The 144,179-nt window shown below is 38.7% G+C and overlaps 2 protein-coding genes across 4 annotated transcripts; one reads left to right on the top strand and one right to left on the bottom strand.

Annotated features, from left to right (window-relative positions):
• The first annotated feature begins 51,450 nt into the window (after positions 1-51,450).
• On the top strand, positions 51,451-97,793 carry VRK2 (VRK serine/threonine kinase 2). Of its 3 annotated transcripts, none has more exons than XM_059828473.1 (15): positions 51,451-51,480; positions 51,780-51,920; positions 62,776-62,831; positions 63,356-63,425; positions 64,246-64,333; positions 64,472-64,580; positions 66,028-66,120; positions 74,864-74,996; positions 85,020-85,140; positions 87,725-87,783; positions 89,575-89,756; positions 93,849-94,022; positions 94,333-94,539; positions 95,272-95,360; positions 97,544-97,563. In XM_059828473.1, the coding sequence occupies exons 2-14, from the start codon at positions 51,785-51,787 to the stop codon at positions 95,338-95,340; spliced, it is 1,497 nt and encodes a 498-aa protein (XP_059684456.1). In that variant the 5' UTR covers positions 51,451-51,480; positions 51,780-51,784; the 3' UTR covers positions 95,341-95,360; positions 97,544-97,563. The 3 variants fall into 3 exon arrangements, with proteins under 3 accessions (XP_059684456.1, XP_059684455.1, XP_059684454.1); XM_059828472.1 differs by having other exon boundaries at positions 95,269-95,360; XM_059828471.1 differs by lacking the exon at positions 95,272-95,360 and having other exon boundaries at positions 97,544-97,793.
• A 53-nt stretch (positions 97,794-97,846) lies between these two features.
• Positions 97,847-129,668, bottom strand: FANCL (FA complementation group L). Its single transcript, XM_059828474.1, has 14 exons — positions 129,576-129,668; positions 126,417-126,475; positions 125,353-125,413; positions 124,254-124,310; positions 122,398-122,495; positions 115,334-115,430; positions 110,522-110,590; positions 102,466-102,616; positions 100,529-100,612; positions 99,846-99,891; positions 99,677-99,758; positions 98,758-98,874; positions 98,352-98,423; positions 97,847-97,882 (listed from the first exon to the last, which is right to left on the bottom strand). Exons 1-14 carry the CDS (start codon positions 129,666-129,668, stop codon positions 97,847-97,849), a joined length of 1,122 nt encoding a protein of 373 aa, XP_059684457.1.
• Positions 129,669-144,179: the final 14,511 nt, after the last annotated feature.

Genomic DNA, 144,179 nt, shown 5'->3' with positions numbered 1-144,179 from the left:
CTGTTGATCGCCATTTATCACTAATCAGTTATAGTCCTTTCAATTAGAGTAGTCAGATTCTACTCCTATTAGCAGAAAAAAAAAAATCCAAAATGAAAACAATCATCATTTAATACTTGACCCACTCAGTGTCTGCTACACTAGCTTTTCTGCAGCCAAGCATGGGAAAATTGTCTGTATCCTCTACCTCTCTGGATCCAGGTCTCCCTCCCCTTCCGCTGCCAGGCTGCTTCTACAACCCCTGCCTTACTCTTCTCCTTTAACCAAAGCTCATCGCCATCTTGTCCTCGTGTGCCTCATCTCCCTCTTGCCAACATTACAAACCACTTCTGTTCTACTCACAGCCTGGCACCTGACCTACCTCACCCATACCTGCCCCGCTCTAGATGAAGTTTGCATCAGTCAGAGCCCAAGTTATTAAACCTGGAGACCAACACCATTCAGAGCTGTAAATACATTCATCTCTACATCACCCATGGCACTCCCAATTCCAGCAACATGGTGCACTGCCAGCCCGACTGACCATTCCCAGGACCAGCAGAAGACCAGCAGTGCTCAGCAGCACATGCTGTACCCCATCTCACACATGCTATGTGCTTACAGTTCTCTTCAGGGGAGGAAGGGACGTGGGACACTAGTTCATCTGAGGCCGGGCTAAAGGCAGGACATATTTTACTAATGGCTAGAACGAATTCTTCTGAAGTCCAGAGGTGGTTCAGGTAACAATATCAGGTCTTTGTGCAAAACTGTCTGGTTTAGCTAATGAGCAGTAGAAAAGTCCAGCAGATTTACTCAAAATCTGTCCTAGGGTTATTCTAGGTCTGACAAGTTGGTCTTTTCTGACACAGATTTTTCATTGTTTTGCACCTCATTTAGCCATCAGGAACAGTAGAAAAGGTTTGGAAAATGATTGTCAGTTTTCCTTCACGTTTTACATCCATTTTGCGTAAGCGTGAATGACTAAGGGAGACAGGAATGGATAAGCAAAATGCCAAAGTCCATAATGCAGACTTTTGCAAAACAGAAGTTAGTCTCCTTAGCATCCTGTGTATGGTCTTGCTCTATTTCCAGGGGAAATCTGGCAGGGGTCTCCATTGCACTAAGGGTAAGGAAGCTGTTGTTACAGCTCCTTTGGCCAAACACTGCATTCTGTCACTAAGCAAGCCCCTCCTGAAATCAGTGGGGGTTTTGCTTCTTTAGACACCTGCCGAACTTCTTCCTAGGCAGATATTTAGAAGAAAATCCACTGAATTAACTACAGCTAAATAGCGTAAGCCTTCTTAGCAAGAGAAGAGGCAGCCAGTCCCATCCACTACAGGCAAATGCTCTTTCTGTTCAGTCTGCCTGTCCTGGGGGTTTGGAGGCACTAACAAAGTGAACCCACTGAGAAATGGAAATACATGCAGGTAGATGAAATCAAACTGAACTAAAAAGAGTTTACTGTCACCTCCCCACCTCACTTACATCTCAGATTACACAATAGGACAACTGTGCCAATATAGTCAGGAAAACACCATACTGTAAAAAAAAGTAAGAGAATATATTGAACTGCAGATAACAGAGTGCTCCATGATCAAACAAAAGGGAAGGAAGTGCCCCTACTCGCTTCTGTCTCTGTGAGTTTATGTAACTGCTACCACATTAGCTATTTCGTTGGCTGAGAGATTTTTTTTCTGCTTACTTAGTCAACAGAAAGTAGCTTTAGATAATTAAGGTAGTTATCATTTACGTTTGTATTCTATAAAATCTCTAGGGGACCTGTTTCCACAGTTACAGGTTAGTAGGCTCTGGCTGTAGCTTAAGTCTGAGAGGGGTCACAGCCCAGAAGACAACACGTTGTAAAGGCGTGCTGGTTACAATCTTTTCTCTTGCCGCTAGTCTATGCTGTTGTATAAAGTTCAGAACAGGCCTGGAGAAGCTCAGTGCAAATGTTGGGATGATCACTTCTGTCTCAGAATCTTCTGAATTCAGTTGCAGAACGGTATGCTCTATTGTTCTGTTCTGTAAAGTATATTTAGCTTGCTTAATTAACCTATATTTCAGACAAGTCATGCAGGCGTTCGCCTAACTCTGTATATGCCTTTGTGATTAAACTTTAATGAAAGGGAGTGTAAAGTAAATTCCTCCATGCTATGGCTCTGAAACAGACAAAAAATTATCAAAACATAATATTTCTGTCAGATGAATTATTATTATTATTATGAATTTTTTCTGCAAAACGGGAAAGAATATGGATCAGAATGAACACAGGATTGAGAAGAAAGGGTGTTTCTGGTTATGCTTAATAAAGGCTACTTCAGCTGAAGACAGGTACAGAGATGTAAAACTGTTCGATGCGAAATCTGGATGGGGCACAGACCACAAGAGCTAGTACACAGTTGTCAGAAGAAAGTTTATATTTCTTTGTAATATGTGTGAAAAACCACATAATTCTTTACATTTGTATTTTCTCCTAAACAAATACACAGTAGTTCTATTCCTAAATAAGGGGGGGGGGGGGGGGGGGGGAATCAATGCCAGGCAGACTAGCACTCATAAGCAGCCTTACAATAGCGAACCAGTATGTACCCATGAAAGAAGAAAAAGGGATTAGGTAAGAAAACAGATTTCACTTTCAAGCCTCTAGTGGATTCTTAAAAACAACGGAGGGAAAAAATGATTTTATTCACTGGTAGGAGAAAAATGCTATGCCCTGTGTCCTTTAAACTTTCAATTAGAGCAACCTGAGAGTCACAAAAATACACATTTGTTTGCTCCTCTGTTTTATGTTAAAAGACATTTTTAAAAGATATTTATTACTAGAATGAGATGAAGGTTGGTCTGATGAAACACTGGCGTTATTATGATCTTAGTACATATTAATGAACTTTTAAAATGCAAATCATTGACCCGCTAGGTGGTCTCATGGTCTCATAAATAGCAATCTTTTCATTCCAGCATCCAAGTACCTAGTTAGGAGCTTTACAGAATGCACATTATAGGTGATACAGACCATAACAAGTACTTTGGCAAGGGAAAAAAGCCATTCCAGCCTATTGTGTCAATTAAAATGGAGGGATTTTTATGTTATGAACCATATGTTCAAAGAACATTACATGTAAAATTACATACAGTCATTCTGACTATGAAGAACACAATAATCCTGGTACATTACTGTATGGCTTCTGGTAAAATCTGATATTGGTGTTTTTTCCACTTAGCTTTTGTCAAATAGTAATTTGGATTGCAGCCATTCCTTATTCTGTGCTGTGATCCCACCAAAAGTCAAGAGTAAGAAGATTAGGGCAATTAGATGGGAAAGCAAACCACCAGTGAGATCTTTCAGAAGGGATGATGGTGACAGTGTCACCACTCCTTTTTAGCCAGTAAAAAACAATTACATTGGTGGTTCAGAGGAGATGTGGTTTAATGACAGGAAAGGGACTCAGATATGCCGGTGGCACATACATCCCGAGCCTCTTTTTCCCCCCTCCTAAATTCTGCAATCTAAACAGACATACAACCAAAGTCTTCAGGTCCTAGAGCGATGGGACTCATACCTTCGCACAGAATGCCTGTAAGTGGTATGTGCTGTTAATGCAGTATTATCTTTTACGTGCCTTGAAACCAGAACAAAAGCATAGACAGAAACAAATCCCGAGAAACAGTTCATAAGTGCAGTGGCACGCAAACTAAAATACGTAGCAACCCAGCTGCTGGTGACACACATACACCCTGGTGTTGCTGCCTCTCTGATCGCAAGGCTCAGTGGCCTTTGGGGATCCCACCCCATCCCTAAGGACTGAAGCGGGTAGGTGCCTGACTTTGCAACTAAGCGGGGGTGCTGGAACAACTCACTGGTGTAGCTGCTACTGCAGGAGCAACCCACAGTTTTAAGGAAACATTTAAACACAATTAATATTAAAGTACGAAAAATGTTTACCAGTTTGTAAAATTATTAATTCTGTTTTTTACTGTTCTGTCTATTTACCAAATTAAGCCAATATATCAAAACTAATGTCTTCCCTCTCTAATTATTATTAATAAAGACTGCTTATTTCCCCTTAACAAGAATTCATTTTCTCGCCTCAAATTAATAACAGTCTGAAGTAACTCAGGCACCACAGGGCCTGATTCCAGGCTCAGCTTATCTGGAGTAGCTCCAGAGCTTTCATGTAGGGAGATTTATAACTGTGTATGTGGGAGCAGGATCTATCCCTCCACCTGTAGGCTCTCTTGAAAGTTTTTCCTGGTCTAAACTCCAAATCAAACTCTCCCACAGTACCGAGCAAATGAAAACATCAGCATGCTATCTTAGGTTATGCTTCTGAAGCCAGTGGAGCTATGTATGCTGATTTTCACCACGTGAGCATCTGGTTTGGCCATAATCATCAGAAAAACCATTCCACATGCTTAAGCAGATGAAGAAATATGCAGAAAGGGCAGATGAAATGTTGCTGAAACAAAACAAGGCCACCTTGGGAACCCTGGCTACATTTCTGCGGTTCTCAGGATGTTCGTCCAGGAGCCTTGTGTGTATGTCCTGGATCACCCTTCCCTTGCCTTTGGGCTGCCCAGGAAAGCCTGCAGCCCCAGCCGGGGGCCTTCACAGCACACTTCCTCACACAGGAGACACCTGTGAGAGCACAGCAAGAAGTCACAAATCTTAAGGAAGAGGAAGCTGACATCTGCACCTCTGCCTGAAACGACAGGTTTTACAGGCAGAGGAGGGAGGCGACTGAGGGCTCCCTGCCTGTGCTCTTCTTTTACTCCTGCCACCAGCAGCTGGGGCACAGGACACCAGGTGAATCAGGCACTAGTGGCCTGGACCCAGAGGATTCCTGCCTCCCCACCAGTCTTTTTGCAACTTTTTGCCCCAGTTTCATGCAGTCGTTTGGCTTCTGTCCATGCCTTTCAGTGGAAGAAAGCTTAAGATGAACTGCAAAGGAGCAAGTGCTTGCCATTTTGTTTGGGGTTTTTTTCCCTTCCGAAGTCCTGGCTGTTGTTTTATAAATGCCCTTCTGACACATATTTGTACGTGGGGAGGTTAAGGAACTTTTGCCTCTCAAAAATGATGTCCTCAGTTTATCCACAACCTCTGTACAGCAAAAGCAACTGCAATCAAATACCCTCATGTTACCCAGCATTTAGCACAGCCCTGACCTGACAGTGCCATCCTCTCTAGGGAGGAGAGGTAATTTAGACTCCCTGATAGCTTTCTTCTGTCTGACTCTATAGTACCGAATGTTGCTTAATTATATGTGGGCTGTGCTTTGCTTTGTGCCTTTTTCCAAATCAAACCTCCCTTCGTCATTTTAGCACAGCTTTTGTACTCCTGCTTTAGCTTCCTAAAGCTGCATCTGTACAGCATCTTCACCCAAGCATCATAAAAAATGCTAAATGACTTATGTAGGTCTTCTCACTTATGGTCATTTCAATTATGGCAACATCAACAGATGTATATGTTCATTAATAAAAGTGTGATATGTGTTTGTGTCCCTCTGCAAGTTCAGTCAGAAAATTATAGATTATACCGAGACACTGCAGGAATTGCTACTCTGTAAGTCAAATGCTCTATTATTAAAAATGTCATCCCATATGAATTTCATAAATAGCAAAGCCAAGAACAGAGTAACCATTTTAAAAAGTCTAGAGGGGATTCCATAACAACATTTAAATGCATTACTACTCAAACAATTTGATTGGATTATAAAATATTTAAAACTGCAGCTGTACTTGTGGTGTTTAATGTTGAGTATTTTGATTTCTGGAACATCTTACCTAAGAAGTACAAGTTTACAAAACTAGCTATATAATTAGTACATAAATATATAAGAAAATCTATAACCCATGGAAATACATTGTTTCTAAGGTACTGTATATAGCTGGCTTGTTCTACATATACAAATAAAAGACAACTGAAAAAGAACATTAGGCATTAAAGTTCGTTTCAGACTTGCCCCTGGAATAAAGCAGGACCTTATTTTGCCAAAGGTATCCTAATGACTAAAAGTAAACATCACAAGAGGTGCAGAACAGCGTGTGCTAAATAGGTATTATTGGCCAGATTCTCAGGTGGTGTAAACTGGCATTGATCCGTTGTAGTTGATGGTTACACTGACAAGTTTTGGCTTTATTTTCATTCTGTGTCCTCTAGATTTTTTTTCCAGTATCTCTCTTACAAATGTATTAGGTATGTTTGGGTTTATAATTAAATCTTCATTGACTTTTTAAGCAGAAAGGACAATTTTAAAACCTATTTTTCAGAAGAATAGCTATGTATTAATCCACAAATATATACTGATGCCCATATGTTATAGATATCCTTTCATATGCTAACTGTACCTCTTCTGCCAAACTATCTGCCATCTCCGCTGCTTTACCTGGATGAGTGTCAAGACATAATTCATCCAACAAACTCATGTTATTGGTCACTGCATTTCCACGAAAAACAACCTCATTTCAGAAGCACAGTGGCTATCAGAAGTACCTTTTGTAATGGTTGACATTTTGGCTGAGACTTCATGGATTAGACTGGGGCTGAAAGCGTAAAGCTTTGCTGCTTTAGCTATGGGATCTGTTCCGTAGCCAAGTGGTATAACATATCCGCATCCTTTGTGCCTGTGCAGAATCCAGTGTCGGTTACCTTATTTTTGCCACAACTGTCCCAGGAATGCTCTAAATTCAGAGTTGCCACTGGGACCTTGTCGCTGGTGTCTGCTTGTCTCCTGCAGGCAGTCTGACCAGCTAATGAACTCGGGCAGCACACAACTCCTGTCTGTCCTTGCAGCAGGGGACAATGGACAAGGTCTTCTCTGACATTGCTCCTGCAAAGGCAGACAGAATAGCTGGCGGTGCAAGCATGCCCACAATGCATTTAAGCATGTGCTACAGGGGATTTCAAAGCTGTGGGTGCATCTGAAGGATTAGCCAGCAGGGTCATCCCAAAACATGCTTCTACCAGCACACAGTTTAAATAGCAGCCTATTTTGGGCCATAAAAGCACAGCTAAGATATTTCACTTCAACTTGAAAAGACATGAGGACATCCTTCCACACTTTCCATTCCTTTATATGACTCTCACTTCGAGACATTTTGTTTTAGGCTGATCTGCACATACACAAATTCAAAATGCCCTTCTGAAACTTCCCTAATCCTGCCCACCATTTAGGCTTGGCATAAAAGCATCATCCATGTGTCTCAGCAAGCCAACTGACCTTGCAGACTCTGTTTTCCTGAGGGAGAGTCACCTGTATTTATTTCTATTAAACAGAAATTAACTTGGACCTCCATACGCAACCTCATTTGGCATAGTTAATTCCAGATTCCAGAGTTATCATTAAAACAAAAAGCGCATCTTACACATTGAAATCAGTGGGAATTAGACTTCAGTAATGCACACAAGGCTATAACAAAGATAATCAAACAGCATAAGGATAATCCACTAATTGTTGAAATGAGGCGGAACACCTCCATGGCTTGTCTCAACAGCTAGCCCTGGGCTGAGTCATGTTTGGAGTTCAGGAAGTTTTCATCATTTTAAAGTATGTCAAGCCTATGCACTTCACGGCACAGCAAGAAGCAGAGGGAGAATTTTGCCTGCCCTGAGGTAGGCAGTTCAAGTCAAGAAAATGAAGATCACCCAGTTCCAGTTGAGCAAGTGAACACTGCTGGTTCCAGCTGAGGGCACGCATATCCACCAGGCCTTCAAAACCAGGCCAGTGCCTAACTGGTACACATCCTGCTTCCTCAGATGGTCTTTGAAAAATCATCCAGTCTTTAAAAGGAACACAAACCTGAAGCTTCTGTAATTCCCTGGGTTTCTATATGACAAAGAGGCCAAAGGCTGCTGAAGCAAATTAGGATCATGCTCTCAGTATATCTTCAGAATTATTTTGTTCTCAGCCTGAAAGCAGAATTTGACATTCAGTAACCTTTGTAAGTCCAAAGAAATGCTATTGACTTCACTGCAACTACTATAAATTTACACTCAATAGAAGTGAGAGTGGAGCTGTGCCACAGTTTGGTCCTTACTCTATGAATTCATATGATATAAAACAAACCCAGCAATTATTCGCGGTGTTTTTATTTTAAATGCCTACCTTCTTGGCGCATGGTAATTTTCATGAGTGGTGCCTGCCCTTGATCATTTCAAATGGTGTTTGAAGCATTTGGATCTTAAAAATCTCACCAGCTTCTAGGAATAGCGCCTTTCCTATGACTGATCCTGAAGTTAGAGCTGTGCCATTTAAGACAGAAGTTCAGAAAAAGGTGCACCGAAAATTTTTGCATGAACCTATGTACGTAGCGGAGAGGTGAAAACATCACAAAATTAAAGAAGATGTAATGCCAACACAGCTCTTAACTTCTGGCTGCCTTTACTCCTCTCATTCTACCTATGTGTGGTCTCCTTGAAAAAATAACTAGGTATATGGAAAATATACGATCAAACATTTACATTCAGGTGTAGCATCAAGGAGCCTGCAATACCTTTGCCCCTTACTACAACTTGTTATAATGATCATGCTGGCAAGAAACTTGCCAGCTTGTGGTTATAGGGCAAGCAGCTCACACCTTGAACAAGGTCAGTGCCCTACTGCATTCATACAATATCTTGGATATAATGGAGATACATCTCATATCATTATGTACTTAAAAGTGTACTATACTTTTGCAGGTGATCCTGTAGGTCCAAATAGTCCAAAGACTATTTGAGAGGCAAAGTGCCTCTGAAAGGGACTAATTGCGAATAGACACCCAGCTTCATTCTTCACCATTAAAGCAGTGTTTAGGATTCAAGTTTTATAGTGGAGGGGCTCTATTTTACCTCAGTGGAGTTATTCTTGATTTACACCAGATTAGGATTAGTCCTCACAACTGGAGAAATCCATTCTACCAGGATGGTGGTGGAGGCATTGATCCTAAACAAATAAAATGACCCTCTCCTTCAATTACTTTGGGCTTCACTAGTTAAAATAATTTTGCTAATGAAAGCTGCAAAAATATTCACACAATTCTCATGCAGTCAGCCTGACCTTCCGCTGATGTTTCTGATGATGGCAAATACTTTACTCACCAGAAAACGCACAAGCTGTAGAGCCTCTTCTACAATGTAAAAAACCAGAAAACCTGAAAATAATAGTTCATTAGAGACTTCAGTATCAGTGTCAGGCACGGGGTTCTGTGCATACATGCATGGTGACTTAAAGGTGCTAACACATCTTCTGATCTCACAGCTTCATTATTTCTTTACCAACCTATTGACCAACCCCACTGGTATGATTTACAAACCACACCTGCAGATCCTCTGCAAAAGAGGAGTTATTTTTGTTAAAATAGTGTTCCTAGGGACAAAATTACTGACTCAAACAGGCAGTCAAAACTTAGGCAGAATTTCTTTCGAAATCAGAGTATTGAATGAAGACTGTAAGAGCTGGGCCAAATAATTTTTGAGAGATACATTATCATAAGCATCTGTAAAGCATGGCTTAACACCGGAAAAAGATGTCAGTTGCATGCTTATTAGCTTGTACACTGGTAAAATGTAGGACTTTTTGCACATTGTTGAGAGTTATGATTGCTAAGATTTTTTATCAGCACTAGCACATATTGCAATGATGTTTGAAATGAAAGGAAACATTTTGTTTGGGTGGACTTGGCTATGTAGGTGCCCTGCTAGTGAGCAAGAGAAGCATACTAATCATTACTGAACTCTCATATTGTTCATTTCAACATCTTTTTTCTATAGGTATTTTATTCCAAGTCCTAAAAAAATACTGTCATACTAAAGAAACTGTGTTAATTAACCAGCTGCTTCTGATACCCAGTTCCCATCTTGACTTTTTCAGTGTTTTGACATGCTGACATACCATTTTTAATTGTGGTACAGTCTGAAGTCCACAGCTTATCCTTAGAGGTCTCCCAAGACATATCCAACCAAACGCTGGTTTAGCTACACACATGGTAGTTGTTCCCAGAAGTAAAAATAAGGAAGCAGACAATGGGGGGAATGGAGGTGAGGAAGTCTTTGCTGATACAGAAAAATGCTAATCCCCAAAATATTTTATATGCTGGAAGCAACATTTAAAGTGCTGCAAAAATACAGGCAGAGTTAAGGAAAGGATGGTAGCAGGGATCAGAACTGACTCCAAATTAGTCTATCATCTCCCTACATCTTTGGTTACATTTCACATTAATCTATACCTTCCAAACCTTTAGGTAGATTTAGCTGTATGTTTATCACCATCAAGAATGAAAAAATGTGTGCTAAATACCCTGTTCCATTTTGAAAATTTCAACCTCTGTTATTTTGTGTAAATTCAGCAATCACAACATTGTATTTTAAGAAACTCCTTCCCAGAAAAGTTCAGGCTCCCCTCAAATACAGCACCACTTACTTTGCAATCAGGAGTAAGAATGATAGCCTTAAAGAGTCCCAGGATTTACTAAAGAATGCATATAATTTTTCCTTTCCATTTCAAAGTGAAGAAAAACAATTACAAAATATTTATGTATGACTGGGCAGACCATGGGACTGGCGTACCTACTAATCTGTAATGACAAAGTTTATTACTAATTGCTGCAGGAAGATGAGCAGTCAAACATCTACCATAATGAGCATGCGTAGTTGCTCCCTAGCTCACATTAGGTAATGTCTGGCACATACTTTGAAGCAGGATGGTTTATTTCCCTACAAAAATTTTTCCTCCTGTCTTTAAATATTTGCCATTAGAAATCTGGATAGTCTTGTTATATTTATATAAATGTCACTCCTTAGGCTTCACTGATATCTTCTGCCAATTAATTATTTATTCTGAGTGCACTGTATACTCATTTTTAATGTACAACCTTTCAATTTCATTGTAAGTTCCTTTTGCTCATATTATAAACACTGCATGGTTGAAAATCAGAAGGCAGGAATCCCAGAAACCCAAGTCCTAATAGATGCAATATTAACTAGACATCCCTGAACAAGCGTGTGGTTCCATACAGCGGTGTGTGTATTTTATCCTTATTTACTATTTGTACGGCTGCAGCATGCAGAGAACCACGCAACAGTGAATCAGGGCTGTTATTCTAGGTACTCTGCAAAGAGACTGTCACCTCCCTAAAGGCCTTACGTATAGTAAAGGACAACATAAAATACAGAAGGTTTGCAGATCGCCCAGATCTACTGTCATTTACAGTTCCCAACTTCCAATGGCTTTATACTCTCATTGCTGTGCGAATTTATATTTTGAGCCTCACATCTCTCACTGCAGATGCAGAACTGGTTTGATCCAGTGAGGCAACAGGGCAGCAGTAATTCGGCTAATTTCCCTGTAAACTGGTGTACAAGGAAGCCTGAAGGCAGAGCAATGCAGGATGAGCTACTAACAAGGCTCCTTTGGTCCTTCCCCCTTTCGCAGGAGCCCACTGAAAGCAAAAAGGCTGCTCCACTTGCCAGACAGGCTGAAATTGCCATGGCAAAATAGCTCTATCACCTTTTGCAGCACGGAAGGCTGCATCCCCCATTTGCCACAGGCAGGGCTCCTGCCCACTCACAGTTAGGTGTGGGTGTTAAGGAGAAGAAAGGCGGTTGTGTTTGTGATACCTTTTCATGTTTCATAGAGCAAAGCACGTGAATTGCTACCTACCTCAAACCAGCTCTGCATAGCTTTGCAGTTTTCTGGCTTTCTGGCATTTACAAAGGATTGTGCAAGGCTACATCATCCCTAAGCAAAGCCTTAATCTGTTTTCAGTCAGTTACTTTTTTTCTGGCAGCAGATATAAGGCCACACAGTCAAATAATGAACTTGTCTTTCATTTGGATATAGTTTATTAATGACAAAAACGCTAATCCATTAATCAATTTAAAACAAGTTGGTAAATGAAAAAAATTCTCAGTCTCCTTTAGTAACAGGATCACATGCATCTTAAAAGGGGGCCATTATCTCCATGGGTTTCTCAGCTGAAGTTAAAAATCTAAAAATGATTTTCATTCATTTCTCATTAATATGCAAAATTATTCAAATTAGATAGTAATTAACCATCTACTCAGTAGAAAACCTTTTCATGATAATTTATGATAAACTCAGTAGCAGCTTTGATTGAGATTGATTTTTGGTGTTGAGAAGCTATCATGAATACAAAAAAGCACCTGAAAAAATATTTTTAAACACCTAGCTTACTGCTCAGCTAATTATATGGTAACCATGTTCACAGATTATTTCAAAGGGAGGCCTATAGGCAAGATACTAATGCTGAATGAAACAGGCAAAACATCCTTTTGAGTTTGTCCTACATTTCATCTTAAAGCTCAGCTTTCTTCACATCTCCCAGCCTAATTCATTTAGAATGTTAAATGTTTAGCGCTGTTTAATTCAGCAAACGGATACATTGGAACTAGGGCTTTGCTTGATAAGGCTTACAGGATTGCTTTCAAGATAAAACTGTTTTGAAAAAACAAAATACATTCAAGACAAACTGTTGTTTTACAATGTAGCGTTCCTGGGAATATCGCTAGGATTTGTAAACAGACTCCAGCTCTATTTTTGCAGATGGCGACAGGAGCTCAGTGGGTTACGGGGTTAATATTGCGGGCATGTTGCACTATGGAGAATACGGTTTTGTTCTTAGTAGCAAAGATGAGCTTCAGGATTGGGGGACATCATAGCTCTAAACACTGGGGATTGCTGTTCAAAAATGTTACTCTCTTGAGGTGGGAAAACCAGAGGGAAAGAAGCATTGACCTTGTGCTGCTGAAGTAGCATTAAGGGAGAAAAAACCCTATTCAATACCTATTGCTACTAGTGGGAATTGCTGTGAGCACCCATGCCAAAAAGGCAGGACTGTGGAGGAAAGAAAAAAATGATATTCTTAAAGGCTTTTCCTCTGAACTTGATCACAGAACTAATGCAACCAATAACTGATGATCTCATCATAAATAAGGTATATACTGCACATTCTGGGGATTCTGTGTTATTTAAATACTTACCAACAGTAACAGGAGAAATAGGAACCTTGAAGCCAAACCTCGAGTTATGTCATCTGGGGGAAGGAAGAAAAGGAGGGGAAGGGCACAGGTGTTGGTTATGAACTCTGCGACTGTCCCTAAGGTTTAGCTCCAGCTCAGATCCAGAGCTGAAAGGCCTGTTCTCCAAAGTGAAATCAAGGCTATGCATAAGCTGCACCTCACCACAGGTAAATCTTTTTCAGTCTTTAAACCAAGACGCAGAATGGAGTAAACACACATATGTCTAATAAACATGTAACTAGAAGCAAAAGGATAGAGTATGATAGCTTTGAACAAATCTCCGTTCCTGTAAGTACAATAGCATCAGCATTCACATACATTAGGTCTTAGCTGAGTTTTATCTACTGCCCCACTGCAACCCGCAAAATCTGTTTCCTTATCAGCGTGCTATATAAATGTCCTGGTTAGTAAATAACGCCCAATTGTACTTCATGGCCCCGTGTTATCTTTTTACATTGAAATGTATTTACCACCTATTGACCTAGTACCTACACAAGCCAAAGCCTACTGAATCCGACTGCATTGTTCCTCATTATTTACCCTGTCTCCAATTGCTTCCAGATGGTACCGCGTTACAATGACTCTATTCATTCCTCCCTAGAAGGCCCAGAGGGTGGCAATGGACAATCTTCTCCAAGAGCCCTCCTTTCTTCAGGCATAGAAGGATGACATTCTTCTTATTCATCCTGACCGCATTTATCCACAGTCCTGACATGAGAATGTTTTCAAAGGGTAATAATAAAAGAAAAAAATGCATCAAGAAGTTACTGATGATACCCAAGTTAGTATTTCTTCTTCCAGGGACATAGTGAGAATCATCTCAGACGTGGTACAATACCTGCAGGATACTGAAACTTAAACTCCTGCTCAGGTGACATGTCACGCATGGGCCTCAAAGAAAAAGGACATTTTGGGGAAGAAAATGTCATCTCTCAGCTGACATGTATTTAACTACTGGATCAAAGACAGGGGATTCACACAGGGAAAGACAATAGAAAAGGATTTCAGAGGGACTGATGCAAATTAGCTGTTTTCTGAGGCAGCAGAGACTAAAAGCAACAAGAAATTTGTTCTGAACTTCCACATCCATTACTTTTCAATGATCTATTCTTCCTACTTTTTGAGACTCAAATAAACTGAAGGTAGCCATGTCTTGGACAAAAGCAGAAATAATAACAATCCTCTAGTACTTATAAACCTTTTCTTTATTCCTTCCATTGGAATATCTCAGGGGAGTTCATAAGTATGAACTTCTCAAGCGGTGAAGTACTATTCTACTTATTTTACCAATGGGGAAATTGCAGCAAAGGACAGGTTTGGTTATGTGTCCAATAGGTCACATCGGAATTTTTTTGTCAGAAGTAGAAACAGTTACCTAACATTAATCTGGAGCCCTAAGCATTAGTCACTAGATTTTCTTTGTGATTTGGGGAGAATAGATGCTAGTGAGAAGTTTAGCTGAGTGAGTCTAGAATTAAACAAGCTCTGATAAGCATGTGCTGTTCAGGCAGCTGGTAGGTTATGGTGAACTGCAAGAGCAAATAACATCACACTTTAATGTAGCACACTTTTTAATCTGACAGACAAAAGCTTAACAATATCCATTGGCTGGCAGTCGACTCCTGAAGAAGTCCAACTGGAAGTCAAGTGGCATCTCTCTGACCACTTTGCACCACTTGAATGAGAACAAAGCAGCTAGAAAGCTACCTAAGCCAGCAAGTTAAAGCCATCACAGCTCTTTTGTTGCAAAAAGAATCCAGCTCAGAAAGGTTTTGCCTCCTCGGGAGTGCTGGAGCAACCCTTTTCAAGAAAATGCTACACAGATTCTGGTGCTAAGTTTGCAACTTCAAAGAGGATTCAAAACGAGGTGGGATAACGTATGGCCCAGCTGAAAAATTGGACAGCAGGGAGACCACAGTAGCTACACTGGGCAAAATCCCCCTGGTGTCAGCCTATTTACTCATCTTCAGTGGGGGAAAACTGTAGCTTTGCCCTTCTGCTTTTTAGTTTAATTTCTTTTTGCTGCTTGTGGAAATGTGAAACAGTTAACAGTCTTGTTCCAATAATATATAATTCTAAGGGAGGAAAAATCGGGGACCTAAGGAACCTGGCTTTTTTCCTTCCCTTATTATAAAGTCATTTTTCAAATCACCTTTCTGACACATTTGTCCATATTGATTAGCTGCTTTTAGAATGACATTGTCTGACCTGTCTAAATCCATCAATTGCTCTCCTGCTGATGCTTAATTCCCAGGCTACTTTAGCTTCTAATGGTATGGTATGAATATTATTCATAAAGCCTTTTTGCTGAAAAGATCAATAATCACGTACATCTTAAGTTTGCATTCTTGGTGTTGTTCAAGTAGCCCTTTAACCGGCCACAGACTCTTCTATTCTCCTTTTATCACTGTAGACTGTAAATGTTTCATTAGCAGCATTTAGAGAGTACATACTTGATACTATATCCCCAGGAGTTTCAAGTGAGTTATTAGGAACTTGTTCAGCATCAGGATTAATGCATATTCCCAGTAGTTTTCATTGCATTTCCATTCTGTGTGCCGCAAACTCTACTGTTAAATATGTTTTGTCCACTTAGAAACTGTTTGGTAGGGAAGGCATGCCTTAATTGTTCCCAAGACATTGGGTAATGCTCTACTGATGGGCCTAAGGTTGAACTAATAGGCAAGTAAGATGCAGTTTAGCTTCAGCAGGTTTTAAAGTACTAATGAGGCACAATATACTGAAGTTAAGAACTTGTCAAGATGGGCAGTTCATATAGAAAGTTGAAACAACCTTTACATTTCTTTTTCTTTAAAAAAATACAAGCAATGGATTACCCCAATGCTGAGAGGATATATTCAAGTTAAATATTTTCTAGATTAATGGACAGATATTTGCCTTTCAAAACCTGAAGAATTCAGTTTCATGCATTTTACTGAAAGTATGTTTTTAAAAGAATTTTTAGGAAAGACTTTTCAAAACTAGATCCCTGAGTTGAGCGAAGTACAAAATGTATCTGCCTGAACACGAGTACGTAAATACACTTGTAAAATAGAGTTTTCAGTTTGCAAAATGGGTGAGTTGGATATCCTCTATTCCAAGCTGCTGTTTATGCAGCTGTTTGTCTATATTCAGCAGCCTTTACAAGCTGGAAAATTTTAGAGCCTTAGAAGTACAAATACTGACTAGTCGCCATTTTAACATTACAACGTTTTCCTGGAAGCCTTCTCAAAACAAAAAATGTAAGATTCTAGGTATTTTAGTTACTACAGGATTGATTGGAACTTCATTGGCTTTTAACTACTGCATGCCAGGCTGTTGTGTTCAGTGACAAAATATTTTATTTTCATTTTATGACATAAAAGTTTCAGTGTCCTGCTGCTGAGATGTATCAATCAAATCAGAGGTTCAAATGGAATATTATCTTGATGCTGGTATGAGAGTGAAAATGATGCTTTAGTTCACAGTCAATCAGTACTGAATGTCTTCACAGTCAATAACAGACTTCTGCATATACTTTTGCAGAGCCATTACTTCAGGGTTCATAAAGTGGAACACAGCACTTCTGACAATGCTGTAGGATTTTTTTAGAACATAAAAGTGTTGCTTACATTGAAAAGGAAAAATCAAACTTGTTTTTAGAAGGACCATTTTAAGACAGGCATTTCAAACAATTAAAGCCCAAGTGTTTTGTGGATAGTGATATTTCACAGATATTTGAAGAATGGTTATAGTCTGCCCAAATCCATCTTTATGAAGACCACTAGAGAGCTGCAACAGTGGGTAGGGACATGTAGGCTATGCAATGGGATTTTTCTTTTTTTTTTGGTGGGACCACCTCTCTGGCCATGGAGCACATGATTATTGTGGATAAGTGGAATGAAATCTTCTCTGCACTTGAAAAGTTCAAATTGGTTTAATGCTGAGGGATGAACAAAAACGTTTATTTAATTAATAAGCATCTTGGCTTATATTAGGCTTACACCTTAGGTGGGCTTTTTCTTACAAAGCTAACTTTGCTCAGCACACATGCTTAGCATATGGACTTTTAGTTGCATGCTTTACAAATTTAAGGCAAGCCTGTACCAAGTGGACAGTACGTGTCCCAAGTACCACTTCCAGTGGCTCAGTGGAACTGTGGAGCACAGGTACTTTTCTTCCATAAGAGCTATTCAGCACCATGTTGAATTTCCTCAGTCAGGCACTCTGTTGAAATATTCAAAAAGAAAACTGCTGCTGTAATTGCAGAAAAACAGAAGTTTGGGTTGTATGGGATTTTTTTTTTGTCGTCTTTCTTGTAGTAAAAGAATAAAAAGATGAACTGCTTAAATGTTAGAAAGAGAAAGTATGACCTGCAAGTAGAAACCCAATCTGAAAAAAAAAAAAAGCAAAGCCCCAAAGATCAAGTGCTAAGCCTCTAGGCTAGACTGCATGCTGATTTCCAATGACTTGGTGTGGGAACGAGCACATACCAAAAGGCCTAGATCAGTCAACCAACCAAAATTTGACTTTTTGCACCTCTCAGTACCAGAATCCTTCAATTCCATGCTGCAGCCCAAGCAAACACTCAATTTCATAGGAATGCAGGATCTGCTTGAGTCTGTGACTCTCCCAATACAGGAGAAAAGGACTCAGCCTCAGCAGTCTTTTTTCCTGAATAAAAACAGTCTGCTTCACTCACTGTACCTAAGCACAACAGGGGACAGGTAGCTTTTGCACCCAGAAGCCACAGAAAGCATTTCTGCACATGCTTTTGATGCCTCTCCTGGCACGCTGCCACTCTTCTCCCTCCCTGCATACAGCTAGGCCATGTAAGAATGGCTAAGTTTTTGTGAACCAGACACCCGAGACCGTTCTGCAGAAAGGCAGCAGGGGACAAAAACCTAGTAAGTGAAAATATGCAAAATTTTAGCGGCATGGATTGCTTCTTATTTTTCCTTAGCAAGTTGCCCTCCTCTAAGAGAAACCTGAATCAGAAACCTCAAGAGGCACAAATGAACTTCCAGGATTGGATGCTGAATGTTACTCTAAGACGACTTCACTTGATCTCTTACATGTACCACCAACACATCAAACATTTCCCTCCCACACACAGATATACCTTGTTATTTTGCTTTGGCTGACCCTTCACAAGATGACCTCCTTTGCAGCTTCTCATACTCATAAGGTAGTTTGAAAGTGCTGCTGTATTGTGCTTAACCCTGACCCAAAGGACAAAAATCACTATGCTGCAAGGAATACTGCAGCATTTGTGGTGGTTAACACTTATTCCTTACTGCTAACCCTGTGTTTTCTGCCCACCACATCACGGGAGTTTTTCTGGACTCAGTATGAAGTAGCAGGGAAGAAAGGGAGAAATCCAAATAAAGGAAGAATTGTTCTGAACGTTTGCTGCAATATAATTTACGATGCTTCCTTAGCAAACGACTAAGTAAGGCTTTATTTAACATTATTGTAGAGATTTTTCACAGTAATATGCTTTTTCTTCTAAGCAAGGTAGATAATATTGACAGTGTTGCCAAGTAATTACACCAGCAAAGCCAATGTATGGCAGTGTGCCCCTACAATTCCTCTTCTGGCTGCCCAGCATGCAGCTCAGCAAGCAAGGATACAGGCCACTGACAGTAGAAGAAATGGTTTTATTTATTAATTGTGAAGCTCCAAGTTACAGAAATGCCAGGCAGACTTACTATGCTTCCCATATAAATAATGGATCATTTTCTAGCTCAGCACAGTTAAGAGAGAACGTAATGCACAAAGGATCAGGCATCTGTTGATACTTAGTGCAGTACGTAGGTAATCCAGTGGAAGCCAGACAAAGTTTGTTCACGTGGCTCCTTCCTTCACCCACCATTTGATAAGACCATAGACTGAATGTAGGCGTGGGAACTGCTAGTTCAAACAAAATCCACCTATAGAGCATACCACCTCGCCCTTTGCAGGATCATCTTGCTTTATCATTGCCATTAGATTTCTTGGAAACCTCTAAAAGTCAGTGAGTGTTCCTTCAAGTGGTAAGCACCTTGTCTCACCATCCTGAAGGTTATTCAGGCACATTTATAAATCTTAGTTCTCCAGATTCTATGCAATGTCACTTGGTCAATCCAACCCACGAATTTCCAACACAGTCCACGCTTTTCATCTTCCCTAAGGCATCTAGGAGTCAGAGAACCTGGCAGAAGCCAACTAGAGGAGACACTGCAATAATGCTTCCCACTACGAATGGCTCTGCTGCCACGAATATGCCTGACACAGCCTTAGCCTGATTAAGTTTAAGGTAAGAATAATGTTCCTCAGCATGAGACTCCTGGATCTCTTTTTCAAGATGTTCCATCTCAACCAGGAAGATGACTGTCAAATACACCAACAATTCTCCTTGCATACCTATGAAGTATGGATGCATGCACCCAGATGCAACAGAAAAGAATGACCACACGCTGACCTGCACGTGCTGAAGAGAGCTTCAGAGACTACAAGCATCATCAGTGAAATAGCTGTCTTCCCTGACGACAGCAAGTTTTACTGCAGCAGTTCCTGCGGAGAATTTGTCTCCTAATGTCTCTTTCATGTCCTATTGTTATCATAACACATCCAGTCCAAGAGGTAAGACAAGTTCCCAAAGCTGATGAAAAGGAACTGACAAAAGCACTTAAGCCAAACTTACATTTTCTCCTAAATTGATGCCTGTGATTTAGTGACACTTAGAGTAACAATAAAAGCAAACTCTGGAAGTGAGTAAACAAGAGCCATTTCCTGCATATACTCATGCTTTAGGGAGAGGCTTGGAAACCCCAACTTTTACAAAGTCCTTACCAGTACATAAGCTTGAAAGCCTTTTTTCTTATGTATAAGGACTGACTCAGGATTTTTTTTTTTTCAGCTGTGAATTTAAGTGCTCCCAATTTTCCAACATAAATTGCATGGTAATTTACTCCGGTTAAAAAATGGTGAGAATTTTTTACCACTTACTCTGGTAAAAAAAGAAGTTACAGTTATCTGCTCAGTGGAACACCTTTTATTTTTCTTCTACATGCGAGAATCGCCAACTTGATAGCATGGAAGCCTGCATCCGCTACAAGACACACCTGTACAGTAAATGAAAGAGCAAGTTGTATCTCCCCACTGCTGTACGGCAGTGTTTCAAGCCTCCTTTGGAAGGAGGACCACAAAGAATTAGAATATAAATCCTTTCTAATGCCCATTCCATCCTTGGTCTATCTGCTATCACTGCTAAGCAGAGTGCCAATTAGTGTCACAGTTGTAATGGTGGTTTCTGTACTACGAACATTCTTCAACTGGGAATTGGACTAAAAGACCATCATCTCATTTCACACTGGAAACCAAGACAGTCATCATGCAGTAATAACTTTTGGTCACTGCTAACCCAGACCTCATCAAACCAGTGACCTTGAAATGAAAAGGTCTACATCCCACTCCCTTTCCTTCCATTTCTCAAGCACAATGGCAATGCCAAGAGTTCTTAGGATTGGAAGGAATCCAAATGTAATGGATGTGTCATTGAACCCTGAGCCCTAAACTGGAAGCCAGTGAGATCTATTCTCTATCACTCTTCTAAGCGAAGCTTAAAAAACCCAAACAAAACCCCGCAACAATTCCATTTTCAGCAACAGGCTATGAGGTGTGCAATACCTACGAAACCCATAATTGCTGACCCCAGGAAATCTCTCATCACCAGCTGATAGCCATTCAAAATTTTCCTATTGCAACCACCTTTTCTATAGTCTGATCTATATTTTGGACTCAGTCCACTGTAACTGATCACTTAAATTATTGGGTCCTTATTTATTTGAATTATTAGTTCAGATTAATTGAAGTTTGTTACCAAGCCAATGCTCCTCTGTCACCCCTGTACAACTTGAGCCAAGTAGTAAGACTGTTTGGAATAACAGAGATTTGGTTCACTGTCTTTTATTTCTACTAAAAAAAGTTACAAATACTGCATTAACTGGGTTATAATATACATGGCAATCTCTTTAATTTCCACTCTTTTTATGGGTTGTTTCTTTTGTACAACAGTTTCTGTCTTTTCACTTTCAGAAATTCAAGATCCAGAATTTAAAGTGAGATTTGTGTATATATATACACATATGTGCTACAACAACTACAGCAAAAATATCTACATATGCTGTCAGTTTTAAACAATTTAATCTAAGGCTCTGAAAATATTCAATACGCAAGTATTCTACTTTCAGGTCCATGATTTTCAAAATTACTAAGGCTGGCTTTTGCATCTCACATGAGACTTTTTCCTGCTAAAAAATAACAACTGTAAATCTGTTTTCTCATGCCCAAGTATGTCTCCTTTATGAGACACGTAAGGAAACACAGTGTGGATTGTCATGAAAGGAACAATAATCATAAAATTAGAAACAAAAGAATCAAGACAGAACAAAGCTTTTTTTTTAAAGATTCTAAATCACACACAAAACATTTGTTCTGCTCCAGCTCTTTGTGAACTAATTGGCTCTCCTGGAGGGACAGGTAATTGTACTTGACTACACAAGCTGTCCTGAAGCTCCCTTGGAAAGCTCCAGTAAGCTTCCAGTGTTAGCAGCCATCAAGGATTTCGCAGGTCAGGCATCGGATCGATACAGCTAAAAGCAGCAGGGACTGTAATGTCGACAGCAGGTTTCACAAAACGCTGCAAGTGCCAGTTTGTTCCCCTTCATGCAGAAGCTCAAGACAGCTTAATTAACCCTTGGAAAATACAATTTATCCAGAGGCTCTGCGGGTCTGTACTAGGCCTTATTGGTGAACTGATAGCAGAGATACTGTAGCTGGCAGCTCTGAATTCCCATTTCCCCCTTTAATGCTGTTTCAGTTAGGATGCAAACATGATTTTAGGTGGATGTGTTCGCCTTGTCCTGAAGAGCATACTACAGGATGCCACGAAGGTAGCTGTTTTGTTAGAACTCGCTCATGATTTCAGCAGGAGACTGGCCCAGCAGATGCATTGATCACTCACATCTAGGGTTGTATGTGTGTGTGTGCACATCTGAGTGTGTGCATGTGTGTGTGTGAGAGAGAGAAAAAGAGAGAGGGGGAAAGAGTCATCTCCCACGGGTCTAAATGCTTCTTTGCCCTCTTGTAAAGATGTTCCCTTGTTAGTTGTCTTTTTTTACTGTCTTTTAATATCACATGGCCATGGAAAGTACAGACAAGGTAATTTTCCACATCCCAAAACACCTGCATTTTAGAAGACAAAGAAGTTGCCAGGGGTGACAGAGCAGTAAGAAGTTAGCTCGTCTGGTGTGATATTCAAATTTGTGTCTCCAATGTCAGGCCAACAGGCCGAAGGGTTTTTCCTTCCACAGCTCTTTCCAAGCTAAGGAAATCTTCTAAGATGACATGCATAGAGCAACTAAGAGAAAAAAAATATCCAAGTTACTGAGCAATTTTAACATATAAATTTGCCTGTGAATTCAGTTAAAAAATTATTTAAAATATTAACTACTTACACTTCCATAAGTTATGTTTTTAATTTGTATAATTTCAATCAAATCACATAAATGTATCTTGTTGAGTTTATATGTACTTTCTTTAGTGAATGAAAACATGCCACTTTTGTTCCAGAACAGTGAACTCTCGCTGAAGTAAGCAAGGTAGATATCGCTTTCTTTCCACTGGTTTGTTACTGTTTCTGGTGGTAAAAGACTGTGTGAATGAGTGGGATGAAGCAGATAAAATCAAATTAGAAAGCAATTTTTTTTTACATGTGTGCACGCATATCATCACATACACTCACACGTATGCGAAGACTTGTGACATTAACTATGCAACTTAGAATCCACATTTTCGTCTTCAATAACCATTAAAGGCATAGGAATTTATGATGAAATACAAAAGTGCTGAACAATAAGCAACCAGGAATTTAAGAAAAACAAAAGCAGGCCAAACTATATCCGTGACTCTTGTTTTAACACACGCACAAAAAGCAGCTGATAGAATTATTTAATGCATCTATGTCACACTCCCCCTATCCAAGCAAGGAGATATTAATTTTTCAGGATAGCTTGTAGGAGACAGACTGCCAGAAGTAGTGAAAGATGCTGCTTGAAGGTCTGCAAGCAAAGGGTAATGATCGATAGTTGACACATTTCAACCTGGTATATTGCTACCTACTGGGGAGCCAGAAGGTTCTGAGGTAGGCCCACGCTTATTTGACATTTGTATTAATGACAGGCAAGAAAAAAATAAAACAGTGCTTGAATGACAAATACAGAAGTGAGCAAGGGCTGGACTGTGCCCAACAGAGGTGTGCAAATACAGAAAATACATTGCAGATGAAGAACTTGGAGTTACTCATGTAAAGGCTAGTTTCACATGAGCAAAACCATCTTAAATACAAATACACAGCACTGTCCTTGATGAGAGGGTTTTGCAGATGAATGGGCAGCAAAAAAAAGACGTAAGTAGGCGACAGAAGTTTTATGGCTGCTTACACCAACTGTAAGTCTGTCTCCAGAATTTGAGAAAATATCCTACTATTTGGAAAGATGGTAAGGTATACAGGTATGAAAAGAGCTGAATTCTCTTTCTACATCTGCCACCAATCCCCTTGCGGTTTCTGTTTTTCCTGTCACTATATCTTTTTATCTTTATCTGCACCTTTAGGTTTGTTTTTACTCTTCCGCTGTTTCTTTTTTTTCTTCAATATTTACCACTGTAAGGACCTGATCTCTATTGGACCTGCTTGGTGCTATCATAACACACAGCAACATCTGACCAGCTGATGCGCGTGTGAGCACAGTCACAAAATTTGTAGTTAATGCCAAACATGCTCTTGTGCTTAACAAATTAAGCATTGTGACATGTCATGTTCCAGAGCTGTTGAGAAGCATGCTAGTGTCCATGCTTGTTAGACTGCTTGCTTTCATCTGCCACTGCTTGCAATCAACTTTAGAAAAAAAAAAAAAAAGTGTTGACAGCATTTTCTTCAGGAAATACAAATGGTTTCTGAGGATACACAATGAATTGCATTTTATGACAGTTCCAGAATATAGCAGGTAAAGATCCTTAAGGAGTGCTCTGCTCTGACATATTCTAAGCAGTGTTATTCATTAGAGTCTGTAAGAGCAAAATCTAAATCTGTCGTAGCTCAAAAATTCCATTTTAATAATATCAACAAAGAGCTTTTACATTCCCACAATACAGTTTAAAAACTAAATCCTCCTGTTAATTATCTGGGAGTGCAGGCTCTCCAAGGTTGAGTACCTATTTCTGTTTAAAGGTCGACACTTTAAGTGCTCTAAAATCCACATACTTGCTCAAATTGCCTTGAAATTTGGTGTGCCTCATGGGGATCCAAGGCAAGGTTAGAGTCATAAGCTTAGGGTCACATTTGCCTGTGCTTTTCAAGATACGGCCTGAAAAAACAGCTTTTCAAACTAAGTGATAAAATTCTGATAAACTGTTTTTTTATTCTTGCATATCCTCAGTGGATCAAACCACAGCTTTCCACAGTGCTCCAAATGTTCTTAACATTCAACATTTGGCACCCTGAATAGGTAAGTGTCTAAATTCCTCATCCTAAGAGATTATAGAATACATTAGGATTCTGAAGTCAAGAATGGCTCCCACCTTACTGACCAACTTTAAAATAAGCTGGGTGGTACAAGAAGATGTATAATATTAACTTACTCTACTTTATACGTAGCAGCAGTTTGCATTTGAACCTGAAAAGGAATTCTGAAAACCAACTGAGTAGATAATATTAGTAATGCAAAAACCTTTGACAAAGACTTTTTTTTTTTAGGGTAAACTAAAATATTTTTGACAAAGAAAGCAAGTTACACATAAGAATTCTTGCTTGGAGGACAGTGGAAATAATGAACGGTGAGGAGATCAAAGAAGGAAGAACATTTTAAGGGTGGTGGGGAGCGAGACAGGTAGGTCACAAGACTCTGAGAAGAACTTGAGGAGACCAAGGAGGAAGGGGTTGAGTAATTCTCATGCACTTTTTCTCCTCTCTTATGTGCGTTTCAGGAGTTTCAGAGGCTCCTCCACATTTGTGTCAGGCACTGGGGAAACCCTGTTCCTCTGGGAAGAGAGGATGGGTGTCCAAAAGCATGTCCTGTCCACATGCAAGGAATACAATTTTAAATCTGTGAAAACCAGGACATTCAAAATAAGATACGTGCCACCTCTTTGTAGGGGCAGGATGATGGAATAGGCCAGCTCTCAAAGCTAACTTGGACAAAGGCACAGGGAACAAGGCCACGGAGGTGAGCTAATGAGAAATCATCAGGATATAAAAAAAGGAATCTTATGATCTTATTTCTAAAGGGATATTGGCTTAATGAGACAAGAGAAAGGGACCAGAAATGGTGATTAGGGAGGCCTTATGTTTTTAGGAAAATTACAGAAGACAGACTCACTAGTTTTATACTACATATTTAAAATTCCTGTAGCCATCCCGTAATAAAAAACCCCAAATGTTGGGCAATGTGTCATGATTTCTCTGTTAGCAAGCAGAAATTCCTGATTACATAAAGCATCTGCTTGCTGATGGTGGTGTGAGGAAAATATGGCATGAGTTGATGACCATACGCTTAGTTATTTCCCTGCAACAATTTGTTGAGGGGGATGTCTCAGCTCAGGGCATGTGGTGTCAGCATTATCAGGAGAAAGTAAAGTTGAGTTTTAATGCTGTTTAAGCTTAAAAAGTCTTAAACTCATGCATGTCCTTAGGTATATAAAGATGCATGCTACATTCGTACTCCATACAATCTGATCGGTTTGTTTTTACTGAGAGCTTTGATATTGACAGTTTGAAAGAGCCATATACAGTCCAGTGCCACTGGCCCCCCTTTTCCACTTTAACATGTCTATAAATTTTTTGGGAGATAATGCTACCACAAAAAAATAAATGCAGAGTTTGTACAGTCTTAAATATGTGGAATGGGACATCTATGTACGTGCTACTGTTGTGTATTAATCAGTCACATGTTCCAAATAGTAATTCTCTCAATAATAAATGTGGTTTAAAACATCCCAAAACTGTTTTTGTAGTCAGGCTGAATTACCTTAGAAGTTCCAGCTGAAGAGAGTACTTGAAGAGAAAATATCCCATTAGGAAATTTCCAAGAGGAAATTTGGCTAGCACCAAAAATGGGTCATTTGAGGTTGTGCTTGTACAAAATTTAATCGAAGAAACACTTGACAATGGTATCACTTATTGTAACTACGACTTTTTCTGTCATTGTTTTAGAGAACAGACAGATTCTGAAAATCAGTATATAACCTTTTAGATTTGATCTAATTCGATTTTTAATATTTCATTCATATTTCCCCTGATGTATCACATAAAAATAATGCAAAATACAAGCTTATCAAGCCATAAATTCATTCCTTTTAAGTTTTGCCTTTAAGTTCAGTGACTTAACTCTTCTAACCTTTCATCACTAACATCCACATAAGGCCAAATGATTTTGGAAAGCCAAAAGGCATCAGGTAAATCTTATAAAAACTGCTCCATGAAGGAAGGATAAAACTGCATCAACAAGAGGTAGAAGAGCTTCTTGTAAGGCTACAATACAAGAAACTTTTTGTTAAATCTCCTGTAAGAATGCCACAGCAGAGCTGCTTGCCCATCTGTTGCTGAAACACATATACCTCCTGGCACCATGCCTAAGAGTGTCAGGCTCACAAAGGTGCTGGATTGGGGTTTCCTGGGGGTGCCCAGCCAGGACATGGAACCTTTTCAGCCAAGATCTAAGCCTTGACAAGCAAAAGAGGAAATGCAGCTGTAGCATATCTAAGTTGCCTAAAAGACCCCAAGCTCTTGCCTCCCTTCAGAATGTGCCCAGTATACTCCAAAATATGTATTGTGCCCTTCTGATCACATTACGAGGAAGTTGGTTGCTGGTTTTTTAGAGTCCTCATTGTAGTTTGACACACATATGCCTGCTACAGCACTCAGGCATTTGAGTCTGCAGGTATGTACAATACACAAGAAGAATGCTTACAGAAGCCAGGGGAACAGCACTGCAGAAGCCTGTCTTGCACACATGAACACAAATCATGCCCCTGTAACAGCAGAGAGCTGAAACTGCGGAATGTCCAAAGCACGCTGGAGGTCAGAACTGCTGCTCCAGGTTGGTGCAAATGGAGTGAGAAGGGGAAGCAGGTAACGTAAAGGCAGTCACTACAAACCCAATGAAGTGGCAGAGACAGAAGCACAGCTGACACTGCTGGGTGAGTAGCATGCTGCCCATCATGAAGAAAGTCTTAGCTTCACATAATTATATACACTTAATAGAGAGTTGAATTTACTATGTGAACCAACAGCTGTATTTTCTCCAAGCCCAAACAGTTCACAGTAGAATTAGGTTGAACAAGACGGCCCAACAACTGGGCAAAAATTGGAACATTAGGTGTTGTCAGAAAAGATCACCAGAGCCATGAAAACTGACAGCCATTGCTCCAAAGACGAGCTCATGCCGCACAATGGGGAGACACAGGAGACTGATACAGAACTTGGACATCAGGATCAGGCCAGGAAAAGTCATCCTACTGCTCCTATTGCTGCCAGAAAGCTAGAGAAGAATCACAGAATCACAGAATCACAGAATCAGTACGGTTGGAAAAGACCTGTAAGATCATCGAGTCCAACCTGGGGGGAAAAAAAAAAAAAAAAAAAAAAAAAACCACCACAAAACCCACGCCACACAACAACAATAACAAGCCACAACCCACCCAACACCACACAGCACCATGTCCATCAAGCTACATCCCACAATGCCACATCCACACGCAAAAAGAAAACCTTGCTGCTTTTGAAAGGAACAACTGCCTTTTACAGCAGTTTAAGACACCCAGCCTAAACACTCCAGAACTAATTTGCTTTTCAAATCTAGCCAAGATATACCAATGTCCAGTCACATTCCTGAGAAGTGTAATGGTTAGTGATTTTACAGATAGCAAAGAGATTTTCCCCATAATGTAATAGAAGAGGGATGGATTCAGGGACTTCAAAAATACGCACCATTTAAATGCACAGGGTCAGTATGGAGAAACAGAAGATCTTTCCAATTATCCTAGCAACACTGCTCATAAAAGCAAGCTCTAAATGGTGGGAACACAGAAGAGGTATGCTACTGTGTAGCCATATGGGTGATACTCCATGCATTTATATCAGCATTGATGGGATACATAAATATTACTTAAATATTAAAAATACTGTAGACTATTGTATCTCTTATTTTAACATAAAGAAGTTCTCATCAGGCACCACTTCAGTGCAAATGGGTGGCTCAGGGTAGTCTCTGTCAGAAGGGTAAAGGAAGGAAGAATAATGATGATAATGGGATAACTGATGGTCAATCCCTAACGTGATGGCTGGGGAAGTCATGGATACCGACACACTGTATAGCCACAACAGCTCACAAAGCCAGATTCTTTGCTAACCATAGAAACCTGTTGCTCTAGGTAACTACCCAAAGGTGAAGTTAGTCCCAGTTTTCTCTTTAGAGGCAGTGTGGCTCTATTCACTGAGCTTTTTAAGGGCCACCCCTCTGAAAACAATCCTGGGAAACAAGCATATAAAAGAGGTTTTTTGCCTTGCTAGAAAGAACATAAGGACCATATGGTTAGAAAGGGACAGGCTTCAGTTTCTTTGTCAGCATGAGGACTGTGCGCACTACAGTACAGAATAAAGCTTCTGAAAACTGTGGGAGAAAATGGTTAGTGTAAGCTATTAACTCTGTAATTTTCTACATGTGCTGGGCAAGTATCCTGCGAAATAGCAGGACTCTTTCGGCGGTTACAGGGACTATAAAGCAACTCTCAACAACTGTTTAGATAGGAACCTGTTTGAAATGCTGAAAGCCTGGAATCACTTTATTTAGTCAGCAGCAGAGCAAAAGATGATTTAGAAACAGCTTCCTGGTGTGTCTGGAAATACATCTGTATTTCATCATATAATGGAACAAACATGGCATAGTTCAAATGCAGGAATTGGTTATAGAGATGATGTGTTCATTATAGGTACAAATTAGGAAGCTCCTTTGGGAAGATCAGCCTATTCTGAAGGTCACTGTCAGGTCAGATTTATTCCAAAGCAGCAGCTTTTTACAGAACCTGGAACTAACACACTTCTCTCATATGTGCAGCTTTTGTTCAGCTGAGTTTTTATTTGTGTTTTGCTTTTTAATTTCAGGGAAGCCCCAAACTTAAGCATACTCATTGCTGTCTTTACAACATTTAAAACCTTCATGCTGCACTGTCGTACCTGGCAAGGGCTGACACTTGCCACCGCTGTGACTCCGTTTCTGCTGCTGATGCGAGGCTCCTAAGCCTGAGCTGCGTGCACTGAGCCCTGTTTCCCCTGCAGCTCTATTCCAGCAACAGGAGACTACACTTTGCATTTCTGAGCAGAGGAGAAGCAGCATAGCTGCCCCTTGTCCTTCTCACCCCAGTTGGATCTCACATTGCAATAAAGCAGCATTACGACTGTACAGAAGAATAGAAGAACTAACACTCAGCATGAGAAGGATCTGAAAAGTTTTTCTGTGAAGAACTGAAGGAGAAGGGAGTGTGGAGTGCTCTAGAAAGGAAGAACTGAGGGGTAAGGTGGGGCTTTTCCAAGAAGAGGGGAGTGCAATGGGAAGGGAAAAGCAAGGGAAAAAGCAAAGGGATCAATAGGAAGAACAGGGTGAAAATACTAGCAGAAAGACAGACACAGAAGGAAAGGTCTTGCAGCTATACATTTATGTATATACACACTCATCTATTTCAGTCTTTGATACTTATTTCCTGTGGGACCTTAGAAGACGCATGACTTTCATGGGCATATATAAAGTGAAGCTAGAGACACTTCCACCACACAAGTGGCAGCAGTTTCAGTTTTAGCCTCTCTTAAAAAATAAGCAAATTATGTAATATTAAAGTAGTAGCCATTTCTTATTTTTTATTGCATCAGGGACCTTTTTTATTCTCTCACTGTTGTCCTCTGACACTTCAAGTATCTCATAAAGGCCTAGCTTTCTTAGGGTATTGAGAGCCAATAAAAAATTCATCTCTTATTCTAAAAGATTGGAAAACTTATGGTTGAAAAGAAAAGTTGGAAAACATGAAATCATAGAAACCCAGCAGATGAAGTGATTAAATCAATGTTTGTCAGGTTTTTTCTTATTTAAGTCAATGCTAAAACTTTGCAGAGGTGGATGCATAATTTTTGAATGCTTGAGACTGACAATTCTGCAGATATAAAACCTGAATTTTCAAGTTATATAGAATTTACAAGACAGATGAGAGACTTACAGCTACTTCCCAGAAAAGCAAATCCATGTATGTAGAAGCTGCATCCATGACTGTCAGAAAGCATGAATAATTTTTAACTCTACCTAGTTGAAATGGAAATTTCACCACTTTACCTCAGTCCAAAATATAGGTAATAAGTCTTACGACATGGTCCTTATACAAGATTTTCGTGAAACTAGAAAATAGAATAAGATACTTGAATGTAGCAAGAAGCTGCAGATACCTTCAGCCTACATGTCAGAATCATGATTAGAATTTGAAAATTCTAATTTTCAAACCTGGAGTTGCAGGCGACTGCCTATCACGCAAAATATTAAGAAGTACTAAAGGGTAAATTGCTTTCAGAAATCTAACTTTTCTTTAAAGCAAAAAAACCCCAAACCAACAACACCAAAACCCAAACAAAAATCCCCCAAAACATGTTCTTTAAAGTAAAAGTAAAGAGGATGCTCTAAATACTTGCAGGAATTTGGAAATTCTGTAGATTTCTGAATAGGAAGATATTCACATTTTTATTAGATCACAAATATCTTGTTAACTGTTTAGGCCAAAAAGTTAAATGGTTAAAAAAGGCTCTTATCGCTTTTATCACTAAGTGAAAGATTCTGCTGAGTACTTTCAGTGAAATCAGTCAAATCAATGGATCACTCTGCAGACACATGGCTCTCTGCAGGTCCGGGGTTTATAACACAATGTAGGGGTGGACAGAAGAAAACTGGCCTGCAATCACCTCCTAAAGCCAACTGAAAAAACACAGAAATTGGGATGGAATCTTTAGCTGCTTTTAGACACAATAGATCTACCATCACCAAAGCAGTTTCCAAGAATGAAAATTCTGCAGTCTTCCAGAGCCTGAAAGAAAAACTGAACAGACTGAAAATATACCTATCTAGTAAAGATAATCCTGTTGAAAAAACTGTGTCCAAGACCCATATTTTGTGATGTTTATGTGTAATGACAAAGGTCTTGTTGACAGAATTGCTTGGAAGAATCTCCTGAAAGACTGGGATAAATGTCAAATCAGCAAAAAGTAATTTTGGGGCCATGTTTATAGGAGACGACTGGAGAATAGAGCAAGACTGGTAAGTACAAAGCAGTCCATTGGGTCTGGCAAAGCAATCTATTGGGAAAACATGCCAGAGCACAAGGAGCAAAGGTTCCCCATAACCAGCTATAATGCTAAAGACTGCCAAACATACTTTAAGCAACATGGCTTCCAAGACGACTTCTGAAGTTCTATTTATTATGGTTTTTGCGCAAAAGCTTACAAAAACTTTTCAAACATTCACCTTTATATCTGAAGAATCCTATGCATTTGCAGAAAAAAAATAAAGATATGAAACACACTGACTGGCTTCTTATCACCTTGACTCAAAACAGGTTCACAAAGATTTTGGTCCAAATATCAGCATGATAGAAATCATGTATTTTTGGGAAAGATATCCTACTCACCCTATTGATGAGTCACCACATAGATAATTTAATCTTTTCTTCCTGTGCTGACCTCCAAACAATACTACATTGAAGTCCAGTTGACCTATTTTTAAATATTGTCTTTGAATCAGATTTCCATTTTCACAAGAGAATCACATGATAAACAACCAGAACAAAAGTGAGAAAGCAGAAATGAAAGAAGGAAGAACCAAGTATTCTGTTGTAAGCCTTGTTTCCACAGAACACAATGAGGAGTCTTCCATTAACTTCACTGAGCTGGGACTTTACTTCAAGTCAGTGGGGAGAAGTAAAAGGAAAAGAAAATAGAACAGTACTTAGGCTTGTAATATAACTTGTGGTTACACAATGCAAAAAGATTAAAAGGAACTGAGGTAAGTAATTTATCTAGTAGATATAATTATAAGACTTTTCAGATCTTTGAAAACCTTCTGCAAGTAGAAGTTGGGCAGAAGACAGTTACCTTCCCTTTATTTAATAAACTGAGTTTTCATACCACTAGACCAAACAGGACTTTTTGATGTTATACAAACCTTGACTAAATTCAAATCATTCTAGATATTCTGTTCTATATGTTACAATTTACCCAGTGCATTTGTTCAGAATTACAGAAAAATGACAAATCATTAATAATAATATTCCTTAAATGACAATTTTAACAAGGGGTAAAAACCAGAGGAGAAAGCAAAATACTTGAAATAATTTTCACTTGATTTATTAAAAAAAATAATATAAATCAAACTGTATCTAACTGTGAAAAGCTATTTTTGTAGTGGGTTGGAATATTACATATCTGTCACAGAAGAAATGCTTTTATGGATTAAAATATAAAAACGTAATATACAAATATGTTTCAAACACATTATTTGTAATCTGGAAATCATCTGGTATGTCACTACCTTCTTGAGCTAACAACAGCACTGTAGTCTACGTCAAAAACATTAAGCAAATGCACTTTAATACCGGCTTGCTAGTTGGATGCTTTCCTTGAAAGTCAATCATTTAATTAAAAAAACAACCACAAAAAACAACACAACAAACCCCTCCCACAGATACAGATGTTTTGTGACAAAACCCTAAATTCTTATGAACGCTTGTTATACACCTTGGACAGGCATCAGCACACTAACAAAAGCTTCATGAAAATCTAAATACTGATAAAGGTGAGTTTGTTTGGTTCCCTTTGGTACCTCACACTTCTGCCAAATAGCCATTAATTATGTCATCAGACTAATAGTCCGTTGCATTTCACTCAAGCAGAGGCCTGAGATGCGTTTGGATTCCATTTAAACCCTAGGAGCAACTTCAGTGCTGTGATCACACCAGTAAAAGCATGTGCTTGTACTCGACTTTCAACTGCTTCCCCTTTCAAAGCAGTAAAAGTTCTTTAACAGTTTGGTTTTTTTTTCCCCCTTTTATGGTAGTCCATAGTCTCAAGCTTGGTTCAGACAGACTACTTACACTTGTAAGTTAGTAATTTGATGCATAAACTAGAAAGCTTTTACTTTTTTTGCAAAACTGCAAAATCCTCAAGTGACTTGATATGGGAGCATCATACGTCACCTGGGACAGCCCATCACATACTAGCTCATAGCACATTATAAGATGAGATAGGGTTTTTTTCCAAAAAAAGCTTGAAAGCATGTTGCATTCTTTAACAGTAACTAGTAAAATAAAAGAATAATAGACTGAACTCTTGGACTTTTCAACACTTTGTCTACATTTCTGTTTCATCTCCCTGTGTTTCGTGACTCATTCAAATGTCAGCATGAAAATCACACTTATAAACGCAGCCCTCGAAGCATTTATGGTTTTTACTGTGCATTTTGAACAAGCTTTTTTGATATTTTCGTTTTACAACCAATTAATGAAAAACCACTCTGAGCCATAAAGAGGAAATAATGTCAGGTTCTGACAGATGTTTTGCATGTGTGCTGCATTTATTACAATGTTTTCACTGTAAAGCTGGAATGAGAAGCTGCAAATAATATTTTGTTTATCCACCACACCTTAAAAATACATCTTGGGGAACCCTCAGGAAAATCAATGAAAAAAAATCATTCCAGACATTGAAAAGAAAGTTCCTTTAAGTTAGAGAAGTCTCCAACATTCTTGCCCAAAAGAATAAAAAGCTAGGTTCTTTCCTTATTCTTGTTTACTTCTCTTGACAATCTCTTTAAACCTGGAAAGTAAAATATCTATTACCCTTTTTCCACTTACTACACTTGGACGTCCTTTGCCTTCTGTTTCTGGATTTCACTGCACGAATCAGAAGCTGAATGACTATCACTAGAACCATTCTGCAGAGGCTGAGCCTGTGTCTTTATCAGAGTGATTATTGTTTGCAATAGTCTCATAAAACTGTTTTGTCCCCAACTACAGAGTTCAATAAAGAAATGTTTTTTATGCTTTCTCTGTTTAGAAATGACCTCTTTGTCTAATCCACAAACCTCCTCCTTCTTCCCTTAAATATTTTTTTTTAAAAAAGCTGTATTATGCCAGCAATTTTTCTTTTTCCATCAGGAAAAAACCTCCTTGCTATAATAACAAGAATTTCAAAATCAAGTTACCCTTGAACTTCACCAAACGGCCTTGTACAAAACATCTCAGACTAGCTGATGAAAAGAACATAAGCCTTTTAACACTTAGACACTTGCTTAAGTTCTGCCTTTTCTAACTGAAAATTATAATGACTTTTCATCAGCCAGCTTCACACAGTTGCATTACAGCAACATTCAGCATCAGCAACACAGTGTCATCTAGGGCAGTGTGGCTCTGAGGGGTAGAGCTCAACTGAAGAAGCGAATTCCTCAGAGGGCTCCAGTATAGTCCCTCGTGGAGCTTATCAGGAATCACAAGCACAGCTGCATTAAGGCGCTCTGCACTAAGCAGCAGGTTGCTCATGACAGCAACTGCTCACTAAAGGAGATGAGCGAAAACAAGGGAGCAGGAGGGTTTCCACAGGGCAAGGTAACTTCTCTGCCATGGACTGACACCAAGTTTTTGCTCAGTATTACTAAGACCCTCTAGAGAGGCCGTTCTTAAAGCAGATCAAAGGTGATCTGGGCAGTTACCAAGCATACACTCTTATTTAATCAGGAAGCCTGCATAAGAACACTGATGAAATTAAAGCCTTGCATCAGACAAATACAAAAGCATCGCAGTATCGAGGAGTCACGAAATACAGAGTAGTGCCGAGAGAGCGCATTTGGAATTATCTTGCTCTTCCTTTTGCCAAAAAATAAGCCTGTAATAGTACAGAAGAACTGGGGACAAGAAATACCTCCCAAGAACTAGAAATGCATTTAGCTATTAAAAAAGAGATTTAAGTCACAGTGAAACTCCACTATAGAGTGAAGGAACAAAGCACATGAGAGCTAGAGAATGACAAGATGACTGATAGCTTGAGGGAAACTTTGAGAACTTAGAAACAGAAAGAAAGTATTGTGAAAATTAAGCAATTTCAATTCATCTAATTGTAGGGAACAAGTATCTTCTGCAGGGCAGTAAAACAGACTGAACTGATTTCTATTTGGATAACAAAATTATGTTAAACAACTGAGCACAAATGAAACCAGAAACAATGCATATATCTGATTAACAATACGCTATGGCTAAAATGTTCAGGTCACTGGATAATGGCATCTATTTTCAAGTTAGGAACAACTATACAGAGGTGGGAAACAGAGCTTCCTTTTAATGAAACAGGAGTGGCAACTAGGGTTACAAATACCCAGTGGGTACACCTCTGCCTGACAGTGCATACAGTTGAAAGGTCTAGAAATTTCAGACATGTGAAGGCTGTGACAGTCACTGTGATCATCTGTTTAAACAATCACAAGCTATAAAACTTCACCCCGTAATTTCCACACCCAACCTAGTCAATGGGGCCAAATCTGTGGCCTGTCATAACTTGGTAGGATGGAAGAGCTGATAGAGATTCACTCTGAAAGAAAAGATTACTTCTATAGCCTGTAGGCAAGAAATTCATCTCACAAGACATCTGCAAATCTTTGCTCTCTTCCATACTTCATATTTCACAGAGTCAGTACTCAAGACAAACAAAAATGGTTTGTAGACATTTTAAAGTAACCCCAGGTTTGGACAGCTGAGGTATGGACTTGCTTCCTCTCTCCCAATCCTGTGACTTGACCATTAACTTCATCTCATAACTTTTGGCTGGTAGCTTTTTGGCTTTGTGTCATCAAGCCTCTTTAAAATAATCTGGCTATTTTCCACGGAGAAAAATAATCTATTTGTCAATAGGCATTGGTGTAGCCATACATCTGAGACATCTATACTTGGTGACTGGCCATCTTTCCCTCCTGGAAGAGGAAGGAGGGCCTGTGGCCAGGTATGCATTATAAGGTTGATGCAATGGGAAGCCATTCCCCACACAGTATGCTTTAAAATCTGTGGTTCCAGAGTTTGTGAAGGAGGCCTAGCAGCACTGCAGAGGTTTTGAGGCCCGGATCGGTGTTGGATTAAAGCTGATAGCAAGGATTCCCAGGAGGCCATGACCTTTTGGTTGTGGTGCTCCTTATACGTATGTTCTTACTGTACTGTGCAGTATATATAGCCCTTCTATAACATTAGTAGAGCGTAGGCACATTTTCTGTATGGGCAACATTTACTTTGGCTGCATTATTGCTTTTTCACATGCCTTGTGAACAAATTTACAAAGAGCTGCTTTATAGATTTTCTGCCACCTATTAGAATAGGGCATGTAACGGCATTTTCTTTATGCATATTGTCTCTCTCATTTGGATTCAGGTGCCCTTCACTCCTTAAGAGTAGGGTCAGCTCTTTAACAGAGAAAAAGTGCAAGATTGTATTTCTCAATCTGAACAGGATGCTATCAATATGGTGATACTGCTGCTGGTTTACACATGGCTCTTGTAGTGTTTGTAATGATTTCATAAGAATGCAAATACAATTCAATATAACTTTATAAAGCTATTTTGCATACAATTGTTGTGTAACGAAAGCTACTACTTTTTCCTTACAATGTTTCATCCCCACCTCTTCCAGAAATTTAGACACATGCCTCCCAAAACCTCTCACCAGAATTCCTAGGATGTCAGCTAGTTTCTAGCACCCCTTCCCCAAGCATTAACTCCATCAGATGCTGAACTGAGCCACACTGATGGAAAGTATACAATGGAGAAGATTTACTGACTTACTGTGTGTGTACACAGTCAGTGGTGTAATAGCGGAGAATGGAAGGTGTGTTTTTTCCACTGCTCCAGCCCCACAGAGACAAGAAGAGAGCCATGTGTATGTGGGTTTCTTTTCCCAGGTAAAAAGTGATAGGACAAGAGGAAACAGCCTCAAGTTGCACCAGGGGAGGCATAGATTGGATATTAGGAAAAATTTCTTCACTGAACAGGTTATCAAGCAATGGAACAAGCTGCCCAGGGAAGAAGTTGTGTCACCATCCCTGGAGGTATTTAAACGACGTGTAGACAAGATGCTTAGGGACATGGTTTAGTGGTGGACTTGGCAGAATTAGGTTTATGGTTGGACTCAATCTTAAGGGTCTTTTCCAACTTAAATGATTCTATGATTCTATTCTATGATTCTATTCTATGCGAACAAGGGGATGGACTGGGATAGATTAAAGCTTAACGACCCCTTGATGAATTTGTTGTTGACATTTAGTCAGAGGAGGCAGCAGAACAGAGAAGAGAACCATAAGCAAAGGGAAGGATGCCTCTGAAGGTTGTCTAAGGTTTGCTGTGTATGAAAACAAAGTTAGTACATGCCGTCAACGGTTATGCTAAACAGATGTTTCATTATTTATTTAAAAAGTAGTAGCATATGAAGACTAGGATTCTTGGAAGGAAAACTTTTTTCTTTTCCTAAAGACATGCCTCTGGATTCCTGCAAGTGGTATTTATATCCTTAAGGGATTTCATCAAATGCCTTCCCATGACAACCTACTTTCCATAAAGCCTCGATCTGATGAACCACTCAACTATGGCAGGTCACTGTAGTGATACAATGACAATGTCAGGGACAGACACTTATACAAGGCAGTAAGGCAGTTTTATCTTATACAAGTAGACAAATTGTAGTAATCTCGGCTGAATTTCTAGTTATTTCAGTTACAATGCTTTATTTTGGAGTCGCTTTTATCCTCTTGGTGCAATTTTCCAAGCGGGGCTTGACACAGTTTGTAAACAGTACACTCAGCATGACAAAGTCTGTGCAGCATTGGTAGTGCTGCTGGAAAGTTCCCTGCGTAACTAAAGAATTCAAAGATGGTCTAAACAACAACTGCTTCCTAAACCTGCCTGCCCCAAATTTCAGTAGCAATCTCCTTCCTACCTAAGCCACTCCACCCACAGGCCACTCCAGAACATTGGCTGCAAGGTGGACAACACAAAGCCTTGAACATCTGCTCTACATCTCACGCCCCCACCAAAGGGAGATTCTTGTAATCTGTGTACCAGTGATGATGCCGTGTGAGTCTCTTGTGATTTATGCATAATGCTGTAAAAACTAGAATGAGCTCTCTTTTGCTCCCTTTCTGCCAACTTTTTCTCCATTCTCATCTAATCTTCTGGTCTTTGGGAACATTTCTGCCGCTTGGACTCTAAGTGAGCAGAATCCTCTCTGAATACTGAATTGCTCCAGTCCCCTTGGACCTCTGTAGCCTCATGCATGGAACAACTCTGCTCTGTTTCAGCACTACAGAAGCTATGGGAGACCTCAAAGAATTGTCCAGAGCTTCCAGAACTGCGGCCAGAGAGTATGAGAATGGCTGCTGCATGACTCCTTACTGCAAAATGAAACTGACCCTGTGAACATGTGACACTGTCTAAGGAAACATTCAGCTCAGCTTTCTACTACGCAGCAATTCCATGACAAGGTGGTTTCAGAGTTAATAACTACTTTGTCTTTCTATATGAGCAAAATTTATAAGCACACACACACAAAAAAAAGACTGTCAGATGAAGAGACCCTCACCCTTGCTACCTCTGACATAAAATTCTGTAATCCATTCATTAGCTACCACCAGGTCATTGTTTCTCCAACAAATTTATAACTTAATATCCTGAGCCCCTCTTCCCCAATGATGCTGAAACACAGACATTATAGAATTAGGTTAAACGGCATTTTTAGAGGCTATAGGTATCTCAATATAAAGAGCCATGGACCACTACTGAAATGTAAATGATACTCACATTAATTAAACAATTAAATACTTCAGACTGATGGATATGAGATGTATAATAATATATGCACTGCTAGGTTACCATGTATAGACTTGAATAAGTATTTGTGCATATTTTTCTTAAAGGTAGCCAGTAAAATCCTGTTAGTTTTGGTTGAATGAAATGCTGAATGCCTTCCACTGTGATAGATTTGTTTATGAACAGGAAAATTTACCCCATGTGTTCTTATTGTTCACATAGCACACAGATGAGCCCGAGTCATACCAGACATTGTCTGTAAGACATTGTACAAAGCAACAGAAAGATGGCTTCTACTACCACAAAACATTTTTACCTTGTGATCATAAGCTACATTTCAGAGCATAGCCATTTCTACCTCTCTATTTCTACCATGTTTGCTATGGGAAAGATCCACTCCTAACGAAGGCCTGTGGATGCCACAGTAATATACATCTGTTATTACTGCAGATGAAAGCAATCAGAAAAAATGTAAATTGTAATAAAACTGCCAGACATTCAATAACAAACTCTTCCAGCTCTCAAATGACAGGGAAGGTCTGTCCCTGAGCAATTTGATTTAACTTTGAAGATTGATATGACTTCAGAATTGGTCCTGCTTTGTGTACTAGCGTTGGACCAGATGACCTCTACATTAGGTCCTTTTTGGCCTAAATTCTATGATTCTGTGAAATTATAGTTACCAAAGTGAAATACAAATAGTCTTGAACTTTTACACAATATTAATTTACACCTTCAAACTGTAACTTGTATGTATGGTACAATTAATTCCATGAGCAACCTAAAAGCATTCATTAGATGTGATGCATCACAAGAACTTAGGTATCATCTAAGGAATCAAATCCCTGATAAAGAAATTAATACAGTGCATTTCACCATAACGCACATGGAGAAATCAGATACTTTGTATGAAAGCTTTCTATAACCAAAGTCCTTTTAACATTACGTGCGACTTGCAGACTCTCCTGTCTAAAGATGGTGGTTTAATAGTAATGCTTGAGACCTGGACCTGTTCTTGCTTCACCTTTTGTTCTAAACTACAGATGCATCTCCACCAGTGTTTTAGTTCAGACCAGGGTTACACTTCTGAGGCAAAGCTCCTGATTGTCTCCCCTTGTCATGCCTTGGTTTGTGTTACAGAACAGTTGTGGAATACAAGAACTGGCTCCTTTTGGAGGGACTGAAGCTATGTGTATGTGAATTTTGGAGTGAATATGAATATATCTAGAAAGGTATCTCCTGGTGAGTTCTAGAATATTGATGCTTTTAAGCTGAATTGCCTTTTTCAACTCTGCACATCAAGCGTTACTAAAAACTAACCCTGTGATATACCTAAAGGGTAAGTAAATATGATCCACGTATTACTGATGATGGAAAGAGAAGCTGAATATAATGGCCTACCCAGCTAACAACACAGCATTCGCAGAGCAACTGATAGAAAGCCGGCAGCGCCCTGACTTCCTGCTCCCCTCCATTCTTAGGCGTCAAGACGGACTTGAAATGTCAGTAAATGAGAACTATTGCAAGCTACTCCTCAGCGGGCCAAAAGTCCTTTTAATGCCCCAGCGTGGAAGGAACAGTTTATGGCTTTCGTACAACCTTTGATGCCCTATTTGCAACTTTGAGAGATGACTGCTGTAATTTGCCCTAATGCCCATGCCCTGGCTTGCTCACGAATTCAGTTTCACTGCTGTGTCTATATAATATCTTAAATATTGGCAATATAGTCTCCATTCAGCAGTTAAACCAAGTATGGAGTGTACTGTAGTAAAACAAACAGCTGTACCCTACACAGAATAGTTCAAACCTCCAAATGAAATACTGAAATGAATCTCTACAGTGCATCTAGCTTTATTGCACAGAGATGAGTCCATGAAGACTATATACACAGAAGCATTATTTTTTGATGGAAGTATAATACTTAGCTTTTAGAAAAGCAGTGCTGACTGCTTTTCCTGTGCTCCACTTGTAAGTACCATGTACCCAGCTGTCCCTTTTACAAAGCTTTATGTATCGTTCTATGTATTATTTATACTTGGAAAAGGCAGAGCCACACAGGAGTCAGAACTCGTTTACATATCAGTTATGTAGTAAGCTATTAATGCTATTGTGTCAAAGGTATTTTTGTTTATTCGGCAGTCTTATGATCCACAGATGATGAAAATAAATTAAAAAATAAAAAATTAAGTTTCAATTAAGAGACAGTTGTGATATTTCCCCCAAACTATATTATAGTTCTATACTGATTTAATGGCCTATTACTTTTAAAGTGACTGCTTTTAAAACAGTTGCACATAGTTGCCTTTATTATTACAAAAGCACTGCCAAGTGTAGAAGTATGGAATTAGTGTACTTACATTAAAGAAAATTAAGGCAGAAGGCCCATCTTAACTTTATGTTCCTTTAATAGACACTCATTCTTCATCTTTTTCCTTTGAAATGCAAGAAAGCTTGAAAGACTTAAACCAGGTTTAGTTTAATAAGAGAAAATAAGAGGACTGCCACACAGAAAATGACTAAATTATGCTCAGTTTAGGGGTTCCACTTTTCTCTTTTGCCTCAGGCTTTTGGGACATTAAGGCCATGTTATAAATCCTGGTCAGTGCTTTTTTCTAAAGAGCAGAAATGAGAGTTTATTAGCATCACAGTGGTTGCCTCAATAATGACAAAACAGTTGCTCATTACTGCTCATTAGATTCATATTAGATTCATTTGCAATAGCAATACATCTTCTATTCATACTCGATTGCAAAACAACAGATATGATTTGACACCTGCTGTAGTACAGAATTCATTAGAAAGTAATAATACAAATAGGAATTCAATGGATGGACTTAGCCTTCTGTCTCTGATGGGTCTAAAATTTGTCATTTAATGTAGAATTTATATAGGATAAATATCACAGCAGGCAATCAGCTTCTTCAAATCGTATGTGCTCCAATAAAATATCACACACAGAAGCAGATATGCAAAGAGCAGACAGACATACAAACAAATTAACAGTACCATATGCAGTATATTATGTACACAGTAATATACATGAGCTGTTTCTGTTGATATCCCTTATATATAAGTGTAATTACTAATTCTTAAAAAGCACAGAAAAATGCAAAAAAATTACATTTTCATCAAAATATTAAACCAACAAGTAAACAGGTCCAATTTTCTCTTGAAAACTTCTGGGACAACCTGAGCCCAGGATGTTACTGAAATACTACTTAAATGCCATTGTCCTAATTTACTTGAATAGTGCATAACCATTATTGTATCGCTATACTTTGGAAGCACCAAACTAATAATGGTGCTTAAATGAGTGGAAATCTCTACTTTTTCTAGAAAATCCCATGGGGAAAACCCAAAATTATCTCAAAACTCAGCAGTTTTCATCTTTTTTCCTGTGCAAGGGGTGAAAGTATACCCAATAGGTTTTCAATATCATCAAGAAGTAGAGAAATAGGATAGGTTGATTCCTAAATCTAGCCCTGCATATCCTAAAATATTTCACATTACGTTACCCTCAGCCTCACTATTACCTTTCACGGTATTTCTGATGTTATTTCTCAAGGTACAAAACAAACATCCCCTTTCTGTCCTCTGCCCAGCTCCTAATTCATCTATCAAGTTAATTAATTCCCTACCACTTTACTGTTTATGCAAAGGAGCTTGTGTGTTCCTACTCCTCAACACACCTAACATCTGAAAAACTGTAAAATTTTGCTTACGCAACCTCTGGAAAGAAATTTCTTTACAACTTCTTTTCAAATCTGTTTCTTACAAGAACTGATTTCCAGCAGAAGAGGTCCTCTTCCAACTCAATGCAGAGTCATGATCTAGCTCTGCTTTCCACAGCAGAACTGAGTATGATCATTGCACTGTTTTAGAAATAACATTCATGATTTAACACTTAAGGAATATGCAGGACAGTAAACATGAATTCTCAATGAAAGACTACCAAATATGTATTCTGAATGTAATAATAAAACTACTTGATCTGATACAACCTAGAATCAGGCCTGACTTTTCTTCAGACTTCTTAAGTCACATTACCAGCCCATGGTCATTCTGTGTTTATCCTCTTTTTCCTCCAAAACAGCAGTCTTAAAAAGCATAGTCTCAAATTTTGTATTATGAAATTCTGTTCTGTTTCTCTTACACTCCAGTGCCTCACAACTTCATATTCATCAGTAAACTGTATGAGGACATTTCTATTTTGCTGTTGCTGCTCATGAAATTGGTAATACTGAATTGAACAGGTCCTGAGGTGGATCCTTAGGAAACTCATAACCTCTTTGTCATTCACAATATCCCCATTCAGTTTATTAATTCTTGCCCATTTCTCCACTGTTTTACACCTTTTGCACTTACTCACACATTCTCCAGCTTAATTAATAATTTCCCATGCAATTCTGTATTAAATGCCTTGCTGAAGTCCAAATGAATTGGTTCTATCACACTTCTCTTGTCTAGCAAAGCAGTTACCTTAGCAAAGATAGATAGCAAGTTAGTTTGGCATGGTGCAAAGCAATACTGCATTTTATTCCATTTTTCCATTTATCATCATGCACTGTTATTATTCTTTCTTTCAAAATTAGTTCTAAAGCTGCAAACTGTTGAAGTCAGGCTACCAGTTTTTTAGTTGCTCAAATCACTTCCCTGTCTTAATTGTAAGTATTTTCTGTATAGTAATATGTCACACTAGACACATCTATTTTCCTTGCTGTCTGTAAACTGTGCAATCAATCGAAGTTGTCATCTTCCCTCTTGACTTATGTCACCTGACACAAAACACTCAAAACATGTATTAAACAGAAAGACTGCTCACAAAACAGCATTTATAAAAGGCATAGAAGTATTCTTCCTCTATCTAAGTGGGCACTGTTTTCTCAGGACCTTTAGAAACTATACAGTATTATTTAAAAGTTATTTCAATGCATGATCTCTTATCCCTGCTCTTTATAGAGCAGACTTCAAAGTTACATACAATTACTCTATGAGAAATATTTAACAACAGATGTGTCTTGGTTCAGCCAACCATTAGAACAGTTCTAAGCCTGGATTTTCAAGTCACTATAAATGCAAAAAAGAAGGAGAAAGAAAAAAGTCATACAAGCAGGGCAAAGCCTCACTTGAATAAGCTAACTGCTTTTTTAACTCAGCTGTTAAGGGAATTACTGGCATGACTATTGGAGAAATCAGAGCACCAGATACTGAATACAAAACCACCAAATTATGCCATTGGTCTCCTCTCACAACTATGGTTCTGCTCATGAAATTGACTGCATGGCAATGGGTAGTGGAGCACTCTCAGCTAGGGACAGCGCTTTGCGTTCCTGGGCATGCTGGAAAAGCGACACATCGCTATCTTATTAGACGTATTATACAATCTATTTGCCACTTCACCCCTGTTTTTAATTAAAAAACCCAAAAAAACAAAGCACAACAACAAATTGAAAGCAGCCTGAAGAGTCATTAAAATCAACAGCTTTCTGATTTCTCCTGGGAAAGAAGGCATCGGCACCCTGCCTCTTTCCTTCTGGATGGGATCTGAGAAATAACAATGCAAATTTATTAATATTGCATGGTCAGGGCTAGTTTCTATTAATATACCATTAATATAACGAACTTTGCACTACATTTAAAGATCATGAAGATCAATATTTATTCCGAGGTCAGGAAAAAAATCAATCTTGCAGTAAAATGAGTCATATTTAATATATCTCATCATCATAATTAAGTTTATATTTTAAAAGTAGCATTGATATGTGAATAATGAACGCTATGACAGACGAGTTTCCCTTCTCAAACAACTTTATGCAAATAATCTCAGAAGTGAAAAGACTTAAATGAGTATATGCACCTTCTCCACAAATCTTCTTTGCCAAATTCCATTTTGTTTCTCTAAACCTTTTCACATACACTGCTGTATGGAAAAATAAAAAGTCACCGCTTCCTGTAAACCAAGAACACTGGCGTGCGACTGCTAATATTCCTGTAATTCCTTCATTTGCATTCCTATATATCCTTTGAAAAGGCCTGGTGTCTAAGTAATAACCTGTTACAGAAGATTAGCAACCTTCCTCCTGCTTTTTGGACCAGCGTGTCTTTACTTTTATGCCTAGGACAAAATGCACGAGAATACCAGTGGAGGCAAACGTACTTACTTTCTTTGCAAGGCTGTGACAACTTTAACTTCATGCAAATTTTCTGTGTTCCATATATGTTTGGTTTTGGAGGGGAGAAGCTTGAATAAAAACCGCTTGAAACAATGACAGAAAGAAGAACATACATTCAAGCTGCCTATGTGGGAAACCAGTTCTAATGCATCACATGTCCCATGATAAGGTAGGGCTAACGTTCACCATCAGATAATAGCCATTGCAATAATACATACACAGTAACTCTCACCTGAGAATCTCAGTGCCCTAAAACAAGCCACCCAGACTACTTCAGGGGGATGAAATGAAACAGATATGAAATTATTCTTGTAAGGTCAGTCAGTAGCACAGCCAGGATTAGGATTCCTGGAATTATTCCTATAAGGAGAATAATTTCTGATCCCCTTCTCCACTCTAACCACTAGACATTCTGCTCTCCCTGCCAATACAATCCATTCCGACAACAACAATAAACTTGTATTATCTCTTTGCAAATTTCTGAAAGTAACTAAACATGGCTAAAAAACCACTTTCTTCAATGCTCATAAATAATTGCTTTCTAAAGGCACGAGCAGCAAAACCTCTGACATACGAGAAGAGATAAGGAACACACCCAAGGTCTGACCGTCTTTTCAGTTATAGTGATAGGAACTGGGAGTAACATCTCTCCCCAACAGCCATGGAGATGATGCAAGAGCAGGAACAGACTTGGAGAGAGGAATCCTGACCCTGACTGGACAGACAGATTCCATAGCTCATTCAAAAAACAGACATCACTTCTTCCCTGTTTCAGGGCTTTTGGTGCTTTTGTTCCCAGAAGGTTTGACCTCGTTGTATTAATTCCCTATTCTAGTTAGTTCCGGATGTAGAACTGATTACACATTTCTCTTGTATCAGTAGTAAGGCAAGTGTTGAAGGGAGACTGGGTAGGCAAGTTACAGAGGCTAAAGCAGCCCCTATAGAAGGAATTGATTTTCTGGTAAAACGACAGCGTGGGAGTAATTCATTCACTTGGGCTACATGGCATTAAAGCAAATGTCACCTATTGCCATTGTCATCTCCTGTACTTTAATAGAGCTTTTAAAATAATTTGTTTGCAGTATTATATTTAAGATGAAAGTTCTAAGATCTCCAATGTACTTTCTTTAAAGAGGGGGCTAATTTCTTGCCTGCCTTTTAAAAGTCTCAGCTGTTTTCTTCTGCTCTGTTTAACACGTAAAAGCCTTTAATACTTTGAACTTATTGTGAGATGCAAAATACAAGAACTGTCTATGTGGAAAACCTTAATCAGTCAGGAAGTTGGTAAATTATGTCTTCATGCCATCCATATTGAGTGTCCATTACTCCTGGACATAGCACATTAACTGACTCATTAGCTATTTCAAACCATATGGACTTAGGTTTGGGTGGGTTGCTCTGATAATATCCTGAGGTGAGCTTCCTAATTATTGTAATTATGTGATCTCAATCATGGGGCCAGTCACAGAAAATAGAGTCAAGAGTCTTTAAAATGGGTGTCAATGCACCCAGACAATGACTGAGTTGAGCAACATGCCCCCTGGTTGTTGGAGATCCCTTGATACTGCAAAAAGTAATTACTTTAAAAGTTCTAAGAAACCAGCAGTGAGCACAGTGACAACTGAATAAGCACGGCAAGCGCATGGGACTCTGCACAGACGCACGAACACAAATAGATTTCTCAGCAGAAACTGGGAAGCAGTCTGAAACTTGATGCCTTGTTGTCAGTGGTCTTAATACAGAGATGTTACATCTCTAGTGTAAATTTAGCCATGATATTTTAAGCAACAAGGAGATCTGGAGTAGAGTGGGGGAATTAAATGTGGAAGTGCTAAAATGTCAGTGTTAAATACCACAAAAGCATCACAATGCAACAGTGAGAGAAGTTACAAGTTGCTCACCTACTATGGTAAATTTAAGGGGCTTTGGGTATGTGATCCTGCAAGATTTAATATAATTTACTGAAATCTTTTATACTCAAGCTTAGGTTTGAGCAAGGAGAAGAAAAAAGGATTGAAATAAATGGAAAATGGATGAAATGGTTAATGTACAGTGCTTTAAAGCAAAGACAAAAACAAATACAGCCTCAGGACAGAAATAAAAATAGCTTGCTGTGTTATTAAATACTTGAAGAAAGCACTTTTTAAATGCAGCCCATGACAACACAGTGTAGCTTTTTGTCACCCTCTAGAACTTATTCTGGAAAGAGGATTAGGAGTAGCATGCTGCTTCTGAGCTACAGATCAGGATAAAACTTCCAAAGTTTGTAGCTTACAGGCTTACTTCCAACTTTCAAAGCACCTCTTGGTCACCTACAAATCCAAAAGGCCAGCTATTAGAGAGCACCAAACACCTGAATAGACAGCTAAATAGCAAAACCATACATTCAGAAGTTACTTGGGTGTGTAACTTTGATCCACTATCCACACTCATATCTTCACCCCAAAACTAGATCATTGTATTTATCTTGCAGAACAGCCAGCCCAGAGTATTATCAATGATCACAGAATAACCTAAAAAATATAACACCACCATTTTCTTCTTCAGTAATATGACAGTAGCCATACCTGTACCAGCTCTGCAGAGAAGCTCATGTTTCCCCATGTTATGTACCAGTAAGTGTATAGCAAGCAAAACAAACGACTAAAACCCTGAAAACACCAGGAGCCCTAAACCAAACATTCAAACAGAGTCTCTTCCACCACTTCTAATATGTAATTCTGAGTAACAAGAAAATGCCCACCTGAGCGGCATGAGGGATAGATTCTTCATGAGAAGGGCCTGTGGCCCTCAGCTGTTCGCAGCAATGTGCCATTAGGAAGTAAAATAACAGTAATTTGGTAGTATTTTCAGTTGCATGCTGGCAGGATTTGTATATTTTTACTCTTATTAGTATACACACCTTTCTCCTATAAAGATTCTTGAATTTGGCAGTAATGGTGGCTGTATCACCTTGAAGGGAAATTGCTTCCATCGTAATTAGGCTTTCCTGAAAGAAAACAAACAAACAAAAAACCCACCCTCATATCTATAATTATTTTGGCCATTCATCCCCCTTACATCACATCCCCAAACTACTGATTTGAAGCAACTGTGAAGAGGCAATGGAAGCTTTAACCTGACTAAATGAAGCTCATGTTTCTTGGGAGGGTTGCTAATTAGCTGATGATAAGCAGAAAAAAAAAGAGCCCTGTCTCTAGTTCAGCCCAACAGGAAAAGAAGTTTTTTTAGTCCCACCCACAAAGCACAGTGATGTGCTATTTATAGGGCAAAAAGGCCCCAGTATCGAGTTCTAATCTGATTAGAGTTTTTCTCAGGTAAAATCTTTGTTAATTTTTAAAAGACTATACCTGTTTATTTTTTGCTTTGCCTTGTCTAATATACAATTATATGAAAAATTAGTAATGATGTTTATGTATATGTTTTGTGAGCCTATTAGTTATGGTTGTTTATTAATAAACATCTGGATTTAAGTGACAAACAAACTCACTTTTCAGGAGTAGCCTACTATGTACAGGAAACTTTTTTTTAGTAAATCTTTTTTTTTTGTCTGAGTGATATTATTAGTCTCTATTACCTTCCTGTGCATTTGTCTTTAGGGTTTTTTATAGATCTTGTAATGAGAATTATAGAAGTTTCAGAATCTTTAACCTTAAATCTATTTTCTCACTAAAAAAAACTCCAACAAACCCACAACTATTTTCTGTGACTTGTAGGGTATATGTTTTAAACCTTTTTATACTATGTGCTAATGTTAAACTTCACAAGTTGTGAAAGAGCTGTATGATATTAAAGATGGCTAAGACTTCAGATACTCTTGGATTTGGATGGAGTTGAAGCTGTTAACTTGCAATTTCTTTTCTTTTAGTAGTGCAAGGAAACTTCCATTTAAAAACTGAAGACCTTAAACCTCAGCTACCTGTGTAGGTATCTGTGTTGTGTGAGTCAAAGGGATGTTATGCAGCCTGATTTAAGTTTTCAAAAACAGTAACAGATTGCATTATGCTGCTGTCTTCATTAACAATGAAATAGACCCTTGTGTATCTATTTCTACTTTTAGTTTTGCTATTAGTGTATAATGACTACTTTTAAATAGTCTTTTCTGATGACTTCATTATTCCTCAGAACTACATGAACTTGTTTTCTTTTTGTGATCTTATCCTTGGTCATGAATAAAAACCACTAAATAAGCTCAAAACAACTTATATTTCTAAACTGTAAAGCTTTGCATTGAACCCCAACCCTTCATTAGATCAATGCATTCCACTAACTTCCTGATGTTATTCTCAATGGTTTAGTGGGAACAAAAGGGAAATCAACTCCAGTTCTTGGGTACTTAAAAATAAAATAAAAATAAGAATATCTAATCAGTTTTATTTCTTCAGGATCATGTATCTTGCTATTAATTCATAATTAATCTGTTTTTTTCCCACACAACTTCTAAGAATTTTGAGTGTTTTAATTTGTTATGGGGTTTTCTCCTGTTTCTACTAAAAAAACCCAAACCTTAAACTATATAAAAATGTAGGTGTCTTCTAGCAAGCTAATGCTGTCACTGGTATTTGCTAGATGTCTAGAAGACACATGCAAAACTCATCTGATTTGTGTCACTTTCTTATCCTGACATTGTACTTTTGGGGGCAGGGAAAGATAGCTCAGAAGCAGCAAAGCTCTCTAACACATGCTTTAGTTTCAGTTTAATTATGTGAATACTTCTTTGCAAGAGTTGAGCAAAACAGCTTTCTCTTTAAACAGAGGCTGGTTCTCTGATTCCTAGGCAACTATTTGAAGACAACTTTCTTCTGAAAAAACCCTTCACCCATGGCAGAATGGCGGCTCTCATCCCAAGTGACAGATCTCCTGAGACCATTGCCCAAATGGTCTCTGTGAATTAAGGTGCTAGATCTCTCCAGTGAGTGGTAATGGTTTCTTTGATGCAGCACTAGGCATCTGTGATTTTGTTTGTTCTGAAAAAACAAACCAACCAACCCCAACACCACCCTCCTACAGCCTGTTTTGACAGTTGTTGCAAAGGGGAGAAACCCTATGAAATGCTTTATGGAAATCTTGAATTTGTTTGCTTTATGGTTTAGCTTTCTACTGGCAATTCTTTAGCTGGTCCTTTCAGTAACTGTAAAACCCTAAAGCCTGCAAGACTGATGAAGCAGAAAGGGTTGTTTATGTTAAGGCCTACTCTACTGATGGCAATATATACCCTGCAGTCATAATCTGTGTTACTGCTTTGAAGTTCACTTGCAAACTATGTGCTGAAGATGTTCTAGATTTTGATTATTCTTGAACCTTTTCTTGTAAAAGGACTTGTAGTCATTGCTTGGAAGATGTGGTGGTCCCCGGTGAGCTCTATCTAGGTGTAGTGTGCTGGCTAGGTGGGTGGACCCCATAATAAAGCAAAGATTGCACAAGATGGTGGCTTGTGATCAGAGGTATGCCCTGTGAGCTTGGGGAGTAAAAAACCCACCTCATTGCGCCCTTAGTACCAACTCGCAAGCTGCTGGTAGTGATGGGGCTGGTCTGCTCCTGGGTCAGCTGCATCTGACCTCTACCTGCCTGGAGCAATGGCTGACCAGCCTGTGGGGTGGCCATTGCCTCTTCCCGCTGTGCCGTGGGGCTGCTGATGGCTCCCAACACTCCAGGAGCGTGGGCCTCTGTCATCTCACCTGGGGTGAATGGAGGAGGTTTTGCAGGCTGGTTTTAGGTGAGTATCTGTGTTTCTGTGTGTAGAAGTGATCCTTGACCTATGCCTGGAAGATCCTAAGGTAAAAATGAAGCGGCCTGAGGCGTGGCACCATGACAGCTCATGACAGCTCCTGAAGTCCTTCCTGTGCCCTCCGAATCCCTGTGAGCTAAGATTTCTTTTTTTCCTCCTCAGGCAGGGAACAGTCTGATGCACTACTTCTATATGCCCCAAAGCACTTTAAGAAAAAGTAAATTCCTTACTTGCTAAGTGCAGCTTAAAAAGAGGGAGAGTCGAAGCGACTGGGGCTCAGGCAGGGTCAGGCGCGCCGCCCAACTTCTCCCTTTCCCCCCGAAGCGAAGCGCCCGCGCCTCAGGAGGCAGCGCTGCGCGAGCGGCCGGCGGGCTGAGGGGAAGCGGGAAACCGCGCGCGCCTGAGGGAGGAGCGCGACACCTTCCCCCGCCCCGCCGCGCGCGCGGGCCGGGCCCCGCCTCGCTGAGGGGAGCGGGGCGGGCGGAGCGGGCGTCCCGGCCCTTCCCTGCCCCGGGGTTTCCCGCGGGAGGACGGCAGCCCGCCTCCTCCTGCTGCGGGCGGGCGCTCGCCGCCTGGGCCCGGCCTGGGGGAAGTTCCCCGCTGGGAAGTTTGCGGCCGGCGCCGGGGGGAGGCCGCGGGGGTCCCGCGGAGGTGGGTGTGGGGGAAGCGGGCGGTGGGGCCGAGGGCGGGCCGCTTACAGCCCCCGTCCCGTCGGCCGTTGGGGGGAGGCCGCTGCGAGTGAGTCGCCCCGGCCTGCCGCTCAACTTGAAAGGCCTTTCGGCCCTGAAGCCGGGGAGAGCCTCCCGGCGCCCGGCCGCCGCCCTGAGGCGGATCGCCCGGGGAGGCCGCGGGGAGCTGGCCCCCAGCTCTGTGCCTGTTGGGCAGAGGACATCGAGGGATATTGTTTCTTCTGACAAAAGTCAACCTGCTCTCATTTTTCCCCCCTGAAGGTGCGATGCCGCCTAAGGATCGCGGCAGAGGCAAGCTGCCAGTTCCTCTCCCAAGAGACATGATCCTGAAAGACACCGAAGGGAAAGGCTGGAGACTGGGCAGTCAGATCGGCCAGGGAGGATTTGGCTTGATCTATTTAGGTAAAGTACTGGGGCGATTAGAGGGCTGACTTGCAAATTTCCTTGTAACTTTCTGACGTGAATAAGAGCGGGTTTAAAAAGTTACTGTTGTTTACATGCTGGTGGTGAAATGTGTTTTTCTGATGTTTACAGTGCCCTGTTGGGCGTCCTTCTTGTTCAAAGTGTCGCTGATGGTGCAGTGTGTTCTCCGTGGGCTGTCCAGCCTAGTTTGCTGACTTCTAGTGTACTTTTCTATGGAGCTTGCGTGGGGTAGGCAAGGTGCTGCTGCTGTCAGCCTACCGAAGAGCGCTGCCAGGCAATGCTCTTCAAAGTAATGGCGATGCTTTTGTGAGCTGCCACTTTGGACTTATGCCAGTCTTGTGCTCTGGAGCACTCTGGGTTTCCAGTTACTGGAAATGTTATCTTCTGGCCAAGACTACATCAGTTTTCATCCAAGAAACATAACGGTAACAATAGTTAGCTGGGTGTTGCCTCTCAATTAGTGTTTCACCAGAGGTGGAAATGCTGTTCTTTATTTGCTCTAGCCTAGATATATTTCTGTATTTTCTTTGGAAGAAGCTGCTGTATTTCACTCAGTCTGTGTTTTATAAGGAATGAATGGTTCTGAAAGGCAGTTTGTAAAGCATTCTGGGTCGCTGCAGAGGATATAATGTATGTTACTATTGCTGGTCTCTATGGTTGAAAACAGCAAATCCTGTTTTCAAGGCAATGTTATGAGTTTGCGTTGTTTGGTTTTTTCCACAGCAAACATAAACAGTCAAACCAGTCCACAGTGACTGTTAGGGACTAAATTGAGCTTGTATTAGGACAGCAGTAAAGAATTACCTAGAAGCAGTTTAGTACGTTGTCCCTGGAGCCAAACATGATCTTTTTAAGTTAGAGGTATGTTAACTCTCTATTTGGAGTATTAATGCTTAAAACTTGATAAGCAAGTCACTCCTATACATAAATCAACTTTTATGCATAAATCAGCTATACCTTCTTTTTTTAAGCTTTTCCTTTTTGTGTGTTTCTGCCATTGAAAATACAGTTTTGATTGCTTCCCACTCTTGGTTTTCTTCAGTTGATCTGTTGATGATGTTTCCTTCATACTGAGTGATTTATTGGAAAATAATCTGTTATGCAGCATGAGCTTTCCACTTAGTGTGATTTCCAGATTTTTATAATGAGACAAGTTTTCATTGGAGCAGGCATCATGTGTCATGGGCCTTCTCAATTCTTTTGCCTTTAGTAACTCCTTTCAAATATGCAGAGCTGTGCTGGGTTCAGTGTGGTTTCATGGAGGTGAAGTTTTCCATCAGTGTCAAATTGTAGCATCAGGCACCTACTGTAGAGAGAAGAAGTGTGTGTTTTCTATAGAAGGGTTAGCATGTTTGCTCTTTTCCTATTTGCAGGCATAAATGTAGCACTTGTGTGCCACTGGTGTCTTGGTGACAGATGTACTGTGATCTTTGTTACATCTGTCTGGCTATCTCATGGTGCTTGTCTGCTTTCAGCTGTTCAGAAACATTTTATACTGCAATGAAATGTTCTTCCTCTCCCTCTTTTTTCCTCCTCATGTCCATTATGCTTAATCACAAAGAACTGAATGGCAACTGAAGACTCGTATTTTATTTCATGGTGTGATAGTCCCATATGTGGTCAGATGTTGCTTCTCTAAAGTGGTTGCCCAGTTGTACTGTTCTTCCAGCTATTAATGTGTGGCTGTAAACTACAGGAGGGTGGACAACTTTACTTGTCCATCTGGACTTAAGTTGCATCTAGACTTCAGGTTTGAGTGGAGAAACTTTCTAGGGGGGGGAAAAAGGTGTAAACTGGCTTTTAGAAAGCGCACTTTGTTCCACTGAATGCCTGTGTAAATGAAGCAAGAAGGTTTTGGTAATAACCTGAAGGCCACTGCTTCTGCTTTTCCACCAAGTAAACAGTCACTGAAAAACCTGGAGAAAACTAAGGCTGTGTATGTGTTTGCAAGTAGACTGGTGTAACCAAAGTGAATGTGTAAATGGCAACAGTTGGTGGCTATAGCCCTGCACCTACCCTATATTTAAGTTGAGAGTTTGTTTTACTTAGGACTAGGTTTGGTGTGGTCTGCTGCACTGAATTTCCTCACTGAGTGCATGGTTTGAGGCTGTCTGAAGGAACTGTTTTGAATCCTTATGTTGCTGTTAATAGTTGGAGTGCATCTGATAGGTTCCTGTAGTGGAGTTTCTGGTTTGGTTTCCTCTGGAATTTAGATAGTTTACACATACCTAACTGCTCTGCAGACTGAACCAGTGGGAATGATAGGAGTTTCTACTAACTGCAGTTACAGAGGAGTCAAAGGCTAGTGCACTTAGAATATTTACGTTCTTTCTCCTTTTGATAATATCTGATAGCTTTTTATGACCTTCTTTGAAACATCAGTTGGTTACATTTGAGAGGTGCTGTGCATAGAGCATATGTGAGATGTTACTGTAAGAAAATAGACCTTAGCATTAGCTAAGAAGTGAAGTTAAGGCGTCTCTGGATATTGCTATTCAAGGATAAAGGAAAGGAAGACAGAAGCCTGCAGAAGGCTCCCACGGAAAGAAGGGACTGAGGGAACTGGGGATGTAGTGCAGAAAGCAAGGTTGTAGTGGGTGTAGCCCTCCATGTGTAAAACAAAAAATGTTGTGTTCCTGAATCACTCGGAATATAGCTCTGTCATTTTCTGTTGCAGTCAAATCACACCAGACCTTGTGGGTGGTATAGCACATGGGATTCAGTCAGTTTCATGCAGATTTGATTAGTTTTCTGCTGATCATGCAGACCGCTGAGGTGATTTCATATATTGTGGTGTTTGTTGCAGTTTGGCTCCCATTGAACCGAGGTGGAAAGCAGTCAGCGGATTAGTTGAAAATAAGAATACAATCTGGGACCCTTGGTATTACTATTCTGTGGTTTTTCATAAGTGACAGCATAGCTGAAGAAATACAGCTGCCACTTTTATAATGGTATTTGTGTTCATTTAATCTCTTCTTTCAGAAGGGGTAGTGAATGTTACATGTAGCACTGAACTGAAGGCTTAGTTCCCCTTGTAGCTCATCCTACAATTAAAAGAGGAAATGGGCAAGATTTATCTCCAAGTGTTGACACTGACTGAAGCTTTCTTGTTTAGTCCACCTTTTTGTCTCTGATATGTGTTTATATTATGTAAAATATAACACTCAGTAGCTTTTTTTGGGCTTGATCCTACTAGACAGTTTAGCTGTCTTTGAGAGTCAAAGGGAGTGAAGTAGATGATGAACTTTTGAGAGTAAGATATGAATACTTGGTGCTGAGAGGCACCTTCTTTCTCTGTGCTGTTGAGAGTCGTTTTTCGTGCATGTACAGCAAGATGTGAGAGGACAACTAAACTTTCAGTGAGAAGCTAATCCAGAAAGAGCTGTAGAGAGGTGGGCAAGACAGGAGAGTGGAGACAGATTCGACTGCCTGCCAGATCTGAACAGCACAGCCCTTTTATAAAAGTAAAGGTTAACTTTGCCAGCTATATCTTTTAATAAGTATTTTTACAGTAACGGTGTAAAGATTTTGATGTGCATTGTTATAGCTTAATTTCCCATTAAGAGTACTCCATACTCCATTAATCTATAACAATGTTCTTGAGAAATTTTACGGTATCTCTGCAAAATATATTTACAAGGGATGCATTCCCTGGAAGGTTCTGTTCACTAAATCAAAGCTGCTGAAAGCCATTTACTGACCCTGAGCCCTAGGATGCAAATAGTATCTTCGGGTGCAGGACTTCTAAACTTCTAATTATGTACCTGAAAGTTATCCCTGTCTACAAGTTCTGTTCTGCCTGACCAACTTTTTCTCTGGTTTTCCAATTATTCTTTCTCTTTCCTGTCTGTGCCATGTTGTCTGTTTCTTTGTTGACTTGTTCCTTCCCTTGGATTCCTTTTTCATTTTTATCTTGACCAGAGCAAATCCAGCAGCAGAAGGCTTACAAATACTGATTCTTCCCAATGCTCCTGAAGATGAGAGCTTCCTCTGCTGCCAGAAGCAATAGAAGCTATCTAGAGACATTCTCTCAAGCATTGCTTTTCTTGTAGCAAGAGCAATATGGATCATAAGCTGGAATTAACTATGCTGTTGAATGTTACAAGTTACATTTTATTTTTGTTACTGGTGCTGATTTGCTGTTAGGCACCTCAGACAGAGCTGTTGTCTCTTTGATAAGAGGGAGCAGAACGGAGAGCAACCAGGGAAGGATGTGACATATTGGTGGTCTCACGGCTAGTTTGTAGCCCTGTGGAGAACAGTGGCAGTACATTGGAAGACTAAGCAAGAGTTGAGGAGGGTACTACTGAGAGCCTTACATTTCCTCATTTATCTTCCTGATCACAGTCAGTAATTAACACCAGTCTTTATATAAATCATTCTCTAGTCCTGCTGCAAGCACTCTATTAATACACAATTTGGACTGAAAATTTAAATGCGGAAAGGTCACACAATATTTTTTTAAGATTCTACTTTCACATAGAAATCTGCTGTACACAGCACCATCTACTTACAGGCTTCTTTCTCATGGAAACTGATGGTTCTACAAAATATTTTTTTTATATGTGTATATTTATATACACACATTTGTTAGATGATGCCTTTTACATTAGAATTTATTACATTGTAAATGTGTTTTAATTGTATTATACCTGTATATTGTAATGGAACTTTTTAAGTGATAGGTGAAAACTAAGAGTTTTGAAACCATTTTTCATAGCTGGCTTTGCATCAGGTGTTTATGTATTGCTGTTTGACAGCTATTTTTGTGTGTGTTGTTACAATATGGGAAGGTCGGGAAAGTGCATATTGATAAAGCCTCAATCGGTGATAATTCTGCCCTGCTTGGAGATCTGTCACCAGTATAGCCACCACACTTTCCTTTTCTTTTTTCTGCCCCCCCCCCCCCCCCCCTTTCAAAGAGGAGGCAAAGAATATCTGCTTGAGCAGTAAACAGTGATTAAATGGGTGAATGTTGTCTTTTAATAGCAGCAGCACAGGGAGCTTTGCTGCTAATGGAAGTGGGGAAGAGGTGTGGTTGTGGCCTTTTCTGCTCTTAAGCTTGGACCATAGTACACTCTACCATTGATATTCTGAGGCCTGGTGTTCTAGGAATCGGGCTGAGGTGCGAAAGAAAGTTTGCTCCTATTTCAGAAAGAGTAATTTCCATGGTTAATCTGTACAGCTGTGAGCAAGGGTGTACATGTGTCAGGGAGAAGCGTTGATGGAAGCACATTCTGCCTTTGCCATACTGTTCATTCCTTGGTTTGCGTTAGGAAGCTGGCTTTAGCAATTGGTTTGAGAGAAGTGAAGTCCTTCAACAGTTGCTTAAGTTAACTTCACTGAAAATATTTACTATAGTGCAGCAAACGAATTACAAATGCTGTAGAAGTGATACTGAAAGATACACGTTCAGCATGATTTTTCTAAACTTAATGGAAAGAAGAATATTAATAGCAAACCCATGTAATTAATAGCGCTAGCAAGTAACTGTCTGGTTAGGGATGCATTTTTCTTAACCTTCAGATGTTAAAATGCATTTCAGCAAAGGTCTCATTGTACCTGCAGGTGTGAACCTTAGTGTGAAAATAAACTCATTGGCAGACAATCACCACTTCAGGAAAGAGTCTTTTTATCTAGTCACTAATATTAAACTGTATAAATATAGATCTAGCAAGTAGATTACCTAATTTTTCATGCTGTCTGTGGGGAAACTAAATTGTAAGTTTAGCCTGATTTTGCTACTTGGTGGTTACTTAGGGCTGACCACATGGTACAGGATCAGCCTGCTTTATCTGTTAAAGAGGAAATAACTCCTTATCTCAACTGGTTCTTCCTGATGATTACTTCCTCTTGAATCTTCCCTCTTTCTTCTTGTTTTGGTCCTCTGTAGGCTAGAAGTCTTAACTTTGAAAGCATAACTCATTTTTACACATTAGTGTAAAGCCTGTTACAAAGCCTGCAGAGATCATTACTATTACACTTTGGTGTTCTGCCACATAGTGTGTTGGTTTTTTTGTTGTTTTTTTTTTTTCCCCATATGTATGGACCTGTGATTTGGGAGCCGTTGTCACGCTCTTCATTAGTCCACCTTGTGTGAGTTCTGGTCGGGGACTGAGACCCTGGCATGCTAAGTAAAGCTAGGAAGTCAGGAGAGCAGGTTTGATTTTTTTTTTTTTAATTTTTTTTTTCAGTGGGGGATGTATTTCTGAGCAGTGTTATATGGTAACAGGAAGAGCTTTGGATGAAAGATAGGGCACCTGTTGCCTTATGGAGGGCACTCCCTTCAGCCGTCTTTGGCACCTGTACGCCACTGAAACTGGCATAGTACCTTCTGAGTGGGCACCATGTCAGACTAGCAGATGGGCTGGAGCAGAATCTTGCCAAAAAACAGTTTGTGCGTCAAGCTTTAAATATTAGAGGCCTGGACTCCCATCTGAGAGTGGTGTAAGAGCAGACCATGCATAGCTTTTCTGCCTGGGGTTAAAGGATGTGTCAGACCTATTCCAGCTTAGAATAATTAACTTTGAAAGTCAAACAGTGGCTTCCATTGCTGTGGAATACAAAACTTTGGCTCTAGTGAATCAAGGTTTCATAGAAAGATGAGTAAGAAATATAGTGACATTTCCTACCAGAACTGAATGTTCTTGAGTTGGAGGCATTTGCAGTTACCTGCAAAACAGTTCAGCAGTTGAGCACCATTTTCTGCTGAAAACAGTTTAGTTAGGTCTTGTGGAAGATGGTTTCACAAGCACAGTACAGAGGGCTATGTATATTCATAAAGCTACCTAGGAAAAAAACTATTCATAAACAGTGCTCAGAAAAGAGTCTGTCCAGGAAATGGTGATGCATCTTTAAAGTAACAATATGAGCAGAGAAGCAGGTCTTCCTTAGGCTATGTTAAAAATGGACTGTAAACACCCTTCAAGCACTGAATGTTTCAGTTCTTGGGAAATATTGTATATTGCAAAGGCCAGGGGGGAAGCAGTGTGCTTTGTTCGTCTTTAAATATTTGCCTTAGTACCCTCCATATGTAGGAAGGACTTGAAGTTGTGTGTTAAGTGGCAGATGCTACTTTTTATTTGTTTGTGTACATTTTGGTTTTAGAAATGATATTCTTGCAACTTGGATTGTTTTTTATTGTTAGATGCTCTGAGCAACACTTCCCCCCACCCCCCCACCCCATTTGTTAGCCATTGACTTTAACAGCTCTTGGCTTGACTTACAGTGGTGTCAGAATTTTTCCAGCTTTTTTTATAGGTAGCCTGTAACTTCAAAGTGTGGTATTTTTGAGGTTAGTTTTTATTTCTGAAAAAACCTAAGCTGCCAATATAACTCTTCAGGATTAGTTAACCAATGAAACAAAGTAAAAATAAAATACTAGCAACCCAAGAACTTCTGAAAATAATTTTATTCATATTTCCCAAACAAATGTATCCTCAAAATATCCAGCAGTGGCAAAGACACCAGCTGTGGACAGGAGCAGGGATGTTTTTTCAAACTGCCAAATCAATGCTGTTTTCTTTTCCACTGTGTAAACTTTGTCAACAAAACTGGTTCTGTGAGAGCCATTCAAAATATTTCACCATATTCCAAATGTGACTGCCACAAATTAACTGCTAAAACTACAACAAGCACATTTGAACTGGCAAATGCAATTGGCACATTTCTTTGTCAGACTGCATGCAATTGTGCTGTGTGGTTGTAGGAAATCGCAGTTCATCCAGAAACACTCTTTTGTTACCATGTCATATTAACATTTAGAAAGCTACATTAATTAAAGTTGTGGCACTCAGCAACAAAACAGATGAAATTCACGACTAAAGTGGATGATAAGACCATAACTGCTGTGCCTGGGTGAAACTAGGGAATTCTGGACATGGGTTAATTTGAGGTAAGTTATTTGCTGTGTTGTGTAGGCACAACAGTTGGAAATTGTGGCAAAGAATGTGAATCTTACTGCACTGCTTTATTTCAGAGTGTATTTTAAATATGTATGCTTTTCACTGGCATGGTAGCTGTGATTGTGGGATGAAGGGGAGGAAGGGAAAATAGAGCTGTGCCCTTTGCCCTTTGCAAATGTTTTGTGAGATTCGTCTTGGCATGAGAGGGAAACAGCCACAGCCCCCTACACAGCTTCATCTTGCACCAGTGTTCCCAGTTAACAATTGTGCAGACAATGGTTTTGATTGTGTGCATACATCAACGACTCCACCCCCAAATGTAAGGAGATTGTGCGTCTCTAGTTGATAAAATCAACACACGCTGTAAACTGGCAACTCTCACACTTGTTATGCTATTCTAAGATACCCTTTGCAAACATAATCTCACCATCTAGTGCTCCTGGTACTCTGTGTGTGTACTTATATGCCATCAGAGACCTCCTGCCTATCAGCATTGCTCTCCTGCAGGGTCTCTGCTTACTGTCCTGCAGTCTAGCATTTAACTGATTGTAATATTATAAATAGCCATGTGCTACCACACAGAACGAGGCTAGCACATGGCTAATTACGAGTATACAGTAATTAACTACGAGCTAAACTCACAGGAGAGTATGTGGTGGTGGTCTATGAGGTATGTAATCAGACTGTTTGTTAAACCTTGGGAGCCTTTCCAGTCTGTTAAGTAACTATACATAGTAATGAGACAATTTTTTAAAAACCATTTATGTATATTTATGGACAAAAAATAGTCTGTCTTATTTCTAAGCTGCAGTTAAAATACTGCTGCCTGATATATGAATGGTTAACTAAAAAGATGTAGCAAAAGGTACATATGCAACTTTGGCTTATCTGTATGTACGCGATTATTGTCTAAACATTATCTGTGTAAGAAGTTTAGAGTGTTATTCATTGTGAATGTTATGCCTTGTTTCATGTATGTGCAGTAAAAACAATAATACCATTTCTCCTTTTGTAGATTTGTATGTCATGTTACTCATTTTATGGAGCATCTGTTCCTGTATCTTGTTGAGCTTTGTCTGACTTTCCTCCCTTTTCACATTGTAACGATTGCCAGTTAGTTTTGGTTTTATTTTTCTTCAGGATCTTCTTTCAGTGTGACTCCAGAAAGCATCCACACTGGCATAGTGTAAGAACCACGGGGGTTAGGCCCTTTTGCTGGGCTACCTCCCGTTAATTGCTGCTCTTCATTACCCTGACAGCTGTTACTGTCTGTTCTAGATTACCATGAATGAGGCCTCTCTTTATAAAATGTCAAGATGTCTACAGGGAAGTTAGATCAGACTCCAATACATTTAACTTTGATACTCTCTATACCTATCAAACGTCTGTTAAGTAACTTGGTATTAAAATGCATTTTTTTATAGACAGGTTCTTTTCTGATCTGTGTCAGTAAGGAAGCACATCTAATTCTGTTTGGGTAATATGATGTTGTTGAATTCAGTGAAAGCACATGGGATGTGTTCCTTTAAACTAATATCTTCAGCTATTAACACATAGTCTACACGTGGCAGAGAAAGATCAAGACTTAAGCACCTGTGCCTTAATTGCTAGTTCAGTACCAGAATATGGTAAGAACATTTGCCAAAATTTCCTTCCTGGTTGTATGATAGTTTTAAATTGTATTCTGAATGTGACTGCTACTCGTCTGAGTCTATGGATAGTTTGCGCCTTCCAGAGCTACTGTTTTAGGATATGTTCATTTTATCTTAATGTGTTATTAGCACAGAAGCATTCACATGGGGAAGTGTCAAGCAGAAGGTGGTGGGGACCCTGTGGGTGTTTGGGGTGTGTATGCTGCCAGATTCAACCCAGATTCTGAATAGAATTGAAGGAAGATAGCAGCTGAAGGAGTCTGTTCATTGTAAAAATATTTTTATGCCTTGACCATCAAAAAATGCAAGCTTGGATGGTTTGATTAGATCCAAGTTTACTTGGATTTTTATTAGGCGGATAAAAGTAGTCTATTTTTGTGTGTGCTGATAGTTGAAGTGTTTCACACCTGGACTGTTGTTGGCATTTGATCATTATAAGAAGTTTGACAGGGACACTTATTTCCTAGGAACTGTAGTCTTTTTAGTTTTTTTCAGTGATGATTCTAAAAGATGATTTAGTCTCATTAAATTTTAATCCCAGTGTAGCTCCATGTAGCTTCAGTAGTATCAGAGAGAACTGATAGTTCTCTCAGGGTCAGAAGAAAATAGCATTGCATTGTCTGTGCAGAGAGGTTCTGTCTCCTGGGCTGTAATTGGAACATGTGGTCAATTATTGTTTTGAAATGTCTACTTGCACTAAGAGGCACAATCCCTCATCTCCCCTTTAGGCAGGTGGTGGCTGTGCTATCCCTAACTTAGGCCAGTGTCTAAATAATGTCAGAACAGAAATCAAGGTTCTAGGGCCAAATTAATTTGTAATAGAGGAAAGCAGACAATCCTGTCTAGAGACATAATGTAGGTCATAACTTTTAAGTGATGTCTTTGTCACGACAGTGGATTGACAGCAACCAAATACAGAGGTTATCCAATTGACTGGAATGACTTAAACATAGTCTGTTATAATGGAATACCTTATTGTGGTGCAAAAGTGCAGTAGGGACATCCTGCTTACTCCTTAATTAGCATTGAGGGAGAGAGTTCTGAAAAATGTGGGTTAAAATTGCTTCTGTACTTGTTGATTAAAACTTCCATGTGTGTGTTGGTTTTTTTGTTTGAAATTGGCAAAACTCTGACCTTCAAAAGCAGGAATTCAGACAAAATGTTGGGTATCTTTGTCGTGTATTTTTTTGGTCACCTTATGCAATGTTAGCTTGGTCTTTGTTTGCAATTATATTTTGTTGCATACAGCTTGATCCCCATCTCTTTCTCATTTTGCAGCTTCCCCTCAAACTCATGTTCCTGTAGAAGATGACGCAGTGCATGTAATTAAAGTGGTAATGTGTAGAACTCATTTCTAAATTGTTAACTTGTATGCAGTTCTTTCTTTTAATTATCTAGCCTTATTGTCAGCATTGGATCTGTATTGCATGCTTGCGGCTGTTGGTTTTTTCCCTATTTTTTTAATATCTTGGTATACTGTCCCTGCTTGGGGGTATATTTGGCATTTCCATGACACACAGTATTTCCTTGACTTGCTTCTCCTTTCCTTGATTACTGCCCTCAACAGTTTTAGTAAGGAAAATCAGACTATGAACTTAAACACACTTCATCTACAATATTTCTGAAAATAGTGTCTTAAATAATTCCTGAAAGAATCTGTGTTGTTTATGAAAATGTGTTGCCAAAGGACTTTTCTTTTTAGCTAGTTATTAAAATTACATTTCAGATGGCATGGTATGTGGGACGTGGGGAACAAAAAGGGGGCTTAATCCTCTTTGAATTTCTCATACACTTTTCTTTAGAAACTGTTGCTTTTGTAATGCATTTTATGATACTAAGTTAATTTATTTCTCAATAGGAATATCTTGAAAATGGCCCCTTATTTTCTGAACTGAAATTTTACCAGAGGGCTGCGAAACAAGAGCATAGTAAGTAATATATGTTCTGATTCAGGTAGATTTAAGGACAAGTTTGGGTTTAACTATTCTAATAAGAACTGTTGCTTTAGAGCTTGATAGCCAACTCATTTAATATACGTTGAACTAATCCTAGTTGGTGCTATAATAATTTTAGATTGCTATAGGTCTCTTTATTGGATGTCATCCTTGTCCTTTCTGATCAGAAGGGAGAACAGAAGCATGCCAAATTTATTATGTGCACACTTCAGAGTGCACAACAGTGGATGGACTCCAGCGAGAGTCCAGCCTTAGAACACAGGTACTACATGGACTAATTGGTTACTGTATTTCTGCTAGTAACTATTTCCTCGTGCAGAGCTAAGCATGTGTGTAATCATCACAGGATTTAGTAGTAATCAAGGCACTTGATTTTGCAGGCACTTAAGCATGGATGTGATTTATTCATGGGAACTGTCCTAAAGACTTTGGATGACTTAGATTGCTGGCAGACATAAGCACTTTTGATAGCTTGAAGCATTCTATGTTGAATAAACTAGAGCTTCTAAAGGAATTATTTCTTCAGCTATTGATAATTGCTTATCTGCCTTCTAAGGGAACAAAGTACCCCATTGCTAGAACAAAAACCTGCTTCTCGTTTTGCAGAATGGAGAGAACTTCAGAGTAAAGTTATGGTCTGAATTGTTTGCTAAACAAGCTGCCAAATAGGTCTTATTTGTTTCATTGTTTCATTCAAAGTCTCTGCTAAAACAAACAACAAAAAACCCCCACACCAAACCTGAAATTCTCTAGCTACCTTTAACCCAATGTTATCTTTTTATTATTATTACAGTAAGAAAATGGATGAATCTCAAAAAAATAAGATGTTTAGGAATTCCGGTGTTTTGGGGATCAGGCTTGGCTGAGTACAAGGGAAAAAGGTAATAAGATGAATTGTAATTAAGGCTCAAATTGACTGAAGATCCATTTTCAACAAAATGGAGATAAGTCCTTTCAATCTGACACAAACTCGCAGTCTTGTCTTAAAGTATTCCTCCCTGTTATATATTTCCTGGTAGCTATAGATTCATGGTCATGGAGAGACTGGGGAAAGACCTTCAAAGAATCTTTGCAGATTGTGGAAGCAGATTTAAGAAGGAGACTGTTCTGCAACTTGGGGCACGAATGGTATGTACAGAGAGAGAGGAAATTGCTGTCTTGAACCTGCTGAGTTCAACTAGAAAATTATCTTTCTAATATAGTTCCTTTAGGTAGCTCTTGAGTTCAAAATTAAACATGTGTAAATGCTATGTATTTTCTTGGTTTTCATCTTTTTTTAAAGTAAAATGAGTATTAAGTAGAAAATCAAGACCTGCTGCAGACTGGAAGTTGGCAAGCTCAAACCAAAATTTTTTTCTAGTAGGTTAAAACATAGACCATACACTTCAAAATGTGTGTCTAGACTGAGATGTGTAAGCCTAGTCTCATATGCTTTAACATGTATTGATTTTTTTTTCCCCATGTCTGAAGGATATTGTATTAGACATCCATATTTGTCAAAGTTCACAATTGCATGCCTGAATGCAAAATTTTCAGTGTGTTTGCGGAACACACTGATTGTACAGGCCAGGATTAGGCTAGTCTGCAAATATCAGTTTTGTTTTCAAATGTGTGTAGACTGGCACATACTAAAGGAAGATTGTATACGTGCTCCTTTGTAATATCATTTGTGTTGTGAAAGACTGCTATGACTAAACAGAGGTGCATGGCAAGTGGAGTAGAGGCAATGGTCGTAAGTTGTAGGAAGAAGAACTCTGAGTATAAAGGAAAAGTTTTTGCAGAAAGAGTGTCTTAGCACTGGAATGTGCTTCCCAGAGGCTGTGAAACATCTGTCCTTGGGGACTTTTAAAACTTGACTATTCAATCTCTTGTACAACCTAATCTAACTTAACATTAGTGCTGCTTGAAACAGGGGGTTTAGACTGGACGCCTCCAAAGTTTCCTTTTAACCTAAGTAGTAATAATAATTAAAAAAAAGCGAAGGGCTTTCATAGTCACATAATTGACAAACTTGTAACACTCTTTGTACTCTCCAAAAGCCAGGATTAGATTGTCCTTTGTATGAGTTGCCAAGTGCAAATGTGTGTTTTAACAACAATTAGAGCTGTTGTACCTCAGTAAGGAGCTGAAGAAGGATGATGATGCAGGGGGATGGTGACATGAAATGCAGGTCATATAATAACTGGCAGGATCAAATATATTATAAACCTTCACGGCTGATTGAAAATGTTCTTTTTAAGAGCTTGGTGTTCTCAACATTTCTGCCAGTGTTTTTAAAGTACTAGTTTAATTCCTGCTTTGTGACCTTAGAAGCTGGTACTCATAGGTAGTTACACAGGGATACCTCATGGCAAAATATGGCTTGTTTATGATTTGCCATCAGCTATGTGTCTGGTGGGAACAGACCCTGTGGACAGAGTGGGTAGTCCTTGCGCTCTAACTCAAAACAAATTTGTCATCTCAGTCTGTGTAGCCCTTGATTTCACTGTATAAGTGAGAAATATTTGGTGGTAGGATTAGGGACAAAGTGCGGAAGATGATGATGTTTTCTTTTCTGTTCTATATTGTTTCCTAGTTGGATACTTTGGAATATATACATGAAAATGAGTATGTTCATGGTGACATTAAAGCAGCAAATCTACTTTTGGGCTACACCAATCCACATGAGGTAGGCGTGTTTACGTATCAACACTGTTACTCTAATGTGTTTATAACTGTTTAATAGTTTTAAGTTATGTATATTGTGCATTAGCAGTTCACATATTAAAAGAAGTTTATGCATGAGCATTCACATCCTCTCATGACAAATCTGTCGTGCCACAACAGAGTCGCTCTGTGGAGCTTGAGGTCTGAGAAGGAACTCTGCTTTGTTCCCTTTGTGCTCTGCTGACTGATGGGTAAACTAATCAAGAGGTTAAGTCGGACGACCCAATTGCTGTTCTAGGTTATGCCTGTTTAAGTATATTAGTAGAGTTTAAGGATGCGGCCCATTGCATTTTCATTCTTGGGAAGTTCTAGCTTTCTAATATTGTCATGAATTGTTTTTCCATGCCATTAACTCTTATGTCCTGCTTGTTGTAGTGGATATAACAGGTAAGTAGGATGAAGGTTGCTGCTCTCTAACACTCTAAAGCCTAAAGTGAGCCTTGAAATTGAAGTGTTTTGGTGAAACATTTTGAAACAAAACTTTTGATCCCATCCTACTCCACATGCTCTTATGATGTCTTCTTTTCTTCAGTTACTAAAATCTAAGTATGCTTTTTTTTCTTGGAAAAAAATATCATTTAGGAAAAAAGGACATCTCGAACTTCACTTAAATAAAATTAGCTGTAAGCAATACTTCTCCTTTTCTTTAAATTTTTGTTTTTCTGCTGCAGTGATGAAGAAAGAGATCTTGCAGAACAGCTCACTGCCATTGGAGGTTGAACCATTGAACTATATCTGCTTTTTTACAAGTTTCAAGTTAAATGGTTGAGTCAAATTTAACTTTTCAGCTTTCTAAAACACAGAGTTTGAAAACTATCATGGCTGTTTAAAACAACCATGTTTTTAGATAGTGGTGGCAGCCAGTACATAATCTCGGTTTATGGTGTTTACCAGCCTGCTGAATCCAAAGAAGGAGGCTATTTAGAGGCAAAACGATCTGCTACCCAAACCCATTAACATAACTCAAATGACTTTTTTTGTCTTGGCTATTGTGTGTTTTTATTGACAGCAAGATATGCTGCTGGTTTTCACACCGAAATAATTTTTTAAGTGTCCATTTACAGTAATCATAAAATTTTAAGACATGTAGCTGACTTGGATTAGCTGCTTTTGAATTAGCTGGTTTGTGGGGTGACTTTCTGATTTGTTTCTCATGTTGTCTGCATGAAGATTGTGCTATACTAGTATTTGGTTTTCATGAGTAGTAAATTTATTGACAGATTAAATATAAGGTACTTGTGAGTTACTGGACAGAGGTTTTAGGTGGAAATGTAACTTAAGTTATATTTATTAAGTAAGAGATCAGTAAATACTCCAGTTTAAGTAGCTGTTAGCTCAACATGTACAAAGTGTATGTTGCTGCTGAGAGGTTTTGTGTAGAATTTTGTTTCAGTAAAATTTCTTTTCCACTGAAATTATTCTATAAAACGTTTTTAATAGTTCACATTCTAATTCAGAAGAGCTAACAGGAGAGCATTTCTAATATTTGCTTGCATTTGTAAGGTATGAATTAAACTTTCATTTCTGTGTGCTTAAGAAAACTTGAAGCTGTTCAGATATTACTCAGACAAACTTCCCAGTTATGGGTCCCAGAAATTCTGCAAGTGGCCACAGGTCTGCTGATTTCACTGAAACCATGATAACTATACTATACCAGTCCACAGCCATGTAGACAGTGATGATTATTTCTAAATGTGTTTTAAGGTCATGTGTGCTATATTTAGCTTACACAGCAGGGCAGATGGCTTAATGGGACTGTTTCTGGTCAAATAAAAAATTATTTTCCAGGCACAGCTTGCACAGTATCTTGAAACACGTATGCTCAGTGGCTTGTGGGGCATGAAAAGAAAGAATAATCTTACCAACACCATAGCTAAAACTTTCAAATTGGCAGATCTACATATGACTCTAATTGAATATCCTTCCCCTGGAATTGTTGACTCTGTGCTGTCTGCCCCCATACTTCAATAAATGTTCTTTACCTGGGTTAGGAGCAGTACTAGACAATATTCTCACACATATTCAGGTATTCAGAACTGTACATGTGTATTTGCACAGAAGATTTTGCATTTGTCATGTCCTGGCTATTTACATGTGCTGTTAATTTGCATGTAATTTTGCCATGACAGTTGCTTCTTCCTATTCCAAACGTGTCCAGGTACTATGTAAGTTCATGATGTTGCGACAGCCTTTTCTACAAATCAAGCTGTCTTTATAACATGCTGGTGAGCTGAATGTATTATGTATTTACCAGAACAGTGTTTTGGGAAGCTCTGTTGAGCATTACCACTGACTGAATATGACAACAATATGGAATATCCCATTCTGTATCCTCTAAACCATTGTCAGAGGTGCTGTATTTTAAGTTGGCAATCTTATAGTAACCTTAGATAAACTTCAGATAAAACCTCAGACACTGTTATTGCTACCAAATGCCTGTGAAATGTTTTGTCCAACCTTCTCTCTCTGCTAAAATGATGGATAGCTAGATTGCTTTGGTCTTGGTTTTTTTTAAAACAATGGAAATGGGAGGTAAAGTGATCAACCTAATCTCATAAATAGGGAGTGAGAGCATCTAGCCAGTTGCAAACTCAAACTCAGGAATACAAGCTGAGAGACCTGTAGCTCCAGTGGAAGTTGGCGTAATAAAGCTGTCTGACCTAACAATTTCTGTGGTGAGTTTTTGTTAAGAATTTTTTGCCAGTGGAGTCTTGCTCTCTAGGGGCTAGGATCTTAAGAGAAAGTAAATTGGAAGTGTTCTTTAATTCTAGAAATTAATTTTTAAAAGAAACCTATAACTAATATCTTAAAAATAAAATACATATATATTCAAAATTTGTTTCCATACTGTTTTGGTGAAGAGACATAAATATCTGTTCAAAAAAGCATGTGTACCTTTATACTCAACTTTGCATCTTTTTGTCATTTAGTGGCAGTTCATGTGTGCTCTATGTGCGAATTTGTCACTGACTTTCTGCAGTTACAAAAAAGATCATTTTTTGATGTTAGACTTTCTGCTGCTACTCTCTCACTCTTCTGTAAATTAACCTGGCAAATTTACACCACAGCCAATAAATATCATAGTCCTCTTTTTGATAGAACATGTGAAATCCATACTGTTATCCCCTACCTTCTGTGGCAAGGCAGAGAAACAAATAAAGTAAAGGTCCTGTCACTGTGCCCTCCAAATGATGTTTAGAAATGGTTAGAAGATCAGAATCAACTGACCTCAAAGAGCAGCTTGCTGCAGATCTATTCAATAGAAGGGAGCGAGGCCATTCAGTGAGTTACAGGTCAAAAGATCAATTCTCTAGTCAATATGTTTCTGAACATGGACCCAGCACAATGACTGACAGAATAGGAGTGATGTACTGAGGGAAGTACACAGCCCATGAATCTCGGAGAGGCCTGAAAGAAAACTTGAAGTGATCAGACCTATAAATTACAGAACAAGTGAAGCACTGTCTCAGTATTGCAGCGAGTTAAAGATAATTCGGTGCATAGTAGTAACTGTTTGTATGATAAAGCAGAATAAACGTTATTGATATAGACTCTAAAAGAGAAATTCAAATCCATTAAACTCATTTAAATTGTGATACTATTAAAAGGGACAAGCGGTCACCAGATAAGAGCTTAAAATCAGAGTTTTTAATAAATTAAATAAGGTTTGGAAGAATGCCTCTTCAAAACAATTACCTTGTAGTCTTTTCTTTTCTTTTCCACATGGAATATATGGGCAGACATGCTGCAGTGTTGCAGACTCAAGGCTGTACCAGAAGTTGACTATTTGGGTTTTTAAGCTGTGAATTTTAATTGCATTTGCACCTCAGTTCTAATTTTGATTTTTAAGTGTTTTTTAGACATGTTACTTACAGAATAAAACCTTCAGACTTGATTATCATAGATAGCTCTAACCAAAAAGGAAAAAAGAAAAATACAAAAATGTTTCAAAATGTTAACTTTTAAGACCAGCTTTCAGTGGACCAGCATAGAAGATACAGAGCTCACGCATTGATTATATGGGAAAAACATGCGTGAAAACAATTCCAACTTTAAGCCATTTTTCATTGTGAGATGAATCATTGTGATTCTTGTTCTTTAGTCCAGTATGACGGGTTTGCTAAAGAGCAGATGAATTCAGAAAAATGAAAATCTTTTCTGTTCTCCTTCACGTGCTTTTAGGAAGGATACAGTATGCAGAGATACCATACGGAAACAGTTGAGTTTTAACTCATGGATGCTGGCTACACCCCTGATCTGAGATGTAGCTTCACAATCAGATGGCCTTAATTTTCTTTCATCAGTCCTACTGCTACATTTGGATAGAACTGTTTATACTGGTTTAATTTCTTTTTGTAGTAATAGCCCAAATATCTTCAAGTTCAATGGATTCCAGCATCGGGACTTGCCACCGACAAGTCACAGAAGATTCCTTCCCCTGTCTCCTTTGTTTAACCTGCTTTCCTCCTTCCTTGGCTTCTGTTTTGTGAAAGATGCTATTTTTGTCCCAGACACTATACTTCAGACTTCCTGCCCCAAGATGGACTTCAGTCTACCTTTAGCCTTTTTGCAGTGTAGTGTCCAACTGAAGTTGACAGCACTATGGCCATTAGCAACCAATCTGCCTCTTATTAGTAGGTATCTACTTAATTATTTACAGAGCATTATGTAAGCCTAGTAATGGAACTACTGGAAAGAAAATATACAAAGAAAATCACTGTGTTGTTATCCTTTCAGCCATAAATCTCCTACTATGTGTACTTGAAGATAAAGAGAATACCATGAGAATCCAAAGTGCCAGGCTTATGACTTGCCAGACCAGTGCAGTTATATATCATAATGTATCCAAGTTGTAAGCATTTTATACGTTTAGCAGATATTTAGCACTTCAGATATAAAGCGCTGTGAGGGAGTCATGCACAGAAAGGACAAGAGGACTGCCAAATCTACGGCTGGTTGCTTGTGCACATAAATAATTATTTGTGCCTGTGTGGCTGTTCGCTTGAATAAGATGGGCGCATTCATGTTTGCATGAAATTAAGTGCGAAGACTTTAGAAATCTGGCTCCTAATCTATAACAAAATCTATTAATAACAGACCGTGCTAAGCACTGCTGAGTCTAGCAGGCTGGGATGTGTAAAAAAGAGAAACTTGAACAAAAACAAGAGTTAAAAGAAGTAAGTGTGTGGGAAGGAGTGTACAATGTAACACAGCTAAACCCAGCTGTTCTAGGCTTATGTCACTGTTGCACCTTCATCATCCATGTTACCATCTCTTGTTTCAAGTGTCTTGTTTATCTTATTCTGTATATGTTTTGTTCTCTTTTTGTTCTTATTTGTTTTGTTGTTCCTAAAAAAAGCACGCAGGTGAAAAATATTTATGGTATTGAAACACATACTAACACTGACTTAATTTTTCTCAATATTCTTTAATAGTCATCTTCTTTTCCCCCTCCCTATACCCTTAAAAAAAAACGCAACAACTTACAAATTTGTTAACTACCCCTACGCACCATGTTCTGAGCAAATTTGGAAGGGCACGCTGTGTTACATTTTCAAAAAGTGACAATTAGCTATAAAGAACTATATATCTTTTTAATGATGAAAGGGTTATAATGAGAATTGATGAAATGAAATTAATGGTAATTTACAATAATGTCGTTCTGATAATGGTTGTGGCAAGGTTGTAACAGTGCATTGCTGGTTTTGCACGAGCTGAAGGGGATTGATTTTTGTTGGTGGCCAAGAGGCTTTGCCTTGAGAGGCTACCATCGGTTGCATGTTTGTGGAAAAAACCTGATGTGAAAGTTGTGGAAGCAATAAATGGCTCAGCTAGAGGTAAGCTAAACGATGGCATTCACAGCCAACTTCTGGAGCAACCTGTAGTGCAATCATAGGTGTTGTTGCAATTGCAGGTGAGTGGCTTTAAGAAGTGATTGCTTCTTGGTTTCCAGGTCTTGCCACCATTGGTCAAGGCAAGATAACCTAAAGCTACTTCTCATTTTTAGAGGGGTTTTTCAACATAAGTTTAAAACTGCTCTGTTGATACTACTACTGAAGGTATTTTAAGCAAATCTGTTGCTTAAAAATGGATTAAGAGTACATAGTTCCTGTGATTTATCTGCAGGATAACTGGTAACTTTTTTTACTTAGTTCAAGTTTGACTAGCAAATATTTGTGGCTACTTTCTAGATGCCCTGTTGTTAAGATAGTTTGAAAGACCACCAAGGCTGGGCTGCCATATGGGAATGTCTATCACATAAGCTGGCGTTCCCAGCCCAGACAGAACCAGAGAGCTGGCAGAGATGCTTTTCTTGTATTGTTTTTTTCTAACAGTTAGAATCTCATTTTAATATAAGGCATAGCCTGAATTTTTACAGGTTGAAATCCGCTCTGTATTTCATCTTACTGTATCTGGTCAACTGTACATGTCAGAAATCTATCGTCAAGCAAAATCCAAAATGTACCCCTTAGTTTGGGAAGAATATACCTTCTAGCCTACTCTCTCCTTCCCAGTCCACAAAGGATGCAGAAGGCTCGCAAAACTCGATAGTAGGGTAAATTCTTCTCTCACACTGACTGTGGGCTCAATTAGGACAGGTACCAGAGCATCAGGAATACGCTGTAGAACGGATGCAGGAAAAAATCAAATCAGTCAACCCAACAAAGTTTATGCCTTGTCCCAGATTTTCTAAACATGCCTACAGTCTTTAATCTTGTATCACAGTTTGTATAGTCTGTCAGGTGAAAAACATCATCGGTAATCTTAAAAGCTATCACCCTGCAGGAAGTGAGTGCTGCATCCCAGCTTACACGCTCCAAATAAGCACAGATCCTGCAGCAGAAACAGTAAAACCAAGAGACCAGCCATCCCAGGGTTTGAAGCTGCCTGGAGCACAAACAGGAAGCAGTAGTTCAACAGAATGTGCTACGAAATAATGCGTTAAGTTTTCTTGAGGGCTTTTGTTTGTTTGTTTTCCCTCTACCAGGAGTGACATAATTAAATTACAAGTGAGTGCCAGAAGAGTTTATTTTAGACTCTTATAGGATAAACTATTTTTTAGCTGAAGAGGAAACAAAACTAAGGTTCGACTAAGAAAAAGTTTTTCTTTATAATATAATATGATTTAGTAGAAATAATCTCTATGTGACTTAAGATGATTTAGCTTTTGCCCCAGAAATCAGTTCCATTGGCAATATAATAGCAGTCTGCAGCATTTTTATTCTTTTTTTTTTAAGTGAAAGTCCCATACTTGGATATTTATAAAAAAAGCAATTACCTAATGTGAGAACTGGTCAATGTAGGGGCCAAAGGCTGGGTGGGAGTCTGAAAATGACAGAGTGAGAAAATAACTTACAGGATATTGTGGGGTGGACAGACTGTGATTCAATTCCAGCTACTTTCAACAAGTTACTGCTTGTCAGCTGCGCTGCAGTAATTGACCATGTGCATGTATTAAGTCCACCCCTGTTGGAGGGTAGAACATGTTAATCTGAACTTCATAGAGTGGACTTGTGCCTTTAATCTAAATTATGAGTGGCGGAATTGACAAGGATGCAGTACTGCGTGCACTATGGCTGTAGAGAAATAGAGGCGTAGGAGCCAGATGGCATGTTTGGGTTTGTCTTGACAGGCAGCAGAAGAACAGAAACTAAAATTCAGCTCTCCTGAGCTGTTTTGTTTTCAGCTTCAAATACCGTAAAAGTGAGCAAGACTAAGTTTAAAGTCAGTTAGTACTTTCACGGCTAAGTCCCAACAACATGCAAGTGCACCTTCCAGATACATCATTCAGAACTGTGGGGCTTCCTCCCTCTGGTTATTTAGGTAGCTATAGCGAAGCATCTTGGAGAAAAAAAAAAACACCTATGCCAGGATGGAAAGGTAAGGGTGGCAGAATGCATGAGCTTGCTGCAGTATACACAGTGGGCGCCCGAAGTTTTTTTCTCTCACACTGATTTAGCTCCATGGATTTGCTTTAGAGTAACTTAGAGTGAAGTCAAGCTCTGTGCCTTTTTAAAATTTATTATAAATTCAGGAACGATTTACTGAGATTGCTTTCTGGGTTGGGGGGGGACTAGTTTGTTTTGCTTTTTATCTTACAATTTATGTTTAAATAGTTGTTGCCAGTATGAAGTTACTGGCAGGGACGTTCAAAATGATGACACTACAGTTAGGCTAATGCCCAGCAGCCCTGCAGTCACGGTCCCTGTTAGTGCACGAGCTCTGTGTCCAGTCCAGCTGAGGGAAGCTGCTGCCTTTTGCTTCTTCTGGCTTTTAAGTTGCACTGCTGTTATGAAATTGTACAGTCTCAGCTGATGGAAAACTTGAACAGGGGTGTGTATGTGCCTGTTTAAGTAAGGAGGGGAAGGGGTCCCATAAGCAACGTGAGGATACATAAAAGCCATATTGCAGTTTATGATGTCTAGATGCCCACCTGGAGAGGAGAGAGCTTAGGAACAAAATAAAAAGACTGAAATTCTGCTCGACTCTGAAATAAGATAAGAGTATAGTAGCGGAAGGATTTAAATGGGGAGGGCAGCTGTTATAGCCCCCAGTTGTACATATTTTATCCTGAGGCACCATTTGGTTTAATAAAATTTAGATCTAAGGCTGTCCTTAACCTATCAGTTTCTTAAGACTTAATTATAAAGGTTATACTTTCAAAGGACAAAAGCATTATTCATTTGTCTGTTCATGTCTTCCAGGTTTATCTTGCAGATTATGGACTTTCCTACAGATATTGTCCCAATGGGAACCACAAACAGTATCAGGAAAATCCTAGGAAGGGCCATAATGGGACAATAGAGTTTACCAGCGTAGATGCCCACAAGGGAGTAGGTAGGTTTCTTTTTTTTATTTTAGAGGAGTGATTACAGAATGAGTAATCAGGCTGTGTGAGCTGATGTATACAATAGAAGTAGTCTTGGGGATTGCTCAGGGTTGATCAGACCCTTGTGTGGTGACCTCTTCTTGTACCTGGGAACGCTTCTCCAGGGCTGGTGGGGGAAGGGGGGGGGGCAGCACGATTAAAACTGAAAGGCTGCTGCACGTATGGTACTGGAAGATGGGCCAAGATGCCCTAAGAAGAGCTTGCCATTAAACTTAATTGGTTCATGTTGGGAGTACTGGTTTGTGCTTGCTATACTCTGTAGACAGGCAGAGGCAATATTTGCTAATGTTGCATTGTCAAGGAAAAATGTTTCAAGTCCGCACTGTCCTTTAGGGAGAGCTGTGTCTGAGTGTCACCATCTGTGTTATGAGAGGATATTTCAAGATGACATTCCTTCTGCAAGGAGAAAAACCTTTTCTGAAGCCATAAAGTGTTAACTTTTTGAAATTTTTTTCCAGTAGCCTTTCATATATCTTACTTATTTAAACTCACTTTGATGGTATTGGAAACACATTTGCAGGTAAATTACATACATAGTCCTTTTATTGGATATTGATTGTACTGCCTTGCATTCCAAGGCAGACTTAATTCAACAATTCCCTAATTAGTTAAAGTCATAACCTATGTCTTGTATTCATTTACCATTAATTAAACCTTAGCTGTTTATTACACTGCAGTCCAAATCCAATAGCAGACCCATAGAGCCATGGAAAAGGGAATGGGAGGTCAATATCGAAAATATATGGTGCAAAGTCCCACTGATGGCTGCATTGTTCACAATCAATATGGTCAATGCAACACAACTTTCTTAGTTGCTATGTCAGCAAGACAAAAAGTCAATTCTAATGTTATGCTAGTGAAAAAAATGGTGATTATTGAAAAACTTCAACTCTTGCTACGAAACAGTGTTTTTGTTAACTTTTCTTTCCCCTGTTCCACCCCCCTCACCCCCAGGATCTTCTCAAACAAAAGGAATGGTTTTCTGCTGCCAGCTTTCCTAGGATCGTAGTGTCACCAGCGATAACTGTAGAAATTTGTGCTTGTTAATAGCTGCTGAACTGTTACCTTAAACTAATACTTTCTAACGAGTTTCAGTTGGCACAAACAACTGTATATTATTGCTTTTTCTATTAAAAGGACCATTGACCATGTAATGTAGAGGGTCTTGATAATTTGCCGGCGCTGTTAAAACCTGCAATCGTTTAACTCTGGTCATTAGGAAAAATGAAATAAGACTGTCAAGTATTTGCTGTTAAGACAACTGCACAATTTCACCTGCTAAAAATTATTTTGTGGTGAAGAGGGCATCTGTCTTCTAGCCCTCCCAAGCATACAGTGCATTTTCTGGAGATCTGACTCTAGCTGTTTTTCCTGGTAGTGTGAGCGATGTGGCTGTGTACTAGTATTTGATGTGGATGCTGTTTGAAGAACAGGTAGAGGCTGGAGTGTTTGGCCTTTGGTAGTTGGATAGTTAGAGCAGCTAGTCTGTGTAGTGGACAGGTGTCTGTTGATGGGTATGTGATTACAGGACAGATAATTCCTTTTATTTGAAAGAGTAGGGAAATTTTACAGACTTAGGTGGCAAAGAGTGTGCACATGCAAGTGTGAGTTGAGTTGTTCTCTTTTGCAGTCTGTGGGTAGATTGCCCCCTCAAGTAGCTAAAGCCATGATGGAATTGGTGAAAAGCGGAGGACTTCAGAAAACAAAATACTCAGAAAGATAGCTTGAGGGAGCTTACCCCTATCTTATACTTGAAAATTTTTTGCTTGTTAATACCTGCAAACAAAATCCACAATTTTTGCGATGCTTCTGCAAGAAAAGCCCGCAGAACATGATGTGATATCTGGTATGTTGCAGAGAATCCAGACTATTCACATTGAATGCCTCAGCTCTGACCTTGTAACAGCCTGAATCCATTAAGGTCAAATTACCAGAGTTTCCCATTTGCAGCAGGTCTCTCAACATCCCAGGGAAAATATGCATCTGCAGCGACTTCTATTGGAGATTGCACAGGTCCAGATGGCAGAACACAGCGACTGGTTTCCCTCGTCTCATTTTGAGTTGTGAGGTTTAGAGTTGCGGAGATGTTTCCAGCAGTTGGGGCAGAGGGCTTCTTTGCTCAACAACTCCTGTACTCCCAACTCGTGATTCTCAGTGCAGTCTTCAGGTACAAAGTGAGGTGCGGTGCTCTTCTGAAAAATGTTTAAAGACTGCTTCACTGTTGGCAAATTAAAGCTTCATAGAGAGCCTTCGTTCTGGTGTTACACAGTTTTTCAGAGGGGAGTATTTTTTTATTTCCATGCTTGTGGAATGTAGTTCTAATTTTTAAATGTGATTTTATATGAATGAGATCCTTTCCAGAGGGCATTTCCTGAATGCACAGAGCAACATAAATATCTCAAACCTCAAAAATCCTGAAAAGTACCAGTCGCTGTATTGAGCTAGACACATAAGAACATTTTGACTTGCTCATAAAGTAGCTACTTGAATATATACAGCAATTTGAGGTACATGCTGAAACTTAAAACAAAATTATGATTTTGTGGCTTTCAAAAGTGCCTCTTGGCAATGCTTGAAGCTGATAACCCCCTTGCGTAAAGCCAATCAAATGCAACCACTTCCCACTAATTTAAATCAACACTGGTGTTCCCCTAGTTGAATTGAGAGTTTAACCTAGCTGCATGCCTATTTATTCCCCAAGCTCTCCATGGAGTTCATCAGGTGTAGAGGTTATGCAGTCCACTGAGATCCAGAAAGTTTCCTACCAGTGGCCACTGCGTGGTAACACTTTTGGGTGGTAGAATTAGTCCGTATTCTTCTGACAGCCTCTGGTAAGGGCTGAATTGGATATGCCGTTCCTGTGGCAGCTGATGGCGAATCGCTGCCTTCAAACAAGTTACTTCAGTGTGTGCCAGTGTAGATGGAGCTGGTGGCTTTGACTTTGCACTGGAACTGTAGAGGAGTTCCCTGAGCTGGGAAAGGCTGGGAGCAGCTGTCCTGCCTCATGTCTCTGCTCTTCATGCTGGCTTTGTCTTTAGTTTTGCCTGGCTCACCTGTGCTCCACCCAGTGTGTGTGGGCCCCACAGGCTGGCTCTTCTGTGCTGCAGTGCTGCTTGGGGACTTCCAGACTTGTCCGCTGTTCGGAAGTATTCATCGCAACATCAATTACATCCCCTGTCTATGTCTAGAGTTCACTTCGAACCAAGTCAGGGCCCAAGCTGGGCTTTGCCACAGGATCTGACCCCCACCATCAGCATTCCTGTATTTGGTAGCTAGATCTCATTGCAACCAGCATGTGGGTTTTTTAAATTTAAAACCTTTTTTTAATGCGAATTTCCTGTGGCACAACTGCATTGTTAGTTTTAGTGTAGTATTTGAGTGTATTCATTGTATTCATTTTTAAAGACCATACTGTATAAACAGTATTACATTTTTGTTTGTTGATTGATAATTAAAGAGAATTATATCTGCACTCAGTGTACATTTAAAAAATTGTTACGTAGTTAGTGTTAAAAAGTAATATTTGGATCAATGCCTCCTATGGATTTTTGTAGATTTTCTATTCACTGAGGCATGCAGTCAATACCTAATTTCTCTGGAGATATACTGCGCTTAACATATTGAGTTTTTTTTAAATACTCCAGTCCTGTGCATTGAGTGCATAAGAGCAGTTTTAATTTGCTATCATTGATGAACATAAGAGTATGAACTGTCTATGTTGAATTCCCTCCAGCATACGTTTGTGTTTGCCATAGATTTCAAGATGAGTCTCCTCTCCCTTTTAACAACGTTTCACAGTAACTATTAGCAGTTTTGCCATCTCTCATATTGGGTAGAGGGCCTCCTGAAATCCTTGCAGAACTTGTATCTACATCTGGAATAGTAAAAGCTGCTTTAACAGTAGTGGTGACTTTTGACAAGCTTAAGGATAAGTAGAATGTCTGATGACATTTACCTCAATTAGGCCCACTGGTTGTCACTCTTTTGTAGCTGGTTTCATCGAGCAAAAACATGTTTGTTTATTTTCATCTCCTGTGTTGGGAAAGCAGTTGCAGCTATGTTTGATGCCATATTTTAGCCAGTTCTTTGTGCCCCTCACATTGGGTTATTGCAACACACGCTCCTTGAGGTCCATCCAAGTGCTTGCACGCTGTGTTTGTACAGGGCAGTGCAGGCATTGGGGTGATTGTAAGGAAAGCTCTGCAGTTCTTGTTCTCATTTTCCCCACTGGTCTGACAGAACTGTTGCTGTTTGATACTAAAAACATAGCTCAATGCTTGTCCATTTTTCCTTTTCTTTTACATGCAAGGGTTGACTAGAATATATGCAGGGTTCCTTTCGTGAGGAAGGATGTGTAAGAATGTAAACACCTATGCCTGGAAACATATTCTTTCTGAGTCCGCGTGGCTTCCAGAGAACAGAGCTCTAAATGGCTCTGGATCAAGAGGTTTATTTGGCATCTGTCCATGTATAGTTAGGATTCAGAGGGAGCCTGCTGGAATTTTTTTTTGTCGGTCGAATGAATTATTGATTTGCTGCAGTTTGGTATGTGTTTCCCAAAGACTGTGTGCAGGACAAACTGTAAATCCTAAAAATAAAAGGAAAATATAACCAGTCTGGCGAAAAATGGGTGGAACCTTGCAGTGTGAAATAAATAAAAAGATGTTTTAGTTTCTGAGTGTTGGATTAGAGATGTGTGCCCAGCAGAAGAGGGAGCAGGAGGTCTTTATAAGCGAAAGAAGAGTCGGGCTTTAGCAAGGAGAAGATTGAATAGGTTCCTATAACCACCTCTGTAAGCTTATTCTGTCCTGCCAAGAATGTCCAGAAGCAGCAAGAATATGATGAGCATCACAACTTTCTAGCACAACTGATGAGTGTGGCTGGAAACTGGCTGTTTAATTTTGGCTCTCGTTCTCTACATCAGGAATTCAAAAAGTTAGTGAATCCCACAGCAGCTTGTCAGCCCCTTACCTTTGTGATTTTTTTTTTCTGCCACACAGATGTGAAAGAAGAGTAAAACTTCCTGTCCCCACTCTCCTGCCAAACGCTCTCCTTACTGCAAGCTTGGAACCTTTTACTTCCAACCAGGTACCTGCATCTCTTGCCACCACCATTTTATCTCCCACCCAGATCTCGTGGTGAAGTTCCCTTGCATCTTCCAACCTTTCCACTACGTAAACTTCTCCCCGCCAAATCAGGACCCCAGCCCTCTTCCTTTCAGCACATCCCATTCCACCAGTCCTGATGATTATTCACTCTCTGTCCATGTTTAGAGGAGAACCCTGCTGCTGGCTGCAGTCTTCTATTATGGATGCAGCTGAACAAGTGCAAAAACAAGGAGGCTCTGCAGTTAGAGCCTGCTGGTCAGTGGATATGTGTAACTGCTGGTTTGGAGGTTGCTGTGCTCATGTCTGCACATTAGGCTGTTGTGATTGTGCAGGACAGCTCTGCTGTTTTGAAGAGGTTTGGGGATCACAGTTTGGGAACTTCTGGACTGCAAGACCTGCTGGCTCACAGCGTGCTTGTGAACTTGGCCACGGCAGGACAGCGGCAGTAGTGTTGCTGGTTTTGTGGGTCTTGAAGCGAGTTATCCAGCTGCTGTGCTGGGCCCACATCCCATGACTGACAGAACAGTGCTGATGTGGAGGCTGGTCGCCAGCTTTGATGCTGCCCTCGGGACCGTGAGGCCGATATTGTCAGCACAGCACCTCTGTGACCACCCAAAGCGAGGTCAGTGCTGGGGAGTCACGGTTGTGTCCTTCCTGTGAACAACCGCGGGAACTCCTGCCAGCTCTGCAGTATGTTTCGTGCCAATCAGCCGTATGACCAGTTGAGTGTATAGCTGCAGGATCTGAGTTTAGGAGAGAGACCATAGCCGGCACAGGAAAAGTTGCTCATTGCCACGTCCCAGACTGAGTTCTCTGGAAGAGTTGTAGTCCTGTTGTGCGGACACCATACTTGCACTGGATTTATTTCTCTTTCCAGCGTTCTGTGGTGGTGGTTATTGTCAGTGAGTACTTCAGCAACGTGCCAAGCTAACAGTGCAGAACTGTACATGAGGGAAGGAGGGATTGTTCCTGGCCACTACTGGCAGTTGCCCTGCCTGAGACTGGATAACCCTGTATGGAATGGCCTCCAAGCATTAAAATTTATCGAACTTTTAAAATTTAACTATATTTATCCAACCTTTTTCCAACCTTTTCCCAATAGCCACCCACCCTATTCAGTTAGTCACTATTGTGCTGCAGTGAATTCCTCGGACTGACCTGTGCCTTGGGGAAGCAATACTTCATTATTACATTTTTTTTTTTGTCTTTTCCTTTCTCCTGCCCCTAATATAGGCACTGATTTTTGACAAGTCTTATATTTGGCTTTTTTTATCATCTCAACCTTGAGTTAAAAAGTTATATCACTTTTAGTTCATTTATTAAAACATTGTGATGATACATTTTTAACATAATTATATTTCTCCATGGTCATGTTAAAACTCCTTTCCTTTATGGGCTTTTGGATTAATGTCTATGGTACGAGTTGTATTTGTTTGTGAATTAACATGAATCTCTATGCTGTAATGCCAGTGAGAATTGGAGGTTCCACTGCATGTAGATGCAATATGAGCAACTAAAATGATCTTTCTTATGGAAAGCTTCCAATCTAAAGAACACTAATGGTGAAATTATAATGTAACAGTGCTAATTAAAAATAGTAGAAGAACATTTCATCTGTCACTCGTTAGCCTCCTAGATCTTTACAAAAGCCTTGAGGAAGTTAGCTTAATAAGGGCCATAGAGGAAAACTCCCATTTTTACATGAGTTTACCTGAGTTTCAGATGAGTTCTTGGGAGCAGTGTAGTTCTGAGAGCATATTGTGGCTGGTGTGATATCATTTACGATCTATTTTGGAATAGTAATCTGAATATAAATTAGGGCTCAGGTAGCTGCCAAATCCAGTATACAGAGGTACATAATGTATTTTCTTCTCAGGGTGAATTGCTTCAGTTATGTTATTCTGAGTTATCATTTGAACCCTATGCCTGCATGTTGGGTATATGAGGTGTATGTAAAACTCCTTATGGTCTGACTGATTTTGTTGACATGGTTGTTAATTCATTAACTTCAGTGGAGTTGTTCCTGATTTATCTTGGCAGGAGTGAGGGCAGAATCAGGCCTTAAATCTTCAAATTAAAAAATCAAACTGTAAAAATATTGTGAAATAAAATATCACTAACATGTTCCCATTAAATAGTATTTCATATGAGACTAAAATAATAATTAAAAAAATCCTGGTTAATAGAAAAGCAGAAATCAAAGATCTATTAAAGAAAGACAAAAAAAAAAAACAACAAGTTTTTAGTCTACAGAGAAGTAAGAGAATTTGATTTAAATAAGTACTTTTTTGAACATATACTTTTATAACTGTGACAAGTTATCAAGCAGAATTGTTTTATTTTTGCATGGCTATCACATTTAAAATGAAGCCAGATTGACTTCTGTCCGTTGATGTTTATCAAGATTCTTGTAATCCCCAATTATATTAGCAGATTTATTTTTTCAAGTAAATATATAGTTGAAATGTATGTATTAGTGCTTTATTTGGGGTAAAAATCTAATTATTCCATTGTTCATAGCTAATATTAATTCATTACAGATTAGTTAGTTGAATAGTTTTTTTATGAGGATCTAAATGATGTAAAAAATTGAGGGAGTTAGCATCTCTAATACAGAGCTGACAAAGGAGCAGAGAGAAACACTAAGCTAGTACAGTCAAATAATCAAACGTTGACATTTTCATGTGGTTCTATGAAAAACACATGTATATGTCTTTATGTAGTAACACTTGCAGCAACCTGGGAGATAAAGTGATACGTGAGTTTACCATCTCTCTGTAAAACATTTCCCCTTTTATTTTTTAGTGATGTATGGCTTAGTTACATGTACCGTTTTTTTCCCAGCTGACTACTGTGGCTTTAGGAAGGTATTAGTAAAGTCTTACTTGCGCCTGTTTGTGATGGCTTTGCCCCAGTGTTAGTCAAGAAATGGCTGGAAGATCTGCATGTGAGTGAGAAGGTAATTAGTCATGGCCAAACTGTTAACTATGAAGTAAACTTTACTCTCTGGGGACTGTTTTGTCAGAAAACGAGTTATCTTAGGTTATCTTCTGAAATCTGATTGACTTAGCGGTATTTACAGATTCGTATCAATTACTCCTTCAGTGGAAAAAAAAGCGGTCCATTGTAATTTTGACAATTTTTCTGAAAAGGCCACTTTCTGTAGCCCGTCTTACCCAAACAGGTGCCAGAAAAGCATTGTGTGAAAATTAGAGGATCTGCAATCAAAAATGCTGGTATATGGTTATAATCTGGAATTGCCATAATGGAAAAAGGAGTTGTGAACACATGTGTATGAAAGGAATTGTTCCACAGTTAACAGGAGATTTATGGCTGAAGAAATCACTACAGAAGAGCAAGTGGTAGAGATTGTGTTTTTTATTTTAATATGAGAGCCAAGTCTTGCATTAGGACGTTGCTGAATCTAGTGCAGAAAATAAACGACACCCAAGGGATAGTGTAGCATTCTGTTAGATTGAAGGGCCTTTAATAATCCCGTAGTCTAATAGCAGTTAAGATGGAGAATGTATAGGAACTGATCTTCTGCTTTTACAATAATGTGTGTACGGTAACAAGAAACAGTTATGATGTGTTGGCACCGTAGCTTTTAGCAGATGACTTTTTAAATTAAAAGATAAGTTTGCTGCGTGACTTTCTGGAATTTATTTGATGAAGGCCCATAAAATATGGTATCTGTTTACAGCTGGATTAACAGTACTATGCTCAACTACTAGTCTTTACAATAGACAAAAAGTACCGAACAAATCTGAAGTCTTCTTTAGTTCCTGGAAAGTTAAAATTCATTTTGGAAAAGCTTAAATTTAACTTCTGCATCTGTCTGTCTTTAATCACAATTAACAGTTTCTGGTTTTGCAGATTCCACGTGGTCTTGACTTGCAGACTATAGGCTTCAAGTCAAATGTGTACAAAGAAATATTGCAGCAATCCTGCTTGTTCAGGTTTTTCAAGTTTGGTTTCCTCTGAATAGCAGCAAGCAATTGCAATTCTTAGTATTGCACTTTTTTTTTCCCTCTTTCCCTTGGAAAAGTCAATCTATAGATTAAGTTCAGTTACCTGTTTTTCTGCATAGGAGATGTTTGGGGATGGGGTTAATTTTGATGGAATTATATCTACTGTATCTGTATTCTGTAGTTAGTATATCTGTTTGGGGCGTGCAGGGTGAGAGTAAGTTGTTCCTGAAATAGCTTCCTTTTTGAAAGCAGTGTTGGTAGGTTGTACCCGGGATTTGCTAAACAGCAAGTGTATTTTAGCCTGTGCTACGACTCTTTAAACAAATAGTTCATGGTACTTGTAAGCAGCCAACTTTCGTGTGTACACTAGATGGCAGTTTTGTCATATCTTCCAAGTTCACATAGCTCTGTAGGAGAACAGGAAAGGCCATCAGTGTTTAGTCTGCGCTCACAGGGTCCCTGCATGACCAATGTGGACCCCATGGACTTCCTGGAACATGTGTTAGCAATTTAGCAGCAGACATTTATTTCTTTGTTTTACTGCTTGGCTCTTTGAGAAAGTGTTGGTACTCAGTTATGGGCTGTCTGGATCATGTCAGAGGCCATGGGGATCAAGTCCGTGTGACAGGCCAGACTGAGGAAGGATGAAGTTGGAGGAGGTGAGGAAACTGACCCTTACTTCAACAGTAACAAGTCACTGCCTGTCTGTGGACTGTGGCCAAATGCCGGGGCGTTTTAGGTCTAATACAGCTGAATAAACAAAACACTTTGCCCATTTGGCTTTTTCATATTTCATCAACACTAGTTCAATCAAAGTCTTTTCTATTTCCTAAGAAGAGGTTCTTATTCTTCTTTTTTTTTTTTTTCCTCCCACTCCCTCCCCACATTTTAGCCCCATCCAGACGAGGTGACCTTGAAATCCTTGGCTACTGCATGCTGCAATGGTTATGTGGGAAGCTACCCTGGGAGCAGAACCTGAAGGACCCTGTAGCTGTCCAGACTGCGAAAACAAAGTAAAAATAAACCAGCACACACATGTACACATGCACACATGCATACCACCCTAAAACCCTGCAACATCCTCATCACTTAACAAAACAGGTCTGAAAAAGACAGCTTTACATCCTGCAGCACCTTAAGAGAAAGCTAAAACAGTTTTCCTTAATTGAGAGGTGTTAGAAGCAGTTAAAAATGTGAACTCTATGTGCATGTATACCTTCTTCCACATGTTTATGTATGTACTGCTGTAGAGATATGGTAGATTCAAATGCACGGTACACAGTCATTTTGTCTGCTGTGTATTTTTTTAATACTGTTTTTTTTGAAGAAAACATCTGTGAATTAGTGGAGGCTTTATTGCACATACAGAAGGTTGTTGTGTATTTCCGTTAAACTTCATGGGTGCTTTGTAGAGACTATAGCACAAACATCTCTTGGAAGTTTTTCCACATGTGCATTCAATTTATTTTACTTTCTATATGATACTATTTTTCAGATGTTTTTGTGTAGGTTTTTAATGTTATATAAGCCTACTGCCGTCACAAACAATTACATATCAAAATATGAAAGAACTTTGTTAAAATCTTTCCTTTTTCCCAGCACAACTCATTTAGAGCTCACTAAAGCAACAGAGTGTATTAGTGTTTTCTTTCTCTGCTTTCACAGTTGGGACTTGAGAGAGTTAATTGCATGTGGTATGGTGTAGCCTGTAGAAGGCTATACAGAGGAGTAGTTACCGTAAACGTAACATCACAATTGGAGAAGGCAGCAAACTTTTAAGTAGGGCAAGTCACAACAGAGGTACACAATAGGGATAGCTGATCCACAGAAATCAATCTGCAAATTCAGTGTGGCATCGGCTCTCAACAGAGAAAAAGGTTAGCCTGCAGACTGTGGATAATACAGATTGCATCTGTAAATGTTGACATCGTATATTATGTTTAATATTTCTCCTTTAGAAGTTCTGATCATTACACAACCCCCTGCAAGGTAACACTTATCCAATTCAATGTTAAATCAATTTAATCAATCAGGCTACTTCACTAATTCTTCCCTTGCGGTTAACCCTTAGATTGCTAGCATTTTCAGGATGCCAAGCAAACAAGCTTAGAGGAAACGCACGGAAAATGATACAGATTCCATTTATCTGAAATATCCTGTTACCCTAATGAATTACGTTCTTGGTATTGGGTAACTTGCCCAGGTCATCCCCTTTTATTTGTCTTAATTTTCAGTGCCTATGCTGTTTTCAAAGGCCAGAAACAGACATCTGGATATTTGTGTGTATCCAGTTGCTTATAAGTTAATAAGTAGGTTACCAGCACAGTTGAATCACTTCGGAGCCTGCCAGCCCTTTGCTGCGGAGTCTGTGTGATGGTGAGGAAGAAGGGGCTGGGCCTGGAAGGTGGGAGGCAGGTGAGAGGCAGGAGCCAGAGCAGGACCTCAAACGCTCTTGTTCACCAGTTGTCTCATCCTCTCATCCCTTCGCTGCAAGTTCTTAGTCTTTCCTCCCAGAAATGCTGGGGCGATGAGGCAACTGTGCCAAAGCTTTGGGTGTTGGTAAGGGCATGTTTAAGGACTGATGGTGTATTAGAGTTTAGAAATGTTTATGCCATGCCTTAATTAGAGGAGAGGCTCTATTTGAATTAGAATTTAAGCTAGATTACAGGAAAATGTTTATGTTTAAATGTTTTATTTCCCCCAAATTGAAACCCTTATTTCCGATACTAAACAACAGATTAGTGAATTGAAGGTTATTAGCCTATGTACTCCAACTTTATGCATTTGAGAACATATCCTGCTACTGATCGGTGGACTTCTATGGCTCCTTTAAACAAACGAACAAAAAAGGGATCCCTTAACAGTATTAACAGCTAGACTGAACTAACAGGTTTCACTTACTCAGGGCAAGGGGTCTGGTGCAGCTGCAGGTGCTAGGAGATCATCCTGGTTCATGCCTGCACAAAGATGAGAGCTGGTGTTACTTCATCTGTTTTTAGGGTATGATTGATTCTGAGCTCCAGTGTCCTTTGCTATTTCTGTTTCTGGATGGATAGAAAGTACATCTGTGGCCCTACCCTTCAGTGTATGAAGTGCACGGGACTTAAGGTTGCTTAATCTCCCTCTCCCCTTTTGTGCCTGCCATGCCTGCTTGTAATTTTGACAGCCATCACCCAGCTGCCCGTGAGCTACATGGCAGAAAGAACTTGATACTAAATGACTAGTGGACAGACCAGAACTGCTTCTTAGAGTCCGAGATAAAAATACTAATCATTAAGCTGAAATCAGAACAAGCCATTTCAGCTCAAAGGATTTTTCTTTTTCTTTCTAGAAAGCTTAAAACATCTGCAAAGAAAAGCTTAATGTTAAGGTGCAGTCTTAGCTGTAAGCCTGGTCTTGCTGAAATCGGCAGTCTCCAAAGAGTTAAAAATATAGCTGGTAAGAGGAGATTTTGTTTTAAAAGCAGTACTGTGAATCATTAGCTATCCCGGAGGTCCACTCCCTTTGGAATTGAGATTTGCTGTCTTCCTAAATCCCAAATAAAGAATCACCTGCTCCAAAACCGCATTAAATTGTTGCACTCTCATGTTGTTTCAGACTTATGGATGAGCTCCCAGATTCAGTGATGGAATGGGATTCTTCTGGAAGCAGCTGTAGTAAGTGTGCTTGCACTATGTACCATATAGCTCTTTAGCCTGTTACAAAAAAATACCTAAAAGTCTTGCTCTGTTTGGGGGAAGCAGAAGATAAATAAAAGTAACACAAATTTAACAAAGTCTTCAATTTAAAATCTTAAATGTATTGCTAAGTTTTGCACCTTAAGGTAGATGTCTTCACCAGGCCTGAGTCCACGCAGTATTACTGGGCTCTGGTCTTAGGGCAAACTATAGTATGCAAGCAGAAGTCATCCTCGAATGAAGCCTGCCTGAACCACTCTTAGACATCCCTATCCAACAGAAGAATTCAGCCTGTGATACCTGTATTTAGCTGATGACACAGTAGTTATGTAATACTCATTGTTGGATTGCATGTCACACTCGTTAATTCAGGGTGCAGTTTAATTGAACTAATATTTCTGACTTCAGTGGAACTAGATCAGGCCCGTTATGTAGAAGCTTATATTTTAAGCATTTTTAGCTCAAAGGCTTGTTTACTGCAAGGGGAGAAGGTACATTTCTGGATGCTGTCAAATGCTGGTCACTCTGCAATCAATAATTCTTGATGGTTACTGATACTGGATACTTAATGCTTTTCTTGCAAGAACTCTTTTTTCTGCTGCTTTCCTGCATTATCGAGTAAACAAGTACTAAGTAGATGATACAGGCATTGAGGGCTAAATTTTCAACCCCGGTGTGTGGTAGTACGAAAATCTTGATCAGTCTCATCTGTGATGTATGCTGTAGAGTGACATAAGGGATCTTAGTCACGTGTAATCCAAGGTGTTAGGAAGCGGTGACTATCTTAGAAACAGAAGTAGCTGTTAGTATGGAAATAGTAAGCAACTATCTACAAAAGGTTTATTGCTTAGTATTCAGAGCATGAAAAAGCAAATGAATGGTTTGTCTTGTCATATATTTCTTCCTTCATTGAAATACAAAAGTAACCCAGGCAAAACACCAAACTTCCTTCAAAGGTCAGTATCTATGTTTGATTTATTCACTTGTTTTCATAGCATTTTTGTATTGGAATTATTGGAACGCATCATGTATTACATAAAATATATTCATGGTGTGTATACATATTTAGTAAATATTTACTTCTAGGATTCTACCAGATGCGAATATCTGGTGTAGTGCTCCAGTTTTAGGCTACACTTGGGTCTTCAACTGAAAGAAAAGTTTGACCCCCCCCCCATGTGTTTTTCCCAATAGCATTATTTCTGCCCATTCAGTGGTTTCCCTGTTTCTAGAACCACTCAATAATGATAGCAAAATAACGCTGCTGTTAGACTGTTTTAGGATGTAATCTCAAAACCAATATTTGTCCAAATATTAGAAGTAAAAAAGAAAAAAAGGTTGCTTTTTCCCAAAGCATTCGAAGTATAGTATCTATGCAGATTAAAATAGTGTTGTTGAAAATAGTTAATAAAAGGGTATTTTGATCTATCAAATATAAAAATAATTCTGTTTTACACAGAACTATCAATATTGGTTAATAAAGTATTTTGATTAATTTTTATACTTGGTTAGCTTTCGGTACTATACGAATTGGTGCGTGTGCATAACAAGACATAGCACTTAAGGGTTAGCTTGTTTCTCCAAGTCTATCTTTTCCTTCTCTCGTCTCGAAGAGACAAGATAGTGTCAGCTCTGTGTTTTGAGCGTGTCTTCAGCTGAAATTGTGTCATCTTGCTTGGCAATGTAGGTTGGCATCCATTTTGGAATTAAATTCATTCTGAAGTTCTAGGTCTGCACTAAGTGAAATTTACATTAAAATATGCTCCACAGGTGAAATATCCAAGTTTTTGGCATGTGTTTATGGCTTAGCTTATGATGAGAAGCCAAAGTATCAAGTGCTCAAGAAAATTCTGCTGGATGGGCTAGAGTCAAGTGGAACTCGCTACGATGGGCCTCTGGAATTTTCCCCTGCAGCGTGCATGCGAAATCACTGTGCTGCTAAAGTGTCAAAAGTAAGTAAGACAGTTTTGGGATTATTTCTCACATCTCCTGCTTGATTGTTGCCTTTTCTTTTGTAGAAGAGGAAATAGTTTAAGATCTCAAAATGAGACTGACACAGCAGTTCTTTTGCTTTAAATATACCATGTTTGTTAATTCCTGTTTCCCCTGGCTTTGCTAAAAAGTGGGATGTCAGCCCTTAAGGAGGAAGAACTGTCATGTGTCCTTTTGACCTACAGCCTCTGACTTCAAAGCGGTAGGTCTGTGGAGAATGATTTACTTTCAGGATAATGGGGAAGTCAAGGACTTTGTTCACTAACATCTTGAAGACAAGCCTGAATGCCAGGTTTTTCCTTCGTTCCAGATTAAAAGCAAAGTTACCTTTATTAGTGAAAGCATTTAATTCATTTTCTTGCTTTCAAACTGTTCTTTGTCATTGCCTTTATACTCCTGCAGCCGCTAATGTAGAGGAGGTATTATTCTGGGATTTAACTGCGTTACAGGTATGCAGTGCGATGCGATGCACTAACACAGAATGTTAAAACTGACAGCTATCGTGTTATATTTTCCTTCTGTACTTTTAAGTCTGAAACTATACAGTTAATAAAACCATGTTTTAATAAGTGGAGATTGAGGTAATTAGCAGTCTTACTGGACTTGCTGTGAAATGTCAGTCCCATCATACCTCTGCCTCGAAACTCCCCGTATGCAAAAGCCCTGTTTCTGTCTCTGACGCGTGTGCAATAAGGCAGGGTCAGGGTACCATTCATTTTTAATATTGCTGGTGAACTTTGGACCATCACAAGTGTACGTGAGCCAAGAATGCAGGATGCAAACTAATGTGACTGATAGGCTGCTAGATGAATGGTGATTCAAGTATCAGTGCACAGATGGTTCTGATTTGCTGAGTTTTGTAGCTGCTGCAACTGAAGACATAAAATATCCTTCTAGTCATAAATTAGCTCTTTGGAAGCAAAACCTTGGCACCAGAGCTTTACAACCTTCAATTAGTAGGGAAAGAAGTATTTGAATGACTGTGGTATTGACATCTGTAGGCCTGCATAGTAATCATTCCTAATAGAAGAGAATATCTGTTTGAGGGGGTTTTGCATGGCTAATTAACCACCAGTGAGAATATGTAATTTTTTCATGATCTCCTGATTGTCACCTTTCTCTCATGATACAATTACATTTTATTGTAGCAAGTGCCTTGCAAACCAATTGTCAGCACTATTTACGTATTCTGGAAGGCAGAACAAAAGTTCATGTTTAATAAAAAGGCACTGGGTTTTGATCTTGGTAATTACAGATACTTATTTTAGCAATTTTATTGACTTTTCTGGTTTTATCACTGTTTTTCTTTTAACAAAACCAAAAGCTATTTCAGTGACACAGTATTTCTCTTGCTGTGATGGTGACCACTTCGTCCTCACTGATTTGAGAAGGGTTTTTTTTAAGTTTGTACTGTTTTCTGAACTTCATTGAAATATCGGGTAGCTGTTAACTGATCTCCAACTGATCTGGCTGGATCTCTGGTTCACAAAGCGTCTTTGATTTCTTAGAGTCAAATATTGAATAGCAAATCTATTTTCTTCTTACTGCCTGGCCTAAGACTTTGCAGTGTGCTGGCATAAAAGATGATCCTGATCTTCCAGGCTGTAAAAGCTGCTGTAGCACTTGCTATTTGCAAGTGCACAACCCCACTGAAAAATCCATGAATGAGGAGTGTCAGTTATCGCCACTTGTGTGTTGTAGGACTAAGCAGAATTGGTTTTGATGGCCAAGAACAAGATCAGGGAGAGAGTGTGTCTGCATATTACTAAATCTTGGCAGCTGTCATCGCTTTTTCAGAGAAATTTTTCATCTTGAGTGTCTTGCTGCTTGGAACAGTGAGAATGCTAGCACTGCTCCGATGATCACCTATTTTTTACTTGAGTATGTTTCTTCAGCCAGTTCTGCTGCTTAGGTGCACTAGTTTCCTGTAACATTCACTGCAAAACAGCTGCAGAAAGGAAATTTCTAGGGGTATTCAAAGGGCTTATGGAGCACTTAAATACCAGTAGAGAGAGCAGATAACAGAACTTTCTCTAAATTTATTGCTGTTTTCAGAAAATCCGATTTGTTCGGATCTGTGGTTATTGGCTGTGGAGGATATTCCAGGCCTGGTGCACTCTGGTGCTACAGTCCTGACAAAGTGTTCGATGACAGGCAGGCACTTCCCACTGCATCTCTTCGCGGCACTGTCTGTCGTTATCCTAGGGCTGACTCTTTTCATCTCGGCCCTCTGCATTCCCTTTCCACCTCTCCTTTTATTCACCAAACACTTCTCCCATTAAAAAGGCAACCTAAGAATAGTGGGAGCCACTACAAACAGTCCACTGTCTCCTCACTTCGTGCTTATGAGCAGAATCTGACTCCAGATGACCTGTCTGATTCCCCCTGTACCGGTTTGGTACACAGGGAAGAGGTGATCTTGGGCTAATTCCCTTCTGAAGACCAGTAAACACCCGTAAGTACCAATGAGGGGATCCTGTAACACTAGCTCCTTGAAGACGATGTGAAGAGGAATTGCTACAGAACATGAATTTTAAGATGCAGCTCCCCGTATAGTACACGAATCTAATCTTGAGATGACATAAAAAGCGTAACAGTGGCTACATCCTGGTTCGTTGTTTCAGCTGCACACCAAACACAGGTGATAAAATAGTAATTGCGTTAACTCTCAAATTTGTTTACCACAGTTTTTGGCACTGGATAAGTATTTGCAGCTTTTTCACCTACGGTGAAAGTGCTAGCATTAGAGCCACATGAAGTATGGTGAGGCCAGCTGACTACTTGCTAGATTTTGTAGATTTCATGTTAAAAAATAATTACGTCAATACCAACCTGTAATTTTTATTAGTGTGGAATATGGTAATTTTTAGGCATAAAATAAATGTTTTCACAAGTGCTCTAAGTCCTGCTTTGAAAGTAATGCAGTCCTTTAAGGTATGTACACATTGTGAAGATACCAGAGCCAGCTGTCAGCAAGATCAGCGGTTCTTGCGTGCTGCAGCATGGTGCCGTGATGCAGAGAAAACAGCTTGGGCCCCTGCCTGCAGGTAACTGTCAGTGTGGCACTGAGCCTCACCTCTCTAACTCCGTTTCTCAGGGCTATCTACAGTGTTTAGCCCTGGGGTAGGCTGTTTGAAACGGGCTTGAGCTGTTATTCAGAACAGATACACCTTTATGTTTCTAAACATTAATAGTTTTCACAGAGCAGAACTGTGGATTATATTCTGAAAAGGTGTTTTGGATTAAACAATGTATGAAGCGCTTACTGGCCCTTTCAATGGTATTTAGTTTGTGCAGTTTCTGTCTATCTCCTGTGTATTTAATCTGCGGTATAAAAAAGCAGCCCATTATTTCTTTCTTAGCTGCTATGTTCAGATACAGCTGCTGCGTAGAGGACCATATGCAAACATTCCCGTTACAGAGTTACTAGTGTGCCAGAAGTACCAAAGGCACGTGGCATACAGCCTGTGTTTCGGCTGCATTTGTCTTCCAAGTTACAAAAGCCAAAACCAGCCATCATTTGATACTTGGTGCTTAGAGCAGCGCTGGAAAAAACTTGCATTAACTTATGCAACTATTCACCGTGCAACTTGCATTAACTTATGCAACTATTCACATTTTAGAAGACTGTGAAAGAATGTAAGACTTAACTCTTAAATTAGATTACCCAAGTCAGAAGACTTAGTGATTATCTCGCTTCAGAGAGTTTTGCATTTGACTCAGTCCAGTGATAGGACATGCATTCAGCTCTGCTTATTAATGAAACAGTGACTCACTGGCATCATTCCCAATAAAGGTTATTAGTGAATGTTTTGAAAGGTACGACTCAAGTTTATTTTATAGCATACTTCCCAAATACAGCATAGCTCTAACTTTGTACTGTTTGAAGAAGATGTTTATTGATAATTAAAATGCTGAAAACAATTCTTTTGAGACAGATGAAAGCTTACTCTCATTCTGTGTTCTTGGTACTGAAGATAGAACATTTTTCTCTTTGAAATATTGACTCTTTTTTTTTACTATGTAAAAAGTTGTTCACTGTACATCAACAGGTTCGCTTACCAAAGCCTACGCCAAAACCAGTTCAGCAGAAGCAAAAAAAGATGGAAGGTGAAGAATACCTCTGTCAAAACAAAGCCTGTACTGGGGAAACAGGCAGCCAACTCCAAGACGAAGCAAAGCCAAGTAAATTAAACAGGATGCTTCACCAACCAGAGCCTCGGCAGGTGAGGAGTTGGGCACTACAGTAATGCGTGGTGTCTCCTGGGAGCTTCTCTGCTCTGTTAGCTCAGTGTCCACCTTCTGGGGTGGGCAAGGAAGAAAAGTGCCTGAAAAAAGCCAAGCGCTATGTCACAAACTCCAGAAGCTGGCATATGCTTACTGGCTTGTATTATTCCAAATGTAAAACTCAGAGTTCCTTGTAAGCCCAGGGAGTAAGTGCAGACAGGGCACTACCCTTACTTGTCTCAAACCTGACAGGTCCAAGTACCAGAACGGTACCTGTGATAATTTTGAATGTTACTCAATTCTTTTCAGCGTACAGGATTACTGTCTGCACATCAGCAGGTTCACCTACCGAAGCCTTCACCGAAACCAGTGCAACCGGAGCAGATCAAAGTGAAAGAGGAAGAATCTAACTGCCTAAGCAGGCCCCATGCTCGGGTAACATGCCGGCAATTCCAGGCTGAAGAGAAGCCAATTAAATTTTACACTGCGATTCAGGAGCCTGACCACCCACAAAAGGTGAGGTTTTTGGCGTTACCTTCGAACAGTCACAGCACTCTGTGAAAGAAAGATCAGCTTTTCTAAAAATAAGAGTTTGAACACCCTGCCCCCACCCCCCATGCTACCACAAACAAAGCTTGAACTAAATGTATGAAACTAAATGTTTGCCACAAACACTAGAAGTTTGTGTATAGTTGCTTGGTTGTGCTGTTAGCAAACTAGTGCTCTGGTTTTTTCTATAGTTTGGTGGTAAAGCAGTGTGCAGATAAAGTGTTGGGAAATGACAATCTCCCTTTGTGGACCCTGTTGTTTTCTCGGTGGAAACTTACTTCAGTAGTTTCCTTTCCGACGTAGCGGAAAACCTCATAGCATTCTTAAGTTCTTAAATTCTCACTTTTTTATCTGAGGATTTTAGGAGTTAACTAATTCATCTCAAATATTATTGGTAGTTACTGCATCAAAGGGCTGAGTGAATGTATTCAATCTTACTCTTCAACTGTACATGAAAAAAATTGATGAAAAAAATTCATCAAGGTTTTAGTAAAAATAACGCAGAATGAAGTAACATCTTGGTAATCATACTGTGCTCCTTTTCTGTGGAGTTTAAGTATATTTTAACAAAGATTCTACCCTGTTTGTTTCTTTCATATAGAAAAATAACTTGTTAAATGAGGACAATTTCTAATAAGCACAAAAATACAACTTTAAAGATAGCTTTATTGTTAATCCAAAATTCTTTGCTTCAAGCAGTCAGATCACTGCCTGGAGACTCCGGTACAAGCTAGGAGAGTGAAGCAGAAAAAGCAGAGCTGTACCTGAGAGCATCAGGCAGTAAAGTGGTGAGCAGAACAATTTTTTGGAGATGTTTTGGCTGATAGCAAGGTGGACAGATTCTGAAAACTCTCTGGAGTCCTGACACAACAGTGACTCAAAGTAACAGATACGATTTGTTAAAATGAAGATATTCCAGTGCTACTTCCTAGTCCTCAAATGTAAAATCTAAAACGTAGTCGCAAAAAAAGGTAGCAAATCTCTCCCCCACATCTCCTCTCTCCTGTATATTTATTTTGCCTAAAAGCTACTGTAGTCCTAAGAAAGAAGTAGATACCAAAAGTGCGTCACCCTGAGGTTTCCAGCATGACAAAGAAAAAAAACAGAGCTGGTGTAACTTCCCCTGTTCACCTGAACAGCCAGCACACAGTACGGATTGTAGATCCTGACACTGGAGAGTAACCTGGGGCTTTGTGTTTCCCTCCTTTTTGTGGAAGGAAAAGTATGTTTTTACAGAAATGGGACTAATCACTGGTCTAGTATTTAGATCTATTTGTGTTTTGATTTAGTCTTTCTAAAGGAAACGCTACTGTTCCAATATGATTAATAATGGTGCATCTATGTAGAATAGTTCTGTGGTACTCACTGAGTATTATGCATAATAGGGGAGAGTGAAAATGGATGTCAGATAACATTTAAGATATTCAAATGAGAAACTGGAGAAGGAAAAAAAGGCAGGATTGTATTAGTTTCATTTTGCAGACTTCCTCTTAATTCCTTTCACGTGATTTAGGAGATTGGTAAAGGAAAGCTATATGAGAAACTTTAGAGTACTGAGGTTATGAAAATTCAGGAGGATTCTTCAGGCATAAAGGGGGAAAAGAAACAACGGTTCATGCAGGAGTGAGAGTGGTGAGAGGCTGTCAAGCGTTCTCCTGAGAGCAATTCCAAACACTTTGGTTAGGCAACTGCCTGGAGTAGTTAACTGCAGGCACCTTGCTCTAACCTAGATGGGATGGCCGCCCTGTTGCCATTCATAGGCCACGTGGGTAAAGGTCAGAATACAGAGCTTGCAGGGAAAGTTCTTTCTCCCTGCCTTATCTGTTGGGGACGTACATTCAGAAAAACATCACATAGCTGGGACAGTGACAGAATGAGTGGGTCTGCCCCGTCCAGGTGCTGCTGGAAAGCAGTTACAGTTTAGGTATAAATTAAACACAAATTTCTGTGCTGAAAGGAGAACACCTGACCGAGAGGTGTAGGACACTTGTGAGGCAACGGGACAGCTGACAAAATGGGAGAGAATGAGGAAGTAACATCTAGAAAATAATACAGTAACAAGAAAAAGCAGACAAGAAAAAACATGAGCTGCCTTTGTTGGACATAACAGTATCTTCCTGTTAGATGGGGCCCATATTTCATTAAAAGAAAAGAAACAGACATGTCTGTTACTAATTCAGAAGAAGAATAAAACAGGAAGACAGGAAATTTCTATTAGAGAAATACAATTTAGGTTATGAATTTTCACCAAGAAAACGATATTGCTAGGGTTGAAATTAAGTGGGATGTATTGCTGAAAAATAACATATTGTGAATGGGATCACGGAAAGGAAACCAAAGATGGAAATTTTTCTAATGGACAGTGGAAAATATGGTCAAGCCTTAGATATGTGAGAGAGAGAATCACAGTTTTGGGGAATTCTTTTCAGAGATGGAGATCAAAAAGCTAAGCTAAGGATGACATTGCTTCTGGAGACCTGAAAAACCCCACCACCACCCTATCCGACTAGAACAAACCCCACGCTACTAGCATATTTACGCTATCTATGATAAATCAGGAGAACTTTAGCTTCACTGGGAAATGCAAAAACTTACACAAATTAAAATGGCAAATCAAACTTCAGCGTAGTATCTAGGGCTTCCAGGCTAACACTTTATTAGCAGGAATACTGTAAAGACTTACTTAATATATTAACATTTTTTGGAAACAAGCTAGAGATAGAGAAGAATTTCAGCTGCTGAATTCAGTAATAAATACAGAGTATGTCTCTTTAGAAGGTGTTTAATCATACTTAATGTTATCACTTAATAAACAATATACTTATACCTGCAGATTCCAGAGTTAAGACTTTGTAAGAATTGGATTGCATTCTCTAGGAGAACTTAAATACCTAGATGGCATCTTTGTTTTTCCAATTCACATCTCACATATTCAATATTAAGTTTGTTATAACTTTTTTTCCCCCTGCAGAAAGACACTGCAAGAGAATTACCACCATTCGACCCCCAAGTGATATTCTCAGAATCCAAAAAGAAACACGATCCACTCTTAACTACGCATCATCCAGCATCGTTGCAAGGAACTGGTTCTGATGTCACTAGTCCTTCTATATCTGTTATATTTAGGCTTGCATTTGCTGACAAAACCTACCAGTACAGTATAGCTATACTTGTACTTCTGCCACTAATACTACTTTCCTTGTATTTTCTTTGATGTTCCTGTTTCAGTGTCTTCAGTGGAAGTGCAGTGGTGTTCCCATCGTGTATTTTTTTCTCAAAGTTTCTTCGTTGAAGATTTCAGTGTCAGTGGCTTAGGAAAGATTTTTTTTTTAAGTAATACTGTCAATACATATCTTTTAAAGGCAAGTTCACTTAAGCTTTCCAAATCTGCACTCAATAGTTATGCATGCACTAAACTATTTGTACAAGGCTGTTCTGTGTTATGAATGTTGGGATTTTTTTTTTTAAACTGGACCTTTGTTACAGCACATTAAAAAGTATCCTGAAATACAATGTGGCGTGACATTTCATTATTCTAACACGGGTATGTTGATAACTGGTGTGTAGCCATCTTTATAGTGTTTCAGAAAACCTCTAGTTAAATACTGCTGGATTAAATGCATGGGAATTTAAAGTTTTCCTCTCTTCATTCCAACGTGTGAAGGAAAGATAGTAGCCACAAATTCTGTTTTACAACTGACTTTGTTACAGGTTTTGCCTTTATGTGAGCTACCACACACTATTTAGTTCAATCACTCCTTTTCACTAGATTTCCTTACCTTATTACAATAGGGACATTCACCAAAGATGACATTAAAACTCTGTCTGCTGGAAGGAAGACCCTGCAGCCACTGCAACACAAGTAAGTGGATTAAAATTCACATTTGTTTCAGATCACATTTAAGAACGAGCTATGACCAGGGGTTTTGCCAAACAGAGGTCATTTGATCAACATCTGACTTGTGTGTCAAGTCAGGCTCTGTATAACCAGGAAGTGAGGTGGGTTCCCTCCCCCAGGGAGCTGGTGTACGAGTGGTGGGTTCGAAGACAGGAGGAAGCACAGTGACTGACTGTTGTAGCACTCCTTAAAGGATTTTGCTTCATCTGAAATGGAAGTAAGTGGGCTATGCTTATTTTCCAGAATCCGTGAGTTAATGAGCAAGTTTGTCCCATTAATTCCTTTACCTCATACAGACAAGCCTGGTGAAATGGTTGTCCACACCGGGGATCGTCACACACTTGATCGGGAGTAGTGCCATCGAGTCGATAGGCATAGCAGATTCCACAGTCCTTAGCAAAATCCTTCAAACACAACATGTTTTAGCTTACAGCACAACTGCAAGGAAGAAACAGGGCTGGTAACACAGAAAAGATGTTCATCTATTTGTCTTTGCTTTTGCATTTTTTGTTAGAATTACGAAATGGTTTTGCCTTCAATCTATACGTTTACACCATTATGGCATAAAGCATGAGCTTAGTTGCCATGTGCACAAGACTTTGCGAGGTTATATTTTATCCTCTCACTGAATTACGTCTAGTTTGACAAGCATTTTCATACTCTTGGGCCTCATTGTTTCTTTTTTATTAAATGCAATGATTTGTCATTACATTTGGACATCAGACACAAGACCTCAGTCAGTTATTAATTTAAAAATTTCACAAGTGAAAGCGAAGCTCATAATCCCGTGTTACAGCATTGTCAAAAATTAATTCCAAGTTTGTTTGAAATGCACCAGTATTTGGATGGCCTCTTGTCCCCTCTAAGCAGCTCTACCTAATTAGAACTTAAGTCATCAACATCCATAACAGAATGTTTGGATTTTCCACATCTCATTAGCCACTCTGGAACTTCCTCTTTCCCTTTAATAGTGAAGCCTGTTATTAATCGCCTTACTGCTATGAAGGCCACAGGAAAGTGTGCACCTCTAATCAAAGGTTAACAAGCTCTGACAATTGTTGCTCGAAGTTCAGAAGTCCTTATGACAATATATTAATCCAATTACCTCTCTCTTAAGTGCCTTATTTTTGCTGGCAGTTATAAAGTGACCATTTAAATGTTACTTGTTCAGAAATAACGACTGATCATTAACAAAAAGCAACTTACACTTTTTTCTAACAGAGCACGAGATGGAAAATCACTTTCTAAGAGGTCTTTCAAGTTCTGTAATAAACTGGTTTCTGGATCCCTGCAGGTGGGAGAGGGAGAAAAAAGTCAACATGAGGAATGGCAAATACCATTTCAGTTTCAAACCTATATTATTAAAGCTGCTTACCATAAGTGCATGTTGTTGTTCAGCTTAATTCTCAAAGGGTTAACCACTGCAAACAACGTACAAAAATAATTACATCATCTGTAGGATCCCCTTTGCTCCCCCACCCAGTTTGACACCTCATATTTCAGCACTGAAGGGGAAGGCATGGGTTGCTTTTTTTAAAATTATTTAGGTACCTAAGTAAGTCAATGACCGCTTTTAGTTTTTAGTTTCGGAAATTCGTTACACTAGTATTTAAAATATCATACTGTTGAAGATAGGGTCATAGTTACCTTAAAAAGTTGTTAAAAAGCTGTGGGACACGGAGTAAGAGACTTAAATATTTCCAAACACTATTAGGACATATACAGTAATTTTTTATCTTTTCTTTTTAAGAAGAAAATTATATTAAAAGATAAACACGATTGGGTCATCATCTGTAAGACACAGGGTTCCCTCTAGACCATGCTAGGAAGGCATTGGAAAAAAGTGTCACTCAGAGAGCAAAGCAGCATGCTGTGGGCTTAGGCTGTTAAAAACCCCAGCATCTACTGCGTCACAGCCTCCTACACGCATGTCCAGCTTAATTCCTGGCTCTGCGTAAGGGAAGTTTACCCAGGAGTCTGACATCACTTCCCCTGGTATCTGCTCACTAGAGATCAGATTCTAGAAGAGAAACAAATGGAGTACGTCTGCTGCCTTACCGTGATCTGCTCCGAGAAAGTAACACTCGGGGAGCATGTTTGGATGCCGAGGATCTACCTCTATGCTCACTGAGACGTTGTTCCCTACAATGAGAAAGCAAGTCAGTCATAGGGGAAGCTTTTCTTTGCAGTCAAGTATTTGAAAACAAAAACATTAACCTTTTTTTAAAAGTGGTTTTAAATTGGTTATTTCAGTCTGGTTTCCATTACGATAAATAATAAAAAAGTTGGTAGGTATCTAAATTAATTGTACAAAATAGTGGTATATATTCACTATTTAAATTTCAATGGACTGTAATTAAAAATAGCAACTGACTAAACAAAACTGCTAGTCTTGCATTTCTTATAGACTGGTCTTAACCTTAACACTTAGACTTACTTCTGAACAATCAAACTAAAGCTAGATGACATAATCTGTTTGAAATCTTAGTGAAATTTTAAAGGTAGTAGAGATGTAATTGTTAATTAATCCCTCATTATCTTTCACAGTCAAAAAGAGAAGCATAAAGACAGTATTAAGCAGTAAAAGTCAGCCCCCTCCACAGCATTCTCCTGGACCGAGCTAACAATGGCGTATTTTTGAAATAGCAAATATTTTTCTTTTACAAGATAGCCCCCTCATCCTCATAAGGTCTGCTATTCGTACGGGGTAAGCAGCTCAAAAATGTTCTGGATCCAGGTTACAAACCTCACAGCAAATTCTCTTCTAAATAAAAACAGGTGAAACCCAACATTTTTTGTAATTAAGACGTATGGTAGGCTTGCCCTCCCTGAAGAAATCGCAATGAATGAAATCGAAGTTTAACCGTAACCGTAACTGAAGATTGTGACCGACAACCAAGGGCTCAAAGCCTCGTGCTGCCCTTCGCTGATCCAACCTCGGGCGCTTTGCGAGGTTGCTCTTGCCCTTCCATTGCTCTGTGTCAAAGGACAGCAGAACCCAGATAATGCCGCCCTGACTGCACACACACAGTAAAGAAATGTTGTCCAACCCACGTCATCGTAGCCAGTTGCTGAACTTCTCCTGTCCCTCCCTCTGCCCCCAGTGAAGGAAGAGCCACAGGAGCCCGCGAGCCCCTTTCCTCTTCACGCTGCAGGCAGGCAGGCAGTCCTTCCGCTGGGTTCAGGGACAACTTAGGCCTACTTTGGCCCAGTGTATGTTCTCAGATTTCGACAATATTCTATTGATATTTTGGATTTAAGCTGAAAATCAGATCAGAACTCTTCTTTCAAAGATAAGGTGTCCCCCCCACCACGCCCCGTATTTCTAACCTCCCACAGTGGCAAGTTTCTCCTTTGCAATTACAACACTCCTTATCCTATATACATTAAGGCCTTAAAATGCCAGACATCAGCATATGAATTAAGGTACTTTTTCAGATGGTTGACACTGTAAGCCTCTAATTTCCTCTCTTCTCTTATTTCTTTGTCCTTTCCACCTGCCTCTTAGCCCCCTTTTCTCCCTTTGACTGCACTATAATATTCCTTTCGCTCTTCCACGACAGGATCAATCTAAAGAAATAATCTGTTAAAAAATCCAGAATTTGTGAATAAGGGCTTTGTCTAAGCTGATTTTTCACAAGCACCGATTTTTCTAGAGTTAGCATGCAAGTCCTCAGGTTTTGACAGTTTCATGTTCATAATTTACAAATACACAATATTTTCCTGCAGAAACTTTCATTTTGTGCAACGCACAAATATGCAATTTGAATGTGCAATTCATAAAGTTGTAATTCATTTCCTAGACAGGTTCAGTATTCTGTGGAAGGTTACTTTTTTAAATACACAAAATAAGAGAGTTGTGTCTGGCTGGTTTGAAGGGCTGCCTTTCATTTCCCTAACTCAAACAAGCACCATCTGATTAGATAAGCAAAGCAAAACAGCACCCCGAGTTTTACTCCTCAAACCCACTGTATTCCTTCAAATCTGTTCATTACCTATTGCAATTCTTCTTGTTGTAGCACTTCGTGGGGGATTTTCTGGCTCAAGCACCCAAGTCTTCCCATCGATTTCATCCATGGCATCCCAGAATTCTTTCAACGATTCTAATGCCGCCAGGAACTGGTTATAAATGTCTATTAAGGAGTTCTAAGAAAAGAAGAAATTGAAACAAATTTTATAGAGTTTCCACCTACAGCCATATAGAATATTTAAAAAACAAACTGTAGGTAATTTAAGAAGTGTTAAAATCTAGTGCGCATCCAGCTGTAGCATGGTAGCATAAAACGTTGAACCTCACAGGTTTTTTAGTCAAAGCACCAGTGAAGAATAGCTGTTTCCAGGGCACAACAGAAGTTCTCTAATCCTGGTAGTTCTAACATGTGATATATGTACATCATACCTGGATTTGATAGTGTTTTATGCTCCTTTTCATAAAACTTCTCAGAAAACTGGTAACAACTATTAATTTCATTGTAACTTGTAATGAGCTACTGTAAAATTAAAGTAAAAATCATCATTATCTACTATTAAACTTCTAACATTCTGATGTTTTGTCTCTACTTCAGCTGAGCAACACAGCAGTGGTACCAAATATAAATACACAGGAATACCCACGTAACTAAAGTAGCTTATTTTTTTTTTTAAAGACTCTGTAAGAAATATAGCCTAACAATGCCATAATTATCTCAAAATTAAGCAGCATAAAACCAGGTACTTAACATTAGATTTCAAGCCGTGTAAGTACGGTAAGAGAAGGAGAAACCATCTAATAATCAGAGGATTACACTCACGGGATTTCAATATTTGAGAGTGGATTAGATGGAATCAGAAAAATCTTTCATTATACAGGACAATATAGAGAACAGCAATGCAAAAGAAGTGTTTTAAAATTATCACTGAGCAGAAAAGAAGTAACTATTTCTACGGGGAAAGACTTCTTCAAGTAGAGAAAACACTCAGCAGTCAAGTTAACCCCTTTCCAGAGGCAAATGCCCAGAGGGTACAAAACGTGAATTTAGGGAACCGGAGGGAAGTGAAAAACGCAGGAGGAGGAGAGGGATGAGTTCTGTTTGGAGTAATGCCCCGACGGCTTTTGAGCCTGATGTCAGACAGAACAGGTGGAGGAACTGGGAAGCCTCATGAAAGCAGGAGAACGAGGAGCCGGCAGGATGAGGCTTGGTGGGGAGAGATGAAGCTATGACAGGAAAAAAGCGAAGGTGTCAAGAAAATAGGCACGGGCAGCCGTGAAGGGAGGTCAAGGGTGGGGGGAAACGTTTTGGAGACATACTCTTCTGGATCACTTGTTCGCTCAAATCATTTGGTAGTGGGAAACTCGAGAGTTGACAAAGAGGGAGCATTTGGGAGCACCAAAGGGTATTTTGAAATCTTTTACGCAGAACACAACTGAACAATTAAAATGCGTAAGTAACAAGCAGGAAGGATCGGAGAGAACTGACAAGACTTCTTCAGATCGGATAGGGAGATGGTGAAGTATGTTTTAAAAAAAGATAAAAATATTTCAGAGATCTTTTGGCCTGGGAACAAGTTCGTGGGATCAAAAAGAAAAAGCAAATTAAATGTTAGGTTCTTAAAGAGGTATTTTTCTATAAATAACACAAAATATACATGCAATGGTTTCCTTTAATCTCTAGTAATTATATTCTTCCTTTCTCACCTGGACAAAAAGCAGCAAATTATACAAACATTCTCAGATGAAGAAATAGGATTTTTATATGTAGTAAGTTTTTCTATTTTACACATACATATTTTAGAAAGAAACGGTGTAGCTTAGAAATAAAATGCTACATTTTTTCCTGCTGTTATTAAATTATATTAAAGTAGGAAAGCACTTAAGCAGAAAAGTGTGAATACTGCCAATCTCAAAATGTAACGCTTATTATCTTTAAAAGCATTTTGTTACTTTTATAATACCTGAAGTGATATAATAGTGTCAGTCACTTAACCACATCTTAGAGTATAATATCTTCATCTTAAGTACTATTATTTCCAGTATTTTAATAATTTTCACACAGTCCTGAAATGTGATCTTTTGTGCTCTGATGACACTTAAATTAATAGCATAATTTTCTGGTACTTGCAACAGTTGCTTTCCATTTTGATTTCTTACATTTTTCTATATCACATACAGATAAATCCTCTAATAATCATTTTTATCTTTATCTTCTGGGAATTCAAAGGGTTTCACTAGAAAAAAGAAACATCAAGGGATTATAACCCACAGATAAGTTTTAAAATCCAATTAATTTTAATACTAATTGTAATTTTTCAATGATGTTCCTTAAAAAGGTAGTTAAATCTTTTTTTTTAATGCACTGTTCATTTGATCTTATTTGCATGCTTCATTGATGTTGCCAGCTGTCTCCTGCTATACACATAAATGCATCTATAGCTATTTAAATACATCACATGCTTGTCATGCAAACCATGAAAACTGTAACATTCCTTTTTATTTGATTAACCAACTAATTTTTGGTCACTGCCCAGCACTTTTAGAAAAGACTGCCTATCGTGCTTTTTTTTTCTCTACGCTTCACCAAGATAGTCGTTAATGATGTCAAACAGCACAAACTCTTTGTTTCGTGGTCACCTTTGTAGAAATGCATTAGAATTTGTATGAAATATGTCAAATATTCCTTGGAAAATAAGATATTTATAATTCAGGATATTGTCACTGGCTGCCCTGACTCTAAAAAGCACTAGCAAAACCAAACTGGGTGCTCCATCCTCTGTATCTGTTAGGTTTCCATGCTCATCAGGCAAAACATCCCTGATAAAAACAAAGACCATTGTGGCAGTTTCATCTTTCGTAACAGCTTAAAGCAAAACGAAGATATTGTTAATGTATACTGTAAACCTTGCAGTGTATTTCTAACTACTGAAAATTCATCAGCTGCCCGTATGAGTAGTAATGAGCAGCTAGAAGAGGTTAGGAAATACTACCGCTGGAATAGTCACAAAACCTTTATGCAGTTTTTTGTACACGTGGCCATCACAGCCTTTTCTAACTTGATCACATACTACTTTTTTATTTTTCCCCTCCCTATGGGATCGCTGGCATCTATTGCGCTGGCTGGAAAGTGATCCCCCGCAGCTGTGCTCCCTGATCCCTAGGCTCACTGGGCATTGTTAAAGCCAGTGCAGCCGGTGGTCCAAGCTGAAACCCTGTGCACAATGCTGACCAGACCTTCACCAAACCAACCAACCAGAGCTGGGACAAAGAAGAACTTTCTAAGATGAGGAATGGGGAGTCCACCATCAGACAAGGTCAAAAAAGTTTTACTGGTTTAGACTAGCAAAACAACGTAAGAGGAGATGGGATTATTAACTACTATTATCTACGCTACAGTAGCTGTACAAGATACTTAGAGCTAGGGCTGGTTGAAGGACCCATCAAATGTGAATTCACACAAAAACCAGCAGCTGGAGCCAGGTTCCTCTCCATTACAGCACTGAGGTCCCGAGAAAGCCTTGCAGTCCCAGGACACCTCATTACTTTCAAAGTGGGAGCTTGGCAAGTTTTTGACAGGTACACTGCATGATTTAATGATCCTGTTCCCTTCAGCTCTCTATAATGACCACCACAGTGACTGAGCAGCCCAAAACCATTCTTGAGTTTATCATCAAAACACATTTTCAGATTAGATGGCCTCATTCTGAGTTTTCATATGGAAAAGTGAGACTGAGAGAATGCTAGTTTGGAATACTCAGCTTGAGATCCCTTCATCGGGCTTTAGGAAGACTGCTTTTATTAAAGCATCACCTCCCGTGACCATAGTCATAGCTTTCAGCGCTCAACACTTCTCCAGCTTTTTCAAATTTCAACTTGTGAGTGTGGAAAACAAAGAATACAATTAGTGATGACTTGTGAAAAGGCACTATAAGTGACTCTCAGCACAGGCAGTTTTCTCTCTCAACAAAGCATACCTTCAGCCTCCAAGTCCTAGTTACTCAAGGCTCTGTGAGACAAAAATCTGATACACACTGATACCAGCTACACCAACACGGTCCTTTGGACTGAACAGCAATTTAGTGTTCATTTGGAGGGCCGTGATTCTGTGATCTTGACTTCTGAAAACCGGGGTTTGTAAGACTGGGTTAAATTGGTTATTTTACAGGAAAACAGACAGGTAAACATAGCAACTTTGATGATTCCCCAGCAGTTTTAGAAAACTTAGACCCAAGCGTTACCTTTGTGCTATCAGACTGCATGTATCCTCCATTCATTTCAACAACTGGTAGGAGACGAAGCCCTTCCTTTGGTCAGTGAAAATGTGATATTCTGGACCCATCTGTTTCTGAGGGGAACATACCTTCTCTTCTACCAGGAAAGAGTCTCATGTAGTTTTGCAACATTTTTGTTTCCATTTCTATCCTCTGCACTGTCATCTCCATCTCATCACTGGTAGCTCCTCATGCCAATTCTTTCCTTCTTTTTTTACTTCATTTCAACTTCAACACTTTCCCAAGTTCACCCCTATTGCCCATACGCCATTTCCTTCAATTAAAGGAATAAGAAGGAATGGAAAAAAAGTCACTCTACTCCTGGTTCTTATTTCTAGAGGCAGAGGCTGGGAAGAATAAAGAAGAAGTCTTGAGACTGCGCCTGCCATAAAATCCATGAAGCCTTTCAGTAACTTTTAAGAAATGCTATATGTCTGTACGGCTATTCTGCCAAATTCCAAACACCTGCTCCAAATCCTGGATGAACTAAATATAAATCAAATGGTAGTAGGAATGTTCTAATTAAGGTAAATACAGCACAATGTATTAAAATCTATTTTTTAAAAAAGATAAAACCGTGATCTTTATTCTGAGATTTTTTTGCTAAAATTCTTCCTAACACAAAATGTGCTTATCCAAAATTAAAACAACTGCAAAGCCTCCTGATGGAAAAGGTAAAGCAGCCTAAACTATAGGTGCTGTTACCTGCTTGCCCTTTATGAATTCATAGATAGAATACAATTTAATAAAGTGAACAGTTGTTGGCTGGAAAAGGGATCACCTCTATCACCTAAGTAATGTATGATTCTTTAGATTTGTTTGGAAGCCATTTATTTCTCACAAACAGAAGTTAAACAATTTTCCCCCTCCTTAGCACAAATCAAACTGAGACGCAACATTCTGAAATCTTTATAAAGTGTCTTGTCAACCATCTCTGTTTTTTTGTATTTACAGATGCAGATAAAGCTGTCTGAGAAGCTCCTTTGCTAAGAAAAAAACCAATTATGATGCATTTTACTGTGTTTTTATCAAAATAACTGAAGAATAATCTCATTCATACCACTATACCTTCCGAATCTTGTACTACTGTTTCATTGTTGGCTGGCTGTGTGACCTCATTAGTCATTAATTTCCACTCTCATGACCTTCATGTAGCCAACCAGGTGGGCAGTGGTCAGTATAGAAGCAATACCCTGATGCGAGGGCAGCAGAATAGAGGAGATGCACTGAAACTGCAGAACCACGCTTACAGCGTATGCTAAAAATGTGGAGACAGCACATTTATCTGGTTATTTAGAAAAAGAATATAACCGAAATAAGTAGATGTTCTTGCACTTGTCATTGAGAAGCACTCTGCATTTATTTGGCACTTATAACAGTAGCAGCAGCATTGCCCTTGGTGCTGATTTCTTACTACTCTAAAATGTCTCCTCTGAGCCAGAATACACTGGCTGTTGCTGATCATGCTGTGAGACACCTGCACTGGCTACTAGGCTTGTCATGACGCACAAAACCCTACCATCTTCAGCCTGACATTGTGCAAGTTATAATTATTCATCCAAATGAATATGTCAGAGCAGCAGCAGCAGACCTCTCATCAGAGCAAAAGAAAAATACATCAAAACATTATCAACCCAGCAGGAAGACAGGGACCATAAGGAAAATTACCCATTTTTAATATGGATGCCATAAAGCCATGTCTATTATTATACGGGGGGGGTGGGGGGGGAAATGGGGAAGGAAAAAACACAACCACCCAACAACCCCTCAAGTTTAAAGTCCATGAGCACTGAAAAGAACCTGAAATAGGCAACAGCACACACACGGGGCAGAGGGGGGGTGGTGGTGGGAAAGAAATAATCAATTACCTGAAATCTACTTGTATTTTCTTCCATAGGAGTTTATATTCTAAAAGTACAATCGCATAATTTTAGTTAAGTGTGTCAGTTTTTACATTCAAGGTGACCAACGGATTATTAAAATTTAAGACCTATCAGTATCAAAGCCTCAAGTTATTTTACTAGAAAATAGGTATAGCATGTTCTTTTTGTCTTTTGGGAACCAAAATTTTCAACCACTTGAAGACCTGCTAAATTCTGCTACCAGTGCTACTTCACCATTATCTATGCTTAACCCTTATTTTACTACAGCATGAAGATTGCTTACTGCAATGATTTCCATGCATTTTGAAAATAAACACGATTTACACAATTACTACACATATGTTTTCCCTGAAGTGTTAGGTTTATGTCACCCACATAGATAAGGTCAATTTTCAAAAATGACTGTACAACTAAAGCATTTCTACCAGCACAATGCACAGGTTGCTGGGGTATGGTTCAGTAGTATAGCAGGCTATCTGCAGCTAGAATTAGTACCTCAAGCTTTCAAAACAAGATCTTCAGTTACATACAAACTTCTATTGTTCATGTTTTCCTATAGCCCACAGATAATTCTAACTGTAAAAAGATTTTAAGATCTCAAGCATTAGAATGTCATATTTTTAACATTAGATTTTTACTTGGTTGTAGTGTCAATATATTCACTCCCATCTTTAACTTGTCAAAGAAGGCTGCTTCATATCACGTTTTTCAAGAACATTTTATTAAAACGTAAGTCCAGCTAGTAGCTTTAAAATTACTAACCGTAAACACACAGAAGCAATGACTGTCAAGGGTATTGGAAACATTGTTAATTTGAGGCAACATAAATTGCAAGGCTGTACAATTAATAAAATAATATTAAAAGTATGTATACAGTTTGAGGTTAGAAACAGCACTTGAAATCCTGCCTGCAGTATATGGAATCCAGTACAATTTAAGGGAAAAACAGTATCTGTTTAAATTGTTCCAAACCATACCAGAGAATCAAAACCTAAAATTACATGTGAAACTAAATATATTTTTCATTTGCAATGGTCCATTCTTGCAGTTATTTCCTCGGCTCTCATATTAGAGGATCTGGGGTGACACATAGAACCTTGAGCTCTGCAGTCAAAATTATATGCCCATCTTAAAATCATTCTGATGCAACCTTTCAGCCACGTGCCCTATGTAAATTTAGTACCATAAAGACAGGCTTTATTGATGGGTAGAAATCCTCACAAGAGTTAGAATTATGAAATGCAATCATTTATGGAAAATCTATTTTCCTGAATTAAATGAAATTAAACATCAACTATTTTCTAGAAATAATTCAAATTAACTTACATCTAAGTGGTCACATTTAAATCCATTTAATCAAGTACACATGCTCTATTAAGGAAAAAAGATACATGAAATAATGCAAGAGAGACTAAAAAAGACAATAGCTTTTGGTTCTTTATATTAGCAATATCAAGTAAACTATGAAATCAGAATTCTATTAAGTACTTCCCTGTTGTTCTTTTGATTGTAACCGAAGAAGTTTTATTATGTTACGAAAACTATATAGGATAACAAACTGGGGGACCACCTTTTTTTTTAATGTCTGTCAACTTTAGAGGGTGCTTTTTTCTATAAGACAATCATTTCTCGTGGATATATTTTCCCAATATAATTCCTAAAGAACAGCTTAAGAAAAAAACAGCCAGTATGAGTGCAAAGCATACAACATGCAAGGCATATCTACATGGCAAGGAAAATATTTAAAACACTATCATAAGGAATATGGAGTTCAGTATTATTACATTTACATAAGCATGTACAAAAGTAAAACGCACAGAGGGAAGAAAGCTGGAGTTAAAAAATAAAGTCCAACCCCTCATTAGCACCTACATATTGCACATGTATCTCAGTTATTAAAAAAAATATGCACAGTACAGCACTTTACCTGTGGCATCCACGAGATAGCAAACTGAACAGGAAAATCCACAAGGCAATCCGGTGGTTCTGTTGGATACTGAGGGAGGGAAAGAAAATACAGTTTTTCTTCTCTTTTTTCTTTTTTTTTTTTTTCCAGTGATTTCAAGTCAGACTTATACTCAGCTGCTGAATTTGATAACAAAATATGAGCACTTCAAGCATCTTGAGAACTTGGCTCTTAGAGGAAACAGTATGTAAAGCATTTTCAGAAATAGTTATGAATGTTAATTATCATTTAAAGAAGAAATCTACATGTAAACAGTTTTTATATATCAATTTTTAGTAAAGGCAGGAGAATCACAGTTTTCTGTGTTCAATGTTCGCAAAGATACATTAAAAAAGAACTTAGGACAAAACCCACCAAATATTTAACAAAAATTTATCCTCAGTTACCTGTACTGGATAGGAAAGTTTAAACAAAAAAACAAGCCTTTCATGAGTCAAGAACTAATTTTCATTTAAACTAGAATATTTGCTCTGATTGGCAACATTTTTTGTTTTGAAACTGAAAGTAATCAGAATAAGTACATAACTATTTAGAATGAGATGAAAGAACATACACCCAAAATGAAAACAATTACCTGCCCCCCACCCCAAATTAAAAGGTATCAGTAAGGAATAGAAAAAAGAGCTGTATTAAGAAAACTGAAGCTATAAAAGGTTCCATAACTCCAAAAATAACCCCTGACTATTCATTACACTAGTAAATCTATTGCTGTTCAGCATCCAATATGAAATCTGTGGAAAAAACCCTCGTATTTTCTGAAAAATAAAGTAGTGAAGAAAAGAAACATCTAATTACAAATAAACTGTGTCCTTTCGAAGAGCACCTATCCAAAATTTTATTCACCCGGGAAGTTGCTTCCTTTAGTCCCATGCAACCTTTCAAATTCTACCAATGATGTACACAGCAGTTTTATAGGAATTGTATTAGTATTGCATCAACTGCCAACACAAGAAAACGTTACAGAGAATCTTATTTGGGGAGACATATGAAAAAAGTCCCAGCTTCCTCACAGAATTAAAGAGAGTCAAGACAAAGAGGTGAAGTTTACCTGTGCTGCTTCCCATAGCCATTCTCCACCCTAAGTAAACCTCTAGACATAGACACTGTCCTTATTTATCAGACATCTGGCAATCAATTTATCAGAATTTTTAAATGTGTCTATTTTATGTAAAATGTAATTTTACAGTAATTAGTTTCCAATTGTTCTCTATGGCAAGGAGCAAAAAAGAGACATAGCTTCCCTAGAGCACCCATTCTTCGTTGCTTTGATTTTAATAATAATCTAGTGGATTATGGAATTCACAGAAATATGTTTAACCTTGCTTTTTCACTTGCCTTCACTTGTGGTTTCCGTTAGGTATCCACTTTCTGAAGAGAACTCCTACAACTTGAGCATCTTATGCTTTACCGTTTTATCAAATTGGTGGCAGACAAGTTGAACAACAGAGACAGAGCAAGAGAAGCGAAACAACTCATTTGGACAGGAGGCGGTTACAACTCAGAAATGTATAGCCACAAAAGCTGTTACAGTTTCCTTTATTGTAGTGTTACTGTTCTTGTATTGTAGGCATTGTAGTGGTAGTGGTTTTGTATTGTAGGTATTATTTTTCATGAAATACTTCAAAGTTTGCATAGAAATAAACTTATTTCAATGTATAAAAGTATGCCTAGAACAAACTAAGTCAGAACAATTCTTCCGTAGGATTGGTTTTAGGACTACCTCATTTAAATCCCAGCAGCACTAGCCAATTATGTGTTTACTTTCTTGGTAAGTAAATTCATTTTATGCAGTCTTTTTTAAGGTGCCTTTGAACACATGCTTGCAGACAGATTCTACTAACTTTGTATTACTTAAAAAAAACCCAAGCCAAAAAGCCTACAGCACTTTTCCCCTACATTTTTAGTCAAATTTTCTTTAAAAGAACAATATTGCACTGTGCACCAGGTAATTTCCAAAAACTATGCAACAATGCTTCTGTATATATGTACATAATCCTTTTAGACCTTGCAGAGTGAAATCCTATATAAAATACAGTGATTCCCCAGGAGACAGTATTTCTAAATACTACTATACCTGTACATATCAATGACATCATATGTTATTACAGTTACATTCAAAGGTATATGTCAGAAATATCCTATTATTCTTGAGAACAATTTAAGCAATTATATTAAAAAAATTATATTGTATTTTTGAGCATGCAACTAACTTTATCTAGAAAAAATATTTTCATAACATAATTATTTTCAGATAATTACTGAAGCATCTTGATTACTAGATAGCATGCAAACTCTTGCAGTGGCCTATTTGAATTCTTGGGATCTGAAATGGCAAGCACCCAACCCACTTCTCATGCAATACAAAATGAAATCTGATAAATAAAACCCAGTGCCTTTGTTTTTATACTTGCAAAGATGCATGCTTTGTTTTCAGAAAACTCCTCTAGTCATTTAAGTTGTGAATGGATAAGGATTTCTGGACCAGGCATTTTCAACCAAATAAATTGGAAAACTATTTCACAAAATGTAATCTGAGCGTTAAACAATATATTCTCTTATGAGGTTTAAGCCTAATCATTTACAAAAGTCAAAATTGTGTAGCACATGATTTGGCTAACATACCGAACTACAATACGAGCATTCTCAATTCTTCCAGGTTTAAATCGATGTCCCTAAGTTTCCTAGACACTTTACAAATGCAGTTTATAGAGAGCAAGTGTTTTGAAAGGACAGTTCCTAACACAAAGCACATTAAGACAAGGATAACAGGTGGAAACACTTGACAACACATTAAGGAAAAGTCCTCAAACACATCCAAACCATTAAGAATGACAGCAAAGGAATATTTAGGGGATTATCTCAATACACATGATAGCCTTACAAAAAAGAACTTCCTAAATCACTTATTGAAGAGTTTCTTCTCGAAAACATTGTCAGCAGGCTTATAAACTCATTTCGCTGTATGGCATCCATGAGGAGAAGGCTGAACAAACCTATCTGCCAGAATACATACAAGAGCTAGCAATATATACTGGGGAAGAGAGGTTTAGCTCACGTACCAACCTTAATCAAAGAAACAGCATAACAAAAATAAGCTAACTTTCATTAAAGCAGGTTATCAAAAGAAATCCCTTCCAAAAATACTTCAGCAAAGTCTTTTCAAATGTATTAGATATGTATATGAAGGAAAATCAAATCCCCGTGTCACCAAAACCACGTTTCACATATAAATTTTCTCTTGTGGCAAGTTTAAATGCCAGACATGATTTAAAAAGGACAAGCAATTGATCCTTCATCATAACAATCACTTGGGAAAAAAAAAAAAAGATTGATGATTACTTGTTACAACAGACAAGTTGGATAATCTAGTCTCTTTATTAGACTATATCCTTAGTTGTTAGACGGTGCTTTCTTCTGCTATTAGGAGTCTCAACTTCTGATATTTTATTACTATAACAAAAATACACAACTTTTTACAAGAACAGAAAACGGTAATCTCGATTCCCCTTACAGTACAGTGATAAGTTAAGGCTAAACAGAACCATCCAATGCATAAGTGTAATAGTGTTTGACCATAGCAGCTGCTGGGTAAAAATGGGTATTGCACTGTATGTTTTTTCTGCACTTCCAAATAGTTAAAATACTTCACTTCAGTCACCATAAAATCAAGAAAAAGTTCAGGGGCAACAGGCTGCACTTAATTTCCAGTGTCATACTAAGTATGGGACAGCAGCTCCCTTATAAACAATGACAATGCAGTCTGGTCACTCTCCTCACACGTTACATAGACCATAATTGTACTTCCTGATATATTTTTCCCATCGATGTATTTAATAAGGGACTGACTAGCAAATTAATTATGCATTCATTACTTTGTGCATGTAGAATAGTTTTACTCTTTTTTTAGAATCCACTTTAGCAACCTCAATTCCCAGAGAGTACTTTTTCCACAGGCTCCTTTTTCCCCTCTAAGGTAAAATTAGCTTGTGTTATGTAAAACTAAAAAAATCCTGGTATTTAAAGGAATATAGGGTGCCAGCAAAGGTGAAATTTAATCTTACAGTACCATGCCCACTCCTCATCCCTTGAAGATTATCACTCCAGATGATGGACCAAGGATAGTCCCAAACAATGTTTAGACACTTTGGGATCCACTTTTTCCCCTAGACTGATTTTCTGAAGGCAACAGCTATTACCACACAATTGTCACCATACAGCCTGGATAGTCATAGTTTCTGGTAAGAGATTTCTGCCTTGAAATGAGAAATTCTATGAAGAAACATTGCAATTTGAGTTCAGTGCTAAGTACCAGGAAGAATTAAAATTTTTCTGCTTCTGCACATGCCATGGATTTACTTCACAAGCACTGTCAAAATCAGCCAATAATTTAGACTAAAAAGAAATAATTTTAACATCAGGAACTCACTTCTGTAATCAGTTTTTCATAAATCTTTGTATCTATAGCTTTAACAGTAAGACTTGCTAAAGAAGCAACCCAGCATCCTCTAATTCTTGTTACATGCAGAGTCTCTGGATGGAGTGATAATGAAAGTCTCCCAAATGGCTTTGTCTGTAATCCAGTAAAATAACTGCAATATCATAAAGTGTTTTTCATGTGATGCACTGTTTCATATGAAAAGATTCTTACAGATAACCATAATGCAATATTAATTTTAAATAAAGTCTGAAAACTTTACTTTACATAAAAAATTTTCTCAAAAAATCCATTTATTTCAAGGAAGCCTTAAAATATTTTCTCCCACATAAATTCACCTTTGCATTTAACTTCAGAGTGATGAGATGCTGTCGACCACAAGAGTCTTCAGCTTTTAGCTTGATTGTGGTAAGACCAGTATCCACATATGAAACTCTGAAAGAGAAAAGAAAACTCTAATAGCATTATAAGAAGTACAGTTTGAATCGTCTGCAATACTCTTATTAGTCTGTTACAAGTATTAATCAAAGGAAGTCCTATATGCCAAGCATTTCTGGTGTTCTAGATTTACTGCTGTTAATACACCAGTCTACTGCTTAATGCAGTCATATATCTTTGGGTTATTTACAACGTGTGTCAAGGCTCATGCTGTGGTCAGTGAGCACTGTGTTTCAGTTTTCCATCACTGGAACCTTTGACACACACAGCGTGTTCCTGTCAGCCTCTACTTATGTACACATTAAACTTCCTGTCAAATCTTTGATCCATTTCTGCAGTTTCTTACTGTATGAGACTTTTATGCTCTTGATTTGCTTTCCTCTTCAATGAAGTTCTCTTTTATTATCAATACTATTATTGTGGAAAATTCAGTGGATATTGGTTCATATTCTGAAATTGATTTTCTGCAGAAAATAGTACCCAAACAGGTACAAAATGAGTTATTTATGATGATTTGCCTTCATTTCATGACAGTTTTACAAAGTATACATGCACCCAAGCAAGTAGCATGTACATACTGAATGTAAATAAGTTTTAAAACTTCTGACACAATCACTGACTCTTCGCTTAAGATGTCACTGATTTGTGTTCCCACAACAATGAAGATGAATACAATTGTAAAATACATTGTTCTCTAGAAATATATTCTGCTGAGTAGCTTCAACAACTGCCAAAAATGTTCAAACTTCTCCACATACTTACCAGTGAACTGAGCATGTGGATACTTTGGCATTTTTACTATGTCATTATTGCGTAAAGATAAAAAGCAGTCCAAGATTATTGTACAACTTATCACCTAGACAGATGGAAAGGCCTATCAGAGTTCAGAGAAAGCATCTGCTTGCTGGCCTAAGTAACTCTTTTTTTTTTTTTTAAACCATTACACACTAACCCAGTCACTCGAGCCAGCATGCTGGGAAAAATTATTCTCTTTCAAGTGAAACTGGCAACAGAGTTGTAGAAGCCTGTACAAGAAAAAGTAGACATACACCAAAGGCTGTGTACATTCCTAGGAAGGAAGCAAAAAGAAGAAAATAAAATTATCTATATAAATGACATGGCCTCAATATGAGGGAACTGAAAAATACAGATGGAAGAAACAGTAGTGGTAGCAAGTAGGGAAAGAGATATATTATTTCATGTTTAATGCTGATTAACTTCAACGCAATATGAAATAGTCCTACAGATTCCTGGAAGTATTTTGACACTCCTTTTCTCCATAACAGTTGAAAGAAATACTAGTCTTGATAAAAGTGTAATTCAATTGTAGTCAACTAAGCTCAACTTATTTAGAAAGAACTAGAGCATTCTTCCTCTAACTGGAAAAAAATCATTACTCCCACTTTGTTCCAACTTTACCTCAAAATTATACCACAAAATTCGATAAGGATAAGAAACTACCTATATCCCACCCCTCGACCTACCGTTGCCTGGGATGGGAAAATCCTAAACCAGCAGCTAAGGCACAGAATGGTTACTGCAATAAAATATATAGCAGTGTCCAAATCAAAGCACAACTGGTGCCTGCATCAATGCACTGCAAGGTTAGATAGCAAAAGGGAATGGAAAAATTAAAGGGATGCTGTCAAAGTGTTTAGGATGTAAAATTATCTGTTCTGTCATCTTGCTTGGACCACTTCACTCTTGAGGTGCCAGAAAGGTATGGATTATTTTAGTTTAAAAGCAAACATTTTTGCAGTTTCTTACTCTATACTGGGCGGGAAGGAACAAGATTAAAAAAATATTTTTATTTCTTAGATAGCAATGGACATACATATCTTAAAATTTATTTCTAAAATCCTTAAGGGTTCAGTACTTTTACAATCAGTTTAACAACCTGACAGCCTCCAAAATAAACATACATACATGTGTGTGCCTATTTATATACTGAAAATATAAATATATGGACACCATTATATTAAAAATAGAGTGACAATATGATTATGTTCAACCATGTTTGTAAAGAACCTTCACGTTCAGTTTTATTGACAGTGTAAATTAGACAACCTTTAAAAAAAGAGTAAGCATTTGGAGAAGGTGCTAAGAGCACCAATAATGGCTATCTGTTTAAATATGTATAGAGGAATACATCATAAAATGATTTTCAAGTTCTGCCCATTATTCAATTTTTAACATAATTTTAGATTTAGAATTCAGATTTAAAGATTCTTTTAAAACCAGTTTAAAATGTGATTTCCACTGAGCTTGGAGAGAACAGAAAAAAAGCTGTAAAAAAAAAAAAAAAATGTAGATCATCATGAAGCACCACTACAATCCAGACCAGTCTGGAAACTCTTACAACTTTTATTTAATTTTGACTTCAACAACTAACCACTAGAAGACGACAACTATTCAAGCTAAGCAACACAACACCTTTTAAGTATTATTCATTACAAACCACGTATTTAGAGGTTTTCTAGCAAAACGTTCTCTTCCCTTTCAAACTTTTTCACAAACAGGAACACCAAGGAATAAAAAACTCCTCAGACAAGGGGCATACAGGGTTGAAGAATGCCCAGAATGAAAATGCATAGCTAGCCTTCCTTCTTCTCAACAGAATGTAAAAACAGTAAACTGCCTCCAGGGAATGAAGGAGGATTCAATTTTTCATTTAGGATAGAAAAAAGGAACTCAGTAGCTTTGTGGTGAGCTGTTCTGTAACATCACTCTAGCATTCTTTGGATAAGAAGATACATAAGGGTCAGTTTCGTAGGACTGGAGAAAGTTGGACAATGCTGTAAAAGTCATATGAACTACTTCTTGTGATTGTATAATCAAATAAGGAATTGTTTACATTGGTGATATTTCAGTTATATAAACTTTTATTCCTCTGTAGGCTCTACCATTTTATCACACAGAAAAAAAAATGGAATGACCATAAGATGGAAAGCCTCAGTTAGATCTCTGAAGGGCTGTAATTCAGTATAACACACAAATGATTGAGAGCATGTGGCAAGCCAGGATTCCCTTGAAAATGGAGAAGGCAAGAGGAGAAGATACTTTCTATGAAAAAACTTGGCAAGTATCAAGCAGAAATGCATTGAGACTTGAGAGATCATGACTCACACCATGGACTGAAGAGATACTAGCAACCTTCATGAATCCACGAGGGTCATAAGAGTCCTACAAATGTTTTATAGTTGATAATTTACCTTCCCAAGTCATTGTCACTGAATCAACTACGGACATTATGAGATATTAGAAGAGCCTTTCCTGTAGATTACTACTACTACATGTGTACTCTCTCCCACCTCAGCTGATTAGAATCATAGAATCATTTAGGTTGGAAAAGACCTTTAAGATCATCAAGTCCAACTGTTAATCTAACACTGCTAAGTCCACCACTAAACCATGTCCCTAAGCGCCTCATCCACACCTCTTTTAAATACCTCCAGGGATGGTGACTCAACCACTTCCCTGAGCAGCCTGTTCCAATGTCTGGCAACACTTTCAGTGAAGAAATTTTTCCTAATATCCAATCTAAACCTCCCCTGGCACAACTTGAGGCCATTTCCCCTTGTCCCATCAACCTATTACGTTTGTGCTGGTATTTTTCCATGTTCTTAAAATGAAGGAAGTATCCTCCTTTGAACTCCTCAGCTGTTAGGACAGCACTTAGCGTTGGAAATTTAATACAATTTTACAACCTGTAACTGTGACTTTTGTGTACAAGTATTTGAATATGGAAGCATATTCACCCTTCCCCACACCTAAATTAGGTCAAAGAGTCAAGTTTTCTGTATCACAGAGAAAGTGATTGTATCTAATCACAGCAGCCTGCCCATTTGCAATCCTCACTATTGTTTGTACTTTCAGTGGTTTAGGAAGAAAGAGATGCAAGATCATTGCAGATAATGTCTTCACTTCTGAGAAACTTCACATATTCCTTAGATAAAAGCCACTAGAACACACTAAATTTGTGCCATACCTGAGAGCTTCTTAGCTCACTTCAGAGGTAAAGGAACCATAGCCTATTGTTTTGATTCTCTTTCAAACAAAACATCCTTCAGTTTTTCAGTTGGATTTGGATGCAGTCAGCTTCCAGCGTGACCCAAAACTCATCAGGAAAAAGTAAATCTAGGGTCCACAACAAGCCAGTGCTTTTCTAAGAAAAATCCTGATCAAAAAAGCTGGAGGCTTCTCAAGGTGTGAGCAGTGATTGATCCTTACTGCCAGTGCTAAATGCAGGCTTAGTTTTGTGCTGAAAGACCATACCAGGATGTTTTTAATGAACATGCAAATATGCATCACCTGCAACTCAAAAAATCAGTCTAGGTTAAGAGTCCTTCTTAGTAGTTCATTATACTGTTAAAAGCACACTAAAATTAGAGCTGTAACTTACTAATGTACTTCAAATCACCTCTCCAGGTTATTCTCCTTCCAACACTCAGTAAACCAGATATTATCCCCTATGTACAGCCTAGCCCTTTGATTAACGATTGACTTCCGCAACCAAAAAACCCCAATCAAATAGAGATCTTTTCTGCAACGGAAGTCAGTCAAGAGGTGTATGTTTACTAAATTACACGACTACACTGGACAAAAGCATAAGTTGTGTGTCTACATGAAGACTATCTTTGCCTAGAAACCAGGTCAAATTTTGCCCTAGAAGCATGCTCTCTGATAAAACACTGATGCACTTTTTAATAATAAAGCACTGGATGTTTTGTATGTGCAGCAAGTCAGAAGAAATATCAGAAATATCAGTCTTGAGATAAGCTACTAAATTGTATTTTCAAAGTGTATTTTTAGTATATTTAGCTATATACTATATTTATATACCAAATTATAAATATAGTACATTCTATATATCTTTAAAGTATATTTATTGTATGTCAGTGTCTGTTTTGCTGGCATCGGCTTTTTGAAGGTGGTTTTTTTCATTTTGGGAAAGCAGGCATGATTCAAAATTTATTTTCCATGTGTTTAGGATATTTTAAATAATATTGTCAAACCTGAGTCTGAGAAATTTGAGTAGAGTATGTCATCAGCTGGCACAACTACATACTTAACAATGGAAATCACTAAAAAAACTTCAGCTGATTTAACAAGGATGGTTCAAATCTTTAAATAAAAGTGGGCCTTCAAAGCAAATTCTTACTTAATGTTAATCACATGTTATTTATTTATATACAAACCAGGTGAGAAAATTCAAAACTATTCTTAAACCCAAGGCTTCTTTGCTTCATTTAGCAAAATAAACAGTTGTTAAAGTTAACTTACCATCCAAGACTAAGGTAGATTTGTCTTGTTGAAAACTGCAAATACAAACTTTTTTTTTAAACTTTCATTTTACTGAAACTAAAAAGCAGCTTCTCACTCAAAACTTGTCAACATCCTACAAAATCTTTCGTCTTAACCCCTTGAAAGAAGGCACTGTGAGATTAATTGCATATTATTAAAGACAGCCTTCAAATATATTTCCTTAATGCCTCCCTACACAGAAATAACTACCTTCTTCAATCCCACAGAGGTCTCCTGGAGGTTCTACGGGAAAGGATAGAAATCAGTCCATTCCAGGCTCTCTGCTGAAGGAGTAAAAGACTCAGTATCAGAGAACTTGCCAGTGGTGGCACATGTGATGGCAATTAAAGCCTTTCAGGTAAAGTCTGCAAAACAGGAATCTTCGCAGATTTCTGAAAAATTTCCACATGGACCTTGTGTACTTTATCACAACTGTGTGTTCCTTCAGGTTTCTATAAGAGGTATGAGGAGAACAACCTTGTTTTCTTCTGTAGGAAGATGAAATTAAATTTGTTCTATAAGCTCATCTGAGAGTATATCAGACTGTGAATAATATAATCTGTTTTCACTCATTCAAGACCCTAATGAGAAGGCACCCAGAGGCAGCTACATGTACATTTCATTCCTCAACAAAATCAAATATCCTTTCCTACTGTGACATTCCTTCCCATGGTATTAAACCAACCATTTTAGTTGGGGTGAGAAGATTCACTTCTAGTTGTCCTTCCCCCCAGAAGACAACCTGAACTGTCACTTCTTGTTCCGCCGATACTCAAATTATAGTACAGCATATACATGAAACCACTCTCTGGGGTGCACTGAGCCTCCATCCTCAGATGACACAGTTATACTCTCCTTGTGCAGTAACCAACATTTTTCCCACTTGGAAATGCTCCCCCCCTGCTCCCCCAAACATCATCTGCTTGCACAGTTTTTGGAGACTAAGGAATGCTTTTCAATAGCCCTCATCTCTGTTTGAACCTGTCTGGATAGCAAAAAATATATGTAAGTTTCTCTCTGTGGGTGTCACAAAGAGCTGGCTGTTTTGAAGTTCTGGATTTATAGCTTTCCAAATTTTCCCCTCCACTCACATATTTTTTTTGTAGATTTACCTTTTTGTGGATTAATTATATTATTACTTTGTCTAAGGAGATCCTTGTACTATAGAAAGCAAGATAGAACTGTTCTTTAAAAATATTCTAGTTCTAAAAAAATGTATGAACTGTTTTTATGAAAGCATAAAGGTACATGATGATCAACCATAGCATATGGGAATACTCAAAAAAAGCTGTACAAAGTAGGGAAAAGAAGGAAGAAAAAGGAGAACTATAAAAGTTGTATTAAATATGTTTACTATGCCAATAGTTGATAGATGAAAGAATTGATTTCTTAGTAGTAGCATCTCACCTTTCAGCTCAGACTGAAAATGATACTGAAAATATTTGAGACTGAAAAATATGAGACTGAAAATATACCTTCAGTTGATACAGGTTTGTTGGGTTTTTTTAAAATAAAAACAAAGCAGCAGAGTTTTTAAAGCAAAGCCAGTTTCTGAACAGGATAAATTAACAGCACAAGTACATTTGATATGTTCAACTCACAAATACAAAAGAACAGATATTCTAAACATAATGTCTGTTAAGAAATAAAATAAACATACTTATTCCAACCCAGTATTTCTAGATCTCTGACAAGACAGGAGTAGTATTCTGGCGGCCGCGATATATGCAGGTCTTGTGTATTCTTTAAAGCAATTTCCTGTTTAAAAGAACGTTAAAAACATCTTTAAGAGAGATTTCAATATTTTTGCATCTATTTAGTCATGTGATTTTTGCAACTCATTCAAAAATATTAAGCTTATGTAAAATTAACTGTACACTGCATTTGTTTTGTTATAGCCTCCAGCTAAAGCAGACAAAGAAGCTGTTTGGTAAATTACTTCAGATACTGGTAATGAAAACATCTGCAATTTAAAAAAACCCCACAGATGTTGACAACATCGTCTTCAGATGCAAATATCAATTGTGCCTCTTTTTCAGCTAATAAATTTGAAGTCAAGCATCTTGACTGAAAGAACATTTCAAAAGAAGGTTCTATTAAGCCCACAGCTGTCTCCTGGGCTCCACAGCCACAAGAAATGACACGTATATGAAATCCCCCATATTATTTTTAAGTAGCTATATACAACTTTATATAGCAATCAAAAAAACAAGAAAAAAAAAATCAAAAAATCAATTTCTCAGTTTTAACATCATAGGATTCCAGAGAGCAAGTTTTGGTATAGACACTCATCAAGTATGCCGTAATGCCTCAAAAAGAAATTTTTATCAAAAAGGTAATGCCACATTACAGAGAAAAACAAAACCGTATGTTCCACATTCGCGTTGTGCTACTTGTTCTTTAAAAATGTACTTAAGTTAAAATTACGCTTACCGGACAAATACATTAATGAAATTTATAATAAAATTATTAATAATTTTAAATAAAAGAAATAATAAACAAAATTAATAATAAAATCATAGCAATAATTTCTGCCCAGTTCTCCTGCAGTGTCTTCCGTTGTTTTTACTATCTGCACTGAGGATCACTATTTTACTATTTTGAATGAATTATACTTTCATTGCATTCTCACTTTCTGAGTGCTTGCGTATCCAGGCAAATAGATTGGAATAACTATTGTGAAATATTCCAAAATAGCCACATGCAGACATTCTTATTCAGTCCTATTCCAAGCGCCTTTGCCTGGTTCAGTGTAATCCAGTTCGGCAGGGATTGAACCAACACGGAGGAAAGGCATTCCCGGCATAGAGCAGCAGCGTCATTCCAGGAGGGTAATTTTGTTGTTGTTTTAAAGAATACTTACTGTGTTTTATTTCTAAGTAGGTTGTACCTAAGTATTCTTTGTCAAGAATGCTCACAGAAAAACGTTTTACTAACAGACAATAAATTGTCAGTTTTGTGTTGTTAACTGAAGATTTTGCTACTCTTCAATCCCAGATTAGAAAAGTTTTTTTTAAAAGAATAAACAGCAGTCTCTGAACTATAAAAAAAGCTTTCTGCATTTACTGGTCAAGTTCCATTTCCATTGTACTGACATTTAAATTTGACTTCAGCTATATTTATAATCACAAAAGTTGTTACACAGGTGAAGAAAGCACCTTCAGCAGTCCACTGACTGTATAATCCTTTGTATGATTATAAGCCTTCTTTACCATCTGGACAACACCAGGAATTCCAAGAAAATTGTTGTAAAGAGGATGGCTCTATACTGAGATCCGTTGCTGGGTTTTTAATTTTTCTATAACTCTCCAATTTCCAAAGAGTACAGTCACTTAAAATCCTAAAGGATATTTATACAAACATTACATGAACAGCATACAAACAAAATCACGTCCTCTTAAAAAAAGAACCAACCAACATAAATCCATCTATCAAACAGTAAACTGTAACAAACCGCAAGTGAAAACCAAAGCTATAAGAACATGCCTCTTCCCACAGATATATTCTGTCACTTACCAAAATAGTTTTCAGCTCCACCACAAAACTGACAAGATCTGGACAGCTGTGCAGCCTCTGGAGGGAACACAGTATCAGTTCATTTTCTTCAACTCATAACTTTTAGTGGTAAACTATTTTCAGTCTAACTATCTATTTTTCTAGTATTGTCAAACCAACTAACGTAAAAAACCCCAACTGTATAACACATTTAAAAATGTCAATTAAAGAACAAACCTCCCGGAGTACAGGGACCTTCACTGAAAATTAACCACCACCACCTTTGTCACATCATGTCACGTTACACATTTATATAGTTCACGAAGACTTTACACTTTATCTGTTTATGAAGCATTGATGAAGACTTTAGCCTTCACCAATGAGAAGAGAAGCTTTGGGATCACTCAAAAATGTTTCCTAGTTCGTTACATTTTCTTTAAGAATTCTCCAAACCTGTCTGTTTTCAGATGCTGTCCACGATTAAGGATCCCTGTCTATCTTCAGATGCGGTACATACACTTGCGTTTCCTCGGCTCTGTACCTTGGGTTACTTCCCTAGTCACAACCCCTGTTCTACAAAGGGGTGCAGAGTCCATGAGAGACAGTGTCTCAACTAGCGCATGTGGCAAAGATGCCTTCTTAGAAACAAAATACTCTTCGTGACTGCAGGGCTGTTGCATCTTTGTTCCAAAGTTTCCTCTGGATAGGGAGGTTTAACTTAGATTCCTTGACTGTCTACAACACAGAATGAGCTAGATCTATCAATAATGTGAATTCTCTTCTTTGCACTATGAACAGTTTGTAAAAAATAAATATATAAAAAAGTAAAAACAAAATCTGTTTCTAATTGAGAGATTAAAGAAAAATTCCACTAAAATGTCAGCAGCCATTTATTAAAAATCATTCTATCTTAAAAAAAAAAGCTTGAATAAAAATAAATATTTACCAAATTCTATCCATCTCTCTTTAGAGTGACCTGCAAATCCTCGAGCATTTCAAAATAAATCTTGGCTACACAATGAGAGTTCTTTTAACACTTTTAGAATAGGCGTGTGAGTATAAGCTTTTCAGCATTATTATAAGCATACATTTTACAGAAATGGTTTTAAACATTGTATACCTGCTTTAAAATATGCCGATATCCATGCAGTATCTTCTTTAGGTGCCAGCTACACTCTATCCTAGATAAACAGTATTTGTTATAAATTTTAAATTCACAGTACATGATTTTTATAAGAAATCAGAAAGTCTGCTACATAATAACATAAAAGTTTTTCTTCAAAATAACAAAGGAAGTAAACAATATTTCAAAATTTCTTTGAGTTTTCATATTCAAAGTTATTTAAAACTTTCAAATGTCACTATCCCAAAACCCATTAAAAATTAAGCAGTTACCTACAAAAGCCTCTGTTCTTTGCTGAAAACAACAACATAATTCTTGCAAGCTAATATGACTTCATAAAATATACCAATATTTAAAAATGATATCCTGAAAATGTCAAAGTTACCTATAATGTGGTTTTAAGTATCCAACCCAGACTGTAATAAAGCTATCGAATACCACATCTGTTCACAGATCAGAGCAGGCTGGCCTAGGCAGAAGTATGGAATACAATGTTCAAGACTAACCCATGTATATGTGCATACACACAATACACCACCACCACACCCCCCCCCCCCCCCCCCCCCGTATTACTATGATAAACACAGTAATGAGAACAGAGCTTTTAAAGACAAGTTGGGTAATGCAAATTAATACGTATTAGCAGGAACGAGAAAATGAAGTTAAGAAAGCAATGGTAACTATCAAGTACATAATTGCTTAAATTTACAACTTTGCACTGAATTTTCTGTTTCCCAAATGGTGACATATAAATAACCTGATTTAAATGAACATTTTTTTCCAAGTACATTGATTTATATATAAATACAACCGATTAATTACAACAGGTTTCAAAGTTAATTAACAGCAAAATATTTTGATATAGGCAATGTTTATAGTCAGTGTTTATTAACACTGATGCTGTACAATTTTGTTGCAAGGTTAAGTTGAAAACAGTAAGAATTAATTACCAACACTGATATTGGAAAAAAGAATAATTCATATGCATAACCATCATTGCTTTTATCCAAATAAACTTTTGTTACATACACTTACAAATTGCTTTCATAAAACTATCTTACCTTGCATTTTTCAGTTGAAAATCCATTGGTAACAGTATCCTGATATGGAAGTCTCTACCCTTGAAAATAAACATTTAGTTAATATTCCTATTATTAGCCTAGAAAAATAGTTAAGACACTTGTGGGAAGTATTCCCCATAAGATCAGCTACTAAGAAAGAAAGTTTGTCTTATCTGACTTTCAGGAATATTATTCAGAACTTCTTTATTTAGGAAGAAAAGCAGCATGAGTGACAGATAGAAATAATGCTGATTTTAATTCTGAAGTTGAAATACTCTTGACCTCTAACTCCCAGTATTCAGTAAAAACTCTTCAGTGCATCACATTTCATAAGCAAAAATAGTACCTTTCAGAAGAAAAATAAACATTATCCAAATCTGGACAAAACCAAGAAATGTAATTTAATCCAAGTCATGCTAAAGTACATGAAAGTCTGTCTTCAACTGAAGTAAAAGTCAAAACAGATTCTTACCATAAAAGTATTACACTAAAAAGGAGCTTGGGCACTGATCCACAACACATTTCAGCAAGGTTTTAGAAACTGTAAACAAAACCAGTCCCAAGTACATGAATGTATTTTTTTTTTCTGTTAGTGCAATCCATATGGGGCAGTTCCTAAATGCCACCTAGCTGTATTTTCAGTAATTGGCCCCATTCATGATCTTCCTTCTACTTTCTTACAGGATGATCAAAATAAAACTGAAATAAAGAAGGTTTGCAAGTAGGTCTAACTCCTCCCTGAAGTGAAGAGGGCAGTTAACTCATCTGAAAACTTTAATTCCAGACTCTGTTCCAGCTCAGCATACCTTGAATTACATCCACAAATTCTGAGACTTCTTCAGCAGCAAGTTAAGAACAAAACCATATTTCCTCCTGTGATTAGATGACTAATACAGTGGATGCTTTATCACAATTTCAGAAAGGCTTTTAATACTGTTTCCCATAACATCCTTACAAACAAACTGAAGAAGGATGAACTAGATAAGCTGACAGTGAGGTGGACTGAAAACCTGCAGAACTGCTGGGCTTAAAGGGTTGTGATCTGCAGGACGAAGTCCAACGGGAGGCCCCTGATTAATGGTGCACACCAGGGTGAGTCCTGGGGCCAACAATATTTGACCTTCATTAGTGACCGGGATGATGAGACAGGATGCACCCTCACTCAGCAAGTTGGCAGAAAATACAAAACTGGGAGGAGTGGTTGATCGACCATGTGATTGTGCTACCATTCAGAGGGACCTCAACAAGCTGAGAGGAATCTCATGAGCTTAAGAAAGGGAAGTGCAAAGTCCTGCACTGGGAGAGGATTCACCCCATGCACCAGCACACGCTGGTGGCTGACCAGCTAGAGGGCAATTCTGCAGAAAAGGACCTGGCAGTCCTCGTGGACATGAGGCTGACCCTAAGCCAGCAATGCACCCTTGCAGCAAAGAAGGCCAACAGCCTCGTGCGCTGGATTAGGCAGACTATTGCCCACAGGTTGAGGTGGGTAATCCTTCCCCTCTGGTCAGCACTGGCGAGGCACACCTGGAGGGCTGGGTCCCCTGTACAAGAAAGGCGTGGACATACTGGAGTTAGTCCAGTGAAGAGCTATGAAGGTGATTAAGAGCTTGAAGCATCTCTCATACGAGGAGAGACTGAGGGAGCTGGAACTGGTTAGCCTGGAGAAAAGCAGGCTCAGGGGGGATCTTGCCAGTGTGTACAAATACCTGATGGAGGAGGACTAAAGAAGGTGCAGCCAGATTCTGAGTGACACACACCAACAGGATGAGAGGCAATGGGTACAAGTTGAAATACAGGAAATTTCGCCTAAATGCAATGAAAAAAACCTCAGTAATGGTGAGGGTGGTCAAACACTGGAACAGGCTGCCTGAGAGGTTGCGCAGTCTCTGTGCTTGGAGGTACTCAAAACCCAACTGGACATGGTCTTGAGCAAGCTGCTCCAGCTGACCCTGCTAGAGGACCTCCACAGGTTCCTTTCAAGCTCAGTGTTTCTGTGATGCTCACAAGCAAAAAGAAGATACCTGTTTCAGAGCTGAATATAGCCCAGCGGCCCATCAGTTGCTTGCAAACTCCTCTAAAGCTGATGTTTACTGTATGCTTAAATTAAGCGCATAACCTCAGACTTTGCTACATTATGGCCTTAGCTGTAATCAAAAAATCACATCTGAGAAAAGATGCTCACACTTGCATCTTAACCTTCGCATTAACTCCAGGATGAGTTCTAACACTGAGCATTTCAAAAGTTGCAGCTGTTAGAGTAATGCAAATATAAAAACACGCTTGCAAATGTCTTGTGGAAGTTTAATACAAGAGTCACCAAAAACCTTCCTGAATTTCGACTGCAAAACTACATTTCTGAAAACCCAAGTATGACACAGCCCATGTCTTTTGACTTTTACTTATTTTTACAGGAAGAGACTCCCACGCTATTTCTAAATGAAAATACACCTGTTAAGAGCTGTTTCTGTGGTCTGTGTGCACATGCACGTGTAATACTTTAATGAGCCAAGTCTGCAGTGTCACTGTATAGTGCCTCTGATGGCTAAGCTGGCTTAAGAGCATCCACTCTCGACCTGTCTTAGGTGTTGCTCTTCTCCCTGCCCTGCAATTTATCAGATCTTCAGAGAGATGATGCAGCTAGGTAAGCTGGAACCTCACAAACACAGTAAGTGAAAGGAAAATACCCACAATTAGTCATTTGCTTCAACCTTTACCACAGGCCAAGAGCGTAGGCACATTGAAACTGCCCAAAAAAACCATTTGCCAGTACAACAAAGCCAGCCCAGCAGCAATCAGCGAGACCGCGCCGCCAAAAGAAGAGCAATTCCGCGTGCACACACAGCGCAAACCCGCGGATCGCCTGTCCACAGCACCCTCACGGCACACGGCAGGGAGCCGGGCACAGGAAGGCACCGCAAGCCGAGGGGCCCCGCTACGCCCCCCGGCATTTCCTGCTTCGCAAACCCGGCGGCTCCCTCGGCCGGGAAGCTGCCGGCCCCGGCAAGGGGCAAGGCGGGAAGCGCTCCCCCCTCACGCAGAGCCGGTCACGGGGCTGCCCGCGAGCGCAGGCCTTGGGGCGGGCGGGGCTGGGGGTGGCGGGGGGGAGACTGACGCGGACTAACTGCCGCCGGCCAAGCGGCGCGCAGGCCCCGGTACCTGCGCGGTGACGAAGCCCTCGTAGGCTGTCCCCTCCCGGTTCTGAGGCAGCAGCAGCGGGCACTGGCGGAGCAAGGCCCCCGGGCCCGCCATGCCGCGCCGCTCCTTTCCGCCCGCCCGGCGCGGCCGTTCGAATCCGACGCGCCGCCGAGTGACGCCCCGCCCCCACCGGCAGACGGCGCACGCGCCTGAGGGAAAGGAAGGGGCGCGCGGGACAGCAGCTGGGGCGGGCGCGTGCTGACTTTTACCTGAGGGGCGGCGCCGGCCGTTGGGGCGGGCGCGTGCCGACCGTTACCTGAGGGGCGGCGCCGGCCGTTGGGGCGGGCGCGTGCCGACCGTTACCTGAGGCGGGCAGTCCTGTGGAGACTCCCGCGGCGAGGACCAGCTTCTAGAACTCTGAGGGGAGCGGCTCCCCGGGAGCCGAGCCGGGCCGAGCTGTGGACCGGCCCCGGGGTTTCCTAGCGCTTTAGCACGTCCTGAGGGGACAAGCGCCCTGGAGTAAGGAGGATCCTCGAGCAAGGCTCTTAATGTGCAGCCAGCTGGTCCAAGCAGATTGCAGTGCCGCCCAGGGCCAGGCAAAGGGTTACTTCTGGCTTGATTCATGCCTTGCTTTTCTAGGAATCATAGGGTGTTTCCTAACGCAACACCTTAGGGTGATAAAAGTTCTTCTGCCCTCTCACACAGGTGTTGGGATAAAAGCAAGCCTTCCTGACTTCTCTGAGTGGGCTGCCACTAGGACCTGGTAATCACTATGTTTGGGAAAGCCTGAGGAAAGAGACTTATAATAAACCCAAAACTTCTGTTTGTATGTTTCAGGAGGCCTTACGACTTTGCCTGTCACTAAGGCTGAGCATCATGCAAAACACAGCGACAGGTTTGAGAAAGAAAAAACAGTTTTACAAAGGGATAGGTGACTCATGAAAGTCACTTAAGAGGTGAGTTACAGAACTAGCAACTGAATCTTGAGAATCTCTGAGGCTGCTTCCCTGGGGAACAAATGCAAATGCAATCTGATTAGCATGCAGTATACTACTGAAGTTTGTAGAAGGTCATATATTTATAGGCCAGCTGATAAGGCCTCCACTGTTGGATATGGTATGAATGACTAAAGTGGTTAAATCTTGTCAACTTTTCCAGTTATTCATCTCTTGTAATAGAGGAGGTTATTTCTCCCAACACATGTTAAGTCACTTATCTTTTAAACCAGCGCTTCTCATTGTGGAAATGAGTACAGAAAGCTCAGCAAAATGTAGAAAAGGCAGTATTAGCAGGAGCTCAGCTGTTCCAGGCCAGGGAACTGGGAAGTGCCTGCAAGTGTTTTCTGCAAGTTTCTATGGCAGTCAGAGAACCACTGTCTGATTGCTGGCAGCAGCTCAGTACCTGCAGGACAAGAGGAGAATTGAAAGAGAACAAAAATATTTATACCTGCAGCTAGATCTTGTTCCCTTAGCTTGAGAGACCTGTACACAGGGATTGCATGGAAACAGAGGAGTCAAAAGGGGTCAAACCCTTTGCAGTTTTATGTTGTTGTAGTGGCTATTAGAAATATAGCTACTACGTGAGGGAACGAATGTGAAGCCTTGTTTGCTCATTTGAGCTAGATTTTAAAGTCTCTGGTGTTCTGTGTTCTTTTTGTATGCTGCCAAAGTTCCTCTGTCCTGTATACAAATTCTGCCAATGATTTGCCTGAGCATCAGGCATACAATGCACTAAGAAAGTCAATAGAGAGGTGAAAGAGTCCCAAGATTTGCCATTTAAATTCATCATAGTAAGATTTTCAGGAATACGTGCCAATAAAAATATATCCTCGGCGCTGATTAACTTTTTTTTTTTTTTTACACCTTGCAAGTGTCACCGATGATCTCCAGACTTCTACCAAATTATCAGTGTACCTGAGAAAGACATGTTCTAGCAGTTCAGTTCTTTGCAAGAGTGTTGTTCTAGTCACCCTTTTTTGGTCCAGAGAACTTTGGACAATGCAAGACTCAGTTACCAATTCAAGCAACATTTTCTAAATATATGCACAAACAGGTTTTAAATACTATTAGGTTTAACCTGTATGGCCATAGTTTGCTTCCCTAAAGCTGTTCATGTGCATTTCAGTACCCAGCATGGCTCACCTTGAGCAGTTAATCCAAGGCTTCATAGTAAATCGCATCCTTCATATTATCTATGCATTTCATTTTGATCAAAAAATGTCTTCTCTTGAGCTGTTTTCTCTCAATATGCATTACACTAGAAATTACCTTATTTAATTGTGAAGCATCTTTATATTTTACCAGGTACAGAGGTGATTTCTTGATTGCATCAAATGCAGAACTGAAGACAGATTTTCTTCTTCTTTTGGCCATGTTTATCTTGGTCTCTGACATTACAAGAAATGTCAAGTCACTTTAGCCTAGTGCAGTTATGGAGTAATGTATCAAAATAAATACTGTAATATCAGAACCATAAAATATTTTAGTACTGGGGCCCAGAGAACATTAATTATTATCTTATACTGTATATATATGCATGCTTTTAAACTTCGTATAAAAATGCATTTACGTGAAACATCATGTCACTTTGATCTGGCACACAGACTTCAGCATTTTTAAAACAGGAAAATAACAAAATAAAAGCAAGAAAGAGGCTTGACATATATATTTCTTAAGGCAAAGGAGTCCTGGTCTGATCATTCAGCCACAGGCCACCTTTACTAATTTAATTACAATAATTGTTTGCTGGAAGAATCATAATGGAGTTTGTTATTAATTATTTGTCCATTCAAATATCACATTCAGCCAGTTAAGTAATCAAAAAAATCATTACTTGAGTGACAAAACAAACAGTATGCAGACCAAATACTTGAAAGTGACAATTTCTGAATATCTAATAGGCTAGATTTTGCTAGTAAAATCATCCCACAAACAGTCAGACAGCAAGTATGTTCACAGACAACAGAATTCACATGAAACCACTTAGTAACCTAAAAAAAGAACTCATTGAAATAATGTCATTTTCTTAGGAGCTTGATTTTTTTATTTATTTATTTAAGGATATTATGAAAGGCAAGAAAATAACAGCGCATTGTTCTCCAACATTAGTATCTCCGACATAAACCAATCAATTTTAAAACATGCAAAATGGCTAATACTGTTATTGCTGTCCTTCATCATAACTCAGTGTCACTTTATTCATCTCGCCCCTAAGAAATGACCTTTTCTGTGCGTATCCCCACCTTTTTCCACAAGTCCCCCGAGTGACAGAATGTCATCCTAATCCCATTTCCATTTAGATGTTATAGAAAAGCATGGTAGACCTTAGAGGAAATAAGTAATCATAATGGAAAGATAATAATATGTTTATGAAATCTGGATTTTATAATACCAAATTGAAAAATTACAATAGTATTTCAAGCCACTGAAGGTCAATGTTATAAGAGTGCAAAGCCATCGATCGAGTGTTTTTAAACTTTCATAGTTTAGATTATATTTTAATACAAAACATCTCTATTTCAGAGAGCACCTCTCTTCTGAGGTGATTCCTCATCTGTCTAGTGATCACAAAATCTGGTGTTAAAAGCAGTAGTTGTTTGTAAGGAAAAGCCACACTAGAAAAATATTTTAAGCCGACCACAGAACAACTTCACAGGCCTCTACAAAATGCACGATAGATCCCAGTTTAAGACTTCCAGTCCTAATAAATTCTTAAAGGTAAAAGCATATGAAAGGACTTGTAATTAAATACAACAAAAGAATTCTTTGAATAGTATGCAGTTGTTCCTGTTTTACTAAAAGTAAATTAGCTTGCTTATGCCTAAAAGCTACACCAACAGTGTACACACTGAAAACCAGTGAAACTTAACTGGGGTCCTAGACAAAAAATAACTCTTAAGCCTTGTCCTCAGCTAATTAAGGAGTTTCCCTTCCTTGAGCTTCAATTTTCCACTGTTTGAAAGCACAGCTCAGACACATTAACAGCCATAGGGACTAGATGGGGTTTTCAAACCAGCAGGCCATGGCTGTCATCTGAAAGAGGTTTTACTGTGCTACTGCTCCCCCTGAACAGCTCACTGTCCTGAAGGACCGTCATGCTCTTCCCTTCACCCTGTTCCTGGCCCTGCAGCCCTTTCTTCTCACTCATGCCAACTGTGGTTCCTGATTGATCCCCTCATACATACGCCAGTTTGTTCACTGACCAAAAACTAACTGCTTTTTTGATTAATTAGTTTTAGGCTGGCCTGGCTTGCTGAAGCTGACACAAGCACTGGAGTTGACATGAAGAAAGCATCAGGAGGGCTCATCCACAAGGCAAACCACCCTTTTTGGAAACAGTGAGATGTTAGATCAGACACTGGAAAAACACACAGGTGAGAACCACCAGGCTTCCCCTTCTACCACAATCCTCCCAGGCCACAGCCTGTTACTGGCATGGTTTTTGTGTATCTCCCTTCCTTTGTTTGACCAAGAAATTTTTGCTACAAAATATTTCTAGTGATTTGTATAGAGTTGTCATACACTATACTTCTATTTCTGGCTATTTTAAAATCATTTTGCATCATTAACAGTTCACAAACTCAGATGGAGACTCCGGACGTTTCTATTATAATACCTCAGTACAAAGCAGCATAGCTGTTAACAAAAGTGTCTGAAGCAGCAAACGTGTCTGATGATTTGAATGCAATTGTTCTTCTGTATTTAAGAACTTTAATATTGGAAAACATATGCTGGTACCAAACCCAAGAACACTGACTGATCTATTAACAGTGTAAAATTATTAAGTACACATTGGATATTTTAAAACGTCTTAGGTCTAGAGGGCTCTCAAAGCTCATGTTCATCTTTGTAGATATAGGCAAAATCTTGGCACTCTGTTTGGCAGATGACCCAGTGAAATGACTGATGTATGAACATTAATGTATTCACATAAATTAACTTCCGCACATAAAAAACACAGAGGCTTTAAGCCCAATTACATCTTCCCAAATTGTACAAATACTCCCTCTGCAGTCAGTGGCCATTCAAGAAGACGAGGCCAATCCATATGTTATATTGATTCCAAAGGCACAAGAGAATGCAGTTAATCCCTTTCAAACCTTGCAGAACACAAACTCTTGGAGATCTTCCAAGCAGCCAGATGAAAGTTGTCTTTCCCTGGTTCTGAAAGTATGTTGTTAGAGATTCCAGAAGATGCTGGGCCAAAATCTGGCCTTGCTTTTACCCGTGTAAAATGAGAATATTTCAGTGGAGATGTATATATGTATGCCAGTGTAAATATGAACTGATCATTATCTTATAAGATAGAGTATAATGCTAGCATCCTCTTTCCTGTTAATTCCTAAGAAAACCAAACTGAAGATAACAAGTAGAAATATTGTCTTGTTCCAGCTAGAAGTTTTATAACCCCAAAAACATTTGTCAGACACTTCATGATAGCTGAGGGTTTTTTGTGCTGCTAATAGGTTTTACCTAGAAATAATTCCAATACCAGAGCTATGATTGACGGTATAAGTCTTCCCAGGTAGGTTGAAAACCAAAAAGTTGCAAATGTGAATGGGATCTGCCATACACACATGGCTTGTAGCATCCATGACAGTCATTGAGAATTGTCTTTCTGTAAAGTTAAAGGCTTAGCACCTTTAGATGCATTCATACTGAATTTTTGTCTATCAGCCAGCTGCTGAATCAGAGTATTTTGAACTTATGGTATTTCACTTAGGTGTCAGCACTGCCTTTTTGTGGCTTTTTCTAAATACTGAAAGAATAGGAATACAAAACCATCCCTCAAGCAAAGCTCAGCATCCACAGTCTGACTCCCAGGATCCAGTTCAGAATCCTCATATCTCCCAGTGTAGCTGGATCATGCAAGTAACACTGAGGTTTAAATGAACTAGATTACTAAATGAATGTTGTATTTGTATGTTGTTGGAGTGTAATGTTATGACTGGCTAAGTTCCAACCTTCGTGTGCCCATTGTAAATCAATATTGTCTAGCAAAATAAAATAAGATGCCTGTATTACCCAAAATGAGGGAAGTCATTAAGACAAAGCCATATCATTTTCCCTACATTTTCAAGGTTTCCTCACCCTCAATTTAGAAAACTTACAAAAACAAAATTTGAAGCAAGAGTAAATATGTTTTTATAAATTTGATGGCATAAACATGTTAAACAAAGGCTCTAAGTTTATATGCATTTTTAAATGATAAAATTACTCTGTACTCCCAGACTGTTGGGAAGTACAACGTACAGTGACAGCAAACACTAGTTTTTAGAACACTAAGGTCAGAAAGGTGACTCATTGCTGCCCATTACATTAATAATGTCTTTCATTACTTTTAACTCTTGAACCATTTAAGAGTTGGCTCAAAACTCAGAAAAAACAGCCATTATTCATGGATAGCAGTCAATAAATTGGGGCACATCCATTTGTTGTCTTAGAAACAAAGATGAGGAATATTTACTGTTCTGTCTAAATTTAAAGTTGTATGTGATCAGTGGCTTAAAAATTCATTTTATCTGCATATGCCCCTTATGAAGAAAGCTAGTGTTTGCCTAGGTTAGTTTTCAAGCCAGTAGATTCAACTCTAGTGATTTTATGCTAAGCAAGAAGTTGACATTATAGCACTTTATTACATTTAACTTTATAATAGTTTTAAGTAAATGTGTAAGAGGAGGAACACAGGCTATAAAAGTAGAGAATACTGTGCAGAAATGAGAAAAAAGAAAAATACATAATATATGATGAAAAAAGAAACAGATAACGAAAATTGAAAGGATTTTACTAGAGAAAACAATTTCATTTTATTGTAAAGCTCTAAATGAATAAAATAAAGTCTTTGAATGCAAAGATGATTAAAAAGACAAAATCATTAGCTAAAGATATTTACAAGTTTAGACTTTCATTTTGATTGTAATTTTAATTAGCTGGACACTGGGGGGGATGAAAATGAAAGCCTACATCATCTACTTACTCTTTAAATTGCATTCCACCTTAATTTTCTGCTCTTCAGTTCTTAATTTTCTCTATTTTTGTTCTAAGTAATCCGGTTATCAGAATAAAGTGATTTTCTCTCAGCCAGGTTTAACATTCAGTATTTGAGTCTGTGAACCAAAAGTTCACCCCACTGCTTCAATTTTTATTCTTTCAATAGCAGAAACTCTCCAGGAAACTTTTCCCGTCTTTTGTCTGTGCAGCAGGGTGCTTTATGTACACATGACAGTTATGTAGCTAATAACAAAGGATTCTATTTTAAAAATAATTATGTTCCATTTACACAGTTTCCCACGGAATTTACTCATAAAATGCAGGATGCACCAAAAGATTAAATGCCATTTTCCTGTTCATTAAAGCCATTTTTCTAAATGTAACTGAGTTATTTGCCTTTTTGTCTTGAAGGAACCACATGCCCAAGAAGTGGTTAGAGTCAGTTTATTCTTAAACAAAAGAAGTAATTACATTTAGGCTGTGTCTGCAGCACACAGTTAACTTGCTGATTTGTACCCCAATGTCAGGCCATGGACAGATACTCCTTTCATGAATAGCTGTACTGGTTGAAGATGCTGAAGACACTGTTGACCCGACTGTCTCTTCTGTACCAAAAAGTGCTTCTTCCCCTGATCAGTGCTAGTGAGGGAACACAGTAGATCCTTCTTCTTCCAGCAAAGCCATCCAGGTTCATTTAAATATTTGGTGAAGATGATTGAAGCAGATTACGTTGCCTTTTCCAGAAAAGCTCTGGAAAAAGAAATCCAGAGCCCAGATGGCTGCTACAGGTGCATAAGCAAGACGGTCTAGTCACTGTGTGAGCATCCTCACTGTCCAGCCTTATCTGTATGAAGGATTCCTTGCAGTTTCTGCCTTCCCCTGAACATGACCTGTTGTCAAATAACATGGGATTCTTCTGCAAGTTGACTTGTAAGACACCTTATTGGGCCACAAGGGTGAACTGTGGAAAGGCTTTCATCTGCACTGAAAATGGATGATGTTATATAAAAGGGAGCAAGCCTGTATTTCAGCTCTTAACCTAGCCAGGTTACCTGGTTTGGGCTAAAAGTATCTACACCACAGTTGATGTTTTCTCTTAAAGGTCAGCAGAAGAGTTAATGTTATCTCAGTAAGTCCTTGTTCCTTTCCAAATAGTTTCTTTTAGGAACAATTCAGTCCTAAGAGATGTCTTATATGCCATTTTATATTACATGATTAGTTTTAGCTGGCTAGAAAACCAGCAACTATAGTTTGATCTTGACAAGATCATTTTATCTCATTGTTTAAAAAGCAATTCATTCACAGGCCTTCTTGCCCTGTCTTCCCCCTTCAGGAAAAGATGCAGATAGGATTCACTCAAGCCCTTTTTGTAAGACAGTTTCCACTGAGTGTATAAACAATCTTTAGCAAAGCCTACAAATACCTTTCTGTACCTGGGAGTTCTTCTCTTTTTAGTGTCATTTTAGTTCAGATCAGCATTGTGCTTTTGAAGTGAATCTCTGTCCTGGTGTTCTGTGCTTTGATTCACATCACGATGCAGTATTGAAGCACATGAACTGAATTCCTTTTGGATTAAACTGAAGTGGAAAATGCTGGAATGCATCTAATGCACTCCAGCTGCAAATGGGCATTCAGTCAATTCAACCCAACTACAGCTTTTTTTAAGTTAAAAAAAAAAAAAACATGTGACATAGACATCACACCCTCATCACCACCTGGTTTGCTTTAAGTTAACACTCCTCCTGGTCTACAAACACTGCTAATGCAGATGCAAGTTTTAGGATAATCTACTTGAAATTCAGCAGCTCCCTACTGCTAGTTTTCCTTCTCTTTTATAGAATTAGATGTTCACCATGTAGTCACCCTCTCCCAACTAATTCTAATAGATTCAGAACTCTGTCAAGATACAGTTGTCTGTTCCCTGGGCAGAACAGCCAATTGGAAATGTTATATTTAAAACTAAAGGTCCAATTATGGGACCAATTTATGATCTCAGTTGAGCCAATATAACTCTGATATAGTTCATTGACTTTAACCTGACTGCAGTAGCTTTATTCCAGATTTGCTCATGTGTAATGAAATTGAGTTCAGACAATGTCTCTGATCATTACTTTTTTTAAGAATTAACTAGTAAGTTCCTTTCACCTTTGAAACAAGGCTTCATAATTATCACTTGTGGGTCAAAGGCATATGTTCAGTCCAATGGTGCTTCAAGGACCAAAGTGCTTTAAAGATTTTGCTGAAGAAAGTGAGAGGTGGGCATATTGAGACATGAAGACTTCAGCAACACTGCCTAGAAATAAGGACTGGTCACCTGATAGAACATATACATACATAAATACAAAAAAGATTTTGTTTATCCGAAGTAACTGATAAGGTTAACTTACTTTCTGTGTGCATGCTGTAGAAGTATTAAGATTTTTTCTGAGTTTCCGTTTACAAGGTTTGGTGGAATTCTCCAAAGGAGGGGTACACTATGGAGAATCCACAAAGGCCAGCTTTCTGCAGACTGATTATTTTCAATATCCAGATTGAGAACAGAGATATTGCCCTAGAGTTTCAGTGCTCCCATCCTATTCTTTTGGGGCTGTGCACATATGCTGGCTTTAGCACTCTCAAGCAATATCTGTATAGCAAGAACCCAACCCTTCCAAAAGCAATTCAAAGCACTTAAAATTAGGCTTTTGCTCTATATTACTGCCCAGAGGAGCCTGTCTATATGTAACAACTAATGCAGTTTAGTGAGGCAAATCTCTGTAGACAATATCTAGATTTTTTTTTCTCAGTATGTTCCCTTATTCCTGTAGAAACATAGTAGTTTTCTAGGTGTGTCATTAAATACATAGTAGAAATTTGTATATAGATTTTTTTTTTTAACCACATAGGAAGAAAATACTGTCTCATTTTGGTGCACTCTACAGAATGTGCTGTAAAAACCATATGGCTTCTATAGTGCACCCAGCTATTGAATAAGCAAGCATCAGTACTGCATAGTCACTTTTCAAACCAGAACTTAAAGTATGTTTTCAAGTTTTAGGTGAAGACTCCCTATCAGATATTTAGCATCTACATCTTCTTTCCTCTGATTTTTCAAGTTACTTATCTTTCTGGAATTTCCTTAACAATGGCAGACACCTTTAAGGTTTTTGGTTGGTTTGGTTTTTTTTTTTTTTTTGGGGGGGGGGATGTTTTGTTTGTTTGTTTTTTTAACTTTATGCAGTTCAGTTATGTTAGATCTTGCCAATAATTCAATGCCAGTTCTATTTTTATCTTTTTTTCCTCCTTATTAGCATTTTTCAGAGAGTCCAGAGAGTAGTTTGAATTTCTCAGTTTCTCAGTATTTTGAAGACTAGTGGAAATCTGTCAAAGGGAAAATACAGCAGTGGAACTCTCTTTTGGGCTTTCACAATCAGCCTAGTCCCCTGGTTTCTGGAATAACTCTTTGTGAATTGCTAGACAAGAAAGAACAGATACTCTCATAGGTAACTTGCTTGTGTTAAATAGCCCAGTTGAAGTAAGTATGACTATTCACCCCCTGTATTCAAGAACGAAGAGTCATTCAGAAAAATATTTAAGTAAACATTTAACATAAATATCCCTTTCAGCACTGTCCAGATCAGGTATAGTTTTAAGTAGGTGCTATCCTCAGGGAAGCTTTGATCCAAAATTCCCTGAAATTCATAGAGGTCCCACTTTACTGCATGGAGTTTTATTTTTGTCAAATTAACAAGAAAGAAGTTAAGTAAATGAATGAATACCCTACCCAGTTAGCCTGCCACAAAAGAACTGCAGATAACTGATTTTCAGAGTCACTGAATAAGTGACATTGGAACAGAGGACTAACTGTAGACAACAAGTGCTAGATCCAGTAAAGCACAAAGGAACTGAACACAGAGTTAAAACAGAATTCAGGTGTCTAAACTCAAACTACATTGCATAGCATACCTTAGTATATAACAAATAAACACATTTCAGTTAAAGCTAAAAGTGAAATTCTTGACAATGACAAAATTTTCTTACCCAGGAATCAGAATCTTGCATAACATAATCTAGCAGAGCTCTATCAACTTCTCAGTTTATGTTGACCCTGGGTTTAAGTCTATATGTTTGAATGCTTGGAATTACTTTCAGGTGCAGTAATCACGGAAAGAAAACATGTGTAGAGACAGAACTTTTTAAAGAAATAACGAAACTGAAACAGGTTTAGAGAATTATCCATCAAATTACATTTTTAAGAGTGGCTATTAAAATGTTGATGAAAGAATTTAAGATGATGAGTCAGGGACACTAAAAGACCAAATGCATGGGTTCTACAAGATATTGCACTAAGTACTAAGAATTTCACTTTATAACCCAATGTGATTAAACAGCATACTGCTGAAAATGCAGATGTTATACTACTATAGTAAAAAAAAAAAAAGCGCCTTTTAAAGATGTTTCTAATTAAATCATGAAAGATCACAAAGAAAATAGGGAGGGGTTTTGCTAAGAGTGCCGTCATTTAGAAGGACCAGGATTTGAGGCTGATCTTTGAAGTTTCCTTCTTCAAACTACATGGCCTTGAAACCATTGAAAACTTGGAAAATTTTTCTGGTGAAACTGGGTAACATTATGGTTATGTTGCATTACTCAGTAATATGTGTGACCTGTTTGTAAGGAAGGATTATTTTTAAGGAAAATCTGTTTTCAGATTAACCTTGGACTCGTGTTTCTAAGGCAGCTAAAGAGAAGGCAACATTCACAGCAGTGAAGATTCCTGCCAGCTATGTAACATTCAAATCTCAGTCAAGCATGTTTTAAAATGGCAGTGGTAGTGATAGAAAAAGTAAAATAATTCACCTATTTTTCAAAACAGAGCTGTTAGTATAAAACAAGCCTTCAGCAAGGACAGCAGGATTTATGAAAACAATTATTTGTATATGGGGTTTCTTTATTTTTAAATAATCCTAATTTCTTAGGCATTAGACAAGAGACTGTTTTTGAACTAAAACATATGTGAGCATTCTGTTATGTTTTATAGGGTTAGAAGCACATGTCAATAAATATTAAAATAGTCCATATCACAGTTGAGGTTGCGGACCTTGCTTAATCTCAAAATATTCTAGTACTTGCGGAATAACGTCTTCTGTATTCCAAAGACTTTTCTTCTGCCATTCAACCTACTGTCATTATGTATTGTTTGAAGGAAGTACTTAAGCATGAGAAGTTATGGACGAATATGTTCAAGTATGGGAACAAGCCCATAAATGTATGCCAGACCCCCTTGTTCTGGGATATTCCATTCATACACTTATATCCATTTTTACAGGGTCAAGTCTGACTCTTCGTCACTATTTTCTTCTACATAACCAAATTCTTCCAGGCTGAACAAGAAGTGTGTTTCTGTTCAGTCTAATGTTCTTTCTCCTTTATAGAAATTAAACATTCTGATTTGGGAGCTGACCTTCTTCACTTCCCAGCAGGCCAGTAGTAATTACTTGATTCCGTGCTGTCCACACCGTTCAAAATCTGCTACCAGATACTCCTAAAAATCAGGTGCTGATGGAATTGTGAAACATATTCATTCTTGCAAACCTCTTCTGAAACAAGTTGAAGGAACAAATTCTTTATAGAGATAGATTTGCCAGGCTTCTTGGCTGGCATCCCAAACTAAAAGCTCTCTTGCATTTTGAAGTCTAGATGTGACCTCTTCACCTACTCTTCTGGGGTACTACTTTAGGTTGATTGCTTTATTCATGTCTTTCTTATCTCTAAAGTTCTCATAACTTTTTTTTGTTGTTTTAGTACAGTGACCATACTATTAACCCAGTCAGTAGTGTCTGAATTAACTCCAAATGATTAAGCCATCTGGTAAAGTTCTGTTTGTATTCTGTCTCTGAGAGTTAATTGGGTTTTATGTGGCACATATACTTCAGAAAGCACATCGGGGCCTATAGCAATGTGATATAGGATTAGTGCATCCCAATCCATTAAAAACTTCATCAGATTCATTAACTGTAGTTTGTACATCCATTTCAGTAGACAAATTTGTTTGATCATGTGCATTTGCAGTTGGCTATTATATCTAAGCATGTTTCCTCTTCCACTGCTTATAACTTTAGCCAGTGGCATCTCCTCTGTAGAAAGAACAGTTTGGCTTCATCTCCTTAACATTTTAATTGCTCACTAATGAATCATATTTAGTACTTTAGTATTTGAGCATTGGGTGGCTTTTAGTTTTTCTGTGTATGTTTACCACTATTACATTTCACACAACTTGCAAAACTACTGCATGTTGCCTTTATTTTCAGTGTCACAAACTATTACTGAGAGGGTCTGGTTTTGAATGTTTCTATAGAAACAGACTAATTAACTCAGTTTCTTCATGGCCATCTAAACTTTGCTCTCTGAGTGTATGCCCAGGCATTTAATTTGGTTTTGCGAATATTAAATTTTTGCTGGACACAGAACAATTTTGCAGAATGGGTGCTTTCATGGTACACCTAGCATCCAGCCAAAGCTGTGAATTTGAGAGATGTGACTAGATACCATGACTATTTTTTAAAAGGCCTAACGGCTGAGAGCAGCTTCTGTTATGGCTGTCAGCAGAGCCTTGGAAGCACAAATTCTGTGTTCTCTACACTAACAGTAAAATAGAACAAAAAGTTTTTTCCTTAAAGCAATGACTTTAATGATAATCTTATGATTCATCAGAGGCTGATTCCTTATTTATGATCATTTAGAGGTTGCAAGTATTATGCAGTCTTTCCTCATATCTCTTCATCCTGGTGCGAATACTTTTCTTTACTTCGGAATTTATTTTTTTTAATTGTTTAGCCTTGAACTTTTTCTTTATTGAGAGAAATTGATTTTTTTACTCAGCTACATTTCAGTTATTTTTCCAAAACTTGCTATTTCTTTTAGAAATATTTTTGTTAATAATGTAAATATTCACTGCTTTTGTAACATCCAAATTACTTGTTATAATAATCCTGTAAAATGATAACTATTTATAGCAAGATAGTCACCCTCCGAACAATTACATGGAAACTGAAATTTATCAGATTTTTAAAAATATTTTACAAGAATATTTATTTTATACTTAGCTAGCTTTACTTAAAATGTTATTGTAATACTTTTTTTTTCTAGAGTTACCATTTTTCATTAAGAGAAAAATATCAGCGATCATTCTTACAAACCTTCTCTAGATTTTTTGAGAAATAGTGAATGACATTTTTATAGGAAAATAAACAAATCTGAAAAGGGTATCATCTTCCTCATGCTACTTATAAACTTCAATTAAAAAAACCCCTGAATTAAATTGTTTTGGTCCAGTCTTTTGAATGTTCCATGAATAGGCTATTCACATCTCAAACATTCTGCACTGTCATGTGCGTGTTCAAAATATCATTTAGTGGTCTTTCCATGCTGCTAGTTTAAAAAGGAAATGTTTCTGTACCAATAACTTTTTGGGGTAGATCAATGTTTATTTGACTTTTTTTTCCTTAATTGTTCTGCAATTTCCAGCTATTTCTGGTTGCAAAGAAACATACAATAGGTCTTGAAACCCTCTGGGCCCATGACATGCAGCAGTGTACATGATTTCTCTCCCTTCTGTCTTATTTTTTTACAGTTCTTCTTCCAGGAAAATTTGGGA

This window comes from Gavia stellata, chromosome 23, assembly GCF_030936135.1.
Source record: "Gavia stellata isolate bGavSte3 chromosome 23, bGavSte3.hap2, whole genome shotgun sequence".
NCBI lineage: Eukaryota > Metazoa > Chordata > Aves > Gaviiformes > Gaviidae > Gavia > Gavia stellata.
Note: the sequence above shows the minus strand (reverse complement) of the source record. Positions and strands in the feature narration are given on the sequence as shown.

Bases quoted from the DNA above. Each gene is read 5' to 3' on its own strand.
- FANCL (XM_059828474.1), bottom strand. From the start codon at position 129,668: ATGGCGGGCCCGGGGGCCTTGCTCCGCCAGTGCCCGCTGCTGCTGCCT. The intron at 115,431-122,397 runs GTATGTTTATTT...TTTCTCTTTCAG, and splicing joins GAAATACTGGGTTGGAATAA to AGTTTCATATGTGGATACTG. The intron at 98,424-98,757 runs GTAAAGGAATTA...CTTGTGTTGCAG, and splicing joins ACCAGGCTTGTCTGTATGAG to TGGCTGCAGGGTCTTCCTTC.
- VRK2 (XM_059828471.1), top strand. From the start codon at position 51,785: ATGCCGCCTAAGGATCGCGGCAGAGGCAAGCTGCCAGTTCCTCTCCCA. The intron at 64,334-64,471 runs GTAATAAGATGA...ATTTCCTGGTAG, and splicing joins GCTGAGTACAAGGGAAAAAG to CTATAGATTCATGGTCATGG. The intron at 64,581-66,027 runs GTATGTACAGAG...ATTGTTTCCTAG, and splicing joins TGCAACTTGGGGCACGAATG to TTGGATACTTTGGAATATAT.